Here is a 142738-nt window from a genome sequence, read left to right on the forward strand (position 1 = left end):
CCACAATTAATCGCTTAATTTCCTAATTTCTTAATTGCTCAATTTCTTATTTTCCCTCGGTGGTACATCGCGAACTATTGCAGAAACGTAGTCGAAAACTGTTAGAGTCGAAAGTTAGAAAACATACGAAAATCATAAATAAAATGACAAAACAATCTTAACGTAGAAAACTTAATTTTCTAATCCCTTAATTTCCTATTTCCAATGTCTAATTCCTCAATTTCTTATTTTTCTTCCACATTGCAAACTGTTACAGAAACGCCGTGTTTAAAGATCGCGCGATGGCATAAATAACAACTCGCAGAGATTGAAACGTCAACGCCCGAAAGCTAGAATCAATCGCAACGGAGCGGCCGGTTTTTTTTTTCCCCTCTCCCGGAATAATCCACCGTGCGCCGATCTCTCGATCGTGCCGCGTCGTTGGATAATCAAAAGTGCATTACTCTGTAAGCGAACGTACGTAGGAAAGACTCATTTCCGTCCGCTCGTCGTGCCATTATATCGCGTATACGAAGAGTTTCCATCCTGTCTGCTCTATCTCTCTCGCCACCCCCCGGCCCACCTCACTCGGCAAAGCGATTCCAAGCACCGGGATTGCGGGTCAGCTGTCATTTCCCAGGCAGAACAAACACCCGTGGCGGCCGTCATGACCTCCCCTAAACCCATTCACCGATGGTTAATTTCGAGCCCCCGTGGAATATTTACTTGGTTACTATTTGCTGATTTATTTGCCATCGTTTCCCGTTGCCTGCTAGTTGGCCCCGGTCGTCATCGGTAAATCGTTAATCGGCGCCGATCCACGAGTTCGACCCCCACCTCTTAACCGGTTGATTGATATTTTCTCTGCCGACCTGTTGTCCCGAAACAACCGGCCGGCTCTCTCTTTTTAATATGCAAATAAAAGGGAACTCGGTGCTCCCGGTGTTGACGGACACCGGGCTTCGAAATACCGGGCCGAACTGGAGGATCGAAGGAACCGGATCCGCGTGACGTCAACGCGAGATAAGCACGAAACAGGCCGGTTTGATCGTTGATGGGCAAATTAAGGACGAAATTCGATGGATAACGAATCGTAGGGACAAAGATGTTTTATCTGAAATACGTCCCGTTAAATCGACGCGGTCGAACGCGAGGTTTCTCAATTTCGATAATGAAAGTCTTCATTTTCGAGTGCTCCCTGTTCTGTTTACACGCAGGATGGGATTAACATCGACGGTGTACCGTTTATAGTCGCAGACATGTACTTGCGACGATTTTATTTCGATATTTACTGTATCGAGTTCCCAATATTTATAACATCCCAAGCAAATATTTACTCGAAGAAATCCTTCTTTGGGAAACATCGTGTAAGAAGATTATCGGTGTACCTACTGTTAAGAAAACACCGACGGTAACTTAGAAAAGGAGCACGTCACGCGATACGGAGACGCAGCCTCCTCTGAGCGGCTATCCGAAGCGTGCCTGTCCCATTTTTCAATCGATTAACCAGCTAATGAAAAGCTGCGATTAACGATCGTTAATTCATGACGCAGCTATACGGGTGACGCTTGAACAGACGCGATCGATGAGGGAGGGAAAGGAAGAGCAATTACAAAGCTGATTACTCCGAACAACCGGGGAGAACAATTTAATCTCTCGCCGTGAGTATACCTTTTTTTCCTTTTCTATCAGAAAAAGTACTCGACACTACACTTTTGCCAATAAGAGATCCACCCTACTTCGTCGCTAAGTAATCAGCCACTGCGAATCGTTTCGCATTCCGACCGAAATTCTTTCGAGAACGATGCACCTCGGTACGAGTCTCCGCGAGTTAAGTTACGTAAGAACATTTCGTGACAGCTTCATCGGTCGCGTGTGCATGTCCCGAGTCCCCCTCTGGCTCGAGTATACACGTTGCATGTACGAAATAGTCGTCCGAGTACACGCGCCACCGCTATGGAGAACATACGGATTTCACGAAGAAATTCTTACGTGTCTGAGCGACTGAGCGACTGGCTCGTCGAGACTCGTTTCTTCATCGTCGCCGCGTCGAATATTCGCCTGGGTTAACCTCGTAACTGCTTTTCGTACGATCAACTGGATGCAAATGAATATTTGGAAACGGCGATTCGAGGAATTTCGGGGCTGGCGATAGCGTAGCTGGGAAATTCTGGGATCGACAACGTTGTGTAAGGTCGTTGCGATAATTCTCCGAAGAGAATATATATACGCTCTAGTATCATTACACGCTAACTCGTAGATGTACTATGTACGTAAGCACGATATAAATTCTGTGCTGTCCTCGACGTATCGCGTGCTATCCGGAATCGTCCGACATTATTTTCTGAAAATTATACGGCATTGAAGAGAAATTTTTAAGCGTTCGAGAGTTGAAATCATTTTCTCGTATTACAAGATTACAAGCTTGCACACGCCATAGTTTATACTATTACACACAGCGACGTGAGGATATAATCTATATTGCGTTTAACCACACTAATCCACACTTAATAGCCGTATTAACGTTTCACTAGAGTCGCAAACCGAAACGTAGTATAATTTGATATCGCGAGTGTTCTACACTCGGTTATATGAATGTCAAACGTACAAAATTCTATCGTTTATAACATCGTGCGAGAATGCTCGATAGAGACCACAAGAATCTTGCACAAATTGTTACGCACACAGTTGCAAATCGTTTCACCTTATCCATGGATCCGCGTTGCATTCCACAAACCGATTCCATTCGGCAACGTTGTTAAACAAAATTGATAACCACTCGCTGGTAATCCGCCATGGCTAAATTGCTGTTACAACAGATAAGTTGCCAAGTCGAAACTTGCTTAACTACCATCAAGACGTTCATTCATCCTCGATAATACATCTCACGCAGCAGCAACCGTTGTTGCCTTTAACTAACCACGCAATGTTCCACGCGAACGCGAGGTAACGAAATTTCACCCTCCTCCCCTTTCTTCGTTTCAGCGAGTCGCAGACTGTGTTGACCTTCCACCACCGCGAAGTCGTTTCCCTTGAAACGGAAAACGGAAACGAAGCTTCGGGTTGGTACTTTTAGCAGCGACAAACAGCAGCGATTATGGAAATTCGGTAGGACGTTTGAAATATTCGACGCCGCCGAGAGGGTAGTTCGAGGGAGGGGTGAGAGAGATCCAATTAAATGCACCGTGCCGCCGCGCCGTCAACGTATTTACCGCCGCATAAATCTCGGCAATTGTAATATTTCTCGTTCTTCTCCCTTTTTTCTTTTTTTCTTCCTTTTTTTTTTTTTTGAGAAGGGGAATGTTCTTGTCGACATTATTCAACGTGTGTTCCGTGACTTCCCTTCTCGGCGCGGTTTCTTTTTTTTTCTTTTTTTCTTTTCTCCCCGCCACCCACCATCCACCGCCACTCTCGTTCCTTCTACTGGAACGATGCGCCACATATTGCACATAAATTTCGCACGCATCGCCATAAAAACTCGCAGCCGTCCTTGTATATTATATCGCTATAACAGTGACCAGGACGGCGTGGCGGTTTTCCTCCCGTGGCCGCCGCTATTAGACGGAAAATAAGATTCGTTTTTGCATAATGACACCGTGACGACGAGCCAAATGGACTTTATCCGAGCCACGTAGCCCGTCCAACGAGAATGCCTTAGAATTTTTAACAGGCTCGTCAGGCGGAATCGCCCCCGCTTGTGTTTCAAATGTGTTCATTAATTTCATATTTCTCCTGGGAAACGCCTTCCGTTACTTAATTTTTACCCACTTTTACGTTGAAAATTCGCTCGCCCAAGAGAGGAAAGAAACGCAGAAACGGTAGATTTAAAGCGTGGAAGATTGTCGTGTTGTTAATTCGTAATTCTTCATGCAAGCTGTTAATTTCGAGAAATTACAGTACAGTGTACCCCGTAAATATCGTAAAGCCCCGTTTAACAAAACGAATCCATCCGTTTGATGGACACGATGACTTTCTCCTCTGAGTTAAATTAAAAACTCAGCTTCTTTCGTTCTCTCAGCTTCCCTCTACCGAGCGAAGCTGCCAATTAAGGATCAAACGAGGTAAACCGAAAAAAAAAAGATGGATCGACGAGGAGGGCAACGTAACCGGGACCGTAAACCTTCAAATCGCGTAGCTCTCGAGATGCATCTGCTTTCTCACACAAAAGGGGCTGGCAGTCCTCTCTTGTTTTCTATTTCCTCTGGCTAGCCTTATCAAGCCCGCGATCGTTAAAATCCAAGCAAGCATCTGTTCCAACGTGCTAAGAAAAGGGAGCCAGCCGCGGTGAAAGGAAGCGAAGGAAGATCCTAGTGGGGGAGGGAATGGTGAGATCCCGAGGCACGCACGCTCCCTTCTGTGGTAGGGTGTAATCTTGCGGTTCAATCGCGGCCACGGCTTTTTCCAAGCACACACGAACCCGAAGAAGAGACGAAGAAAGGTGTGCGAAGGTGTTTCCAGCTGAATCGAGGAAAATTCGTCGGTAAAGAAACAGACGCGTTATCGTCGTTCGAATCGTCTGAATCGTCCGCAAGCGATCGATCGGTGCGATTTCGTGGATTTCAGGAGGAAGGCGACAGTCGACACTCGAGCCCGAGCTCCAGATAAAAGGAGCTGTTGTCGGATGTTCGTTGGATTCGTTGGTGAAATGTACCGAGACGAGGGACGAAGTAGCCCTTTCTCGCCCCTTCTTAACCGAGAATGGGTTGCCGGAAATTTCGTTGAACGATTAAATGATTAATGAACGAAGAGGATTCGTGGAAAACCACGGTCAACCCTTTGACGTCTATCTAGGTGGGGCTTTGATTAAGATAACGATGAATTCTCGGCTTTGCCCTCCGCTCGACAATAGGGAAATTCATCGAGGACGAAATTTATCTAGTTATTCCCACTCTCCTCTCGTAAGTATGGATATCGAATAGCAAGTTAAAATTTCGAAAAATGCAAGTGAAAAGATTCGTGAAAAAAAAAAAGAAAACTACAGTTTCCTATGATAAAAATTCTACGTGTAAATCAATACTGAGCACAGTGAAACGAGAGACGAGACTGCTTCCAGTTACGAGAATAGTTAGTTACTCGAATGTGATTACACAATTCGAATGAAAAGATTCGTAAAAGATTATGGCGACAGCCATGATGAATTTTGCGTTATGTCAGAGAGCTATCTAGACGCTCCTACATCTTGTCGTATGAATTTATATCTGTGGCGAACTGTGGCGTACACTTTTCGCCCGTAGGTGATCTCCTGCAAAGAGAGAGAAAGAGAGAGAGAGAGAGAGAGAGAAACGGGGAGGAAACCAGGATAGGAATAGCCGTGAGCGCGGTGCTAGCTGGAACTTTGCCGCATTATCTGGCTCGGGACGCTTGTACGGTAAATGGAATGGTAATTCCGGAAGCGGAATCTTCGTGGATGGAGATTAAAATATATTCTTTTAGCGTAATGCCCGCTTTCGAGCAAACTTGGACACCGTTCATGGGTAATTTGGAATAAATATTTGCGGAAGACACAGTTATCCACAGGGTGAAATTCCTTCGAGACGCTATTCACTCGCGTACTGTACGCGCGGCAACTCCTCGCCGCGAGTCTTTTCTCTGCGAACCGTCTTGTAAATTCGGACGGTGTTTCGTTCGAACTTCCAATGACGAAATAAGGGATAAGTAGGTTTTTTTTTAATGACATTTCAATCGCTTATCGACACGGTGAATAGATCTTTCCCACGAAACGACGAGCGATTAAAAGAATCAAAAAGTTGCACGAGCGATTGGTATTAATCCCGCGAATCGTATAAATTTGAAAGCAACGATAAAAGATACAGGCAACGTATGACGCAACGTTTCAATATATTCACAGTAACATTTATAAATATTTATTCGCCGTTCCACGTCGGTCAAATAAATTTTTATTCGATTGAAAGGCTATTTGTTAACGACCGACGAGAGTAGTTTAGTATTTTTGATATTCGAGCGCGGCACGTAAAAAAAACCGAGCGCTTAATAATTGACTCGGTGGTGGGACAAGCTTCGAAAGCGAAAAATTTTATATGATTTTTATCTCGGACCGTGAAATAGATGGGATAGACTGGAGAAGAATTTAATTTATTTACCAGCGAGCTTATTTCACGCTCCGAGATGCCTCTTCGAGTTTACTTAATTTGAAGAATCTCTTTCACGCAGCCCCAAGTACCGGGATCTGCATGACCCGCATTTATATTTAATCATGATTTAAGGGTAACGCCGAGGAGACCCTATATGAGACGATTATTTATTAAATAACTGAGCTTTGAGGTTGGTTTACGCATCAGGACATAAATATCGCAGAGACGCGATGGATCCCTGTTTCTGATTAAAAGGAAATGCAATGTTTATCTGGTTCTGAAATTCGTAGATCCTCTCAACTAGGTACCGTTGAAAAATTTATGATGAATTTTTCATTGCAACTTTACCGAAAGTGTACTTTTCTTTATTTCAACGAGATAAGATCTTCTTGTACTGTTGATTCTCCTATACTATGGAACTAACTAATAAGTATTACAATACCGTTAAAGTGAAGTAGCAAGTTTACTCGTTTCATTTTTATCACCGCCAATTTATCAATACTCGCTTGTAAATAATTGTAGGAAAAGGGCCGAGAGATGTGCAACTAGCCATTAAACCCGCCCCGTTCTCGAGCCTACCAAACTTCTCATCCTCCCACAGGCACCCTCCTGTATCCACCACCACCAATTATCATCCCCTGCTCGCAAATATCCACTATCGAGCACAATCTACGAGCGAGATTACTTCGATTCGCCGATAAATAATGCACCACTCGATCGCTCCTCGTAACAGGAAGAAAGCTCCAACAGTCGCGGGGGTGGTTGTCCCCGGTAGAAGGCATGTATCATCGCATAGCGACGGTGGTCGAGCGTGAAAACGCGTTCTTATCTACGTCAGACTGCTCGGAGGGTGAACAACGCGTACCGTGGCGCGCGTATTACAAATAAATGACGTTCTCAGCGACGACGGAGGCTCCTCTGCACGAGAGAAGGGGAGCCTCGTGCGGGGGTTGAAGAGTCGTTTTCGCGCGTGACTCACTATACCGCGGTCACGCCACCCTCGAAAAACATCGCGCCACTTCGATGCCCGATATTCCCAGTATGTTTCTCTCTTTCACCCCTTCCCACAGACGATTTCACCCTTGGTGTTTCGCTATCTGGCAAACGGTGAACGGGGGTTGGAAATACCCTCGCTTGTACGGCATGCATTATAGATCCTGCTGGGTTCGGGGCTCAGATTAGAGAAGGTGGAGTGGAGTGGGCGTGCGTCGGTGCAAAAATAGTCCACGCTCAGAAAGGCAATAGCTTTTACACCGCAGACCCCACGAATACGTGTGCCATGACTCGTGTACTGTGTCCACGGAGCGTAAGCGTGTATTTTCAGCGAACGCGTCGTCTCAACGGGCGGCGGCCACTCCTCCGCTCGAGCCTTCACGAATTTTAATGCGTGCGCCAAGGAAAAGTTGCACCACGGAGCCCCTCTGATCCTTGCACGACAACAATCGACAATAAATAAGCCTGCACGACTACGAGGGAAGATAGTGATGTGGCTTGCAATTATTCGAAGGTGTGTCCAGGGGGGGTTGAAGAGTAAGCGCCCGTCTTCCTGGTCGAGAAATATGATACCGTGATACTGTAATGATTCCTTAACTCTTCCCTTCGTCCTCCGCTCCGCTCTTCCAAAATTCTTGAACGAACGTAGTCCGAAATTAAATCACGAGAGAAACGTCAGATAGTTACCAAATACGAATTGCGAATATTATTAGACGAATGGAGGAAATGAGAATGATCTTGGGTTTCCAAAGTTGGATACTGTAAGTGGCTGGCCTAGTTTTAGCACACTTGTATGCTCAGCACAGTTGGTATATAATATATATATATTTATATTGCAGACTATCTTACGGCATAAATTTTTGAATAAAATAATATATATGCATATTTGATGCGAGCAAACTTTTTCTCTTCCTGTTCCTTTCTATGTATTCAACGCTATATATCCAGTGTATGCACGTAAAATATTTGAAAATCCCGAGATTTTACATACGAAACGAAGAAAAAGTATCCACTTTACATTTGTTCGCGAACACATTTCGTCAAAGTAACAGTATGTGACAACGTTGGTCAAACATTTGTACGACCAAGGACAGGTATGCTTCGATCGCGAATCTTAAAATAAAACGGGGAAAATGTCGTAAGAAAATAACCTCTGCTTAATTAACATGCGGTTGATAGTATGGTGTTATGTAATAACTTCAACCTCTAGCCTTAAAAAAGGGTTCGCGTTCAATATTAACACTTCGTAAATAAAATTCAACCTATTAAACATACACCTGCATTTTAAAAGTTATCGCGAAACTTTTCTGCTGTTTCTGTTTCATTTTCGTACATTTGACGTCAAGCCAGATATACTTGAAATGTTATGCATATATGTGTGTATTACGTCTCAATAGGTTCGTCATGATTCACGTTTCTTCGAAACGCAGAAATGGAAAGACGTAGTAACCGCAATTATAAAAAATAATTACGCTCCGTTTTTTCAAAATCACAAACTACAAATTACGTTACTTTAACGATTACCTCGTCTCAGAATTTTAATTAAATGTCCTTTTTCAAACTACTGAATCTGAATAATAAAAAATTAAGTAGCTAAATCTACGGAATGAATTTATCAGCTGCACAGTCCCTAATGGGGTAAAATTACCCCTTTTTGCGTTGCGGAGTTGTCTCTCGCGCGACGTAGTATCGCGTCCCGCCTTCGGGATCGTTTACAACAATCTAAACGACAATAGTAAATAGCTTCATTTGCAATTACAAACGCGCCACTTAACGCGCTATAAATTACAAAATGGCGTTCGCGTCGACAGAATTATAGGAATCGTTCTTTCTCGTGAAAGTCGGGATAAGAAAACTTTCTTTTCTCATCTCTCCGTCCAATCCCGGATGGCCGTATTCCGGAAGTTGCCGCAAAGAGGACAGCCAGAATTGGTGGCTATTTAATTAGCGTCTCCTCGAAAAGGCGACGAGTTCCCGCTATTCCTCTCTCCCATTCTATTCTCTTCATCTTACTCGTTTTCGTTCCTTTACACTACCTCGCGGAGAGGAAACTGTAACGCGAGTTGCGATTCGTCGTCGGGACGAATAATAACGCGAACCGGGCTCGATAATTAGTTCTCAATGATAAGGATCAATAGAGTTTTGTTAAATGTAGAACTCAAAGAAGATACGAAGAAATGATATTAGCGAGCGAGTTTAACGATTCTGAAAGCCGCGGATAATCTTATTTATGAATTTGATCGCCTCTCAGAAGCGGAAGCATGGTGAAAACCGTCTTTGTTTTACTCCCGTTCACGAAGATTTTGCTGCACGATGTAGAGTCGATATTATTCATTGAATTTTACGAGCTACAAGTTGCACGACAGAATCAAATTGGATAACAAATCTATAAAAGCATGCTTTGCAAAAGCAAATTATAAAATTACGAATAGACAGGTGCGCGTAAAAGTCGTCATGCATAGCTGAGCGGCATCGCGAACATTTGGAAAAATTCAATTTCGCCTGGACATTCGAAATTTATTCTCTTTCGAAGTTTTTCGTGACCAGTTGTCTTGTTCGGAACTCTGGTAATTCGTCTATATTTTTCGAAGATAAAAAAACAATTCGCGACAAAAATTATTAATTCTGCCGAAATTTTACAAACTATCTTATTAATATTACTATCTTATTAATATTATTATATTAATTTTTACTGATATTATCGTTTGATAAGTTATGCGTGCTAACTCCATTTAAATGAGGATGTAGATTAATGAAAACCTATTAATGGTCTATACGATGCTTTCGTCATTTCAGCAAATCAACTGTACAAAGTTAACTTGAAAATGGCCAGCAGAAATTCGGAACCGTAGCTCCGTTGGCCGGTCGTTTATTTCTTAAATTAATCCCGGCTTAATCCGGATTTTCTTCGCGATATCGATCGTCCGTTTGCAATCGTGTGTCGCTCGTCGCATGTCGCACGGTTCGCCGAATAAATCGTTCCTCGTTCACGTCGCTGATAAATATGTATCGTAAATCCATACGAGGAAAAAGCGAGAAAGAGGAAGAAGAAGAGAAAAAAAAGAGGCAGAGAGAATTCTATATGGTGCACCGGGCCAGTCGGTATATTTCGTTGTATGAGATCACGTTGTTTTATAAAGTATAATTTCATTGCATACACCGGGAGAACGCGCTCGCCTGTACACAATGTACGCCGTTATGTCACACACGCGATCGTTTTAACTTTCAAACGCGATCCTAATATCCAGACATCGGGGGACAATCGATAACCGTCTCGCCGCTTTCGACTCCATTAATTGCTCGTAAATGTTGGAAATTGATTTTTTAAAACTCTGCCCCTCTACGCCTATGTGCGTATACGCACATGTGTGCATGTTTAACCTATCCACATACATGTACAAGCGCTTACGACGATATATATTTATATATAGAAAAATGCGAACTTTAATAAAGGTTCGATCGTAAAACTTTTTACAATTATGAGAAAACACGGGAATGCGACCAGTTATGAGTGGAATTCGAGTTACGAACGCATTTTAAGCAGCTTCGCGAGAGTAGAATGCCCGAGGTCGAAAAATAAAGGAGACAAACACGTGAAATGCTCCTCCCTTCGATAGATCGATATAGGTATGGGTCACGTGATTGCTTTTGACGTAGACATTTTGAAACGTGACGTCCTGTAACGGTCCTGCACGACGGATTATCGTGGACCTGTCGTAGTGACAGCAAAATGCGCAGAATTTTCGAAAAATGCTTTCGAACGTCATATATATCGTTTTGATTCGTTCGGTGACAATTTGTGGTCGATGGATATATTATTTGAAATGTATATAACGTGAAAGAGTTCCTACACTCACCACTCTCGTTGTCGTTCGCCGATAGTGCTCTCAACTTTGACTCAAACGCGCGCTGGATAGTGGAAGTCACCGGTTTTCCATTTGGACAAGTAAAACTTCGAGTTTATCTTCAATCTGGCACAGTTTAAAGTATTTTCACGACACATCGACGTTTCGTTTGTCCCGCTTAATCGGAGCGCGGGATTTTACGCGACGCGAACCGAGGGAAAACTGAAACAGTGCTGCCACCTGCAAGCGAATTGATGAAGTTCCTGATGGAGAAGAGGCGGGACAATTTGAAAAGCAAGTACTATTATCATATATACAAATATTTTTAAGCACAATTGAATCTTATTGTAACTGTTATAGAAATTTCAAAATGTTTCGAAGAACTCACATAACCTATTCGTAAAAGGTTTTTACACGTACTCCATTACTTTCTTGTGCTGCTGTACGTATACACAAAAATTAATTATTAAAATTAATCGAGATACTAATAAGAAATAATTGAATGAACAGTTGCACGTAAAACTTACACCGGATGAATCAAATGTCCGTACGATGACTATAAAATTAGATTTTATTAATTCTTTTTTTTTTTTACAAGAACACGAGTTTTCATGACGTATCTGTAATATGTATAAAAATTAATTTACATGTTCGTTAGAGAGAAACAATGAGAAAGGGGATATTAAGCTCGAGTTATAGTTTATTCCACCGGTAACAGGAATCGTGGGGAACTTTCTTTGCGTAAGCGTCGTTATAACTTCGGAATAACAACAAAGACGAAAGAGAAGGAAGGAAGGAAGATATTAGGAAAAGATATTACAAAAATTAACAAATATATAGGCTTCGCCGCTGAAAACTTTCCCCGCTGGAAAAAATTCAACGTTTTCGAGCTTCTCGCGTACGAAAATAACTAGAATCGTGCAACTAATCCTGACAGAGTAACACGTAGCACCTAAAGTTCAGGAACCACCGCAACTGTAAAATTTAATGATTTTGAAATCTCTCTTTCTCTCTCTGAACCTCGACGAACTTAACATAATTACTAAAATAATGGTGTTTTTCGGCAAAATTCGAAAAACAGTTACATTTCGTCTATAAGTTAATACTTGTTATAATATTATTATTACAATATTCTTAAAGATACTCGATTATCAAATGAATAAGAGATTATTCCGCCTCGTGTGACAATTTTGCAGTTGTGGTGGTTCGCAAAAAGGAAAAAAGAAATGCTTTATATATACCATTGTTAGAATACGAAGAAGACTTGAGAACAAAGCACGCGCATTTTTGGAAACCAACCATTCGTCGCCGATTTTATTTTCATCGATCCTTCATCTCGGTAATGACCATCGATTCTGCTCGTTTCTATCGATTGATCAATGAGGATCAATGAATCGTGTGCATTATTTATATACACAAAAGCACCTCGCGTTCGATCGAAGTCTCGTTTCATTCTGCTCGAACAGCTCGAACACGTGAAAATGAAACGCGATTCTCAAGATAATTGAATTAAAACGGACCGAGATAATTGGGATTAATGCTTCCGGTCGAGGCGAGAAAGTTTGATTAATTCAGTCGGTACCCGACAGCCGATATCCAGATATCTGGTTAACTTATAATTGCGAACTTTCGGAACGGAAATACAGACGACAGGGTAATCGTCGGGTAAAAAACCTTTCTTACTCGATGATTAGATTTGACATAAACGAGCAAATTACATTACTTCTTCGAGCTCCGTCGCTGTAACCTTTGCTTGTAGCGAATTTTCAATTTGCATTCACTAAAATTAAAACTTCACTGAATTTTAAAGACGACAAGAAATCACTCGTCTGCATTGAGTCAGGCCCTGACTTCAAACACATCTCATGTAAGATAGTCGTTACTATAAACTATAAAATAGAACGTGGAGGTAGCGCGTCAGATCGGAATCGTTCTCGCATTCGGTGATATTTTTCAAAGTTTCTCACACCACAGTCTCAAGAACCAATTGTACTTTCCCTTTCGTCTCCCTGGCTACCATCGTGGACACTATCCTCTATAATCGTCATCCTGACAAACTCTTTAGTTAACTCTTTTAGTCGATCGTCTACTGGCAAGTAAAGATAGATAGTTCTTGCACTCGAACCTCCTCATGTTCGTAGTGAATTCGTAGAAAAGCACACAATGGTAAGAGAACTTGCAGCACCTTTAGTCTAGTTTCATCACGTATGCCGATTCTTACACGCGATATATTTCTTCGTGTCCATGTATCGAATCGATCCAGCGAAATCGTTATATCTCTGTATGTGTATACAAAGTCAACGTTGCTAATTCCTCTTGCTGGAGTTAATCAGATACTTGCAGCAATGCGTGAGCAAGTGCTTTTCACCGGTGATGTCATGCGGCACGTTTGTAGGACCTGTCGATTCCCTGGTGTAAATATCTAAGCCATACTGGCCCTCCTCGGGAAAGCTAATCGAGAAAGTCACTACGTCATCGTCGGCGATCGAATGCGTGACGTATTTGGACAGCCGTTTTTCTTCGATTCCATTTTTGTGCAACGTCGCCATGAAGTCGGTCAGTGGTCTGGACATTCGAAATTGGATTTCCAATTCGCGACCGGCGAACACCAGAGCCTCCTGACGTGTTATAGAAAGAAAGAGAAAGATACAAAGATTGTTAGAACAAATTTTTCAAACTCCTGAATTTCAACTTTAAACAACAAACGAATGCATGTCATCGTACCTGATGAGTTATTGGTATAATACCAAACAGTCTCGTGGCTTTTGTCGGGCCCCATTCGCCACTCGCGCAGTCTGGCAATGGTACCATCACGGTTTGCAATTCCTCGCATGCGATTTTGAATTTGCACACACTCTTGAACTTCATAGGCTCACCGGTTAAGTATTCCTTCGGCGTCACAGCGTTAGCAAAAATGTCCAGGAGGAAAGCCCCTGAACACGGTGCGTGCACGCGAAACGCGACGATATTCCCAACAACGCTCTACAAACGTAAGTTTCAAGACGAAATCTTAACAACGTCCCAACGATCAAAATTCCTCGAGCAATTTTACTGTCAGTCTTAAGTTAAATACGTCCGTGGGGAACATTACACAAATGCAAATGCTCGTTCCAAAACAACGTTAAAATTTGGTTAGTCACGCGAACTGTGTTCGAACAGCTCGTTAAGGCTACATTGAAAATCAATATTGGAAAATGTTAATATCGTCGTAAACACAAGAAATATCGACGTTTGAACGGCCCTAACCTCGCCGGTCCTTTGCAAATTTCTGTCGGTCAATTAATTTCACTTGGCGAGCAATTAATTAGCAGGCGACTCTTTAACTCTCATTAAGAGTTTCCTCCTTTAATTGAGCTTCCTTAATTTGGTTTATACGAACTGCTCTGGCGAACAATTAGCCCGTGAAACCGTGAAAAAAAAAATTTCGCTCCCCGTATCCGTATCCTAAGTGTCTCAACTTACCTGCATGACGAATCGTTTCAACGAGACACCGTCGTACCCGTCGCCGTCGTTATCGTAGAATTTGAGATTATAGTGAAAGATGAGGGCTGACTGCATGTGAGCTGGCATGGCTATCCTGACGGTCGCGGCACCCGTAGAATCCGTGTACATAACGGCATTCGTGTTCGTATCCGGAAAGTAGAGGCCGTACCTGCCGAATTTACATAAAACGTGCGTGACATCGTTTTTTTCTTCGTAAGCATGGTCGGCCGTGTGTAACACCATATGGGACGTTCGCTCGTTGAATTTTTCGATGTCTCACAAATTTTACTTTATTTAGCATTTTATCGTACAGCCGCTAATTATTAATTTCGAATTCATTCGAGCGAACGATCGTGTTACCTGAAGAACAACGAGCGCACGAAAGGCAATTCTTCGAAATCTTTGAGCGAAATCGGTTGTTTGAGCAATTGCCATTCCTCCTGAAGGGGAAAGAACTCGTAGATGAACTCTCGCGGATCCGTGAGGAAGTAGTGATCGTCGTATTCGTATCTGCAACGGCGAGACAGTTAAATAGGTCGAACAATTGACGATGATGGTGTATCAGAAAAGAAGCAAACGATTTCACAAAATACCTGAGGCTGTCGTTCTTGGCTTTTGGCTGACCAGGACGAGGAAATTCTTTGGCATTGACCAGATGTCGCGCCCCCCAATTGCACTGGACGAATCTCCACGCGCCAGCAACGTAGACTGCGTTCCAACTATTCCGGAATCGATTGTCCTCGAAGCAAACGCCTGGCTGATAACCAGCCGATTTGCTGTAACCCTTTATCACTACGCAGTGCAATCCCGCGTAACTGTAAGGAAACGTAACAGGATGAATCACGATTCAAGCGTTCCATTCGTCCAATTTTGAAACGTGGGCCTCGTTTCACGGGATAAATTATTATTTTGGGCGTGTCGTGGGAACGATCGAAGTCACTGAGATGTTAAATTAACTACGTTTACCTGCATAGCCGTTTAAACAGAACGTGGTAACTTTCAGTCCCGTGTTTTATGCCTCTGAGCAAGCCCATAGGCGTGTCCCCGCACAGATTCTCGTCGAACTGCATGGTGTTTAGATTCTTCACGGTGATCCATCGGAATATCGTCCTAGCTTTCTCTATATCCGATCCGCATCTGCTCACCAACTGTCGCACCAAATCTGTGAACGTTTTCTGATCTTCTTGGGCTACCTGATTTATTAAAGGGACAGAAAAAAAAAAGGAACAACGTAAACCAACCATCGTGGAAATTTTTTAACCATCTCCGACTCAATATTTTCTTTTTTTTTTTCTTCATCACCAAAAAGATTAATTACGCCTACATCACTGCCAAAAAAAAAATATATATATATATATATATAAACTTCTATAAATATTCAAACGTTGTTCGAAAATTTCGAACACGACCTCCTCTTTTATTCCGCTAATGGTATCAACGCATCATAACGAATAGCTTCGACACGACACCGACGTCACAGGCCATAGACGACCACCCCGTCCTCTCGCTATCCTTCGAATGAAAGAAAGATCGTAAATCGATTACGCCAAGTCTTCGCGTATAGACGCGTAAGAGCCGGATAAAAGCGAGGCTGTCGCGCGAATATATGAAAATACCGCCCAACGATTCGAAGCCGGGCCGTTTAAAATTCCGCGGGTGTAACGCACCCCCTTTCGACTCTTCTCCGTTGTTACATTTACAAGGGGATAGAGGTGTTAAAAGGGGGCTGACAGTACGACGGAGGCTTACCGAAATAGCTATCTGATCCATGTCAGCAAACTCCAGAGGATCATTGTAGATGTGATACTTGGCGAGAGCAGGGGGCTGCGGGGGTGGAGCACGCGACGGATAAGGTAAAGGCGGTGCTTCCTGGGCATAACCATCCCCTTCGTCGAGATACAGACTCTCCTGCCGCATATACTCGCTTCTCGCTTCATTGATCAGCTCCAGCATCTCCGAGCTCTGTTTCTCCACCAACGCTGCGGTCGCCGCTCTGGAAATTGATCAAGAGTTACGAGAATTCGCGGCTCGCCATTGAACCACGATGCGCCGGCTTTCGAAATTCGCCACGCAAGGCTGCGACCATCGTTCTCGTTTCATCGATATTTTCTTTCCATTTTCCTCGAAATTTATGAATCGGCAAGTGAAGCGATCGCGTTTCGTTTCGTTTCGTTTCGTTTCTGTTTCTGTGAGAAACGAGTACTCTTCAAAGAAACGCAAGATTATACAGAGAACGTGTATACAATCACTGTAGCCCACTTTCTACAAAACGAATCGCATTTAAATCGCGTAGAAAAATTCTGACTAGAACAGACAGAACTTTGTTGCATTAGTTTCAGAGACTAGGTTTGTGGATGATAATGGATAGTGAACCTAGGAAACGTAAACAATCGTCAAATCAAAGGGTTAATTAAGGCAGATTAGCTGCGACAAGAGCATTCTGCCCCTCTTTCGCGGATCTTACGACGCACGTAATCAGAGCAGCGTGACGTAAAATCAGTCTAATTAGGTATGTAATAAGTACCGTTCGTGCTCCAGCATTTTACGCGTGAGACTTTCCTTCTTCTTGTCCCTACGAAGTGTCATGTTCTTCTCCAAGTCCTCTTTCTCTTGCTGAAATTGCTGGGCTCGGGCTCTTCCGCCTTTTTCGCGTTCCCATCTAGCCGATAATTCCTCCAGTTCCTTCTCCCATTCGTCCTACTCAATTAAGAAACATGATCTTTTAATCACGAAGTTTCTGCGATGTTAATCTAGATATTACCGATTTATATCTTTCCTACTCTTTTTTTTTTTTTTTTTTTGAATGAATATTAAAAACTAGTAAGTTTTAATTATAATATTTAATTATTAATTATAACTAATATTTAATTAAACAACTCTTATTACTAGTATTACTCTTAATTAATCGAACACAATCGTAAGATATTGGTTCCGAAGGAATATTCCAACTTTAATTTTATAAAATCGTTCCCACACTCTTCAATCTCAATTACAAAATTTTGTTCCATTTCATTCTCACGATTGAGTTGTTCAGCCGTAACAGAAAGAGCCCATACGTACTCTAAATTCCTCTCGAATCCGTCTGTCCTCCTCCTCGCGATGGTGGGCGAATTTCCGATAGAGGTCATCCTCCTCCTTGCGATGTTTCATCTCGAGCCGCGTCTGTTCATCTCGGTCCTGCGATAATTGCAACAAAAAGAAAAAGAAAAACGAGAATCATCGAGGGCCTTTCTCTTAATTGTGACGAGGGAAAGAGGGCCGCCATGTTTTGCTCTGGCATGCGTTGCTCGTCCGGCGCGCGGGAAATTTAAAGAAACTCGTCGGATCGGTTTCGGGAATCGCGTTCTCGAACGAGTTTCGCCGGCTGGCAATTAAGCCGAGGCAATTTTTCCTCGTCTATCGAAAAGCGAAGGCCGCGTCTAAACGTCCCGTGGCAGGTGACGGTCGTCCAGTTTTTTGCTAAGTTTACTTTCACGCCGCCTCTCTGCTTTCCTTCTGGGCTGGAATCGCGCCGGAAACGAGACGCGCGCTCCAGAATCGCGTTCGCGGCAAATTGAAGCGTTCGCAGAGAAAGAGAAACGCGAGCAGGCGTGCACGAACGTTTCACGTTCCCACGAACGAACAAGGATCGTGAATCTGTTCTGCCGAGACGAAACCGATCGGCTTTGGGCACGGGCGTAGTAGACGAAAAAGGATTTTCTCGGATTTGGTATAGCGTTGCGCAAGCGATTTCCTACGCGCGAGTCGGTCGCGCGTACGAACCCCACGATGCCCACGCTACAGTTACGTCACTTACGGCAGCGCAAATAATTATTGCGCGAAATAACCGCGGATAAGGACAACGTTGGAGAGCATTAACGTTTCTCAACGTGTTCCCTCGGCTTAGGATTTCGAAACGGAGCTATCTGAACAACTCAGAGACACGCATTCTTTTGGAAACATTGGAATCTGCCGATAGAATTTTTCTTCTGAATATTTGCAACGAGCGAACTTGAGTTATTTGCGCGAAGAAACTGGAAGACGGAGGATACAATAATAAGATTCTATCTCTATAGTTGGCTCGCTCTGTACAGTAAGGAATGTTGCGGTTACGCTTGCTAAAATTGCCTTTGACAAGGCTCCCTCTTTCTCGTGGCGACAGATGCAATTAGCCTTTTTCTAGGAGAAAAAAAAAAGGAAAAGAAAAGAGACAAGAACCTCTCGTAACAACCGAGGGATTACTATTTTGAAATCGATGGTCATCGTGTACGTTGTTTGTTTTGTCACGTCGCTCGCGCTCGAGCGCATGTTCTAAGCCTACTCCTTTCATTATCAAGTTATCAGTACTCTTCAATCATCAGTGAAATAAAAAAAATCTCCTAACAGGGCAAATCTGATCGATCTGTTTGCCAGCGTCGTTAAAGAAGTAATTCTCGTCTTCGTGCTTGTTTGCGTGACTGGTTAAACAAGATTTCGTCACGATAGAACCGTCCAACTTCCGTTTGCTCGTCCCACGAACGAACAGGTGTGTTTCATTTGCGGTTGCGTATCTGCTAAATGTCGGTTTTGCTAGAAATTGTCACGTCCTAAGAAACTGATTCTCCGCGCGTGTCGATAAAGAGCGACACAGGTAAAAAGGGTGTACCACCTGTCCAATTTCAAGCAAATCGTCTCGTCCCCTTGCTCGTGATTAAACTCAAAATTTCGCAGGGTCATCAACGAGAAGATAACCAATCTTTCTTAGTCCCACGTAATGACTTTTCGTGTGAGAAGAAAAAGAATTTCGTATAAAAATAAGTATCATTATTTTATAAAATAAAATATCATATAAATATCATTGTTTTCGTATAAAATAAAAATCGCTACTTCGCTATTTCGCTAAGATTGAACATTTTTGAAAATTGAAAATTCTCGAATTTCGAAAATTCAGTGTTCCTCTGGAATGGATAGGAAAGGAATTGAAGAAATAGTCACGTCGCGTATAATCTAATTGCAACGAACGCAAGATCACTCCGCTCGCTCGAACCTGCTGACTAATCTGCCAGCCTGGCCGAAAAAGGAGCGGAAAGAAAGTAAGAATAAAATCGATGGACCGTGGTGCCCAGGCATCGACCGCAACAGCGATTCCAATTAACATCCGTGGGTCGCTTGTTGGCGAAGGCGCGTGAGAGGTGAGCCACAATCGCTCTTTAAAACACGGATACGCACACGGTGGCCCCTCCACGCCCCTCGTTTGTTCCATCGCCCCTTGTGCACGACTTATTACGCGGCCGTGGAACGATTCTCTAATTAACCGTCAGCCGTGGTGCGCGGAGTACCGCAAGCGGAAACGATCTGGATCCGTGCGCGATCTTTCCTTCGCGTGCGCACGCTGTCACGATGAGAAGACACCAGATGGGAGAGAGGGGAGCGACGCGTTCTTCCGCGGCAACGGTTCGGCTGATGTTCACGAGGACATGATGTTCGTCGTTATTGTTCTTCGTTGATGCCCCGGAAGCAGGTGAAGAAAGTTGAACCGCGTCGCGTGAATAGGAGATTGAACGACGAAAAAAATTGGATGCAGTCGTCAGATACAATCAGTTCGTCAAGTTTGGAAACAATAGCGTACACGACTAGCTACGCGATGACTTTTAACGTTTCATACGTAATATCTTTGAATATTCTTAAACTTTTTCTCCGCCAAACGCTTCGACCGCCGATGGAAAAAGCTGATTTTTGCGATCGTTCAGGCTTCACGGTGTCGGGTGCAACAGCAGTAGCGGTTTCTTACGATCGGGCGATCAACGTTGGAAATTGTTCGCTCGAACGCATCATGGCTCCACGAATCGTAGAAATCGAAGATGGTTTTCTATGGTAGAAAGTTTACGAGTGGCCGTGCCGTCCGTGATTGAGAAACAACAAAGTGGGCAAAGCGAATCACGTCATCATCCTTCCGAAGAGTGGAGAGTACGGATTCGTTTTAGCGTGCGGGTTAACGGTTTCGTCGAACGCGCCACTGGTTATCATCGATTGCGATAAAATAGAGATCCGTCCTGTATATATCGAACTGTCGGAGAGATTCTCGCGGTCTTGAACCTGCAGCCTGGAATATTGATATCGAGATAAAAAAAAAAAAAAAGAAACAGTTGAATTTTATGGATTTATTGGAGCGAGACGAATTTTTACATATAGATACTGGCGAATAACTCTTGAATAAAAGGATGTATCGAATATGAATTTGATAATTTAATGAAAAAAATAGTACGAATAAACAAATTGAACAGGTTTTAACGTTTCTAGATCTGTTATATCTACTTAGATAATTGTAATTACTGTAATAAGTATTGCCGTCTTTCGAAATGAAGTAAAAATTAGATGTAGACAAAAAAGCTGCCAAACTTCCAAAATGTTCCAATAAACACGCTCGACGAAACGAATTAAATAAAATGTATATCTTCGTAATTGTAATTGCTGTAACAAGTAGTGGTCTTCCTATCATCACGAATGATTCTTCACATAAAATTAGCTATAGATAAAACAAAAAGCTGCCTTCAAACTTCCAAATTCCGTTCCAAACTTGCCAATAAATACAAAATGTTCCCCGATCAATGAAAATGCATTAATTGATCGGAACTCTTCGTCCGTGTTTTTTAATTGCACGTCAACGCAGAAAGGAGACAAAGGGAAACGAGGCGCGGATACGGTGCACGACCCTGCCCGATTGCCCACGCTACTTTCGTTTCGTAAGAGCGCGCACGCAGGTAGGCTGACATTCACGAAATACTATAAATAACGTCGGTGGCCGGCGGGAGGCGGCCGATTTTGCCTGGATGCGCACGCGAAAGCGGATTGAGAGAAAACGCGGCGATAGTGGAGCGACTAGCGGCTCGGCCTTCTTCTTCTCCTACGGCGGCACCGATGGGAAAAGCGAGCCAGGCAATCTCATTTTCATGTAGGGCCAGTCTTCATCGGCCGCGGTGAACACATTCCTCGCTTGTCAAGCGATTCGCGCACGAAAGTCACGGCTGCTGGCACGGAATCCAGTCCGCCAGGTAACTTGGCCCGCATTCCACGCCGATCGGAAATTCGGGCTTCCGACCATTTTCCATTCAAACGCGTCTACCTTGTACGCGTCTGCTGACGTATGCCTCTCGCTTCGACTAATCAACCGACCCCGGGCCACATGTATTCCGCCGTATTCCTCCAGTATTTCTACGCGTCGTTGAACACAGACGAAATATCTAACTTCAGGTGCAGCTCTGGAAAAGCGGACGTCGCGCCATGTTACTCCCCCTCCGGGGAGTTTAATTGATTAATACTCGCGAAGCATGTTTCAATTACAATTAACGTTGACTTTTGACGTATCAAAAGTTTGAAGATTATACTCGAGTCAGCTTTTGTTGACAAAAACACTTTCTAGTAATTATTTACGAATATTCGGAGGAAGTTGTTTTTCAAAACTGTCGTTAATTAAGCTTGCGATTCACCTATCGTACGTGCGAGCCTTGATATTTGGCAATGGTTTGGGCAATTTTCTTAATTTAGACAATGACCGTTATGAATCCAAGCTACGACTTACTTTCGTTGTTTGTTGATTTTTCATGTAATTAAACCAAGTATGAAATTTTCATGTTACGTGAGTGAAAGATAAACCGGTTGGATCTCGTTTCTTCAGTTACTTTTGTAAAAATATAAGGGAATAATTGCGTTCGCGAGCGCAACTCGTCGACGCTCGTACGTTATTCCCCGAAGGAAGATTTGCTAAGGATATAATTAACAAGATAGGTTAATTAGACAAAGCTGAAACGTTCGTGACCCAATTGGCGGAAGGTAATGTTCCCTAAGTAATCTAGAAAACCGTGAAATCCGAAATCTGATTTTCCGTACTTTAATGAGAGAGCTCTCATAACCAGGTCATCGTTAAAAAACGTGTATTATTCAAGACACGTATAATTAACGCAATCCATGGCAATTATGTCGAGATGTTTCCAGAAGAAACATTCCTGTCGAGTGTCCTCGTATTTAGCTTTAAACACACGCTTTACCTCTTTTATCTACGACTCGATCTAAAACTCGAATCTACAGACGAGATATACGTTGCATCCTCTGACGATACGAGGCGCTCGATCTTCCAAAACGCGAGTAGAATCACTATTTTCGATCGATGCTGCGTACTCCCGTTCATAAGTCACCGGACACCTGCTTATTTTGAGCTGAATAGTTACTAGAACACAGATATACTTTTCTGGATTAATTTAATTGTACAATTTTGCTACATGTACTTATTTTACGATAATACTTGAAAACAAAACTGATATTTTACGTATATAGTCTTTCAAAGAATGTTAAAAATATATATATATATATTTAAAAAATCCAATCGAAGAATTATGAAATGAATTGGACAGAAGACTTTGAAAAACGCGTCGAAAAATCGAAGATAGACTTATGGAAAAAATTAGAAGAAGCGTGGAAAGAGAGTTCATTTTTTTCGAAATATTGACAAAATTAATCGAAAGAATGCCGCAGTTAGTTCAGGCCGTCATATATGCACGAGGCGGATATATCGGCGAAACAAAGATATAAGACACATTATATACTTCTTGGTAAGATGTTTGACAAATAAACTGTATGACATATGTATTCTAAATATTATACGTATGTAACGAGTATAGGACATTTCATCGAATACAATTGCCCGTATCTCAATTTGTCGTAGCGTCCGGTGACTTATGGAAGACAGTGTATGCACAATCGAAGCTCGATCGATCGAGAACTTTGGTATGAACGTTTCGTCGAAACGCTGATACTGTTTCATCGAAACGACGATCGCAGATCGGGCGTTGGAATAGAGGTGACCCGCTCCTAATATGGCGGTGACCGTGACGAATGATTTCACCGGACTATGCGAATGACTCACCAGATAATAATCGATGGGCTTCTCGCGTGCCTTGCTGTAGCCCTTCTGAAGCTCCGTCTGCTTAAGGGCATGGGCGATGTGAAGCGCGCTCGCGTCGAACCTTCCATACTGGTAGCTTCCGTCCCCGGAATAATTGTGGTTGTACGGCGAGGACGCGCCTCCACTGGCGTTCCCGTGAAGATCGCGTTGGGACGAATTCGTAGCCGGCGGTGAACCGTGTCCGTTCAGGTGCCTGGCACAATTAGGCGAGTCTACATTATCGTAACTGCAACAAAATTATGCAACGGGTCTTCAGGGGGGGTAGGGTGTTTGTCGTTGTCGTTCTTGTTGCGCTTTTCACACGGATCGCTACGTTTCACTTTCCCGAAAAGAAACATAAACGACGAGCACGAACGAATTTGATTAGGTTATGACATTTGACGCCGTTACACGACATTCGGTTTTCGTCTTGATCCAACTGCAATGGAAATTGTCGATAAAAATGTATAAAATCCCTTTCCTCCGTACGTTCGAAATAACAATATCAAAAAAAAAAAGAAAAAAAAAAAGAAAAAAGGAAACAAAAATACGACGATTGCAAAACTCGATCATACAACCATTCCGCAACGATTTTTCCTTCGTGTATTCGAAACAAACAAGCCAAAAGGACGTGACGAGTGCAGAATTCGATCGTACTGGTTTTCGACGTGATTTCCCTTCACGCGTTTCAAACGAAAAATCTCTCGAAAAAATACGACGAGTGGAAAAAAACCTCCGATCGTTTCGTTTTTCAACGTCGAGTCGAAACGAGAAATAATTCGAGCGTGCTGTTGTTTTTTGACGTGATCGTTTCTCGCGTGATCGAAACGAAAAAATCGGGGGAGAAGTAAAGAAAATACATCGAACCGAAATCGGCTTCGAACTTCATTTAACCACGACCAACAGTAAAAAAAAAAAAAAAAAAAAGATTCCTGGTAACCGTGATCCTGGCTCGTTCAACATTTGCCGCGGCTTCCGGCATTTAGCATGCAAATTCAACGATCGCGCGCCTCGCAGGAACTGGGTCAGCCTTTTTAACGGGGCCTTGGAAACATTTCCCTGCATGCAACAAACACTCTGTCTGTTCATCGACGTCTGTTCATCACGAACGATTCAACCAACGAGCATCCTAGAACTAATTACGGACGGAGTCTGATTCATTGGCTTTGTAAAAATCCTGACACGCGGCGCTCGCTCGTCTCGTCCACCGAACACCGCAACGCTTATGAGAAACCGGAGAGTCTCTGGTTAAATGAATGTGTTACACCTTCTCTCCCTCGTTCTCTCCTCTCCTCTCCGCGGGGTTCATTCACTTGCGGCTGAAGCCACTGCTTCTTCTTCTTCTTCTTCTTCTTCTTCTTCTTTCTCTTTTCCTTCTTCATCTTCTCTCTGTCTCTGCCTGCGTCTAGAGATTCTGTCTCTGTCGAGCGCACGAGCGCGCTCCTTATGTCAGCCGGAGGCAGAGAACTCGCGAAACGCAGCCACAAGAAATTCTTATACACCGTACACACGCGTAACTCGTGCGTGCGTGCGTGCGTACTTTTTGTTGTTCGACGGTGAAATCGACGTACGTAAATATTAGGACGATCGCGAGCTCGCTATCCATTCTTTCTTTTCAATTCTATCCATAGAAAAAGAAAAACGACACATCTGCAATCTAAATTACAGTTGAATACGAAATGATAGATTTATAAAACGAAGATAACTAAAGGAAATGAAACCCAAGAGAGGAACATTCAATGATCATCCAATGGCTGGCGGTATAAGTCGATACCTCGAGTATTTCCAGAGGAGAGAGATGCACTCGATACTCGAGAGGGGGGCCAGACGATTAAATTCAGGCATTCTCACGACCCATCGGCCTTTGCGTAATGTTTCTATACGAGTACGTTTGGCGATACGTTTTGCTGGTTCTTTTGGAACCTCGAGGTTGGAACTTCCTGAACGCGCACCGCAACAGGTCTTTCTCTGATCGATTTTATAGCCTGCAGTATAAGGTGTAATCAGGATAAGAACTGGTTAATACGGGTTTTCGCGTGATTTAGGCACAGCACGCTCCTTCTTGCAATTAAACGGAATTGAATGGGTTTTACCGTTTTACGCTTATTTGCGAGGCACGCCGTCCGTATGCGGTGTAAAATCTTGCTGATTCTGATCTACCTCTAACGAGAACTGTATTTCGCCTTCAATTACTACTCCTTCTTGATTAACCCAGATTAAAATCGATCGGTTTAGCTGGACGGTTTTAGCCGCGTTTAAATTCGGCTTGAGTCGATCGTCTCGATGTTACTTGCATTGCAATTAAAAAAGAAAAAAAAAAAAGAATTTTCTGAATTCTTCTCCATCATATCTTTCATTAACCCGACATTAATTACTCCCCTTTCTTTTCAATTGTTGCTCTTTCCCGAACTCATCTCCAAATAATAAATAATAAATATATATGTAATATTTATACATTGTATAAATCTCTATTGAAAGGGACAAGACTTTTGCGTGCTTAGCCGTTCATACTTAAAGTTAGTTTCGAAACACGCGTTTAATTATCCAATCCACAGTCTAACCACACACACGGCCAGATATTTCACTTGTTTTCTTCCCCGGATCGAAAGACGAATCGTCCGGCCGATCGCGTCCGCGCGAATCTCTCGGAGGCGAGCTTGTTATTTCAAGGAAATCAGGTCAGCCATTGACATTCCGGCCTTCCGGAGAGCAAGTATGTATGCCTCGCGCGTGTACACAATCGCGGTTTCATACTTTGTTCAAGACAACCCGGTCGGGATTAAGGCCAATGTGGCGGCGCGTTATGTAACGAAGATGAACCAGATGCCTTGGCTGACACGTATGCACACAGGACTTTGATTCGACTGCCAGCCAAACTCTCCGCTCGTGGTGGATTGTAATTGTCACCAGACGTCCGTGAAAAGAGTTTTTCAGCAGCCGGATTTGTAGAACGGTGTCCAAGTTACGCGACTCGATTCCCTAATATTCGCCCTTGTAAACGTCGATTCTCGAGAGATCGAATTCCCGAAACCTCGTAATTGTTTCCCAATGAATTCTAAAATAGATACTCTTCATACTTCGAGATCAATCATCTCAATCGTTTGACATTCTCTGCTCGTGAAACGCGTTACGAAGAGTATGATGATCGCGAACTTGCTGGTTTAATTTAATAGCCGTAAATTTTATCTTAAAATTTGTCATTGTATTTGGAGATTCGATGAAAGCCGGTAGAAGATAAATCGAATCGGCAATGAAACGTTGATTGTCTTCAAGGTTGAGGTTAACAAACTGGGCACAAAAGGTCGCGCGACCATTTACACTCCGCTTAAACAGCGATCTCGATTTAACACCGAAGGGAAAGTGGTGAAACCGAACGTGAGGCGAGTCGATCGACTTTCCGGCCATTAAAACACAGAAAACGTAAAGGAGAGCCGTGCACGTTAATTTTCTGCCGCTGTTATTGCCCTCGGTTGTAATTCGCTTAACGGCCGCGTCGATTGTACGATTGCTAAAAAAAGAAAAGCAAGAATGAATAACACGAACCGTGACAGACAACGATTGAATCTTAACGAGCCTTAACGCGACTTTATCGAGACGAGTATCTTCCTTAGTTCAGTTGTGCGATATTCTTAACAACCAATTTTATAACACGCGTCGTACGTAGGATTTGTCACTTGTATCTGTTATATTATGTCTCTTGCACTCCTCGAAGTAAAATTTTTCTGAAGTTAATTGACCGTCAGTCATGTTTAAAATGAGCATGAATGGATTAAACGCAAGATTGTCTTTGCAAGCTTATTCTCTCGTTCTCTTCAAAATTCTCTCAGATCATCTGTCATTTCGTGAACCGAGAAAAGGAAAAAGGAGAAAGAAAGGAAAGAGGGAAAATGCTACGATCACTTTCAAGGTATCGTTACGGCGTTCCCAGCGTAACTCAAGCCGTAACCTTTGGAACAGCGATACACCGGTTGCGTGCGATCAGGCCACGTCCTTGGAATCGTCGAACGCGGCTTAATTACGCGCGTGTGTCACGTCCCTATTCCATTCTTTTTCCTTTTATTTTTTTTTAGAAAATTATACGCAAGATCGTTCGATCATCGAGACACGACTTTCACATTTTCCTGAATCGATAGCGGCTCGTGCCGCCGCGTGGTATGTCCTCCGCTTCCGGTAACGTGGCCACGAACGAACAACGAAGAGGAAGAGAACGCGACGATGCAAATGATCGAACTTGTTTCAATCGCCTGCCTAGCTACCACACGTGTTACGTGCAACTAATTTCCTTATTGTGATTACTGCTATTTAATCAAGGCCTCTCTGCTCATGGGAAGAGCGCGTTCAATGCATGCGAGCTGCGCTGCGTACGCCGATACGTATTTTTTTCTTTCCCTTTTTTTCTTTTCCTTTTCGGTTTCCCTTCGTACGGTCGCAGATATAACAGTATCGGGGAATCATTGTGTTTGCGCTGATACTGAGATAAACGTAACGGGGAACTGGAAAGGGTTGCATTGGCGAGATCCCTCGCGGTCCAGTTTGTTTCTCACGTTTTCTCAAGCAAGGTGAAGCGATGCAAGATAGTAAGAAACATAATCGTGATTGTTCTTTCTCTAGGAAATTTCCTCTTTCAACCGGAGGAAATGTTACAACGTGTTTCGTGGTATTTAAGAGTTTGAAAAACGAGACGAATCAGACCGAACTATACTCGTGTCGATACATCCATGACGATGCTAATTGATCCGCCGAGCGTCCGACCAATTTCTCAGTGGACCAAATCAACACACTCTACTACCTGCTGCTTAGCAAGTTCCTTCCACTAGAACCTATCGCAAACTGTCACGTCCCAAAGACACCATCCTGAAACCACGATCAGTTTCCATTCACCTTTTCCAAACAAACAAAGAATTTAAAATTGGTAGATCTACGTTCGAATTGCTCGAAGAAAATTCAAAAGAAAACGTCAGGAGCTATCGTTCTTTCCTTTGTATAGGTAATTCGAGCAACCAACTGACTTTCCTCCAGTTGTAACCGCTAGAAGGTATCGGCAAGATCGCATTCATATTCAAACTGTTCACAGATCAATCAGCTATTCGAGATCACATTTCTAACCACGTGAGACATTGCGCAATAAACGCACGTACGTATGCACGAAAGTACGAAACCAACGCGAACCTAGAATATGGCATTAAAAGTGAAATTATCATGAAAAGTTAAGCAATAAAAATAAACTGCTTAAACGGGAAATTGTCTGCGGTAGAGTCTCGAGAGGTAAATTTATAGATACTGTTGCGACAAGGTACAAGGGAAAAGTCTCTTACCAAGGTGGATAAACTCCCCGCGGTGACGCGCCACCAGCTCTAATCTGCTCGTTGACGTAACCACTCCTCGGTACGTTCAGCGCGGACCTGATGCCTACGCTGGACCCGTCCAAGGTCCCTGGGCCTGGTTTAGGAACGTGGCTGCTACAGTACACCTCCTTGTCGTTGATCGTGTGCTGGTTGTTGTAGTAGGTTTTCAGGGTCAACTTGGTGCCGCAGATCGCGCACTTGAAGCAACCGGCATGGAAGAACGTGAAGTCCTTCAGCGGGCCGACTCTGTCCACCTGGTACACGGTCTGGGCACACCTCAGACACGTGCTTTCGTAAAAGTTCGGCCGATACATCCTGGATCCTGCTTTTTTTCGGTTTTCGTTCGTTGGCTAATCTTCTAGCGTCCTCAATCAGCGCTACACCTCAACGCCGTGGAACACACCGCGTGCGATCCTGAAAGCGTGCGATTATCGTGTCAGTAGGAAGTACGAAGCGAGGAAAAGAATTGGACGGACGATCGTTGCAAGGTGTTCACGATTTTGTCAACATTTCGCGATTTGATTAATTCGTAAATACAGGACATTTTGAATGATCCGCGCGAATTATGAAGATAAGTTAAAATAATTAGAATATACCTAGGATCTTCAGGCAACCGTCGATGAATGATCTTTGTTCCGCGACAAAACATGCATAAAAAAACCGAAATGGTTTCATAAGCTTAAAACGAGCGGCTTAATTGGCACGTAATTACCACGATGCAGAACGCGTGCACGCGAATCAGACCGCGGCTATTTCTTAACTCTCAATAATTATCCTTGCAGGATGTTTAAAAAAAAAAAGAGAAAGAAAGAAAAAAGAATTATACGAGATAGGAAGAAACGAAGCTGATAGCATCTCGATCGTGAGCGATCGAGAATGATAAACACATCGGCGTTATTAAGAATGGCCAGCGCCGCCGACACTTTCCTGTTGGCTTTTGCAACGATTTGTTGCCAATACTTTTCATAGTGGGCGATCAGCGGTAATTGCAAAAGATTTCACGAGCACACAGAGGTGCCTTGGTAATCGTACCAATACGACAACATCGTATCGAGATTTTCACACGTATGTACGTCCTCGTTAAAACACTTCGTTCGAAACGATAAACGATTTCGCGTTGTACAATCGCACCGTTGAAAATCGTATTTTTTCATTTCACCCTGCTCGTCTGTCGTTTTCTAAACTCACGTCCATCTTCGCGGCCAACTTTATTCACAATGTATCGCCTAGTCTAACGCAACTTAATTTTTATAAATACGAACGACATCTTTTACTGCGAATTTCGCCATTTTCCACGGTTTCGCTGACCCTGCCTGACTAATTGATGAATAATTTTTTATTTTTTTTTTTTTGTTACGAGAGAGATTCGTTCAAATTTCACTAGATTCGACATGAATACGAATACGAATACATTCTGTCCACAAAAGCACCGAGTGTGAACTCAAGAACGCACAACTTCCTTCTACGCCTAATAGACAATTGCGTCACGCAAACGTGGACGAGCGTGGACGAGCGTGAAGAAACGTGTCTTCTTTCGAACGAAGCGGCGCGTCATGGAAACTTTTTAAATGAACCATGTCCGGATCGTTCCTAAAAATTATTATCTCGGTTTCACCTCGGCTATTCGTGCAACCGCGTTACGATACAACGATCGGCTCCAGGTTTCCCTTTTTCTTTCCACGATTCATCCCGCAACGTCGGCCGAATTTCTCCCGTTGAACAGCCGGCGACCACACTGGCCATTACGTCATACCGTTAGCCACCATGCACAACAATAAACCGTAATAAACGCAGGATAGCCCGTCTCACGCATCACCGAATCGCGGCTTTCCGCTCGCCGCGACACGCACTGATTCGTTTTTTCAACCGCTGCATGAGTCCTCTCCTCGACGCGCCAGCGGGAGAAACAAAAATTCGAGCGGACGACGACGCGCTGGATAGTTCCTCTTTCAGAGAACGCGCACCACCATGCTTCGATTCTACGGCGAAAGGATTCTGTTTGTCGCGAATATCCCGTCCGATATCAAACACGTTCCTTACCGGTGCTTATCAACGTCTATCACACCGTGTAACGAGGATTCTTTGTGCCACTCGGCCGTGAAGAACTTTGAAAATGTCCGACCGATACGTGGCTCGAAACAATGGTGGCCAGCTCGTTAGAGGTGGCTTTATCGATGAAACGTGGAATGGCAAAAATAAGCGAAACGGTTGTCAGCTGTTATCCGAGAACGCGTTTCAGGTCGATTCACGTTCTGCTGGAGAAGCTGATTTGCATGCGATGGATATGGGTCAAAACTTCCAGAAGAAATCTCTCCTTCGCGTATTATTGCTATTGATCAGTAACTGTACGTTGGTAGTTTTATTTATCGAGTCACCGAGTTGTAAAAGACATTTTAATATCGTACACGCGTTTCGATACGTAACTGGTAGTCGTAAATGTTTAAAGGACGCTCGTAAATCGCACCTGCGTTCAACGTTTTTCTGCTCTCTCTCTCTCTCTCTCTTTCTCTTTCTCTTTCTCTCTGGTTTGCATTGCACTGCCGACTTCACGTGCATTTTAATCACATTGTACGTTGCACAAGAGTTGAAAGAGGAAATCGCAACAAGTCCCCGCAAAACGCGACACTTCCAATTACGGGGTCCCTCGTCGATTTTCATTCATCGCGTCACGCATGCCTGATCGATGAACGTGCAATTTTTTAACCAATCGATATCAATTCTTGAAAAAGAAGAAAACTATAATTTTTATATTGGTAAGATAATTTCATTGTATCGCTCTAGAGAAACCTCCAACACTACCTCGGGTGAAAGATAGGCGAAACAAAAGAGCTAAGTTGATCATACAACGAGGGAACACTATGCTTCTTGACATAATCTGGGTAAAGAATCTGGAGATTATCATTAATCGTCAGACACTTATAGCATGTAATTCAAAATGAAGATAAATGAACGACGTCGTTATAAAGTAAAGTAACCACTTATTAACCACTCTCTGTTCTGTTAAAGAAATTATATACTTCAAATTCTCAAATATCCAGTATCTCGAATACATTCACTCTTTTGATCAACTTATACACTCAACTCCAAACAAACCTGATCGGATAAGAAAAATTAATTTCCAGCTACGCGTCCAGCTAGAATTCGTTGGAAATTCATAGCGTCGAGTATACATATGAAAATTCCTCGATACTCAATTCATCCAAAACTGATCCAAACAAACCTGATCGAGCAAGAAAAATTAATTTCCAGCTACGCGGCACTAGGATTCGTTGAAAATTCATGGCGTCGAGTATATATATATGTATATGAAAATTATTTATTGTGTTCCACGCGTCGTTTATCACTCGATAATGCCGGCTTGAATACCGGTGTCCCCATTCTGGCCCACCTTCTCCTAGGTATTTACGCTTGGCGTGCGCACACGGTTACAGATGGACATACAGCTATGTACATACAGCGCGCGTATCGCGTTGAAAGAAACCGAGAAACTTTATATCGAGGTGAATCAAAGAGTACCGGGAACGCGAGCCTAGATTTCAGGGTTCGCAGGGCGACAACAGGTAAACAGGTATGGCCGATCGGCGGAAAAGGCGTGTTCTCCGGTGAACTGTCCGCGACAGTTTGTCTGGTTACTTAACACGCGCGAAAGTACCGGTGAATAGCAGGCATTCCGTTAAACGGGCACATCGAAAGGGCCTGGTACACGTTGCACGCCTCTCTCTCTCCTTCTTCCCATCGCGGAGATTTGAATGATCTCGCTGGACGACGTGCATTCTCGTGGAGAACGCGAGAATTGCTTCGAGAGCCCGTCGAGGAGCGCATCAGATTTGTCAAACACGTGTATCGCGAGAGCCCCACGGAATAAATCGCGCCCCCGTGAAATTGATAATCGATGAGCATCGGCGAAGAAAACACTCGCCGAAGCACATGATTCGACCGACCGGTCGTTCTAGCGGCGAGACAATTGGAGCAGCGAGAGAAGGAATGAAAAAAAGAAGCCGCGTATAACCAGCAAGGCCAGTGTTCCCTCCTTCCCCCATATCTCCTGCATACTCACGTTCTCATACTTCCATGTCCACCAGTTTGGTCCACGAGAATCTTCGACGATCGTCCCGGTGTAGCATCGTTCCGCAAACCTTCTCCTCTACACTGGTATCTTTTCAAGATCGGTTTCTTCCTGTTGATGATGATGAAATTCCACGAATTCCACGATTTATTTCCTATCGACTTTGCCGTGTACTACCTGCACACCTGGTCGACCAAAGACACACTGCGAGAAAATCGCGCACGATGCCACCTTCTCGGGTACGAATTTTCTCTCTCTCTCTCTCTCTTTCTCTCTCTCTTACAGCCTCACCATGCATTGAAATCACCAGGTGCCGATGATCACCGCGAGAGACCAACGTCGGAGGACCTCGTGTCCGCGCGCGCACCGCTTCTTCTATCGAGGAAGAACGAAGAGGAGGAACGAAGAAGAAGAAATTCCGGGAACAGATTCACCTGGCGAGCAGAGTATATCCCGACTTCACGGATCTCTAACTGCGAGTGGAAACCGTGACGAAGGCTGGACGATCGACGCTTCTCTCGTAGAACGACGACTTTGGTTTTGAATTTCGATTATCCAGTACACACCGGAGAGGCTCGGCTTGATAGTCTCGACCTTCCTGTCGAACGTTTTCTGGCACGGTTTTCGTGTGTCCGCCACCTGGAATTGAGGTCTCGCTACCAAGCGAGGCGGCCACGCGAGAAGTTGAACCTGAATATTGCCACCTGCTTCCTTCGACGTTCCAGGAAGATCTGAGGTGAGAGGGACGGCCATTTTGAGGGACCGTGCTGGCTCTCAGGTGGCGCTATAGTTGGAGAACCGTGGTTACACCGGTGTGGGTATATCACTCTTTTACGCGCGCTCACCTGGCAAGGTTCTGTCTTCGTCACCTGTAACGATGCACGCACACACGTTGTCGTTCCAACGAAATTTCCATTCTTTCGTCTCCGTTGTTTCTCTCTCGGAAAACTGAATGAATGAAAAAAAGAGAAGAAATGAATTTCTTTACAGCCGTAGTACACAAATACACGAAACTAACATCGTCATTCTGTTTCTGCCGCTGAATGACTTTGACATCATTACCTAATACTTAATCGGTAAGTTGTAATAGCGACAAACAATCATTAAGTCTCTTGTGCTATTACAGACTCGTAGTTGAGAACGTTTTACAACTTCAAAACTAATGATATTTATATGTATCCATATTTATTATGGTCGGAGTGAAATCTCACTCTCAATTTTTCGAAGCGACGCGTATGAATTTTTTTTTCGTCAAGAAGATTTTTTCGTGGATGATCGTCGAAGGATTCTCGAGCCGGTTGGAACGCGGTCCCGATTCATTACTTTCATTCGTGCGATTGATCGATACGGCGATGGGAAAAAAGAAAGCGGAGAACGAGTCGCAACTCTGTTTACCGAGATTGGCGGCCACCGTTTTAGGACATACTTACCGACGCTCCCGATCACTTTTAGACACATAGATCGTGCGTCTATGTGTCTAAAAGTGATCGCGTGTGAAAACACGCCGCGCGCAATGCCGATTTATCGCGAGTTTACCGTTTAATGACAGGTGACGCGAAATCAGGATTCCTTCGAGTCCGTTCGGACATCATTTTTTCCCTACTTTTTTACGGCCAACTTTCACTAACGCATTGGGAACACGGTTCGTTGGAATGTTGCACTCCCCGATTCGAGTTACGATTGTTAATGCTCTGACAACAATCGGGCGAGCTGCGAACTGTCGGCAGGTGTGTCACGAATCGAACAATTGTGCCACGCTGTGTCAGGAAACGAATTAAATTCGTCACACTTAAGAGAACTTTGCGAAATTCTTAGCAAACGAACCTAGGAAGAGATATTTTAACATATTATTTAACAATTTCGAAAACTGAAAGATGATCAAACATGATTCGAGTGAATACTTGAAACATTCTGCCATTACCACGAATTAACTTCGCAAAATCCTCATTGAGCAATTGCCGAAATCACTGATTGCTAATTACTTTCCCTTCCGGGAGAAGTGGAGACTCGCGAACCAAAAGGAAAAATAAAAAAAAGAAAGAAAGAAAGAATCTGCTTAATGAATCTCTCACGGATGCAAGAACGAAGCATTAAACCTTCATCATCAGGCTGCTTATGGTTGTTTTCACCCGACACGCCGAGATATCGGGCTCCGATATCTCGAACGAGATCGTTTGCCTGAGAGAGTATGTACGGGCAGACTGTTGTTCTTTTTCTTTCTTTTGCTTTAGGGTCTGATGAGAGGTAGGTTGGTTGAGCGCCGGTTAACAGCGAATTCGATAAATTATTTAAATGAATTGTTAAGACCACTCGCGAGAGGCGAGATCTCTCTTTCTTGGTAAACGGCGTTCCAGACTGACGTGGCGTGCGAGTCTCAGTTCTCGTTTTAGTAAATTGCTCGTAGACCTGTTTCTTACTGGGTTCGAGATTAAAACGAGACGCGGAGGTGGGGGAGGGAAAAGTAGAGGACGAAGGCGAACGAAAGGAAGGCGAACGAGGAATCAAAAGTTCTTTCGCGCGGAGCGAGAAACTTTTCGATGCCCACGCGGGTACGCGAATGCCTCTCGTGGGCACGTGGGAAGAGGCAAAGTTGTATAGCAAAGATGTGATGCAACCGTGGATATAATACAGATGCAAATTTAAGTCGGCAGTCGGCATATAATTACACCTTGCTGTATTTAGTTTTACGACTGTATAACTTGAATCGAGTGCTTGCCTTCACCCGTTCTTCGCACTCTATCTCTCTTTGAGAATCCTGGTGCTCAAGATTCTCATTTTTATGGAAATGCGCGAGATCAACTTCTCCATTGTATTTTATATAAAGTAAAAATTCTGTTTTGAAGGTATTGATTGCTTTATATCACGTTCGACGTGATATTTGGAGCGATTGGATAGTCATTAAGATTCGAATGCGTGTTTCGCTTCTTCTGTAATTACATACATCGTTGTTCCAAGCACGATTTCATTACGAATTGTTAAGGGGACAATGCCCGGGATTTATTCGTGATTTATTTATTTATCATTGCAAATCATCGGAGTGAGATCGTTCTTTCACTGATTCATCGTGAATTGCTTGCAAGTTGCAACGAAGTAACAAAGTTAATTTACGTTTATGTTCCCTTATAATGCCCAAATATTGGAGAGAGCCAATCGATAGGATGCGCTACAAAATAAATTCATTTACATCGGTCGTATAAATTTTTCATTCAGTTCACTGGGCGTATCGTAAACATTCCTCTAAATATAAATTCCGTTCGCCTCGCGTAATATTTTCCGGTCCTCGATACCTATTTACGCTTATTCGCTCTTTATTAACTGCTATAAATAAAACGTGCACGTGTAAAATATGTGGAAAATTCGCTTTAAATAGATTATAAACCGGCGAAGCTTTTTTTAAAAACTAGAAGCAAATCCTACGACAATTGATATCTTTAGAACTATCAAGAACGTGGCCAAAACATTATATTTAGTTTCAAAACTAAATTGAAGCACAGTCTCGCTAACTTAAAAGTTGACTGACCCGTTGAATTTTAAAGTCGCAAAGTCTATGAAGAAACTGAAAATGTCACTCGTCAGATTCGTCTCCTCTAAACACGCATTTAACCGTGACTATTAGTTAATCTCGTCGCACGTCGTGTGTGTTGTACACGTACGTACTCATTAACATCAAGCACGTGTTTATCGAACGAAGAAAAAGAAGATCCCTTCACATTTTCGACTCGTATTGTCGCCCAATTGTATTATAATCGCCCATGAGTGCGTACCATTCCCTTCCATCATCCATCGTTCTATAAAATCCTCAAGGAGCACGAGTGTCCCAATTTTCCCATCGCGTGTCCCCGGTGGAATTTCGCCGTCGCGCGAAAAAAGAAGATCAAGATCCCTTTATATAGCGTGTCTCCGAAGAACAGTGCGGAGACACACACCGTCTCTGGTTTTCTCGAGCAAGTGCCAGCTCTAACACGCTTCTAAACGACGCTCGGCGTCGCGATATATTTACGCGAACGGGGAGAACTTTGGTAAAACGGTGGCAACGGTCCAGCAAGCGAACGTTACGGAAATAGATTTCGGCTGGTGGCGATGCAACAGCAGCTCCTTGTAGACGACGAGCGGTCGGAAGCGGCCAGTACCGTGACGACCAGTTCCCGAGGAAAACCGGAGAAATCGCCTCCGCGAGATCCCACATGAATGTGAGTGCCGATCTTCCTTTCACGAGTGCCATTATCCGGTGCCGCGTATGTCGGTGCCCGTGCGTGACGTAGCCTCGTATCCCCGGTCCCGTGGTGCGTCCTTTGTTTTCTACGTGCTCGCCGATAACACGGTGCATCGCTTTGGTGCAACGCTCCACCGCTCTGCAACTTCCATTACCTCGAAATGCTCTCCCTCTCCCTCTCTCTCTCTCTCTCTCTCTCTCTCTCTTTCTCTCTTTCTTTCTCTCGAACGAGTGTACCTTCGACGAGACAAAAAGTTTCAGACTTCTCAACTTCTGTTCTCAGATATAAACGTGTAACAATTGCAAAAATCCACGTTTTAAAGAAACTTTGGAGAGTTTCCCCCCCTCGTACAAGTACAAGCACAAAATAATGGCACCGTGAGGACACCAAAAAAACGCAAGATGCACATTTGCACCGAGCAAAAAAATCGAAGGGATCCGACGTGAAATCTTTTTATTGTGTTTACTTCGGAGGAGAAAAATAATCTTGGAGAGGTGAAGCAAGTTCGATGAAAGGCAGAACCGATGAGAACGAGCCGGCGGATTTCACCGGTTTTACTTTCGCGAGGTGAAACGGAAGTGCATCAGTAAGACGCACAATCGATGAGAATCTTCGTGGTCCGTGCACCGCGGAAGACACGAGAGGATGTTGTGTCGGAAGTTTCCGCGGGTTTCCGCTCGTGCTGCACCGCGGTGTTTTTTTCTTTTTTTCCTTCCGGCGCAGACCGGAAACCGGGGATTGAAGATTGTTTATGAAGACACGCGATGTCTTGGCCGCGCTTCTGCAGACGTGCCTCGGTTCGGTGACATTATCGCGGCGAAAGCATCTGATTATTCCGCCTCGCGTGATCAAAACGAGTGGATACATATATACGCAGCGTTCTCATTTAATTGGATCGCGCTCGGGGACGGGGATTTTACGTACTCGGTCGATTGCTTCCGGGATTGCTGCGTGATTTGTGACACTTGTCAGTGTGAAATAATCGATTTTGTTTCTTTTCTCCCATAATTGATATTGAGCCTCGATTCACAATCACCGGTTCTCTGGATATATTTCGGTATAAATCGAGGCTGACGCTTGTTCGTTAACTGGCAGATAATAAAGCTCGCGGAGGGATGTTATTACGTAGTTAGAAGAAAAATGTTTGGAGAAGAAGCTAGATCGTGGAGGGAGGAGCTAGAACTTGGAACGTGGCCAACTTTTGTAGACTTTTGCAATTTTGTCGGGAAATAGAGTTTCGTGGAGCACATTCGTGCTTTTTGTCGAGGCAATTCTTCGCCTCGAAATTAACTCGTCGCGACCATTGATACCAGGTTCGAATGAAATTTATCGGTTGTTTCTTTTTATTTTTATTTTTATCACTATTCTCGTCTAGGAGAACACGCGACGATCGCGGCAAAATCTAAATTTACAATTCTTGGGAATCGGATTGCTTTGTTGCTTTTGTAGTAGACGGAATGGTATCGTAGAACAAAAGTCGGCAAGAACAGAAGGGGTAAACGTTCTAAAGATATAGGAGGGTCTAATTCGAGGGTCTAATTCATGCGTGTGGAACTCACTGCTTCGACGAGTGGCTGGAACCGCGAAATTACTTCATTCGACGAAGCGAATTACTCTTCTTTGATTCATAAACAAGTGTAAATATCTCCTCGTAAGGAGAGAAAAAAAAACTGCAAAAGTGAATATAAATATGAATGGACTAAATCAAAGAACCAAAATTTAAAAAATCACAGTTCTTCCTTTTTAATTCGTAGATTCACAGACGAAAAGGTAATAAAAGCTTGTCTCGTTAAAGAAAAAAAAAAAAAAAAAAGAAAACGTAGATAATCGAGATAAATTCCAGAGAAATCCGAATCAAATATCGACGTGGGGGTTGAATGGACTTGAGAGGCACGATATTTATTCACTTTCCGTGTCAACACGATGAAATATAGTGTCGCGTGGCTCGATTTTATTTCGAGACGCGGAACACGATTTTTCCCCCAGCAGAAATAGATTCGATTTTGGGCTCTTCCGGCGTAGAACCAGCCGCGTGACGTCATGCTTTCTCGAGGATACACCCGATAAATCTCGTCTAGCGTAGTCACTCTGCGCCGACAGCCAGCCCATGGTGCGATGACATGAATTCACGTATCGCTTGGCAGCTGAATACGAATTGTTAGGTGTTGCCAGCTTGTCACCCTAATTCCAAGACGCAAAAATCCACCGCAACGATACAAACAAATGACGAGACCCACCGTCGTTACAGAGATCGTTTCGCATTTGTGAATTTTAATCTCGCCGTAAATAATTTTATCGATTAATCATTAAATTAGCCAATTTTTATGACGAAACTTCCTCGAATTCGGCGAATCGTTTTCACCAAAATCTTTTTTAACAGCGAAGTGTTCTCCGTTACAGAACCCGGGAGCTGAAAAATGGCGCCCGATGGCCATCTCGAACCCATCGACTCGGCTACGCATGGCAAGGTCCATGCCCCACTGGGTACTGGTACGTACGAACTTCCATCTTTCTCTCGAACCACCCCAACAACAACACTCCCTACGTATACCCTACACGTTTCTCGCCGTGTAAAAGGCGCAACAGCAGAAGGAAGCGGAACAGAAGCAACAACGCCGGCCACCGACCCCGCCGAAAGCCCCGCCACCGTCGCTCTCCGGAGACTGTGGTGACCCAGACTACGAGATCATCGAATTTCCGACCCGACCGCAAGCACAGAAGCCCTCGACACCGGGCGTCACGTACAAGTGCGCACTGTGTGGCACCGAGAACGTGTTCGCCCGTTGCGACATTTGCAACGGGAATTACTGCGAGGCCTGCGACGACATGAACCACAAGCACCCGAAAAGAAAGAATCACGTGCGCAGGAGGATCTTGACCGATCTGGCGACGAAGACGCGGCCGCCACTTCCGCCGAAGGGGGACAATTTGTCGAGCCCGCCGCCGATCCCGCCGCCAAGGAGAAACCGGAAGAACGCTCAGGTAGGGTGCAATCTCGCCTGAAGCTTTCATCCCTTCCCGTGAACTCTCTTTCAGGCTGACGGCGTCTTGTCGACCATAGGTACCGGTGAGCTGCCTGAAGGCGATGCAGAATCTATTCGGATGCTCGTTGCTGGATTCCATCGGGGTCAATGGAAACCAAGTTGCGAGGGTCGCGAGTCCCATATTTTGACTATTCCCGCAACCGTTGCTCACTTCACCTCTTTCAGTTCTTTCGCACTAGTAAGACTCGTTGATTTGATTCCGTTGGCGAGAATAGATCTCCTCGAGACTGTCGAGGCTTTATCCAGGGTCAGTACAGTCGCAACTTTGTCTCCGGCGAGCTCGAATCAGCTGTCGTTTCGTTACATAAGAATAGATGTTGCTTGTTAGTCGTTGTTAGCTGTGTCGACCGCTGACTTCGGCTTTCGGCGCCGGTCTCGTTGATTTCTGCGAGAGAGCACGTCACACCGAGGCAACGCGGAGATTGTCACTCGAGCGCCGTCAATCGCATCGAGCTTTAAAACAATTGTTCCACAGATGCACCGACGGATTTTATAGAGATCTTTACTATTGTATATCGACGTTGTTGTTGTTTCTTTCTAATACACCACGTTACCGCAAAAACATTACTGCCGTGTTCACTGATACCCGTTCACTCTTTCACTCTGTCGATACGCAACGTAACGGTGGGAAAGCGTCAACGCACGCTGAAGCTTCGCATAAGTTTCAGTGCCTTGCACTTTGAGCGATTACCAAGCACGACGGTGAATATGGCAGGACACGGTGATCATACACCGTTTCGCACCGTTACTACTAAACATCATCTTACGATATACACGTAGATATTTCACTTTGCTTGTTTCCTAAATACACGTACATTGTCACACCAGATCAGTTTATTATTTTCAGCTTGCAGCAGCGAGTTTTTGTCGCCACTAACGCAAGAGTAAAAATCGATCTGTCACGTTTCAACATTCACGTTATTTCGATTTACTTATTTAAGTTGTCAAGCGATTCTCGATCCGCCGAGGACCCGAAATTCCCTTTAATTTATTTTCTCTTCTACTAACGCTTTGTTTATCATCGATTTAGCTTCGCACGTCGCCGCAATTTAATTTTAGCGCCGCTGCCTCCAACCGCGAACACGCGCCATCCTTTTTTTTTTTTTTTTTTTTTTCTTTCGAATACCTTTTTCCATCGTCGTCCATCCATAGATAGAAAGAAAGAGCGAAAGCGACGCGCACGTTCGACGATTCGACGATCACGGCGAAAAAAGAATAATAAAAAAAAAAAAAGAAGCGGCAACATTCCCAAACGACCGTGTAATAAAGTTCAGGTTTCGCGCTTAGGCTAAATCGACGCAAAACCAGGGACCCACGAATCTCTCCTTGATCGAGAGAGTCGGCAGCTTGAAGCGAGCTCTTCCGAACGCTACCAGGCCACTGTCAGCCACGCTTGACGCGAAAACAGTATCGAAATCCATGCAGTCTGTGAATACCAACGTCAGCGATGGATTAGGATCAGGATCAGGAACTGACAAAATGTCCACGCTCCAGGTAAGCCGTTTCTTTTTCGATAATATCAAAACTGGCGCATATGAAATGTTGTTGTTTCTTTCTTCTTCGAAAATTATATCTTAAACTTCTTAAACGGTAAACCAGCTTTCTGCAAAGCGCATCAAAGAGCGAAAGGATTCAACGTGTGCAAGTAACTTCATTCACGAATTCGAATTTCGCAGAAACGACAATTCGTATGCTAATGGAAAACGTTTAATGAATATTTTACACGTTCACTCTATTATTCATCGGCAGCTCTTGGCGTTTAATGAATGTAACTGGTAAATTATTCAACGGGCGCCGTTTACTACTAACGCCGGTTTAGCGTTATTCGGTAATTCATTGCCGGTTTCTATCTGTTCATCGAGTATTATGAAATGACTAATTAATACTTGAATACGTTCGCGTAATCCGGCTGAAACGTTAAGCATGTTGTTTGGCAGTGTGCCTTCGCGCGAAACGGCGATACAAAATATGTACGAGTGAATTCAACGAACGTGTAAAATGGATGACGGACCGGTAGAGAGGCCCGGATTAATCGTTCGACGGGTGTACGAATATTCAGGAAAGGTACAGGAAGTATCAGGAGGCGATGAGAGCGCAGGATGCGAACAGAAGGAGACATCCTCCACCTGATATTTCGAGGGACACGCTGAATGCGAGACCGTTGAGTATAGGCAGCCCGAAACTCACGCCCCCGGCGCCACCACCGCCACCGCCTAGATCGATGATGCAATCAACCAGCGTTTGCGATCTATCGTCGCCGCACATGTGGAATCCCGGAATGCATCAGGTAACTTTTATTACTATAAACCGGACGTCATAAGTGAATGTCGACCAATTCACGCGTAGCTCTCACTTCGAAACTGTAGAAGAAAATTCATAATATTGTTCGCAAGCACGACACGCACAAGTGGATATTTAAATCTTCAAATCAAAGAATTACCTTTCGTTTGATTGAATTCACTTGTGAATTATTTTACTAGGCACAGTCAATGGCGCATCTAGGTCCTGGAGGCATGCCGATAATGTGGTATCCACCGAATCCACCGTGGGACGTGACCATGGGCGGTTCCACGATGAGTTTAAATCACCCAGCAATGTGGGGTTATCCCATGGGATTCCCTCCGTCGCAAATGCTTCCGCCGCACTATCCTGGCTCCCTGTCACGGCCACACAGTCCAGCAAGAAGCGTGAAATCGAGCAGAAGGTCCAGAGTGGCCTCGCCGTCGCCTAGTCTGAAGTCTAGAAAGTCATTGGCGAGCAGATCACGGTCGAGAAGATCGCAGGGATCGCCGTCAGACGCCAGTTCCGAAGACTCTGGCGACTCAGACTTCGACGACAGGCTCTCTAAGAGCTCCAGACGCGGAAGGCAAAGAAGCTACCACGAAGACGATGGCTCTAGAAGCTTGCTAAATAGAAATCGTCGCGAGTGAGTAAAAATTTCATCAGCAAGCTACTTACCCACCGTCACGCGGGAAATCCATTCAAAAAATTCGGAACATACACGAAACATAACGATTCGATATTTTTCCAGACGATTGGTTTCTGAAGAGAAGATGGCCGGTGCGGAGGATCAATGGTTGGAGAATCACTCTGTCAAACGATATCCCATATCGGGGCCAAAGAGCTATGACGAATTCCAAAGGAACACTGTAAATTTACGACGACGATACGACCAAGACGAGCGCAGGCTCTCCAGGCTGGACTCGCGATTAGATCGCGTTCAGAACGGTAGCTATCGTCGAAGACGAAGCACAGACGACGAGTCCTCGGACAGACGATCTACGTTGCAAACACGATCTCGAGTGACTAGTTCCTCCGACGACCACTTCGAGAGATCGGAGATCCCTGTCCCCCGACGAAGGGACGACGAGGTAGCCCCAAGAAGAGCTTCCTCTGTCAGAAGAGAAATAGCTCTGGACAATCTCGAGAGATCCTCTCGCAGAGACTCTCGAAGATCCTCTATAGACAGCGACACGCCGATTAGCAGAAAGACTCCTTCCAGAGAAGTCTCTAGGAAAATCGAGGAAGCAGAGAGAATCGATCACTCGCGACATATCAGGGACGAGGACGACGTGCCACGTGCTACGAGGAATCTGCGAAGTCGCGAACCGTCGCGCGACAGAGAAATCGTATCGAGGAGAAACTCCTCGTTGAGAAAGGAATCTTCGTCGGTTGAAGAAACGGAGAGAACTGGCGTTAGAAGAGCGTCCCATGATTCTGATCAGAGCACCAGGAAAACTCCATCTCGTGAATCAGTCTCTAGAAAGATTCGTGAAAACGAAGTTCAAGACGCGACGCGGTCCGCGACTAAGAATCCAGAAGAAGCTCGACGAAGATCTGTCGAAAGAGAGAAAAGAAGCGAGGAAGCATCGGTTAAGAAGATGGAGAACGAAAGAGGTAAACATTTGGAGAGAACGTCGTCGATAGGCAAAGAGGAGAAGCGTGAAACGTTGACGAACGTCGATCAACAAAAATCGAAAGAAGCGAAATCGAAAGAGGAGCCGAGCGCCACGATGGAAATTCCAAAAGAGGAATGGGCCTGCGAGCATTGTACTTTCATAAATGACCTGAAGGATCGTGTCTGCGTCGTTTGTTGCAAAACGAGAAGCAGCGCGCTACCGCCGAGCAACGAGGAGAATCAAGAAGACGTTCCAAGTGACGTGAGTGAAATCCCCAAGACGAATGAATTGGCGATAATTTCCAGCAACGTCAGCGAGCCCAGTCCCGATTTGGAGAAAAGGACCAGCCTGTTAAAAATTTCGAACAGCGAAGAGAGCGGTGACAGTGGTTCCACAAAGAACAAAGGTAGAACAAGGCGCAAAATCAGCTTTTCCTTTGGTACCAAATCGAACCAGTGACTTAGAATTATTGTACCTGTTCTCTCTTTTTTTTTTTTTTCGTTTGAATGTTATTCCCCTGTTCCCTGTCCTTCGATCCACGTGCTCCACGTTTGTCTGTCTCTCTTTTCTTTTTTACGAAAATAAAAAATAAAAAAGAAAGAAACAAATGAATAAAGAATACGATTGTCCTCTGTCGATGTATATCCTTGGATGAATAATAAAGAGACATGCAAATTTGTTTCGTACACGATCAGTGGGTACCAAATGCATAGTCGTATTTGAAATGAAGCCACTCTCTCTCTCTCTCTCTCTCTCTCTCTCTCTCTCTCTCTCTCTCTTTCTCTCTCGTTCATTTTCATTTCTCTTCTTTTCTTTTCTCTTTTTTTTTTTTTTTAAAGATCATGTCTGACGCAGTTATTATTCATTCAAGAGGAGCTAGTTTCAAGCACGAGCGTGCATTTGGCTGATGTTCTTTCCATCCAGAATTCGTTGTCGAATTACTCTCTCTCCTTATAGCAAATCCTGAAGGTTTTAACATGCTCCAGCTTTGAAACTGTAGTTAGATTAACAGAAAAATTCCCCCTAAAAATTTCCGAGACGATCCTTTTGATTTTGTTTGGAAATATAAAAGCCGTATATCCTGACTGTTTATACGTTCAATTATTCTAATGAGTATCCTCCGTTCCTTGCACCGTGACCATGTGTACGCAATAATTTCAAAGAAGTGTTAAATGAAGTAAATTCTAACACCAGTAATGGTAGTATAATTAAAATTTCAAATATCCACGGTAGACTGTAAATGTTTAAAAGTGCGCAGATTTTAATTGTCAAACCGACGTCTGAAATATGATCTGACCGCTTAAATTTACAGATTCCGCGACGCTCGAAGAATCCCCTGCAATTGTCGCGCAGAAATCGATTGCTGAATCCCCGCCAGTGGTAAGAAACGAGGCCACGTTGATAGCGAACGATGCACCAAACGAGACAAACGAGAGCATCGACGCCCCAAGCAATACTTCGAAAATAAACGGGGAAGAATCAATGAGGCGACCAATGCTTGGGAAAATCCCAAAAAGCCATTCAGTTTCCACCGGAACCTCCCCCCCTCCTCAAAGTATTTCCACTCAAGTAAGGGAGAACATACCATCTCTTTTTTATAAAAAAAAAAAAAAAAAAATAGACCAGTGAGCACGACTACAAAAAGCACGAGCGAAGCACGAAATATACTTTTCAGACGTACGACTACCTTCCAGCAAGAGGAAGCGCTGGATTCGTAAGAGCTACATCCGCTTCAAAGGGATTATTGTATTATGAGGACAGCGACGCGGAGGTAAAACAAAAGATTAATACGTAGATCAGCGAGTACGAGTTGGAAATCTCGTAGTTCAAACGTAGTTTACAATAATTTAGAAACGAACGACAATTTTTTTTTTTTTTCATCTTTGATTTTCGGGGCAAACTTATCAAACTCGAAAGGAATTTCCATCTGACATGTGAAAATACATGACAAACGATGCAAAAATTTAAACGCGCGATTACCAAAATAACGGAGAATTTAATTTAAAACGATTCGATGTAAAGAAGGATGCCGAGTGTCTGTTTCAGGAACAAACCAGAGTCGCCAATAGTCCAGACCTGTATCCGCGAACGATCCAGGAGCAGTATCTCCAACAGCTGATCAACGCGCCGAACAGAGATCGTACGCGAAGAAATTCCATCGACTCCGCCCACCTTTATTACCGTTCCAGGGTAAACTTGACAGCTATCCCTCGCGAACCGTTGGTTTCTAATCCGATCTAATCTCCAGTACAATTTAACACACACTGGACGTTTTTCGATTGTGCCAGTTACGTAGGCCTCGGTGTGAACGTAGGCAGGAATTTATAATTTACAATCTTTCACAGCGCCGTATATCTGTCGCTCCAACTGGATCTTCGTATGAGAATACTCTTCTCTCCACATTCAAATTTCTCTGCGACTGTGTGACCATTAATCTAATAAACAACTGAAATTTGTGTCACATGTAGATTGTTCTAGACTAGTAGCTTTAACGTAGCATTAAGCCCGTAACATTGTTCGTTCTTGCGTCGTTAAGTCTCTACAGAAAGTGCATCTTACGACGATGAAACCTTTCTATAATTGTTCCTAACGTGTGTGTTGTTCCGTCGGCCAGTTTCGATCGTCGTCAATCGAGTCGTCAATCTTGCTGTTGCAGGAGCCGAGCCAGCCGAGGTTCTTCGAAGCCGCTGGTCCAAGCTCGCAAGGTGTTTCAACGCTGAGACAAGGCCTGGAGATCGTGGAGCTCCTCAGGGAAGCTGAGAAACACGGTTATTCCACGGACGATGTTCAGGTGGCCCTGTCGCAGGGTGCAAGCGACCCGATCGACTGGCTGAAGACGCAGTGGCCCCATTTGGTGGAAACTGTGCAAGTTTTAGCCAGCACTCAGGGAAAAGAGTTGAAGGAAAACAATATCGGAGTGCTATCCGACGTCGAAGCGAAAGAGGCCTTGAGAGTTGCGAAAGGAGACGTTTGGAGCGCTGTCGCGATGGCTGTTCAACGTAGACAGCTAAAGGTGAGAGTTTTTACAGCGTTTCAGAGTTTTTACATTACCGGAGGGAATTTTGAATGATAACTCTGTTGACAGTGCGAGGAAATTATGAAGAAAGGGAATTTCGCAATGGCGGAAGTGGTGAAAGCGTTGGAAAATAATTCTGGTGCCGAGGACGCGGCTTTGTTCGAGCTGCAAAAGAATCAGCTCAAGCCGTTCCTGATGAGGATATGGGGTCCTCCGGTTGGGGTGGAAAACGACGAGGCTGCACCGCGGGAAGGTTAGCAGTTAATTCAGCGTTGATTTCTTCTCTTCTGTTTACTTGAATCGTTTGTAACAACGAATTTCTTTAAAATTTCTTCTTCAACGATAGACAAAAATACATTTTCCTTTTATCGAACAAATTGTAACGTCTGACGAGTACTTTTATATCACTCTTCACTTCACGATGATAAAGGTGAAACGATTTCAGACACGGCAGGTGCGGTCGGTGGTGGAACGGATGGTTCCGAACAGGTTACCAACGTGTCAGACGCTGAAGCCAGGAAGCAGGTAATGTCACCAATCGTAGAAAATTTCATCACGTTGCAGGCCGACTTTCAAAAGCAACTGGCAGCCCTCAAACAACTGACCGATAACTGGCAACACGAGAAAGATCCCCTGAACACGCTCGGTAATAAGCCTGATAATCTGTATGAAGTAAACACTGACGATCGAACCGTTCTAATCGATAAAAATCTGGTCCCAAGGGCCGTACAAGACCTCAATGTAGCCAACACTGTTAAAACACTGGAGAACGAGAAATCAAAACGTGCTACTCCGGACGATGCTAAATTATTAACAATTGATAAGACTGGTATACTTATTGCGACCGAGAGGCAAGATCAAAATAACAATTTCACTGTAAAAGCGATTAACAATGAAACTCAGAAGCCAACAGAGAGTTCGTCGAATCAGAATCGAATCGACGATGGGCAAGAATTAACTAAGATGGAAAAAGTTCCACACGTAGAAGAAAATGAAGCAGTTCGATTGAAAGAGCACCAAGCAGAAAGTGCAGGAAATATCGATCAAATTTCGCCCACCGCGGATTCTGAAATTGTTGACGCAACCGTTGTACTTAAAGATCATGATCAGACTATCAGTTCTCCAACAAGTTCAATTCAGAAAGATAGTCCAAATCAATCGGAAAGTTTGCCAGAGAAGAATCCGAACGAACAAAGAACGAAAGAGATCTCGGTACCTGATGCAAACACAAAAGAAGGAAGAAACATAGACGAAGTAGAAGCTGTCTCGTCCCGTAACGTAGAAAAAGAATTATCGCATAAAGCAGAGGCCGGAACGACCGATGTAACCATATCGAAAGAGAATATAAAGCAAACGGTGGCGATGAGTTCGGAAGTAGCCGCGGCAAAGAGAGAGGATGGTGGTTCGCGCGCAAAAGAAAGCGAAACGACGTCCCAAAAGAGATCGGACGCCGGGCAAAGCAACCAAGAAGCAGATAAAGCCTGTTCGTCGCATTCAATGGAAAACGAAACGCCATCCCGAAAGACTTCTGATCCTCATCAAAGAGCCGCGCAAGTAGATAAAGGCTCTTCTTCGGCGGAGAGTATTCCTTTGCATGCTAGCGTATCGGGCCACGATTTGCCTCAAAGTACATCGAAGACGTCCGAATCGACTCGAGAGTCTCCGCGAGCTGAAATCGAACGAAATGTAACAGACCAAACGCCGGAGAAGCTAACAGCTTCTACGGAATTAATCGGGACTCTTAAAAATTCCACCGAAGAAGACGATAATGCGAATAGAGAGGCAGCGAGTGAAGAAACGGCAGGATCGTCGGATATATTAAGGCCCACGAAGGAAGATACGAAAGTAGAATCGAGTAACATTATCGCCGAAGGAGCGCAATCGCCGATAATCGCGGCTGAGAATGGCTCGACGAATCAAAGTTCTGAAAACGTCTCGCCGGAAGCCAGCGCGAAAGGCAACGAGACGCAAGTAGCCACGGTGGAGGCGCTCTTATCCGTCGTGAAATCGCTGCCAGAGCAATTACTGGGTCCTTTCATATCGGCGATGCAGATGCTGTCGTCGAAGAAATCGTGCAACGAGACCGATCCAGCGAACGTTCTCGAGGATCGGAATCCCTCGCCTCTTCGATCCTCCTTCGAAACTGGGTCTGGCAAAAATGAAAATGTACCTCTCGGGAAAGTCGAGAATGCAGGGGAGCTTGGCTCGGATGTAGCGGGAACTGAAACAACAGAAACGACCGCGGCTGACATCAAAAAGCTACAAGATCTCGAAATGGTACGTAAGAACGAAAACGGCGATAGTATTTCGCGTACTAACGTAGGAGGGGGGACGACCGAAGGAAAATTTAACAAGATTCGGGTCCCGGGAGAGGTGGCAGCGCAATTGCAGAGCGAAGAGAAGATCGAAACAGCGATAATCAAAGTAAGTTCACGAAAATGTTCTCCGGAAGTTGCAGTTACGAACGATACTAACAACGACGAAAAATTCGAGAAAACATCCGCGCAATCGCAAATGGCTTTAAATATCAATTCAAAAGCGACAGAAATCGATTCATCCCATCATCACAGTCATGCTGACGTGAATCCGGAAATTCATACACCGGACGATCCATCGATTCATGAACGATCATCGTCAGAGGAAGCTGACAAGTCTTTCGCAAACGACATCAAAGATCCTCGGTTTAACAATGCATCTTTGAACGGCGTATCACTCACCAGCGATAGTTCAACGAGACACAACGAGACCATTGGCGCACAATCATTATCGGATGAGACGTCATCCTCGTTCGTACGTGACTCGGGAACGTCTGAATCATCCGACATGCGAATGTCCACCGTCGAGACTTTAGCTAGCGATGATAACCGTGTGAAATTAATTGACGCCAGTTTGGTGACTGACAATAGACGACCTGAGGGTAATGTGGTCGTTCCTGGCCGTAAATTGCATGATAATAATCATACTAATTCGGTCGTAACCCAAGCAACAGCATCTCTTCAGTCTGCTAACCTTGAGGACAATTCTACAGGTCACGCGGTTTCAGAAAATTCGAGAATCGAATCGCGGAATATTTCTGGAGATGATTTCGTTAATGATTCGGGACATGTTAGGTGCGAGGCTAACGGTGGGGATAAAATTTCGGAGGATTCGAAGATCGTCCGAGATGAGATCTCTGAAGAAAGCACGGTTGCCAGTCGAGATTCTTCGAAAGACTCTGGGATATCTGAGACAATTTCTGTAACTCCTAAGACTGCTGTAACTTCCAAAGATTCCGAGATCGATGGAATTCTTGCCGAATCCCTTGAAATTTCGATGGATTCTGCGATTACACACGCAATATCAGAAAACAACGAGATTTCTGAAAATTCTAGAAACATTATATCCGACGTAGATTTAGAAATTATAGTCTCCGAGGGTTCAAAAGATTTTACACCCAACTCAAATGAATCTAAAGTTTCTGTTCAAGAATCCTTGAAGAATCCTCCTTCAGATTCTAATATCGTTGTCCACGAAGTTCTGGAGAATCCCAAGACTAATCCACGTAACATTTCCAAACAACCGGACATTAATACTCGCAAATTACCCGAAGAATCCGAGGTCCAAGAAATTCCCAACAAAGCAACGTTAATCGTTCACGAAATTCCCACACCAGCGTTGCACGTGTCTGAAAAAGTAGAGCAGCCTATGTCTGTCGCGTGTCACATTCCCCGATGCAACGACAAAATCGATACCTCGCCAATAAATTTGGCAAGTAGATCCGTCAACTCCAAAGAAACCGCCGAGCAAATTAACGTTAAATTAAAACCCGAGGAGGATCATCCTGTATCACTGTCACCTTCAAAAATTAACAGCGTGACAAAAGATTGCCCGCTGGAAATAAACGAAGACTCTTCGACAATTGTGGAACAGAATAATTTAAACAAATCGATGACAGCAATCGGCCCGAGGGATGAGCCAAAAATAAAACAGAACGATCAAGAGATAGTGTCCTCCTCGATATCGAACATTGTCGAGACAAATAAAGCTCGCGAAGCACTCGTGAATACCGAACCTGCAGTTGTAACTATCTCAAGTGATCCTTCTCGTATTTCCGGTTCCTCATTGAACTCGCATGCTTTGGACTCCGAAACCGTTAACAAGCTAAACTCTACGGATACTAACAACGTTCCTAAGTGCCTCGTTACTCCTAATAACGATATATCCTATAATGCGAAGTCGAACTCGAGCGAAGAAAATCGAACTATCGAGCTAAATTTGACCGATACGAATCGGGAAACTTATTTCGTTCCTAACGTGCCTAGAAACCTTGACAAACACGCCAGTTCGATTGCCTGCAACGATGGAAGTATCGCAAAGGAAGACTCGAACGGCAACGCGTCGCATTTATGTCCTCTAGCCTCGAGTGAAATCGAAGAAGATGAGAAGAGAAACACCGAATTATTTGTTAAAATTGTAAATTCTGCAAATGTATTGGAATTCGAATCGAGCGTTGAATCGAGTAATAATTTAGAGACTGAACGTTCAATTGTAAACAATATTAGTGACGTTCCTCCCGGAGTACCTGAAACGATAGAGATTAAGATCATAGAATGTCCCATGATAGCGGTGAACGATTGTGCGCCAATAAAGATCGTAGAAAGTTCGTCGGAGAGCGAAGCGAAGCTACCGATTGAGACTGTAAAACTGCAAACAGAGAGCGCGGCCGAAGCACGCAAGATCGTGAAGATTTCGGGAGAAAGCGCGGCGAACGACGAAAATAACGAAGTAGATGCAAATGAAGTCGATAAGACGGTTACGTCGAGAGTTGCAGTCAAGGAGAGATCCAAATCTCCAGCTAAAAAGGTCGGCAGAAGGAGGTCTCCTGTGAAAGTCGTCAAAAAGCCTACCGGCATACCGAGGAGGAATTTTGGAAAAGTTAGCCCGAGAGGTACGACGGTTGCAAAGGCGAGAGAGACCGCAGCTGAGATAACTCGAAGATCTTCGACTTTATCGCCGAACCAAACGTCAATGAGAAGCCCGGGAAAGACTACTAAAATTGTAAAAAACGTCCCATCAAATAATAGCCCGGTAAATAAAACGAGATTGTTAATTAATTCCAGACAGAAGCAAATACCAAAAAGTTCGAAAACCACGGGAACGAGAGCGATCGTAGAAAAGAAATCGACAATTTTGAGCACGTTGTCGAAAGGTTGCGAACAAATTAAAAAATCGATCGTGCCTGTTAATGATAAAAATAAGGAGATGACGGTTGAAAAGTCTGCGAAAGGTGGTAATATATTAAAGTCCTCTTTTCTATCGAAGATTCCCGTGTTCGTAGCGAGGCGTCGCTCTCTTCGACAAGTGCAAGAGGCTCCAAAAAGTTCTCAGCCGACTTCGAAGACAGTATCCGGTGACGGGTTCACCTCGGCGAAGCCATCGATCATCCAACAAATAGCGAGGAAAAGTCATTCATCTGGAAATGCTTTGAAGATCAGTGCAAAGCGGGAAACTGACTCGGACAATGTCGGAAATTTAAATAGCAGAAAGACGACGATCGTAAAAACTGAAGCCACTCGGACGACGACTTTTGACAGGAACGAAAAAATGAAATCCGCGATGATACCGGAGAAAAATGACGAGGAAGTAGTCGCGACCAAATCCAACTCCGCAGATCAAACGATATCCAAAGAATCGCATTTTAATGATACGACTTCCAGCGAGGAATACGAGCTAGAAGAGGCTTCAGATAACGATTCTTCCACTTCTAACTTCGAGGACGCAACGGAATCAGATATATCAGAAACGGAGAAACAGCTTTCCGATTGCACGTTGGACAGCATGGAGGAGCTAACCGATGCTGAAATCATGCTGCAGGAAACGATTAACGCGATAAAAGCAAAAATATCCGATTCAGAATTCGAAGATTCTGAAAATGAGTATATCACCGATAACGAGAGCCAAGAAGATTCTAATTCCAGTGAAATTTCCATAGATATTAAAGATTCTTCGTTTGAAGAAGAAGAAGAAGAAGAAGAAGAAAAAGAGGTAGGAGAACAATTAAAAAAGGATAAAGAAATAGACGACGAAAAACTGAATTATAGCATTTCATCTGAAGAGGACGAAACCTTGAGAGCTGATAACGTTGATGTAAAAAACCAACGAAGGCAAATGACAAATTTTCATGATTTAGACAATAATGCTACGGAAACATTAAAGGATATCGCTTCTGAAACTCATTCCATTAAAAAGCTTGAAGAACAATTAGCACCATTAAAGAACGGTAGAGACACGATTACAGATAAATCAAATAAACCGGGGGAAAAACTTGAAACGAACAACAACTCTGGTAAAAACGTTCAGAATAAAACAGATTCTAAGACTGAGGTCGCGAAAGCGAGACGTACGAGCGACAAGCGAGTGAAAACGAGTCGTAGAGCGAGTACAGGCTGTGACAAAGGGGCAGATCAGGGAGGAACGTCAAAGAAACGATTCTCCTTGGTGGCCAGTTGTATCCGTCGGTTCGAGGGCGAAGAAAAAACAGAACGGGAATACGTGGAAAGTAGGAGCGGCAACTTGAAGACAGGGGGATCTCCCAAAACGGAGAGGGAGGTCAGTAGACGTCAGTTGTCAGAATCGCTTGTCGACTTTGTCAGTTCTTACCACTGACAGGCCAATGTCTACAAACAGCTCTGCCAAAAGTATTGAAACACTTAAGAAAAACACGAGAAACAAAAAAAGAAAAGAAAAAGACAAAGTACCCGACAGAGTCCAGTTCAAATCTTAACCTTGTTTTGACTGTAGTTTTAAGCACATTTTTTTCCCCTCCCTGACTAGTGTACAGTTGGCTGTTGCTCTGTTTCCACGAAGGTAAGTATTCCTCTTGTTTCTCCTCGTGACTAATACTGCTGTTATATAGCATGTCGCTTTGTTTCGCGTTGCTCCGCTGTGTGTTTAAATTAAAAAGTAACAGAACCGTGGTGTACACGCGAAAGCGTACTCGAGGTTTGTATATGCTCTGCGAAGAAAGCACACCGGGAGAATTTAATTTAATATCGTGAAACACGACTTTTCCATCATCCAATTTGTCGAATGCTTTCGGTGGTTTTTATAGTTATTTAAACGCACGGGGATAACACGTTTTCCACCGACACGATCGTTTTATTTTGGAGAATAAAACATATCCCATAAAAATATACAAGCATTATGAAATTCGTTCTGATCATTCTGTATTCTGTGCCCGTCCTTCTGTATTCCTCGCGATCTTTCATTGGCGTATTAATATTTCGTAATGTCACTCTTAGTTTGTATATCACAAATAAACACGGTATTAAAATTCTATTCGCGGATTCGTTGATGTTACCGTAAAATTTCGAGAGCTTGTTTCTAGACGTTGGTGTAGTCTCTGTCTATCATACTTTTGCATGTCACTGTCCTTGTATATTATTTTATATATCAATCTTAATCTTAAGTCTCAAATATTTCGTGTCAAATACTTCTCAATTTATGTCAATGTTGTATTATTTCAATTTACGTCTATCTCGACATTATCTTTAATCCTACTTTTGTATTTAAATTAAATAGATGATATATAATTCTAACATATAATATGTTCCAACAGCCCAGTACAATTTAAATGACAAAAAGGAAAAGATGAAATTGTGAGAATTTTCTTACATTTACAGAGAATTGCTCGACGCCTCTTAGCAGAAGGAAAAGCGTCGAACTACGATGAGGCAGAAGTAGCTGCCAGTTTGCTAGCTCTGAAGTTCGGAGACGTCGAGGCTCTTCAAGCAGCCAAAGAGTGTTCCAGTATAGAATCGGCATTGGCTTTCTTACAACAGGAATGCGAGCTTTGCACTGGTCGCTTTGCAATGAGCCAGGTACTCGAAAAAAACAAAATGTCCATTATTTTATGTCAAAATTTATATGAATTATATGAACTATTTTTTTAAATATTCATGAACGTCCGCAGTCTAATTGTATGTAGATGAATTTCAATTAAGCTGGAATTCATTTCTAATCTCAGATAGTGTCCATGTTGAAATGCGTGCACCGTTGCTGTAACGAGTGCGCGAAAAATTACTTCACGATTCAAATCAGCGACAGAAATATCACGGATGCAGTTTGTCCGTTCTGCAAGGAGCCGAATCTAAAAGACGCCAGCGAAGACGAGGTGTTAGAATATTTTAGTAACCTGGACATACAACTGAAGACACTTCTAGATCCACCGATTCATGAACTCTTCCAAAGAAAGTTGAGAGATCGGACATTAATGCAAGATCCGAATTTTAAGTGGTGCATTCAGGTGTTTCTTCAATACAAATCTCTTCAATCCTCTTTGCTCGACAATTGAAGGAACGTCATGTATGTTGTTTTCAGTGTTCGAGCGGATTTTACGCGGATCCAGATCAGAAGAGATTAATCTGCCCCGACTGTCGATCAGTCACATGTGCACTATGTCGGAGACCGGTACGTGCTGACGTTGATAATTATACGAAAATTAAATGGAAATTACATAAGCGCGGATAGACATCCTCTCTGACGGTGGTTTCACTTTCAGTGGGAGAAACAGCACCAAGGAATTACGTGCGAGCAATTTGCTGCTTGGAAAGACGAGAATGACCCGGATAATCAAGCCGCCGGCTTAGCCAAGCATCTCGCGGATAATGGGATAGATTGTCCTAAATGCAAATTTCGCTACTCCTTGTCCAGAGGAGGTAAAATATTCGTACGGACGCTCAAAGCTTTAATTATTTGGGTTGTAGTGAATTTTTTTAAAAATTACGTACTCTATTACGAGTCAGAGTTCATTTAAAAGAGAAATAGAGCTCTTATCATTGAAAACGTAAAGTATTCAAATGAACGTTGAAGTTTTAGTAATTTAATTTCTATTAATTTTTTTTCAGTGAATTTTTTCCTAAAATTCTAAAATCATTAAAATTACTTAATAACGATAAATATTTGCAGGTTGTATGCATTTTACGTGCAGCCAGTGCAAATATGAATTTTGCTGTGGTTGCGGAAAAGCGTTCATGATGGGAGCAAAATGTTCGGTCAGCCCGTATTGCGCAAAACTGGGCCTTCACGCACATCATCCACGAAACTGTCTGTTCTATCTTCGCGATAAGGAACCCGTGCAGTTGCAACAACTGTTAAAAGATAATGGAATCGAGTACGACACAGAGGGTCCGGCTGGCGAGCGCAAGTGTAAAGTGCAATTGCAGAAAGAAACTCCCACTGGTGTTGTAGACGCGGTATGCAATTCAGATGTCGTTGAGGGACACGCTGGCTTGTGCAGGTAATTTGTTTGTCCCTCTGCAACTTTGCATGCTTTCGTTGTTATTACGACTACTACTTTTACAACTCAATACCTTTCTCTTTCAATGAAATCAAAGCACCGTTACAATTATACGAAAAAGAATTTATACAAACTATTAGAATAGATAGTTACAAGTAAAAATTATTAGGCACGAAATAAATGAGAAGAAGTGATAATAATACGATATGTACGATAAGAAAAATGTTTAAAAAATGATACCCAATTTTAATTTCTTTTCAACGTAATCTTCGAATATTCAGGATCCACTACATCGAATACCTAGTTCGAAAGATTCGGGAGACCCAATTGGAACCACTTCCGTTACTAAATATAGACGATCTCGAGACTTGCGTGAAACGTGCGGGAATCAAATTGCCCCCAAATTGGTACGGTCGTAATCCGGAACATTACAGGAGAGACTTGATCGAGGTAAATGAAAAGGCATCGTGCATGGCACGACTAAATTCTGGGTACTTTTCCCCGCAGGCAGCACTACATTGAGTACTTGGCGGGCCTGGTACTGAAGGGCAAACTGGATCCCGTGGCGATCTTTGACTTGAACGATGCCAAGCAAGAGCTGCGCCGTCGGGGAAAAGTTCCCCCTGCAAAGGACCAGGAAATGTCCGAGCGGGATTATCTCGAGGCGTGCATTCAGGTGACTAACAACTCCTCTCCCGCGCTCCTACCCCGACATACTGACCGAATTAACAAGAAATGCACGAAAGTAGACCTTCACGCATGACTTTCGCAGCCGAAAAGTGCGACAACGATGTGATGACGCGCAAGCGCGTGCACGTTGCCAGGAAATAGAGATCTGCAATTGTACATTAGAATTAGTTTTCTTCTTGTACAGTTTGTTGATTTTTTTTTCATTAAAATGAACAATAATTTTCCATACCGTTAAGAGGATTTTATTTTTATAGGTTGTACAGAAGGAGATTCCACTGGAGTGATAGTAGGGGAATAATTAATGTGCAACTTTGTGTGAATCACGCTTTTGATGCATCATGATATATTTATTTCATCGTATGGACAATGCTGTATAGAACAATTGACGATTAAAGTAACCAAAGATTGAACACTTTTTAGTATTTAATGTACAAAAATAATGTCTTTTAGAATAGGACTTTGAAAAACTAAATATCAGTCTTTTTATTCTTCATTCTCTCTGTTTTTCGTTTTTCTTTTTTTTTCGTAAAGAAAGCGTGACGAATGTTTTCTATGTAATAAATGAGAATTTGTGTTTATAAAACATTTTATAAGACACTTTAATAATAAACTAATTTTCAACAGAGCTCTGTTAAAAAACCATGTAAACTCGTCCTTTTTCGGGGTGTTGCTTTTTTATTTACTATGTCTTTCAATCGATTTATATTTAATTTTTTTATCTTTTGAGTTGGTGTTGTGTCTGTCGTACTTTCAACTTTTCTTATGTTTGTTTGTTTCAATCCCTCTGTAACATTTGAATTTGAAATTCCAGAAATATTTAAACCAGCAGTTCTATCCTTGGTTCTCTTTTTCTTCCGTTTTGCTTTACTTTCAATATTTTTTATTTCACTCTTTTGTACCTTTTCCCTTTGTGGCTTATCAAAAGGTATCTTTGTACTTTTTAAACAGACTGAACATTTAAGTACTAATCTGTTCATTTTATTTTTTATGCATTTTTCTGCTAAACTTCTTTGAACTTTAGGTATTCTTTTCTCACCATTATTCATAGAATGTATAATTTTTTTAATAGACTTAGAGAGTGGTTTACCTCGCAATATTCTAATACTATAATTCATAGTATTCCAGAGTGATCCACAAAATTGACACATCACAGACGGACCAAAATTTTGGGATGACAACTCTATTCCATGACTAAATCTTTTACATTTTTCTCTATAATACAATAATATTAAACATATAATATATATTCAATTACTTCTTTGCTCAAAGTACATGCATAATTTCTAATATTTAATACAAGTAAATAAAGTATAGCTTACATGTAAAATGTCTGCAAATTTCTGCTTTGCGAACAATTTAATTTCGTAATAAATTGATTTACATTCCATAAATGCTGTGCTTTTTCCATATTATTTTATTTACACACACGTGAAAAAGAGAAATAATTCAAAAGCAAAATATTTTATTCGTATTACTGCAGAATGTTAGGTTAAACTAAACTTTGTACAGTTTACGTACGAATACAATACAATACAATACGTTAACGTGTCGATAAAATAGTCGACTCTGGACACGAAGTTTCAAGTTTTCAAATCTTGGACGCCTAATTTTAATTTCCCTAATTTTCACAAAATTCCTAGAAAATAGATTCGATCGTTTGGAATGGAGAGAAGGGAAGAGAAAATATACACACTGATCAGAAGAGAATCCCCGATGTATGACATACAGAGATAATGCGTATTTTCGATAATCAAACACTTCTATTAAAATATTTGATGGCATTCAACTTTTAAGTGTAAATGCGAGAAATGTGTAACTACGAGCGTTAAAATATACCCGGTATAACGGACATAAGTGGCGGTATCCTATGACTTGTAAGCAAACTATACCAGAAAATTTTGAAAACGATATCGTTGCCAATTAATAGTAATCTTTGTTTCCGTTAGAAAAATAGAAAAAAAAAAAAGAAAAAGATAACCTCCAAATACGATCACGTCACTATTATTGAATAACAGGGTAGCCAACATGTGGAAATGCTGAATTGCTTGTAGAATTCCTAAACCAATCCATTAAAGATCCATGATATAATAATACGATGTATATCTAGTTCCGGCATATAGTTTCTATTCTATAAACAGATAGAACTACGGAGGGTGTTAGAAAAATTTTTATTTTGTCATCCTTGTCATCGAAGCACCGGGAGGACTGTCAAACAATACTTGAATTAAATTGTTGTCATTAAGGGGTAAATTAATAGAGCGACATGGGGAACGGGAAGAAGGGCGAACAAGAACCGTTATTAAAAAAGGAAAAGGAAATTTACGATTCTCCATTGAGTCTCGTTGGTAAATAATATTCGATTTTGATCACGAAAGAATTAGGTTTGTTTAATCCAATTGGTTACGGTTACCTCTACTACATTTTATTTCAGACGAAGTGGAATCAACTGTCAGTACAGTATCTGCAATAGGTCCTGATGAACTGCCACCTTCGTACGAATCAAATAGTCAGTATGGCATGCATATGGTTACATGCAGGGTTTGTCAGGCTATGATAGATATTTCTGGTAAAAGAGATCAACATGTTGTTAAATGCTGTCAGTGTAATGAAGCTACAGTACGTTATCAGAGTAATTTAATTCACTGCAAAATCCCATATCAGAAATAAGAGTGACAAATAGTCATTAATTTTTCAGCCCATACGAAACGCACCACCTGGAAAGAAATATGTACGTTGCCCATGTAATTGTTTGTTAATATGTAAGAGTTCTTCACAACGCATCGCTTGTCCAAGGCCAAACTGTAAACGTATTATTAATCTTGCTCCAAGTCCAATCACACCACCTGTTCTATCTATGCCTGGAATGTGTAGGGTATGTTGTGCTCACTGTCATGACACATTTTTGGTAAGGATTTAAAATATTTTATTTATAATTGTGAATTTAGGATATTTTATTTATAATTGTGATTTTATAATAATTTATATTTGTATTATTACACTGTTTAGTTCAATACCTTAAATAATGCTTTGGCTCGATGTCCACATTGCCGAAAAATATCCTCTGTCGGTCCAGATTTTGCTAGAGGTCGAGGTATTGCATTCTCTATTGTTGGATTAATAGCCTTAGTAATTGCAATAGCAGTGACTGTAAGTACAGTTATTATATATGTTAATAAGATTATGTAATAAAAAAATTTGAGATACTTTAAACATATTTTAAAGCTGATTACAATTGATATAATTTTATTTTTAGGTTGGTACACATACATATGCAAAATCTAGTGGTGGAATTTACATAGCTTATGTTGGTAAGTATAATAAAATTTGTTTAAATTGAATGATTAATTGAATATATAAATGTCTTAGGTCTTAAACATAAAAAACATCTCACTTAAATATACAATTATATCTCACTCAAATAACAGATTGTTCTTTTTACTAGGTCCCTTTTAAATTTTATTTTCAGGTGCATTCCTTTTGGCAATATTGGGCTTTGGACGCAGCATTTATTACTGTACAATGAAAATTAGTATGATAGAAGGTCCTATGTAATACTCTAAACGACAATCAATTGCTAATATTTTAAAACCAATTCCTCTAACATCTATGTCGTATAATAATATATTTAGATCAAATGTTTATAGTAATAAAATGACATATAAGTCCACTTAGGAGGATATTTGGTAGATGTGTACATTCTTACATATGCATATGTAAATTTATTTGCTAGTAATATGCAATATTCTTACATATATGTATGAAGATGTACGTGTTATGGACAAAGAGGATGTGTAACTATAATATATGACACTTTCTCACATAAGTTAATATATTGAGAGGTATTAGAGGAAGATGGGGTTCTATTTCAAAAACAAAGGATTGTTCCTCTGCACTTTTATATGTACAAGCACAGGACCAAGACAGCAACCCCATTATATTGTTTTCATATTTGAACGAAAATATACTATATATGCTTTCTACATCTACAGTAAATAAACAAATGCACATAGATATATATGCAAATAAAACATTCTTGCATGAATATTATTCCAATTGTAAACAGCTATACATACAGCTATATATATTGTATTTGCAATTACGAATTTGCATTATCGAATGACAAAAAAATAAAAATATCTTTTTAAGGAAAAATTATAAATCGTTTAATAGATATTTTAGGATTTATATATAATTTGACATGCAAGAAAAATTATACAAAATATGTTAGACTTTATTATCTATTTTATTTTATTTTATCTATTTTATATTACCATTCTAATCAAATTATTAAATTATTTTCTTACATTGCTTGCGATATCATTTTTTAAGAATGTAATTCTACTTGAGTTTTGGCTATCAAATAGTTATGAACATTTAAATTAATCTCTGAATAATTTAGCGTGTACATTTTTGTTGCATAAGATATTAAAAGATGTAAGTACATGAAATATGTAATATTAAATTAATTGATTCATTATTAAAGAACGAAAAAATTATTCATTTTTCGTTTCCGCTTTATAAGATCCTGATTCAAAAAATTATTTATATAACTATGTGTGTCACATCATTTTTATACTGTTACAAATATTATTTAAAATTCAAATCTAATCTGACAATAAATAATGATTGTTATAAATTATAAAGCGTAAGTTTCATTTCGTATTGTAAACTCGACTTAAGCTTATACTTCATGCCTAGTGATTTTGTAACTGCAATGATGCATACTTATATATCAGATATATATCTGTAAACATTGTTTACCGCCAAAACTCAGTATGATCGTGCCAATAAAAAAGTATTATTTATCACTTGAATAATATTAAGATATTAATGAATTTTATTTCGTAAATGAAAAGTATTACTTTTTTTATTTTGTAGAGATGGAGAATTTGAAGAATGGGCAATTATTGAATTGCAAGGTGATTTGAAATTTAATTCCACGAATATTACAAATGTATATATTGGAGATTTACACTTTACAAAATCTGGTACACCTATACTTATAATTGGCATTCATGTATTACACGGAAAAGAAGTGGTACTTCCAAAACCATTTGCAGTTTTAGTGAAAAAAAAGAATGAAGTTAATACAACCAATATTTTTGAAAGACAAACGGAATACATTATTAAAGCACTTATAAAAAGAAAAATAATTTTTAGATCCAGACCTAAACCTATTGTAACAAATGTTCCAAAATTTAATTAAGTATATGTAAAAATATTATACCTTGATATTGTAATTTTATGTTATAATGTACTATCAAAACTAATTATGATGTAAATATGAATATATTGTTATTGATAAATAAATTTCCATGACTTTAAAAAACATGATTTTATTATTATTTTAATTTTATTTAAAAATAAAAAGTGTTATCTTTAAATCTATAAATATGAAATTTAATCCTTCATTTCTCCTTCTTCATCTTCCTCTTCCACACCTCTTATGTACATTACATTGTTACATCTGATTAAAACTTCACCAAGATTGCCAGTACAATTTCCATCTATATGTTCCTCTGTATTAGCTAATTGTAAATTCATGTATCCATCAACAGAGACAAGATAACCTTTATATTCATGGCCCCATTTGAGTTTTACCATAACTGGTTTACCAGTTAAACCATTTAAAAATGGTTTTGGATTTATTGGCATTGTTGCAGCCATTGTGTATTATTTTTTTTCTGTAAAAATACATTACATAGTCTATATTATTATAAATATTTAAAATAGTTCAAATATGAAAATATATAATTAAAATACAAATATAATAAGTAACAATTAATTACAAAAAAATGAAATTAAATGAAATTATTTAACAAATTATCAATTAATTGTATTAATATACTGAGGTTAATTTTATATACATATATAAACATTAGGAATACATTAAAAATTTGTAATTTATATGTCACGCAATTGCAAAATCATTGTTATCTTTGACAAAAGTTCTGTACTTACATATTTCAAAGATGATAAAAGAAAAACACTTTAAATTTTCTCAGTTTGATGAAAACAAGACGCTTTAGCATGAATCACTTAGGTTAGAAATTGCTATCGCCACGACGCGACACATCGCATGCTCTAACTCGTCATATGACGATTATGCTATCGTTATTATAACATAACCTAAACTTGTCAAAACGTCTAACGCAATTTTTCGAGTCAAAAGATACAGCAATAGTTTTTCAGTTATTTATATAAATTCATATACATTTTACACAATATTAAAAGAATTTATTAATAAAGTTATAAGTTATAAAATATATAATTTATTTTCAGTAAAAAATTTGTGTCTCCCACTAGAATTACATTTTAAAAATGAATATTTTACCGAAGAAAAGGTATAATTGAAAATAATTTATATAGTATTGTCAATATTATTTGTATTTATATATTATTCATGTATTATTTATTATTTATTTATACATTAATTTATATTATATACATTATTTATTATATATAGATTGATAAAAATATAAAAATATAATTATAATAAATTTTTTAGGTGGCATGTACGTACTAAGGAAAATATAGCACGTGTGCGACGGGATGAAGCAAAAGCTGCAGAAGAAGAAAAACTTAAACAAGAACGAATTCAAAAAGCGGTACATATGAAGATAAGATTAAAAAACTTATTCACTGATTATTTAAACAATAAATGAACAACAAATTTTAAATATTTATTTCTTTAGGAAACTGAAGCAAGAATTAATCTTTTGAGAGAAAAAGCCAGATCAAAATATGATGGACGAACAGAAGTATTAAAAAGTGAAGCGGATGTTAGTTCTTCGAAATGGGATCATGTAAATTTTTTTGCTGAACTTGAACAAGGGAAACTTGATTATAACAAACCTAATGCAGAACATGAAAAGGAGAAGAAAGAAGAAAAAGAAAAGTATGAGAAGCAGATTGGCTATCTTTCATACCTTGGACAAGACACTAATGAAGCAACAGGTAAGAAAAGTTGGTATGAAGAATTACCTGAAAGATTGAGAGACATAGAAAAGGATGTAGAAGTACAAGTTAAAAAGAAAATATTAAATGATCCCATTCAAGATGTAAAAAAGTATTTAAATATGATGGGATCTGGCTCCATTGAAAACTCTTTAAAAATTAAAACAGAATCTGTTAAAAGAAAAGAAGATGATTTGGATGAAAGTAATTCAGATTATAAAAGATTTTTGAAAAAACACAAACACAAGAAATCTAAAAAACATAAAAGAGAGCGCCATAGAAGTAAAGAAAGAAAAAATATAGAAAGACCAAATATAGAAAAATTAAGAGCAGAGAGATTGTTGAGAGAACAAAGTGAAAAATTAAGAACAGAAGCTTTATTGGCTAAATTGAGAGGAGATCCAGTTCCAACAGTAGCTCCAGAAACTCCTTCAAAATCTACTATCAAACAAAAATATAATTCGCAATTCTTTCCTGAAATTGCTAGGCAAAATGCTGAAAGAACCCCTACTGTATATCCAGCGAAAGAAATATAAAAAGTCAATAGGGGTTTTATTTTAAAATATAGTGTGTGTGTATATATATATATATATATATATATATATATATATATATATATTTGAATAGTGTTGTAGATTACATACATCTAATTACTAGTATTAATGTAAATGAATTGTTAAATATAGTATAATAAAAAATGCATATATATTTTTAAGACTATATTATTTTATAGAGTGCAATAAAATATAAGTAAAAAAAGGAAAAATGATTTTTTAGTTATTGTTAAATCAACTATCTTTCGTAAATTTACTATATGCTAAATTTCGCGGTATCACGTGATGCAAAATGGTGGAATATCACGGATCTCATGGATAATGTATTAAAATTTGACATTTATGTCATTTTTTCAGTATTCTTGTTCATCACTTGACTTAAATTCTTTATTCGTAAGTAATATTCTTTCCGTTTGTACATATTAAACATTTCCATTTGAAGTCCCATTTGAAATCTCATTTGAAACCAGACGCATAGTTCGCGCGAGTTACTTTCGCGTAACATGATTTTCGAATTTGAACAGCTGTGAATGTGCTTAATTACGGAGAGATGATAATTTGTAAAAGTTTTTATTTTACGTCAATAAAATATAACAGCTTAACTTCAATTGTTGCTAGAAAAATTACATTTTTAAGTCATGTTACTAATCGACCTTAAGATAACCTCTTTTCTAATTTATACAAATATCGGCACTTCACAACATAATTGTAAATAATTCATTTATTTCTTTTACTTCAAATATAATGACACGTACGTTTAGAGTAATTTATAAAATTTTATATTAAAAAGGTAATGTATAATTCAAGTAAACAAGTTGAATATTATATTACTAAATAAATTGTGCTTTTTATTTTATTGCGTTTTTTAATTTAATGTATTTTGACGTTTTATGTGCAAAAGTATCAATGTATTATTAGTTATACATATTAGTTAAATTTCATTTTATAAATTATGTTTAAGGTTTTTGTATAATAAGTGTAAATAGATATTTACCTTTTTATCTACAAATGTTAATATTTATATGTATTTATATTACAGGGAAAATGTTACTATTAATTTAAATATATCAAGCATTTTATAACAGTATGATTTAATTAAATATCATCATCATGAATGAGGAAAGAAGTATTGAAGATTCTTCATATCTAAGCTACGAAATAAATGGCACTAGATATATTTTACAAACTATATCAGATCCAACTATAGACATAACAAAAACTGCATCAACTAATCAAGAACAAAATACAATTAATATTATAGATGAACCGCATGTAGAAAAAGAGGATGAATCAATTTCTTTAATTTGCTTAGATGGTCAGGTTTATGCATTTCAGAATGGAGAACTACAAGAATTAGATTTTAGTCAAGTAACAGATGAAAATGAATCACAAGAAAAAACAGTGCTGCTGTCTAAAGAAGATGATAATTGTGAACCGCAATATATTACTAATGAAGGATTAGTAATTGGAAATATTGATCAACATTCTCAAGAACAATATGAAATTATCACTGATCAAAATGAAAAGAATTTTATAGTAGAAAAGCATAATGTAAATGCTAATGATTTTGTAGAAGTTGTAACAGCATTCAAATGTAAAATATGTACTTATACTACGCAAGACAAGACACAATTATTGCAGCATTTTCAGAAAACACATGTAAATCCTAAAGTAGATATAGAGGTGAGTTACAAAATCAATTACTTCTCTAATGAATATTTATGTTGACAATGCATTTTCCAGATAAAAGAAGAATTTAAGAATACAGATGAAGTAAAATTGTTGTACATGTGTGGAGAATGTTCTAATTGCTTTCCTTCTATTGAAGATTGTAAAGAACATATGATAAATGTAATTGCTTGGTCTGTTGTAAAAAAATTAAGCCATTACTATTAAAGATATTATATATTAATACTTTTTATTTTAGGATCATCAATTAACAGATACAGGAGCCAATAAAGGTGGTAAAGAAAATATAACTGATGATTCAAAAGACTCTGGATTATTAGAGTGTATAGGACAGAGTGTTGAAAATAATGATATAAAACGTCAAGTTAAGATTCAAAAACCTTTGAATTCTGAATATATGCTCAATAAAAAAATGATTGAATTAATGGAAAGAAACATAAAGTATGTTATTAAACTTTTAAAAATATATATTTTACTTACTTATTAAATTGTACATTTTGTTAGGTGTTCATATCGAGGATGTCCCTATAAATTTTCTACAGAGGAAACAATGCAGCAACATGCACTTTGTCATACAGAATCACAAAATGGAATGGCATTTAAATGTACCGTTTGCCGTGATACGAAATTTACCAAATGGAGGCAGTGTAGCTTACATTTATGGAAAAAGCATCAAATTGGTAAATACATAATATCAGTAGTATCAGTTTTATTTACACAATAAAATATTAAAACGTATTTTTATACACTCTTAAAGATATAGGTTTATTTACTTGTAAAATATGTAAAGCATATAAAAGTGCAACAATGGTGAAACTTTTAACTCATATGCGTGTGCATAGTGAGACTCGCGAGTATGAATGTTCAGAATGTGGTAAATGTTTTAAACAAGCCAGTCAGTTACGTAATCATAGAGTGATGCATTTGGATCGCAAAACATTGGAAGTGACGCGGTGGTATACTTCAAAAAAATGTGATATGTGTGGAAAAACTTATGCAAATTCCAAATGTTTAAAAAGTCATATTCAAGCAGTGCATTCAAAGTTACGACCATATGTTTGTAATGTTTGCGGGCATTCTAGCGCTAGAAAAGCAATGTTACAAATGCATTTACGGCAACATACTGGTGATAAACCCTTTAGTTGTGAACTTTGCGAGTATAAAACTGGAGATCACAATACATTACGACGTCACATTATGCAACATACAGGTATGCATGAACAAGAAATGTAATATAATACAAGAATGTATTAAAAAATAATGTATTACAAAAATTACATATGTAAATAATATTTTCAGGGTTTAGACCTTATAAATGCCCTCACTGTTCTTACACTGCAATACAAAGTAGTAGTTATAAAAATCATTTAAAATCTAGACATCCTTTACTGTCTGGTTTATTTACGTGTGACCTATGCCCTTTTAAAACTGTTAAAAATCAAAGTTATATACAACACGTAAGAGACCATGAAAAAGGATTGATCAAAGCAAATATGCAAAAGAAAGGTATTTTTCAATTTTTTGTTAAAATGTATATAATTGTTAATGTAAAATTGTATACTTTTTCAGATAACGAAAATGTTGAAGTTTTCCCTGGTAACATTGCAGCGGCACAATTAATTTATAGTTGCTTGGGTGCCTTTTCAAAAGTGGGCGATACTTTAGAAGCAAATTTGATGTCTTCCTCAACGTCTGCAGACGGTACGTCACAAACTATAACGATACAGATACCATCGAAGCATCTTGAAGGTTCACTGCCAACAAGAGAAAATAGAACTAAAAATAACTCATCAATTGAACAAGAAGATGAAGAAACAATGCATTGTTTTTTAAAAATTCCAAGAGAAGAAGAAGAAAGTATAGATACTGGTGGTATAACTATACCTGCTGAACCTGAGGAATCAGGGGCAACAACTATTAATGTTGATACGTGAAATATAGAACGTTAAGTTACTAATTGAAATATTTCTATACTTGGAAACAATTAGAAATTTATACTTCAAAACTAAATGAAGAAATGCTAGTCACGCGTTACTTAGAATACTATGAATTAACTTGTTTAACAGAACACTAGAATTAATATATTAATTTTTAAAATCCTAATTGTGATACTATTTTTGGAATTGTATATTATATCAGCAAAAACAAATTTAACGAAAAACAAATGTTCTTGTTTAAAAAAATTTTATACATCATTTTGAAAAGAGCAATGCATATTTAATTTAATGGATTCTCTGTTCATAGTTGTTCAAAAATTTTATTTTATTCGAAAAAAAAGATTTTATAGTTAAAAGAAAGTACTTTTGAGATATTTTTATTTTAAATTTTACTAAGGATATAATTTATTATATATGAAAAAACACATTTAAGATTTTGAATGTATTTATTGATAATTAATAGGAAATTAGTAGAAGTGTACATAAAAATTGTAAAATAATAATCTGGAAGCCGTTGTAAAATGTAAATTACAATATCTCATATGGATTACAATATGATTAAAATAATATTTTACATGATGAACTAAAGAGAAATATTTTAATGTTTTTGACTTAATTATTCATCAGGTAAAAATAATACTTATTGCTATGGAAGATTGAGTTTAAAATCTTTTTAAGAGATTTCACATATTAATTATTGAACTTCACAAATATGTCCCCACAAATTGAAATTCCGGTATCAATTTGCTTAAGTGTGAGATTTATGAAAATAGTAACTGATGGACATATTATTTTAGAAAAGTTTAATAGGAAGTTTTAAAATATATTAGTAAATTATAGTATATAACAAAGTTGTCTTTTATATAAAAAATCATGAAATGAAATAAAAAATATTGCTTTTCAGGATAACTTAAGCAAATTGATACAGATTATTATTTACAGCTAATTATTCATAAAATGTGAGAAGTTCCTTTTTTTAAGCAACTGATGTGGATCTTCTCATAAATTACACATCATATCACAACTAACAGTCCCTGGGCAGTTCGCCATAATAAGCTGTTAAAGCTATTAACTTTCTGTCGAGAAAATTCTGTTCCACTTCTACACCACCACCTACTCCAGCTAATATGGCAAGCTGTAAATTTATATAAAAATATAAAGCAACTGATGCATAATATTGTAAAATAACATAGGTAGAATATTCAAATTTTTTTAATCTTCTTGAATTATAAAAATTTACCTGCATAGTATCTACATTTCTAGGTAGAAAGTAGGCCACATGATCTGTGATTTTTCTTGCTATATTAAATAATTTTACTCCACCAATGGGTTGCATAATGTTATTGAGATCAAAAGTTTCATTCTTGGCATATTCAGGTCCTCCCCATGGAGGACTTAGAAACACAACATCTGCGATTAATTTCGATGCGAGTTGAAGGAAGTCTCCAACAATGAATTCTATTCTGTCATCAACACCATAGACTCGAGCATTATTTCGAGCAAGTTCAATTTTAACTGGATCTATATCTATTGCGAAAACTGTAAAAATGAAAATAATTAAATTTTTATACTAACTTATATACAGTGAACACACCTTTTTCACATGTAAAAGCAAATTGAATAGCATTTCCTCCTGCACCACAAAATGCATCGATTATGGTATCACATTTGCATCTTTGGGCTATATGTTCGGCAATTTTTTCTGGTGTCACGGAAAACCAACTCTCTATAAAAAGAATAATTATAAAATTTAAAAATTGATAAATTCATTATTGAATGATTTGTAAGATATTTTACTCTTAGTCTTTTAAAAGCCATAAATCGTATAAATATTATCAAAGAACATACCACGATCTAATTTAATGCCTTGATCAAACTTGCTAAATAGGCGATACCTTTTTAACCAATATTTCATTAAAGTCTTATCATTGTCTATCTCTACTGGAAGGCTTATATTTTTTTTAAATTGCTTCCTTCGTTTCTTCTTTTGCGTCTTCTTTATGCTGTCTTCGTCTGATAATTTCACATTTTGTATTTCGTTGTTACTATAGTTTTCATCTACATCCATATTGACATTTAATGAATCGAACTTCTTGTTATCTTGTTCAGGAAGTTGATCTTCTGATACACATTTTGTGGTATCACTCGTTTCATATTGATCAAAACATACATTATCATTTTCAACATTTTGGAAAACATCGTCCTGATTATCAAATACATTAACAGTATCGTGAACATCGTCAAATTGTTTTTTATCTGCTCCTGAATCTATTGAACTTGTGCTTGGTTTACTAAATACAAATCGCTTTGTTTGCAATTTTGTTTTAAGGCTACGATCACATTCGTCATCAGAACTTGAAGTCAATTGTGCTGAGTAGGAACCTTTTTCAGAGGCTTGTAATTCTGTTTTCACCGATGGCAATACAGGACAATAGGATAAGTAATGTTTTACCTGTAAAACAAAAAGCAAAAAATAAAACAGCTATATATCTCTGTTTTATTTGAAAAAATATAATTTACTTTGTCTATAGTGTTAGTAATTTCCACTCCATTATCATCAAAGTATATATGTTTATTTGCGGGCTTGGATCTATAATATTTCATTTTTAATTGTCTATTTTGTAATCTAATATTCTTTTTTCTGTATACTACTTCTCCTTGAAAATTTGATTGTTCGTAATTTTCATTGAAAGTATATCCCATCAATGAAAATGCTTTTTTTACTGATTCCAGACCTTCTTCTGTATCGTCATAATCAGCCTCGTGACTAAAATAAAATATATTATACGTAAATAGCATTTATTTACATAATTTATTTAAATAACATTTGTTTAATAGATAAATAAATAAATAAATATAATACTGCACCTTCGTTTTAATGTTATAGGTTTATCTTCATTGGGTTCATCTCCATCTCCATCAGAATATTTTCGTTGAATACTATTGTTACCAGTAGTAATAATTGCATTTCCATTTTGTGTAGCTAAATTCTGATCATTACATTCAACTTCTTTTGAACATTCCATTTCATTAGCTTTTTCATCTTTATCTGCAACAGTTTCATTGTCCTCTGAATTCATTGTTAAATTTTGGATGAGCATTCCTACTGATTCCATAATCAATCGTTTTTTTTTCGTTTTGTCTTTCTTAGAATAAGAAAAATTTTTATTAGATATATTTTTACTTTCAGAAGTGTTCATTTTATTACACATATCTGTTTCCCTTTGTGTAAAATCTTGGTCTATACTTTCATCACTTCCTTCCTCTTGCATATCTATATCGTTATGTTCCTGGCTACAATTTTGATTAATAATTTCAGATTGCTCCCTTTTATATTTTTCTACAAATAGTTTATAATGATCTTGGTATTCTATTTGGAAATTTTCTTTCCATAAATGCTGCCAGTATTTATCAGTATCTTCTGGAGTGTATTCTTGATCATTATCTTGATCAGAACTGGTATTTGTTATATTGCTTTCGATAGAACTAGTTACAGAACTGATGAGACTAGATGAATTTGTAGAAATAGAGTCACAACTAGAACTAGTAAGGGTCATCTTTGTGACATTTGTCATAGAATCTGATGTTGCATTTGTTTTTGCTATTGACTCGTTGATAGAATCGCACCTTATTAAAAGTCTTTCATCTTCTGCATTAGATTGTTGATTATAATTTTCTTCCATACTAAAAGGACTCAATGGATTCCAGCCATCTCCAGTTTCTGGTGAAACTTCAAAATTTGTGAATTTTTTCCTATTATCTTCCGCATCTCTGTCACTTATTTTCTGTTTACTTACGTCATCAAACGAAAAATTAATACTACATGTGTCTTTTGTTTTTATTTCGTTATCGCTAACATTATTACTTTTACTAAATATTCCTTCAAAATTTGAGCGATCAAGTTCACAATTTCTGTGCGCTTGATTAGGAAAACATGTATTTTGCTCTGAGAATTTTTCAATAGTTTCTTTCATTTCCGATTTCTCATCTCCTATTAAATAAACATTTTGTTGCAAATATTCCGGATTTATATAATCTGCGTATTTTCTGATCCAACTTGTCCAAATTATACGTTCACCATTTTCCGACCAATATCTTTCCCATGATATATCCATTATACTCTTAGTTTTACAATACATAGAATAATATGGATAATCGCTCGAGCTATGGTCACAATTATGCCTAAGTGTGACATCTTCCCTATAAGTTTGTGTATCACTTAAGGAAACATTTTTAAATATATTATGTATCTCAAAATCTTTATCTTCTAAAATACATAATGGATTTTCTACATGAAATTCCTTTTTATTACAAATGGATGGATCATAACTTAAAACTTCAGTGCTATCTGTAAGATGATCTGATGAGTGAATGTCTATTATTTTAGATTCAAATTCTGTATCTTTATCTTCTTGGTGCTGTGCAAGTACATTCACTTTGTCAAATTCATCTTCCAGTTCAGTCTCTGTTGTTTGGAAAGTCTTTGGAAAGTCATAAGATGCCAATAGGTTTTGTATACTTTTAGCCTCATGTTGATCATGATATTCTGACAGGTCTGCACCTGAATCGGACTGGTGCAGGCCCAGCTTCTGGGTGAGGGAATGTACAGTAGGACGATGAGCCGAATCACGAACAGAGTCATGTTCATCTGTGGAATAATTGTTGTCTGTGTGTGATGCACTGCAGTAACAGCTCACTGGTTCTTCCTAATTTTAAGGAAGGAAAGATATGCTTTTGTTCAAATATTATTTAATACAGAGGTTTAATACATAGACCAATGTTACCACATTAACTGAAAATAACCAATAGAAGACAAAGAAACAAACTTACATCGTGTTTCTCAATGGATTGTGCTTCTATAATGGATCTTTTATGAAGATCTAACATTTCTCCAACACAGTCACGCTCAACATTTTCATCTTCACTAGCATCCTCTAGAGCAAGGACAGTATAAACTTCTGGGTTCCTAAAAATAAACAAAAATTTATTCCAGAAAAATCACACAATTCGATATAATATAATATTTCAATTCTTCGTAATTAGAAATTAATAGTAATATCCACGTGGTACACAAGGTGTTTATTTTCGATATTTCGCTGAACTAAATGAAAGGACAAAGGAATATTTTCAACGATTGTTAACTTTCGCACTGTTCTACGTTTTAAGAAAAATGCGTTATCACATTCCTACTGTATAACAAAGAAAATTAATTTTTAATTTCAATTTCAAAGAAAATACACTATGTGACCTAGCTCACACTCAAGTGGGTGTCAAGGTTAGGTCATGTGTCACACCACTGATCGATAAACGAGTATTCCATTTCTAAGATTTGAAAAATGCATAAAAACGGTAAAGGTACGAGAATACGGGAATATGGGAAATTGCGACGTCCGATGGTATAAATGAGTCGTATTGTTGCAGATGTATTTACCGAATAAATACTCTGCTACAAAGACAATAAATGTAATGATCAGGGTCAGAAGATTCTGCTTGTTCTGTGATATATACTTCGGCTAAAGGTTCCCAAAAGTGGTCACTCATACCGAAAGAAGTGTTTAATTGACTACTTGCTCGTGAATCGTCACAACACCCACATGTCTCACGCTCAAATTTTTACAACTCCCCCCGTGCAAAAACAATCCGCCATTTCTTGCACAGCACACCATCGTGAAGTTGCTCCTGATTACCATCATATTTTAATGAACAATCGATAAATCCAATCTCTGGTCAAGTTTAACTTGATTTTGATTAACATTCATCGAGTAACGGTACGATCGCAATTTAAAAGTACGTCATAATTATAGTGCTTCTTATTCTAATCGTTGAAGACATTTTTTGAACAATCTAACATGGACGAGAAACGTAAACGACATGTGTATGTAAATCATATGCATAGAAATTTATGTCATTTTGCAATCAGTCAGATAAAAATTCATACTCAAAACTATATGTGACATTTATCGTATACATTTCCAATTATGTTTACGAATTATTTTAATTCATATTTCGAATCTGACTGGTGAAAAAGTCAATATCATTGGACCGAGAGTTTCGATCTGTTAAATAGAATTAAAAAAATCTCTTAGGACCTAATTAGGAAGATGCAATTACAAAAAATCATAAGTTAATCCTTTTAATTGATCTTTTTCGTAAGTGAAAATTTGATCGATTTATAGATAATAAAATATTAGCGTCACATAACGGCGAAGTATAATTAAACGTCGATAAAAGAGAGACCGAGATAGGTTCTGCTATCTACTATGGATAATGTTATTTTTGTAGTTTCAGCTCATTTGGTAGCTGCTTTATCGACGGTTAATTCTAATACTCTGCCGCTAGATAGCAACAGTATTAATGTCTATGTAGCGACCTTTTTTGTAGTAATTATGATGATAATTTATATTTATATCACAATACTACATCTATAAATCAATTAATTTTTTATCATTGACTAAAAATAGGATAATCACAAATAAGAAAAGGTATAGATCGTTATATATATATATATATATATATATATATATATATATATATATATATATATATATATATATATATATATATTACGCGAAGCACTTATTCAAATAATATTTAATTTCTCATAACTAAATGTTAAACTCGGATTAAAATTATACTTTGAAATATATATATGCAGAGTGCAAATTAATCGCAAAAGGAAGTGTTTTATGTTTTTGTATTTGTTTCAAACTAAGAAAACGATATACAACGATGACAGCAGCTGTTTCCGTCGCCGCTTTATCCTCGATTAGTTCAATCGTTTCATCGCTATATGATGCTAATGTTCATAAATTGATGAAATTTTCATTTGAAAGAAAAAAAGAAAAAAATAAAGAATGAAAAGGAACTTTCGCGATTGCGATCTTTTAAATTACATTCTAAGCTTTCTCTCTATATTCCTTTCATTCTGCAAAATAAGTTTTTAAATTTTTAAATTTTATTACGTCGAAGTATATTTCATCATGGTGAATGAACGTTAGAGGTGGACAAATTTTTAGTTCGCGTCGGAGATTTCAAACTGGACGCAACACGTGTCTTTTTCGCCGTATATGAAACCTCTTATAGTAGTTATATCGTGCTAATCGTAAAAGAATCACCTTCGAGCTCAACGCGTTTTTAAAATATCCGCGCAAGTAGAGTCCGCGCGCGCAGGAAAAAAAGGAGGGAAATTCAAACGGATCCAACTGGGGAAGACCCGACAAATAGCGCTACCTGGCGGAATGCTGCGAAATAAGGATTCTGCGAACGGAGCAATGGCGTAGGCGGCGATCCATGTGATAAATTAATTTTTATAGCTTCGTGGGTGGCGGCTGTTTCTATTGGTTGCTGATCGGGCACCTCCCACTTGGAACGACGTTGCCTTCTCCTGGTTTATTCCATTCAGCTGTAATACCGTGATATACCAATGCATTTGTCTCGTTTCGAATGAGCTGGAGGAATCGGGGGGGAAGGAGGGCGACGGGGGGAACAGCGCAACGTCGAGTGCAATTGAAATAGATATTCGCGGATGTTGCTCGAACGATCCTCTCTCGACGAGAATCGCGCATCTCTAGAACGCGACGCGAGATTTTTATCGGGCGGATCACCGTCTTCAAAGAGGATTCGATGTTAACTACGCATTACATGTGATCATTCGTGTTTTACGACGATAATCGTAGGCTCCATGACGCGTTTACGTAAGGATCAATACGATTTTTTCTTTCGCCGCGCGAATCACCCGATGAATCGCTCGAACTTTAATCGCTATTGTTCGATCGTCAGTCAATCTGTTTCTTTTTTTTTTTTCCTCGGACGCAATTATTTCTCGTCGAAGAAACAATAATCAAATCCTAACGATCGTCCATCGTTCGCAGAATGATTGCATGATCGGATCGAGTTTGGAGTCGAGCGTAGCGTCGTAAGTTGGCGAAAAGAATTTTGCCAATTGGATATAGTTTTAGCTAGTTTCCTAGCTTAGAGATTTTTTGATCAAAATTCGAGGCAGACAGAGGCAATTATTATTGATATATTTGAAATATTAATTTCCGAGTAGTAGCAGTAGAAGTAAAATAGAATTGAAATTATTACTTTCGTGTTGTATAGTCAAGGGATATAAGTAAAGCTATAAGTGCGCAACGTTACCAACCCCGCATTGAAATCACCGCGCACCTTCTTGTGCGGGCGTCGAAGTCTCTTCCTTATTTCGCGCTGCGCACATTACAAATTACACTAAAATTATTAAGACAACGTTAGACACAAAATTTTTGAAGTCTGAAATTGTGTTATATGGAATTATTATTTATTTGACCGGTAATCCGGAAAATGTGATGAAACGAAGCTTTGCAAAACTGTAGTAACATATTATATGGAATTTCCTATGAAATCATATATAATTTATAATGTTTTATTAAAAAATAGAAAACACAAGTTTGATTATTCAATACCATAGGTATCATAAGTTATATAATTGGCATTCATAACTAAAAATCTACGTAGAGTCAGGAAAATGATCTCAACTAATAAATTATCTTTCGTATAAGACGATGATACTTTCTTCGATTATATTTACGGGGAGAAATGACTGTCATAGTTGGGCTGATAGGCGATTTTATAGCGATCGCGCTTTTCCGCACGTGTTCTGCGCTCCGAGCGTGGGGAAATCACGTCATCGAACGAATGGCTCGTTAAATATAGATGCTTATCTCTCGATACTCGGACAAGTCCCGGGTAAAGGTAGTCTAGCTAGGCTATAGGTTTATGGACCGTCGATTTTGTTATTAAAGATTAGTTCTCGCCACGTGGAAAGTTCATAACTTTGAAACGCTCGTACGAGCGAGCATTGAATTTTCGATTGCCGGAGTATCGATTCAGAGAATGCAGGGAATGCAAAATGGTGAAAATTGGGCCGCGAGAAAAGTTTTGTGTGAATTTTGAAAAAAAAAAAAAACTGCGCAACTCGATAATTAAAAAGAGGATTACGAATCATGTAAAAAAGCATCAGAATTGGTCACAACATATGCAAAAGATCGCAAGCTTTCTCTCTGATTTGAGATTGATTCCGCGCGGTTGAAGATCGACAAGTTTGCGAGATCAGGAATAGATCGTGGAAAAATAAACCTTACGAATGACAGAACGTAACGCAAGATGAGAAAGAGAATTGCGCAGAATTTAGAAAGGAGGGAGAAGAATCAGAGAACGTAACAGAAAGACCAAGAAGAGACAGTAAGAACTGTCGGAAGAGAAAAGAAACGGAATTACACCACACAAAATCTCGACAACTAGAAAAAGAAAGAACGAGGAACAGCAAAGAACACGACGAAGAATAAAAAGAGACGCTAAAAGGAAGAGGAGGAGGCTGTGAAAAAGCATCAGAGGAAGAGGAAGACGAGGACAAAGAAGAAGAACACGAAGAAGAAGAAGAAGAAGAAGAGGAGCAAGAGCATCGAGAAGGAGAAGGTGCAGCTGTGTGGTGGGAGGAGAGAGAACGAGAGAAGGCCGCGGTAGTCTTTCTCGGTCGACTAGGTAAGATAAGGACGAGGCGGACAAACGGACTGACGAAGGTGGCCAAGGTAGGGGATATTCAGTCTCGCGGCCACGTGCTACACGAGCGCACGCCCCGAGCCGGCCGGTGGTCCAGCCACGACTCCGTCCTCTTCTTCTTCGTCCCGTTTTGTCCCACGCTTTCTCCTTCTTCCCTCATTCCATTCTTCTTTTCGTACAACACCTCTCGACATCACCACCGTGTGCCTCTCCCTCTTTCTCTCTCTCTCTCTCTCTCTCTCTCTTTTCGTCACGTTTCCACTTTATTCTCCATTTCTCTCTCCGTCTCTCCCAGAGTTTTTCTCCCTCGTCTCGTTTTAGTCGACTTTTTTTTCTCGCGTCTCCGTCGCGTACGGACAGTCACCGTCGCTTCCAAGCGTGTTTCGCGTCCGAGAGTCTCGCGTGAGTGTCGCCCGCCAGCGGATTCCCAGTGGACGCGGCTCGAGCGCGCCTCGCGGCCCCGGCTAATCGCGGGAACGCTCGAGCTACCAGCGCCTCGTCAACCTCGCCGACACCTTCGACAGTCACAATTTCGTTTCGTCCTCGTTGCTTCCATCCGCAAGTACCGAGAGTTCGTAGCTCCGAGAGATGTACTGAAGTTTGGTGAACGCGAGTGTGTGTGTGTGTGTGTGTGTGTGTGTGTGTGTGTATAAATACGATACGAAGGATACGAAGCTTCGATGGCAGCTGCGGAGATGATCGGACGGTACGGTGTCGTGCGAGCAGACACACGGCCAACTGTTAATTTCGTACTCTAACACGACGCGCTGCTGGAAGAACAAAGTCTTGTGACAGGAGAATACAGGAGAATACACCAGTGAAACTCTTCGCTCGTTGTCCCGTTAGCCGATGGTACGTGCAATCAACTCGTTCGATGATCGTGAAACGAAAGTTTGTCGTCGATGGGCTCGCGAAGGATTTGAGCAGGAAGAATATGTGGCCGAATATCGAGTACTGGTCGATATTCGGCGATCCGTGGTGATTGTGATCGCTTCGAGACATCGAGTTGTGCGCCGAGAGGCATGTCTGACCACCAAGGGGAGATTCTACTTGTCGCGCGAACCGAGTATTGACGTGCGTGTGTCCAAGGAACATCGGACGTTCTTCGTCCAGCTGTGTACGAACTAGTGAACTTTAGAGAATAGTGCTGTCTTCTACACGCCAGTTCGGCTTCCACGCGAGTTTTTATTTCTCTTTTAAATTCCTTCACTTCTGTCTACGTTTGACATGGCGTTTTTTGTTCTCGTTCATTTTTAGCGACTTACAGTAAGTTGAATGATATCAAATTTGATCTGTAACTTCGACTGAAATAATCCTAGCTTGCTCTTCGTCGATCTCTCGATCAGGGAATCGAGTTTAATCGAGCCAGCTAGTCTGTGGCTAGTACGGAAGATCGATTCGGTCCTCTTTCTCTCTCTCTCTCTTTCTCTCTCTGTTGCTGCTTGCTCGCTCGATTGGGCGGCGTCGACGATTAATTTGTCACGGGCACAACAATTTCAACCGTTTGCAGTCGGTACCATGATATCCGTGTGACGTGCCGCTGACAACCGGTTCATTAAAGTTGCAGCCGCCTCGTCACTCATTGACTGCCACAGGCTGGCAGTAATCGTGACGCCTGCGACAGAAAAAACAGAAAAAAAGAAAGAACAAAGAGGAGGACGAAAAAAAATATGACAGAAAAAAATAAAAGAAGATGATGAGAGAGTGAAGAAAAAGAGAAGTGTGTGTGTGTGTGTGTGTGTGAGAGAGAGAGAGAGGGGGAGAGAGAGCGATACCTTTGACGCGAGTGTTTCACCTTTCAATCATTATTATTACCAACACCGATGCCTCAAAGGATGGTCAGCCAGGGTGAAAAAAAAAAAAAGTGACGGACAATTAGGACGTTAACGACGCATGACAGCCTGGGAAAGTCGAGAAAAAACTGCACGAACCGCACGTGCGTCAGATAAAATTATTCTTAAGCGCGTCGCGTTGCGAACGCTTTTTTCCTTCTTGGTTAGGTGGCCTTTGTACATATCTGTCGATCGTTTGGCTATTTTTACACAAGATCGATCGTTCTCTCCCCTTAAGAAAAGCAAAATATTTGATCGTTTGATCGTTAACGTCCTTCGTTAGCGAATTAAGTTATCGGAGAGTTCTTTCTTGAGATGACAAGATTTCAAAGACGTGGAAACACATTCGACTTATTCGGAAGGATATTTCGGATTCCAAAATTTTGCCAGATCGTTTGCAAATCTTCGCTGCTGGAGAAACAAGTACGTTTTTTTTTTTTTAAAGAAGACGTCGAGTCGAGTTTTTGTTAAAAATAACTCAAACGTCGATACAATGTGAAACAAGACGAGTGCAACAGTCCTCCAGTTGAACATTTAAAATGGCCGTAGCCGGAATGGAAAAGTCTCAAAGTTATCACATTTCTGCAAGCAAGGAAACTTGAAATCCAACGTTGTTCCTTTACGGCTCCGAGAGCGTAAAGTGTCGGAGGGTTTGAGTAATCGGAATAGCTCGGCTTGTCGACGGAGACCTGCTCGTTTTTAGTCCCTCTCGGACACGGATTGTGCGATGCTGCTAATCCAGCTTGCCAGGCGGTCTTCTAAAGAGTGACGCGATGTATTACGTTTGCATACACGCGGTAACGCTTGTGCGGGTAAAAGAGCGATTATTTCAAGGACTGCAAACTTGTTGCGCTCGTGGTAACATGGTTGCGAGGGCCTCTCTGTTCTTGCTCCGATCCCAGGGGGGAATCGTTCTTTGAAAAAACAAAAAAAAAAAAAAAATTCGTTAACAAATCGTGCAACGCTCGCGCTCTCGCCTGTGTTCTCTCTGTCTGTCTCTCTCTCTCTCTCTTTCTCTCTCTCTCACGCTTGCTTTTTGTTCCCGTTGCTTTTATGATACAAACGCTTCGCGTTGAACGGGTTCTCAGTTGTGGATGCCTCTTTCGTTAATTTCTGAGCACACGCGCGGATTAGACGCGCGGATTTTCACGTTTGTTCAGCAACGTATTAAAGTCGTACAGATATTAATTAACCCCGTACGATTCAGTCGGTTCGTTATAAAGTTGTACCATGGGTGAGATTTTTCTGATTATACTTGACATTTAAAAACGTGCGTTTAAACTTTACTACTATTATATGACAGATTGTTTTCAGCGTAAGAAAGTGATAGTCGGTAACGTAACAGCGACGGGTATATTAATCTTAATTTAACGAACAGGATTCAGAAAAAGATTCGAGGCACCGTCTGATTATTTGCAACTGTGTGTCGACATTGGAATTTCCAAATCACTTAAATTCGCCTATTCTTTGTTTTTCTAAGTCAACCATTCTTTTCTTATCTGATACGCTTCTACTTTCAACCTACAAACTACTCTTTCTCACCTAATTTTCTGAATTTCTTATTTATTTATATGAATTACCTTAAATTTAGTGACTGTTTCTGTTTCTTTACTGTACTGTCTTTTTCTATTTTCGCTTTTAATAAGATTGGGTATTCCACGCTTTCTAACCTAACCTCCCTTTTTCTGTTTTCTCTATTATTCGCTTACCTTCTACTTCCAACTCTATTTACCTATTTATCTCTCCACTACGGTACCTATTCTATCTTCTTTTGTCTTCGTTTTTGGAATTTATTCCCTTTTATTTACCTTAACTCTCTATTTTTTTCGCATCTCTCATGCAGCACTCTTTACCACACACGCCATCTAACCAAATCCCAAATTCTCCTATTTATAGCTTTCCCTAGAAATTTTACAAACTCACGGACGACGAATTTTCGGAAATAGTCGACGACTTGTGCGATTGAAGTTTCGCTCTTCTCTTTGTCTTACGAATTTCACGAATTTTTACGCCCCAGTCCACTGGAGTGTTCAATCGTGTCTCAGGTTCCAACGATGTTCAAAAAAAANCTAAAACGAGACGAGGGAGAAAAACTCTGGGAGAGACGGAGAGAAAATGGTCTCTTCAAATCGGACAAAGCAAATCCAAGCTGCTGATAATGAACTTCGCGAGGAATCGTCAATTTCGCGTAACAATTTAACGACCGGATCAATTATAGCGCGGAAGAGATCGGGCTGATTGCGAGTCATTTGCCAACAGCTGAACGCCGCCCGAACGGCCGAGTCTCGCCGTCAAACTGATATAATATTACAATTTCCTCTCAGCGAGGCGTGTTTCACGATTGTGGAAATTCATTTCGTCGTGTTATATTTCCCAGCAGTGAGCGGGAAACGGGTTAGGTCTCTACGTCCCGTAGAAACGTTGGATTTATAGGAGTGGAGCAGAGGCGACGATACGCGCGATGTAAACCGGTCTTCCGCGCCGTGATACCGGCCACCTTAATTAATTTGTCATTATTTAAGGAAGACGTCTCGCGATAAAACTCGCCGGCATCGCAGCGTCGCGATCCCCCCGTCGTGTTTGTTACTTAGTTTGATCGGTTCGATATCTTGCAGAGACTGTTCTCTGCGTTGAGATTGATAGAAAATTGAAGAGAGAGAGGAGAGAGAGAGAGAGAGAGAGAGAGAGAGAAAGGAGGAAAATGGAACGTCTCTTCCCGGTCCATGCATCATTCGAATTTTCTTCGTGCATACTTCCTCGATCGAGTCGCGTCGATCACTCACAGCTAAGAATCAATCCTCCAGCGGTTCTGTCGTAATTTATGTTGTCATTTTTGATGACTGAAACATTTTCAGAAATGTTTCAACGTTTTCAAAAGTCTCATCTTATGGTTAATTGAAGCCGCAGCGAGATAAAAAAATTCTATGAAATTTTCGACGATGCGACATGTTTCTGTTTTGCGAACGAGAAGATGAGAATAAAGGGACTACCCGGTCTTGGTTGTCGAATCTTTCGCGACAGTCGACGGCACTTCCGCCTGTAGATTTTTCCCTCAATGGAACGTCTCATCGATGGTTGCAACGTCGATTTAAAACTGGTTTCTTCCCTTGTTTCAGGAAATTTTCAACAAGTTTCCAAAATCTTGGAATATACTTCAGCTTACTGTTAGTATATTCATTTACTATAAAATGAACATCACGACAGATTTATCACAAGTTATCTATTAAAACACCCTCTTTTATCGCATCGCTTCTTCCAATTGTAATCCAATGCTTGAACTCACACTTTCAAAAATCTTATTGCCGATTGAAACCGTAACAGGACTGGAACATCCAGTTCTGAATTCAACGACTAGACAACAATCGTCGAATCCTCCAAAATTCTATCGTTTGACAAATATTCCTTTAGAAAAATCCTCCTGCGGAAAAATCGTCGGAGAAGGAGAGCCGAGTTTGTTCTCGAGTTTGGGATCGATCGAGAAAGGAATCACGTTGATCGGAAACGCGGGGGCCACGCTTACACGCGGACACGGGCTCGGATCGCCGCGCGCGGATGAAATTAATACGTGGCTGGCGCCGTAATTAGCGCTCGTATTTATGCGTCCCTTGCGAGGCGGGCTCCGTTAACATGGTAATGGCGTTACACCGCTGTAAACACGACATGTTATCTCGGCGAGGCTCGCGCAAGAAATGGCAGCCACGGATGGGCTTTCGTTTCGCCGGAAGCACGCCTCCTCCCGTGCAATCCTATCCCGCCGCTTTCGTTTTCGAAAGAACGACGAGCATTTTGCTCGAGCTTTCGGGGGATTTCGCCGATTTCACCATTCTCTTTCAATCATTCATTGAAAGGCTCCTCGCCTTTTTTTTATTTTTCACAGTTGTCGGTGGTACGGACGATCTCGAGACTCTTCTCTCGATATCTCCTTTCTTCATTTTCCCAAGCTGCTTGAATATTACGAATTACAATATTTCTTTCTCGGTAATTTCAAAAGTAGGCGACTAAATAGTTTTTACCTTTTAATAGTAATTTGAACTGCAGTGTTTCTTCTTCGATAATTTCCAAAAAACTGTAAAAACTGGAATGATATCGTCGGTTAATTGGATAACGGTATAAATTCACGCGCGTCAAAAGTATGTACGTGTATTAAGTAACCGTTGAGAAGTTAATTATCACGTTTCCGATTATTATTTGCTCTTTCAATTACTTTCTGCCAAAAAAGAAGTTTCAGCTTCTTGCGAGCAGTCCTCTCGGTGTACAGGCTTTTTACTCACAATCAGTGAGGAATATAGAAATAAAACAGCGGAGCTCATGCACATGCATCGGAAGGGAAAATAGTCGCGTTCAAATTACATTGACAGACACTTGATCGTCAAGTTCAGTTGCATGACTAAAGCTCTGTTTGTCATTGAAAAGAATATCAGAAAATGTTGCAAAAGTCAAAGTCACAGGTTTCCAGCTCAAATTCTTCGCACGGAATTCGTCGATTCCCAAGGAGCCACACAATTTTCTTTCACAAACGACTCGTGACGCAGAAAATCACGCCGCAGATTCAAGAATCGAAAAACACACACACACACTCACATACACACACACACACACCTCTTGCAATCGATTTGAATTAACGAGTCGAATTGCCGGCTGGTGGTCCGTTCCAGTTCACGACGCGGTGTCGACGAAGCTGGAGGAAACGTAGCTGAGGTCCCCCTGAGGTGGTCCACGGCTGCACCGGCCGAGGAGGATAATCGTGAGAATCCACGGTGGCCCAGGAAATTTTCGACAGCGTCGGCGCTTGTAAGACACGCACGAAAATGTTGGGTCGCGACATCGAACACGGAACAGACGGCTCGAGGGACCGGCGCGAACGGTTTGCATCGAGAGATTAAAGAAACATCGAATGGACGTGGGCGATTTGTCGAGCTCGGCAGGATTGGCTGGGAGCGGATCCATCCCTGTAGCAACGGGTGTTGGTATCATTACAAGTACGACATCCGCCACCGCGGGGTGGTGGACGCCTACATCGACGATCGCCACCGCAGCGGCCAACACCGACGTGGTAAGTTCTTTTCTCTGCTCTTTTTTCTCGCGATCTCTCTTTCCTCGACTGGACACTGGCCGCGCGTGTCGTTCGTGTCGTCGCGAGCGGAGATCCGTCGAGTTTTGCAATGTGATTCACGTAATTTAGCTTCGAGTCTTTCTTACTTTTTTTTTTTTTTTTTTTGAGGAGGCGGTTCTTCGAGTTTCCGTTCTGATTTGTATAAATTAGGGGAGGATCAGGACGTGAGCCACTCTAGGAAAACAAGTTTTAGTATTCTAAACTCTTCGTAGCTCATTTTTTTGATCAAATGATATGATCTTTAATTGAACGTACGAGAAAAGGGACTGCAATGATTCAAATGATATAATCTGTAATTAATACGCTCTTTGATTATAATAATATAATCTTCGATTGAACATACGAGAAGAGGGACTGCAATAATTCAAATAATTTTAACGCTAGAACTACCAAAGCGGTCAAAACGACCAATTTTGTAATATTTTAGAGTAACTTTGCGGACTTACAATGTTGTACTTTTTTTTTTTTTTAGAGATTCGAGTGATTTTTGTAAAGCAAAAAAAAAAAAAAAAAAATGAATAAACGTTCGTGTTCATTATCGTATCATGAACCTTTTCCTATTCCTTGCATTCTAATTTCTTCGACTCGATTTTACATACTTTAGTCCCCGGTAGTTCTAGCGTTAATGTCAGAGTTCTTTCAGTCTCGCGAAGCGAACGCTCTCGCAACGCCAGATAATCTTAATTTTCATACAATTCCCCGGCCTCAACGATCATCCACGTCACCTCCGTAATCCACGTCATCTTCAACCCTTCCAGCCAACAATCACTCGATAAAAATTGCGGGCAATTACAGAGGCTCCGTGCCTCCTAGTCCCACCTTGTTCGACTCCCGGACAAGAAGTATAGAGGGGAATAAAGGCACCGTTGTTCCGACCAGGCCCACATTTCCCAGCGCAGCACCTTTCGCCGTCGCGCCCTTTGGCGCGCGAGAAAAAGAGAAAAAAAAGAGAAAAAAGTGGCGTGAAGCGTGCGTGCGTGCGTGCGCGCCACGGCGGTAAAGGCGAATCATCAGCCGTGTAACGGGGGGGAAAAATATCCCCGGCTGGCACGCTACTTTCATTTCTTCCTCGAGTGCCATTCGTCATCGGCATTACCTTCGCGCTGTTACTTAATGAGACGTCCCCGTGCCAGGATGCGGGTGTGCGATTAAGCGGTTAACAGCCGAGAGAGGTCGGAATATCATGGCGATCGAGAGACGTCTGGCAGAGGATTCTGACAACGTCGGGCAATGATTACAGCGGCCGTCTGTTCCCCATGCGAATAATTCTCACGACTCTTTTGTCGCGCGTCTTGGGTTGTTATTTTTCAATTGCAGGTTCATAGCACTCGGGAACGTAAATGGCCACTTTCTGAAACTTCGCCATTAATTCGTGGACGTTCCACGCATTAATTTTATTCCAACTGGCAATTATTGTCGTGCAATATCCGATCGACGTGGACTGTCCATCGATTCTGCGAGACGTAGTTGTAACGGTGTATATTCCGTCCGAAAAAAAAGGATACACGCAGTTAAATGCCGTGGCGCGGACAACGGAAAGGATAACGAAGATCGAGGAGACACGAAGGACATTATTTAGTTCCGTTGTAGTGCACCGCACCGGCGCGCAGGGATTAGAACCGAGGTGACACAGCCGCGTCATCTGTTGGACGTTTAACCTTTTTTACCTCGGGCCTCGGAGTATGCGTTCCCACAAGAAGCCATCAGCCGCCGTCTCACCCAGTTATGCCGACTCGCTGAAACGGGAAAATCATTTTTGATACGCGCCACGGCATGAACTTTCATCTTTTGGCACATGGCGAGTAATCGTCAGGAGGAGTACCACTCCGTTGGTTAATAATTGTCCTTCAATCGCTCGAAACTAATCTCTGTTCAATTAGATTTTTAATTTCGCAAGCAATTTCGATGATTGTGGGATGAGGGTGACTCTGTGTATTATTATTATTATTATTTATCGAAGATCGTATATTCGAGATGTACGACGTATAACGATGCGAGACATTGTCGTTAAAAAATAGATGGAAAGACAAACTCAATCGAGCCGCACGAGAGATGGCGCAACGTTATTGTGTCACTTGTGCCTTCCTCTGTTAACCAAGAATCGATTGTCCTTACGATCCCAGTATTTTTCCGTTAAATCTTCAGCTACACGATGCCCCGTCGACGTGCACGTCTTTCCACGCTATTATCTCAGCCTTTGGAGTCCCTCTCTCACGATGAAAACGCGAGGATCGTAAACACACCGGCATCGGAACGCGAAAACAACACGTCAGTTTCTCTCTCGGTTCGGATCCTCTAATTACTTTCCTTGATCCTCGTTCGCTGTCGATCATCTCGTCCAGTTCGTCAAGACGCCTTTTCACGCGTTAACCGATTACCACATTACATTCCACGCAAAACGGTCCAAGTAAAAGATGGATCAGATTCCTCCGAGTGAAACGTCAAACGAGAGGTTCTGCTTCTCCTCTGAATCGTCCCGATCTCGCGCGAGATACGCACACCACACACACACGACTGAAAAGAGAGAAGGGGAGAAGAAAAATCGAGTTCTAAAAATATTTCGAAACGTCCGCCGCTTCGGGACCTTTGGCCCCGGCCGTTCCGAGAGATTCTAGATTCTCGTCAGCTGACGTAACGTTATTTCCGACGGACGCTCCCTTTACATAAACGTCTCGATTGCGAAATCGCAGACTAGGATCGATACACCCTTCGCGTACGATTTTACCATTCTCGTGTCGCCGCATCTTCTTTCATAATCCCCCGACGAAATTGATTGAATCGCGCCGCGAAATATATATTTCCAATGTGAAAATTCCATTATTTGCAAATGACTCGCGGCATCCAATCGCGAATGATAAAAGTCAAGCTCACGTATCGACGCACGTGTGTACGAAACGAAACAACGTGAGATTCTTTGCGAATCTTCTTCTCTGCGCGCGTTCTCTACCGTCTTCGTTTATCTTTGCCGCGTCGGTCGTCCTTTCTCGTTCCAAACTGCCGTCTCGCGGTTGAACCTGTGCGTTCTACGCGATGCGCTCCGTAATGACTGGCTAACTAGGTTTTAATAGGAACACGGTCTCGCAACCGAATCCTCGGCTCTTCTTGCAACCTCTATAAAGAGAGAGAGAGAGAGAGGAGGAGGCAAGAAAAGGTCCCCTTTTTACCGTGACTGCGTGTCTTTTCAAGCGTGTACACGTGCATACTCACGTAATCATCTATATATGTATATCTCTCTCTCTCTCTCAAACGTATTTCGAAGATTTTCAACTCTTACGATCGGTGATTGGCGGGCAACGCAACTCTTACGATCGATTCGAACGGAATCGCCATGCCGCGAATTGATCCCATCATTCACTCGATCCTTTCCTCGATCGCGCGATAAATCACGCGCGAATCATCGCGGGAACTTCTCTCTCAAAGGCACTTACACGCGACATTTCGATACGCGGGCTTTCAATTTTTAATCGTATGTTGTTACGAGTTAGCTCGGTTTGAAAACAGTCGGATGCGAAAACGTCGTGGGTTGTCCCGTCGACCGGGAGTTTGCTCAAACATCGGAATGATTAATCCAACGTCGCTAAACGATGTCCCGCGGTCGTCGTTGAAATAAATAAGCGTTAACAGCGGGAGCATCGGTGGACATCGACGATGGATATCGTTGGTGTTTTTTTTTTTTCTTATCTGGTGTTTGGTTCGCCTGCCTTCGAAAGGAAATTATCATTATCAATTCTCGTTTTCGTTTCTCTTCTTCTTCTTCTTCTTCTTCTTCTTCTTCTTCTTCTTCTTCTTCCTCTTCCTCCTCCTCCTCCTCTTCCTACTTCTCTTCTTCTTCTTTCGCTTCTTCGTCTACGTCGTGGCGGAGGAGATGGTCGTGAGACGAGCAAGAAACGCTTCCATGATTGGCACATATTGCGCGTGCTTGCAGCATGATCACCGCCGCATTCTAAGCGTCTTCGGTTTCTTAGCCGAAGCGTAACCACATGTCGCATCTTTTTGTTGCAGATGAATCAGCTCTGCAGGGTCTGCGGAGAGCCGGCCGCGGGTTTTCACTTCGGGGCCTTCACGTGCGAAGGTTGCAAGGTCAGTATCCACGAACCCTTTGCTCTCTTTAGATCATCAGACCGGAGGAGGAAAAATTTCAATGGCCGTTTATATTCTCGCATCTTCTTTCGCTCTTACCCTTCTTTCGTCTCCCTCCCACTCCTTTTCTTTATCTCTTTTCTTCTCCAACGTATCTCTGTGTACGTACACACGCGCGTCTACATATACCTCTTCGAATGCAAATAAAATTGTAGCCTCAAGCGTGCAGACGCGTGCATCATCCTCACGTTACAATTACCGGGGCACTCTGCCGACCCACGGTCCACTCTCCGGTTTTACGTTTCTCGTGGAAAGTTTGTGAATTCACGTTTCTCGCGAAACGAAACCGATCGATTGCAATTTCTTTTGCACGCTCTGCACGCGTGGAGGGAAAGCTGCTCGTGGAAAGTTCGACGAGTTCAGTTGTACCCGTTGTCTCGCAACGTCTCGCGAAATCGCTTTTCCGATTTGACTGTAAAGTGCCATTCATGTATAACGAGCGCGCATTTCGAACGCGTTTCTCTGCTCCGCAGTCGTTCTTCGGGCGAACTTACAACAACCTCGGCAGCATCTCCGAGTGCAAGAACGGCGGCGTGTGCGTGATCAACAAGAAGAACCGCACCGCGTGCAAGGCTTGCCGGCTGAGGAAGTGTCTGATGGTGGGTATGTCGAAGTCGGGCTCCCGCTACGGACGCCGCTCCAACTGGTTCAAAATCCACTGCCTCCTCCAGGAACAGTCGCACCAGGCGCAGACGCGCCTCATCAAGGACCCCAAGTCCGCGTACGAGAAGGCGTTCGGCTCGTTGGACGTGGCCAACAACAACAACAACAACAACAATAACGAGAACCCCCCCGGCGCTACCAGCGCTACCAACGTGATGGGTATAGTGACGACGACAACCACCACCGCCAACAGTTACCATCACCACCACCACCACCACCATCACCAGCACCATCATCAGGACAGGTTCCCGAAAAGGGACGACCTGAGGCCGCAGGACATTCCCGCTCAGTTGAGGGCGCCCGACATTCCGACGGCGAGAGTCAGCCAGGATCCTCTCCTGAGGCCGGTGGATCTGGTGAGGGCGCCTCACGAACTGCTCAGGCCGGAAGTGTCCAGGTTCCCCATGTGGAGAGGGCCGCCGTTCTTCCACCCGGCTCTGTCGCACATGCAGATCATCAACACGCCGTTCTTCCCGTTTCAACAACGGTTCATCCTCCCCTACGTGAACCAGGTTGGCACGCCGCCGATGATCGCCAGCCTGACGAGCTCGTCGAGCGACAGCGTGAGCCCGAGGTCGACGCCGTCGCCGAAACGGGACGACGACAACGGGAGCGGGAACCGCGACGAGTGCAGAGGCGCGGACGGAAGTTGCGGACAGAAGAATCAGATCGAGGCGTACGACAAGAGCCTGGCGTTTCTGCGTTCATTGGGCCCGGAGCAGGAGGAGCCGATCGATTTGAGCATGAAGCCCGGCACAAAGTTGGACGGGCTAGAGGGGACGGACGCGACCGGCGGAGGTAGCACGGAGGAGGAGAGGTCGACCGACAGCGAGGACAACGAGCTGCTGCAGGACACAGGGCCGCCCCTCGATCTTACTAGAAAAACGTGACCCCGCACGCGGGGGTCAGCTCGCGGGCAGCTTTCGACAGGAACTGGACTCTGGTTGATGCGTTGAATCGTCGCTCGGAGGATTACCAGGCAGCTCCCTCGCGACGAGGAGACGACTTACGATCTTACGTTTGTCAGACACGACTCGCACACGGGGTGTGACCTCGCGAAGACGAGAGGATGGAAGGATGGAACGTCGATCTCGTCGAGACACGAACGAACGAACGAAGACGTTGGTAAAATGCTGAAGGAATCGAGTGAAATAATGGGAAAATAATAGCGCGGATGAAAAGGCGAGACATCTGGTATGAGAGACGACAGGGTGGACGAGCGAAGTAATGGATGATGGACAGCGGCAGGCAGTAGGAAAAGCACGTAGGAAGAGCGGACGTCGCCAGCCCTTGTGTGTTGCACGAATGACTTTACGATCGGCGATCGGATCGACGTAAAATTGCTCAAGCCCTCGATATTAGCCGACAGACGTACACGGCTCCCTTTGGCTTCGCCAGGTGTTCGTTGACAGAGTGGCCGAAGATAGGCTCGATACATCCTTTCGTAGCCGGACGAACGATTGTGTGCCTTAACCGATGCCTTTCAGCTCTCGTAAACGTTCGAATGCACGAGAGGGAGAGTATATGAGAAAGAGAGAATGAGACAGAGAGAGAGAGAGAGAGAGAGAGAGAGAGAGAGAGAGAGCCAGTAAAAACCACGTGATAATTTAACGTTGAGTAATAACGTGTAACAAGTACGTACGTAGACACGAACACATGTATGTATCATGTCGTGTCCGTGTGATGCGTTCGACATCATTTTTTGTTTTTTTTCTTCTTCTTTCGCGTTTGGAGAATCGCGAGACGGGTGAGTGAGGGTGTCCGAGAGGAACGAAAGCTTTTACCTTTACCGTGATATCTCTCGACGCTCGGGAATGGCCAGTGTTTCATTAAGCCGCATCGAGATTTCTTTTATTTATGCCGAGTCTTTTTATTTAACGCGATTTTAATTATTCAGTCAGTCTGTCTCGCGGATATACCTCGGTGTGGAGGCGCCCTTTTCCTTCCGTGGCCGCCCATTCGGCTGATAATGGATCGACGACAAACGCAACGCGGTCTCCGTTTCTCTCTGCGTTTACTCTCGAGTATTGTATTTGATTGCAAGATTGTAATGGAGACTACAGTGTAAATTGCGCGGAGAAAAACAAAAACGTCACGAGGCTGAAGGAAGGGGGAACTGGTCGATGACGATTGCATGATCACGCGTGTTCAAACGCACCGAGTGTTCAGCGGAAAAAAAAAAAAAAAAAAAATACGAAGTAAAATAAAGAATAAATGTGTAGCCAATACTGTGGCGCCTTGATCGTCGTTCATTAAATCTCTCCCCGATCATCGTTTCCCTTACGCGACCATTCGTAATCGCTCGTATACGTATATATCTCGAACTCGAGATGGTATCCCATTACTTTCGTCTCGCGCGTCTCCAGCATTCCGAACCGTCGTCGCGAAACGCGCACGAAAGCGATTCGCTTAGGAGCGCGTACGCGCGTCCAGTCACATCGCGCACCTTATCGCGGCGACGTTATTTATTTAGTAATAAATTTGTCCGCGCGCTGATGTACTACGAGACGACACGTTTTCTCGGATAATTCCGTTCTATGGCGGGACGCCTCTCCCAGACGGATCTTCGCAGACGCGGAGGAAAATAAACGCTCCTTAAATTCACACAACAAACACGAATATATACTATATTGATCGTAAGACGGATTACGATCCAACTTCCGTTCGATTTGATTCAATCGTGACGCGAAAACGCGCGAAGAAAGAAGGAATTTGGAGAAAGATCGCCTGTTGTAAGGTACGCGTTCGCGAAATGGAGATTGACGTCGTTGCACGGTTCGTTTATTGCTAATTACGTTTGTCTGAAACCGAGGAAATTTCACGACACGACGTGAATTTTACGGTGTATCGTAAGCTGTGATAATTTATGAAGCAACGAGGAAGAGCCATGATCTTCGCTTTGTAAAATCTCGTTACATCATGTTTCTAATGCGATCCTGTTCGACCGCTCTTTTTTTCTTTTATTCATTTATTTCTTTTTACTTTTACGTTCTTCATCGGTCAATCGACACGATCGTGTATAATCACGGTGTTATCGGAAAAATTTCGTTGCGAGCTTTGAGAAAATCTTCTTCCCCCGTAAATTAGCCTCAAATGCTTCGATAATTAATTCAAATTAATTAACTGAGATTCCGCAAAGACGAGCGTCGATTTTCAAAGACGAGCAAACGTCCAGCTCGACGAGCGGCGGAAGAGACGAGGACGAGCTGCTCGGGAGACTTCAACGACCGCGCAGGCGCGACTTTTTCGTTTCCGCGTCTCTCCTCCGTCCGCGTTCGAACGCGGCGAGAATTCACGGGAGCCATAAGATCATCGACGTTGACCACGGATCACGGTGTTCACCTGCGTGCACCTGCGTGTATTCACGAGCACTCGTGCCCGTAACCCCGGACGTTCGAATGCCTCGGGATCTTCTCTTGTTGACTTAGGTGGGACGGGGAGAGAGAAAGAGAGAGAGAAAGAGGAGAGGCCACTCGCTGTCTGTCGAACGAGCGCTCTAGTGGTTTCTTGGCCCGACGATTCAGGTTTCTCGAGCTTCTGGCCCTACGTACGCGGCGAAAAAAGGAAAGAAGCGCTACCAACGCACGATGACGTGTGCGCGAGAACGCTACGACTATTCTTGGATTACGTAAATTTGTCAAGCGGAGGTTCCTTCTTTATTTTCTCTTTCTCTCTCCCTTTCCTTTTTTTTTTTTTTTTCTCTTACAGGATGCTTTTAGACGGATTGCGCAATCGCCGAAGAGATGGTATTGCTGTTTGGTAAGATTTTATAGCTTTTACACGGTGATACTTGTCGAATTTGTTGATTCAGGCTCTATTGTAATTTCACGGCGAGTGAAAGTTTTTTTTCACCAGGGCAATTTTCGAAAGATATTCAGTATTTAATTGTAACGATGTAACACGTTACTTCTGTAAACCCGGTGACATTTTTGAGAACAAAGTTTCCGAGTAACGTTCACAGCAATTTATTTTATTTCCAGTGAAATTTTGAATCTTTGTTAGTAGTGTTAGTTAACCTTTGCTCGATTTCACTGGCGCTGGATGTTGCACCTTGGCTGGAATTAATTGTCAGAAACTTCAAGAGGTAGCGGCCAGCGTCGACGACGGACTAAGCATCTTTTGATTCCTACCGTGAAATAATTTACAAGTTACTAGAAATTCTACTCTCTCCTTCATATGAAATCTGTTTTTCATTCGTTACAACCTGGCTGAAACGCGCGTCTCGTTCACCATCTTCCTTCTATATTACGTTAATTTGCGCGCTGGATGCAGATCCTACGAGGAGGCCGTACGACACCTGTGACACCGTACATCGCGCCCACGTAAATTATCCCGGCAAGATTTACGACGCGTCTCGAGACGCGCGTACGCTCCTGTGTCTCTCGAAATTCTCCAACTTGTTGTCCGTCTGTTATTAATGTCGAAATTAGAAGAAAAAAAATCGGCCTAGCCACGACCGACCACGATAGGACGTTTCTCGAAAACAGAATTCTCTCTTACTCTCGACATTTCTCCTTCTCACTTTTACAATCTTGCTAGAATCTTGCGATATCTAGACATTTCTTGCTTAAACAAAAAAGAAAAAAAGAAATACGAATAGAACGAATTTATTTGTTCGTGCGCAATGATTTTTGGCTCTCCCGATTTCCAAATTACTTTTCAATTTACTTTGAACTTGAGTTAATAAAGGCAGAAAAGAAAAGGCGAATGAATGTCGAGAGAATCGAATTTTCAATCGAGATTTGCGACTCCGCGCTGCGTATTATCAATTTCACGTCTCGTCTAATTACCCGCCGCTTCTTCACCTTCGATTTATTGTTATCGTGTTTCTGCTTGAGTGGACAGGTACACTGCGATTTTTCACGATTTGCGTTGCAAGATCGAAAGAGAGAACGTTGCGCCACAGTGGCGACGACTTCTTGGAAACGACTGTTGGAAGCAACTCTGATAAATTGTCACGATCAATTTTTTATCGTGCCTTCGACGTCGAGAGGCGTAATTTTTCTCTCTTCGCGATTTGACCGGCGTTCTTTCTTTCTTTTTTTTTTTTTTTTTTCTCTCTCGCCGAGAACCCGCAGCGATAAATGACAAGACGCGGCTCGGAACGGGCATATGGGCGAATTGTAATTGTGTCGAGGCGTTCGCAGGTGTGCGCCTGCAACCCTTATTCATTGTTCCTCCTTTGAGATTCTTTCAGACCGATGAATACAAGCCGCATTGTCTGTTCAGTCGAGGAGATGATGCTTCCTTTATCTACCCTCGCTTCAATATTTAATATTTAATATCGATTCTACGTTTCATTCGATATCTCTTTGTATATCTCGATATAAAATTATACGCGTATGTATATTCTTGAAACACAAAAAGAGTGCAAACTTCGTACGAAGTTGTACTGTCATCGATTACCCAACTCCAGTAAATAATCGAGGAGCAATGGGGATCAAATTCATCCGGATTCATCCGCATTTTTGTCGACAAAGCATGTCGACAAGTTACAAGCATTGCAGACGTCATAAAAGCAAAAGGTTTATGGACCAAATACTAGTAAGTTGTTAAAGCTAAAACAGCTTGTTGTTAAAATAACGGCGCAAAACTATAACAATGTATTTCCTTTTGTTACAGATAAACAAGAAAACGTTTGCGGCTTGAAAGAAAATTGTTTCTGCAGAGTACACTTGCAATATTTATTTTTCGTTTACTTCACTGTAAATAAAGACAATGAAACATTATTTACTAGAAACATTTAGGTATTAGTACTCTTGAAATTACAGACTGATATTTGATGAATCTATCTTTCTCTCTCTCTCTTCTAACAGAAAATGTTTCCAAAATACTTCGTCAAAGTGCCAAAATTCTCTTTACTCGTTCCATTCCAAAATTCGCGAACTACTGCAGTTTCCGGAGATGTCTGAACGATGCCGACGACTACGACGAGGAAGAAGCGGATCACGATTCAGCAGCGGGGTCGGCAGATGCGCGGAACGGGCGTAAAGACGGGCCATTACGCGCGTGGTAAAAGAGGTTTACTACACCTGTGGCCTGTGGGCTTGGCCATCGAGGTTGTTTGCGCGTTTCCTTTACTGAAAAGGAGGACGACATGGAAAATGTGGAAAACTTTCGAGGAACGATTCTGGAAAAAGGCGTAAGGTTGACAATCCGGGGTCACGACACCGCTCGAATCACAACACACTCGGTCGTTTCGATTAGTCGCCGGGGGAAATTCATAATGCATTTTTCACAGACGTGACGGACACGAACATAGGCTCCTTTCGAGCTCCGTTTGGTCGAAGGCTCGAAGCGGACGTTTTCGCCTGGACGTTTACGAGCGTTTGACCCTAAGCGTACAGCGGAGGACACGAATAAAGGGAAAGGTCGCTTTCTTGCGGTCTCGCTAATTGGCTGCGTTTGCGCACACGCATCGTCGCGAGAGGACGTTCGACCCAATATCAATTTGCGCGCGTGACAAGAGGGTTGCGAGCTGCGAGTGAGACAACGGCGAGGCTTGTCACGGATCGTTTATAGCAATGAATGTCGATAACGGACAAATGTAATCTTCATTTGCGAACGTGAAGCGAAGAACAGAGATCAATGGATGGAACTGTGCCGTTCCTTTTAACAGAAAATTCGTGATCGTTCACTGGGGAGAGAAATTCGCGGAATGAATTTCAATTTCATGAATTCTGTCGTTAATTATCGTCCCGAGATATCGAGACGAGATTGTTAATATAGTTTGACGCCGAGTAGGAAGAATGGATAGAACGTCGAGTTTGACAGGATAACAGATAGAGGCTAAATACTAACTGGCTTTCCAGTCGTTAGGCTTGTCAATGTCTTTGATAAAGCGCCTGTCCCTTCGGAACACGGGAGTTTGTAACAGTGATCCGTAACGTGTTGCGCGGGTACTCCATTTATTTCGAACAAACTGCTCGTGCCATTAGCTTGGAACTGACGGATCGTTTGATAATAGCTGATTATTGATTAACACGGTTGTACTATCTTTTCACGATTTTCCTACATTTTTTTTCTATTCTTCGTTCGTTTGTTTCGTTGCCTCGCTTCGTTCAAGCTCGACTGCAATTTCGAAAACTTGACACCGAGGGAATGGTAGCAATGATATACGCGAGAATTGACGAAAAGATCTGGTTCTACAGAAATATCCTTGTAAATCTATTATTCATCCTTGCGGGGGCGTGAAAGTCGATGGAATTAACAACGACCGTATAATCGATGGTCACACTGTCTTGCTTGTTATTAGCGTGCAGCGAAACAAAATATTCAGTCGAAACAAAAACTAGCAGTCTACAAATGTTGCTTTACATTTCGACGGCGGTTTGTACAAAAAGAAAAAAAAAAAAAAGAAAAAGAAAAGAACTGAATACACGAGCTATTAATAACTTTGCTGTTAATTCTTAGTCTTATGGTTCCGAGACGGAATCATATACTTTATTGGACTGTTGCGTAGTAAATATCATTTCTGAGATACGTGTCAACGAGCGTAATTCGTTTTGAAACGGCAACCATTTTTCAATCGAGGTACGAGCCATTCACATCGATATACGTTTTTTTTAAAGAAATGTAAAGTAGTCGCTTTAGGAATAATTGTGAAATATTTTATGATTTAAAAGTCGAATGAAGCGAGATTTAATCGAAGATCCGAGGCATTTATTATTCAACGATCCGATGCGACAACACGCAATCTTCCAGTGTCATGCTCGGAAAATTTCCACGAAAATGAAAATCAACGATTCATTCGAGAACAAATATTTTTCGTTCGGATTGGAAACGAATTTCGCAGCGCGGTTTCGATTACTTTGAAAATTGAACGACCTTTTAATTATCCCGGGGTCTCGACGGATCCGTTCGAGCTGTGTCATCGAAACTTTCCTCATCGAAAGTTGCTGCGTAGGCGCGGGCCCGCTTTCGAGAAATCGCGCGCACGATCATTAATAAGAGCCGCATCATCGCTAGCTTAGCTGTTGTCGTGACACTTGACAAATATCGTCATTCCCCCCTTCCCACCACCCTCCCCACCACCCTCCCCACCCTTCTTTTGAACGTACCACGGTCAATTACCACAAAGAAATCACGCCGACCGTCAATTCGACCCTGGCCCTCGTCGATTAATTAAAAGATTCGACACTTATCGATCGTGCACGTATATATATATATATATATATATTGTAGAGATATAATATAAATAAAGCAGCATATATATAAATAATGTTTATTTAATGAAAATTGCGATACTAAAACAACAAATAATTAAACAAGACAAATTACTTCAAAATAACACAAATAAATTCTTAACAACTCAAATAAATTCTTTTAACAATACAATTGACACTTTTTAACAGTTTTCTTTCGACGGCTCTCATGGCTCTCACAACTCTGGTCTTTTTTTTTTTTAAAAAGAAAAGCTCTCCATGCTTACGTTGGACTTCTCGCATCACATCAAATATTTTATCATATTTCTATGATCAACAAACGTCTGTTATGTTTAAACATAAATAAAATTATAACTACTGATTAATTATAATAACCGATACTATAATATATATATATTCGAATTCAGACGAGACTCGAGGGAATTGTTCGAATAGACTCTCCGCGCTATCTGCGGATTCTTGTTCCCTGAATCGTGGTCATTTATAATGGAGGAGAGGCCGGCCACGATAAGGGAATTCTGCGGTAAACGATGCGCGGCGAGAATGCGTATTTTTCGGTGCCGGGGCGTTTCATTATGCGCGCGGCGTGGCTGAAGAGGAAGAACGAAGAGATCGAAGAGGGACTCCAATTCCGTGGGAAGAACGTTCGCATAGTGGAGAAGGAAATTCGTTATCCAATTACGCCTTCTGAATCATTTTCTCTCTCTCTCTTTCTCTTTCTCTCAGTCGTGTTGCTTTTCTATCTCTCCGCTGTCGGTTCTCTCTCTGCTAATCAAACGTGGAAATGTGAAAACTCGAGAAAAGGAGAGAGGATAAGAAGGGGGGGGGGAAGGAGGGGAGAGTGAATGCCCTGTAATTGATTCGTCGATCGGTTAAATTTGCAGGATGCCTCGCAGCTGTCAAATCGATTCGGAATTGAGAGAAATTGCGCGTCGCGCGTCGAAATTTTATTTCGCGGACAGCGAGGCAACTGTTTCAAACGGTCTCGCGTGAAGAAAAGTTTTAGACTGACCAAATGGATCGGGATCCAGGTCAGATCGATACGCGGCTGTTGAAAGGAATCAAGGTTCTGTTTCTCTCATGTCTCAATCAAATCAAAATTAGCTATCGACAGGTAAGAGATTTTTAATGCAATCTGAGCATTTTAAATTTTTTTACGTCGTAAAAGAAAATCTGTGACGTACAACTTGTAACTTGTCGATAATATTATTACAACCAATCAGATGGTTATCTATCAGATAAAAAGTTTCAGTGATTTTTGTGTTAGAAGAGAAAACCTGTAATACACAGCTTGTAATAACTTGTCGATTCTCCAATATTATTAATAAATTTGCAACAAATCAGATGGTTATCTGTCGGATAAAAAATTTCAATAAGTTTTGAATTAGTTAGAAAAGAGAATCTGTAATATACAACTTGCAGTAATTTGTCGATTCGTCAATATTATTAATAAATTGGTTTGCAACAAATTAGATAGTTTACCTCTCGGATAAAAGATGTGAGTAATTTTTGAATTAGTTGGAAAAGAGAACCTGCAATATACATGCGGTAACCTGTCGATTCGTCAATATTATTAATAAATTGGTTTGCAACGAATCAGATGGTTATCTATCGGATAAAAAGTTACTTTTGCGTTCAGAAGAGAGAACCTGTAATGTACAACTTGTAACTTGTCGATTTGCCAATATCACCAGTTAATAAATTCGTGTATAATAATGCTCGTTGAGAAGATGGCCGCGATTAAAATCCAATCGAGTCCGAATCAAATATTAATCGGACGATAAACGCGGATGGAAACGTGTCATCCGGAGAGCGGGACCATTAATAAAAGCGGCCGTGTTATCCACGATAAGGAGACCCTCCCGCATGCCGCCGTTAAAGATCCGTAGTCCTCGCGGCGGGAATGCCGTGGCACGTCCTTTCGCGCGGACTAAGGTAACTTATTCTCTGTCTTTGTGGGCGCCCTTTTTGCGCGCTCGCTCCGCGCGCCGGATAGGGTTAAGTGGGTGCGACCCCAGGACGCTAAATAATATCGAGCTGTGCCATCTACCGAGCACGTAGCGCGCCATCTTGAAATATTACGCCGGCCGCTTTATTATTCGTTTATGCGCGACTCTGCCCGCTTCACGCCGCTCCGCTCTGCTCCGTACCGCCGCTTCGCCGATCATTATACGCTCGCTTGGCGAATTCTCTTCCTTCGATCGTGAGTGCTTTCCAGAAGCGGTTACCTTTTTCTCTTCTTTTTTTTCAACTCCTCGTGTCGTCGGGTATCCATTTTCCTCGGACAACTCCAATGGCCACGCAGTGATATACTCGCTACCGCGCGAGAACGTTCGCACTGAGACTTTCTCTGGATCGAAAATTTTCGTATCTCTCATAGAGGGAAGTATCAGTAAAATTCTTATTCGAATCTATTCAACTCAAATCGATTTGTCTTTACGAATTTTCAAGTCTGCGGTTGCGGGAATGATCCGGTTGGAAAAGTGTCATACGAGTCACAAGTTAATTACAAGTTTTCTACCAAGAGCCATTCCAGAAAGTGTTGGTACCTTTCTAGAAACAGTTCTACGGTTCTAGTTCCACGTCAGGGAATGATGGAAGGGGGGGAGGGGGGGGGAAGGGTCACGAGGAAGTGAACCCGTTCGAATTTTAACGAGGGGCACCGGCCCCGCGGAGTTCCCGGAGAGCATGGTTATAAAACAACATTGACAAGACCGAAGGCAGCCTTGGAACTTGAGATCCTTCGGCCGGTAGAATTCGAGAGCAAACATGGGCGCGATCCGGCGACCGTTTTCGACATCACGACACGAAAAGCACTCCGCATTCACGTCCCTCCCTTCCTTGCGTCCCGTCTCACCTCCTTCTCCTCGCCGTCGTCTCGTTAGTATATATGCTCGTACACTCGAGATTGACATTTGAATTTCAATGAGCCACACGGTCTTCGCCGGGAGTTCTCTCCACTTTCGAAACGGCCGGAGAGGATACGAGCACGAGCAACCGGCCATTAGTCGCGTCTGTCTCCCGTGAATTTTAGATTCTGAAACGAAAACTGCTGGCAACCACGGCCGACTCCGTGGAAACGGAATATTTGTCGTTCGGCAGGCAGATCGGACAGGTGGGTCCAGTGTTATCCTGAAACGACGGTGTTAATCGTGCTAAATGCATCGACCGCCGCAGCTGCGTCTCTTTTATTATCTTTTTCTCCTTCCTCCACCGGGCGACCAGATTCTAGCCCTCTCTCCGATTCACATCTCGAGTTCCACACTCGGGTCCCAACAATGGTGTTTCTTTCCTTTTCTTTTCAGAGCCTTCTACGGCGTTGAAATAGATTCCTATAGTTGTTTCAGGACTCTCGATTTAAGAGGTAAGGAGAGGGGATGCTAGGGACGATACTTGAAAAATTAGCTGTCTCTCGCGAATATTCCAAGTATTTCAAACGAAGCACAGGCTTGGAAACTGAAAATCCAAGAAAAAATTCACTCGCCTCGTATTTCATTGATCTGAATTAACAGAACAAGGTATACATTCGAATTCGGCAAGATTTTCAATTAAATGCCATTAAACGCAATTAAATCGGATATTCACGCGGAAAGGACAAAGATCGGTTTGGAGATGCTTGTTTCAGTTCCCTTCTCAAATTCTCGCGGCGGCTCGGCAGACCGAGATATTCGAAGGATTCGAATCCGGTGACGCGGCCGTGCAAACGACGCTTGTGTGCACGTTTACCTAAATGGCGGGCAATTAGAAAGACGGTAATGAAAGTGCCAGTCGAATAGCGCGTTTCGCCGCTTCGCCAATAAACTGTTTGCTTTACGGGCCGCGGACTCGGGACTCGGCTCCTCACCTAAATTTCCCACAGTCGACATTAAATTCGTGCTGGGGCGCGCGCGTCCGCTTCCCCCCCACCCGCCGCTCGACTAAACTGGATACTTATTAATTAAGGATAATTGCCAGAATTTACGATATCGTTCGGCTTTCGCGGTCATTCGCGTACCACCGATCCGATGCTCACTCGCTTTTTGGCAAAGATCCCATTTGGTTGCTTTTATCAGGACGTTCTTTATCCCTCTCCGCTTGAAACTGGCTCTGCAGTTTCATTTTCCCAATGAAGATATTTTATTTCTTTCCTCGTCATTGACTGATATCGTCGTCGTTTCTTTTTTTTTTTGGAGCGAGGTAAGTTTTAAGTGATAGAGTCGAGTTTAATTTAAAATTTAAGAAACGGTCACGCAAGACAATCCACGCAAAATTCAGCGAGATTTCGCATTCGGAGATTATAGTTCAATCTTGATGCGATAAAATCGTGAAGTAGATTTCGTGACAAGCGGATGAAGTTGAGTTTAATTAATAATCACGCTGTTCAGGTTTTCTGCCGAATATCATACGTCAGTCATACAGCTTCCTCTCCTAATTGCTTTTCAATTGAACCAAAACCACGTGCACAAACAGGCGATTTTTACTTCATCTACTTTTATTATGTTGCCATTTCTCGCAGTCGATGGAAGTGCTAACCGGCATTGAAACATTAAAACATTGATTAACTCAAAATGGAAAATGGCCTCTCCCAATAGTTCGCACCGATCACATCGTCGAGCAAGGGCCATCTGCGAGAACAGTCCGCGAGACTGAGCAAGATTCAGCGAGATTTCGCACGCGGAGATCATAGTTCAATCCTGGCGCGATAAAATCGACGTTAAAAAGCCCCCGGTGCGCTCTGCTCGGCCCTGAGAGGCGAGGAAGCGCGGGCGCGAGTGGCTGTTATCGTGAATTGAGCGCGTTCCGCGGCCGTATAAGCAGCCCTGGTACACCTGTAATTCCTCTTCCTTATCTATTCCCTTGGCTTCTCGCTCGCTCCTCGGGGTGTATCAGTTGCTGATCGATTCAACCTGTGGGTGGTCTCGGGCCACGGTTACGTGCTGTAACCCTACGCTGTCCGAACGCTACCCGGTGTCCCGCCGGTTACACCGTTAATTCGCCAAGCTGTTCGACAGCAAACTGGCGGAACGTGGAACGAGCCGGTCACCGTGTGTGAGTGTGTGTGTGTGTGTGTATGTGTGTGCATCGCCTTTACGATTCGCCTCGGTGCCACGTGTTTTACGGCATCGTTCCTTACCGTCAACTGCCCGCCGACTCGGTAGCTCGCGCGAGAAAAATCGGATTCGCTCGGCGATACTCGATATAATATTGAGCGAGCCTTTCCTTCTCCTTCGTTTCCTCTCTCTCTTGTGTCTTGTACGCTCGAAGCAGTTCTTTTGTGGACCTTCTTAACGAAACGCATCTGAATGTTTAATGGATTTTCCGATAATCGAAGGGGTCGCGAAATAATACCGATCTTTAGGTAGTGTTGTTCAGTGTTTTCCTTTTTTAGAATTAATAACCGCCGATGTAGCTCTCTGTGTAACGGCATAACTGAATCAAGCGGATCAGTTTTTTAAAAAGAAGAAGACCCGATTAAAAATTTCCACCCGGTACGTGACCCAAGCAGCGAAGCAGTTCCAGGTGGAGGCGTAAAAGACTGAGAAACAAATGGGGTACAAGAGCGGTAAGTTACGCCACTTGCATATCAGGTCAAGCTACTCTGATATTCTTCGGTGGGGGATACTCTCCATGCTTCTCATTCAAGTTCTGTATCCAATTAAATTGAATTTATCATACTTTCAATTAAAATCAGTGGTAAGTTACGCTGCTTGCGTATCGGGTCAAGCTGCCCCTGATATTCTTCTTGGATTCTCCGCTCAAGTTCTGCATCCAGTGAAATTACATTTCCAATATTGAACTTTCAATTAACCGCGAGTGCCGCGTATACACGTGAATCTGTCACATCGCGATAATAAACAAAGCTCTCCGTATTAATATTAATTAACGATTGGCCAAACCGCCACTGAGCCTCTAAGTTCAAAAGATTTATCACCGTTCGCCCGAGATTAACTCGAAGATTACCCGCAACCGAATAAATCAATCACCGGCTAACTACAATATACAACTGCCTTTGAATTCCAACCACCGTAGTAATAACGCCATCTCCACGCCGCATGGAAACCGCATTTTGAAACCGTCGATCGACATTTCATTTTTCTTATCTCGCGCGCGGAGACAAAGACGAGAGTGAATAATTTACGCCGGCGATCAGACTCGGGCGGCAGTTACACTCTGAAGTATCGCGGATGAAAGCACGTCGGGTAGTCGAAGCGAGCGACATAAATTAAGGCGCGGGCACTCACGCCGGTTACTCACCCGACACGTTATGGATCGCCGTACGTTATCCAGGAGATACGGTCTCGCCTTTATCGGGCTTAGATCACTCGCAATGCACCGCGCCGCGCCGCGCGTATGCAGTTCATTAATCCGTATTCGCGAGAGGCGTGTCGCGCGTGCAAATCGCTCGTTTGAGCTCTCACTTGGCCGAGATACTCCCGTCGAACGTAATTAGCGCTGTCAGATTTAAATCTGTCACTCTCGCTCTCGGAACGTGGACGTTTCAATATTTTCTCCGTTATTTCCCCTGTACTTTCCCCGTTTGGATCGTTCACAATGGTTTCTCGAGTCTATAATAATTCCCCCGCAGAAACGATCGCTTTTTTCACATTTTATCTATCGCTCGTGATGGAGATTGCCGCTTACTAATGACCGACTCACGAATTTGTTGCCAGTACCAGGACGATTTTGATTATCCCGCGAGACATGTATATGGCTATTTATCAAGCTACTAAGCTCAATATAATTACTCGTGAACTAATATTTTTATAATGGCCTTGAATAATATTCTTCACGAAATGAACGAATATTTTAAATATTTCTTCATTATATTTTAAATTTATTACATTTTCAGCATTTCTTTATTATATTTTAAATTTATTACATTTTCAGCATTTCTTTATTATATTTTAAATTTATTATATTTTCAAATATTTCTTTATTATATTTTAAATATTTCTTTATTGTATTTTAAATTTATTATATTTTAAATATTTCTTTATTATATTTTAAATTTATTATATTTTAAATATTTCTTTATCATATTTTAAAATTATTATATTTTAAATATTTCTTTATCATATTTTAAATTTATTATATTTCAAATATTTCTAAGTGTAGTAACCCTTATGTAGCGGAATATTTCAAATGTACCTATTTCTCTCGATGCACATATTCTACACAATCTTTGGAGAGTTTTGGTTTTCTCACAAGTCACGATTCTTTATGATAGCCGTTGATCACCGAAAAGCTGATTTATAGACATTAGATAAAGTATCGCTGTCTGTCGATCGTGTTATTTTTGTTCAAACTCTTGGTGAGTTTGAACAAGATGGAAAAGTGTACGATCGCGATTCAGGATGTTCCCGACAGAGCGTGCAGGCAATTTGTTTCCGGCGTACGGTGGATAATTAATGCGTTCGACGATTTTCAACGAACGCAAGAAGATTGTATGTACATATCGGGTCAAGTACGAAGACAGATTGCGGAGTTTGATGGATTAAATAGAAACGTCGGCTTCGGTTTTGAAATCGCCGTCTGTGTTTCCACCGTCTTAATCCGCTAATTATTAGCGTGACTTTTCCCAAGGGAGTCCAACCACGTCGCGGTTCCATTAATCAATCTCAATCTCTCTGGCGATACTTTATCAATGTTCCTTCCTTCTTCGTACGACTCTCCAATTTTCTAAACGAGGATTTTGTCAAAAGAACACATTGATTGACTCTCGAGTTGCGAGGATCCATCGACGCGCAAATTACTCGCAAGCCACTACATTGCCTCTGTAAATTAAAAAAAGTTGATCGCGTGTATTCTCAAAAAAAGAAACGGCGAATAAAAATTGAAGAATAAGAAATTTTTAAGAAATCATACAGTGGTACAGTCACGAAAATGTGACTTTGCATCACTATTCTCGCAAAACGTGCAGAAATGATTTCACGCCTCGAATTCAGATTCTGAAAACTATTCTGTTGCTTGATTACGATTATACTACTTGCTTGATTTACGACAATACAGTTGTTATTTTTTGATAAAGAAATCCCGGACGCATTCGAAATTAACTGACTCATTTATTAGGTTGCAAATTGTCTTCAAATTGTCTATTCGCGAGGGATACGTGAAAGACGTAGAAAATGTAAAAATCCCCAATTTGGCGAGCTAACCTCTTTCTATCAATAATTATAGACTTTGATCATAGTAATTACTAATTATTCTACGAACATCGCCGATGGCGAGCAGCAAAATGTGCGCGATTACTGGCGGCAACCTAAAGATGAACAAAAATATGCGGCCGTCAACGTGTTAAGAAGTCGAAGAGTCGCAATTTGAAAAATCCGATCGGTTCGACCTCGAACGAGTCTCAGGCGCAGAGACTCGACGTCAACGCTGAAAGTAGCCACTAATTTCCGCCTGGTGGACCTTCCGTCAGTGAGCTACCAGCTGCCATGTCCCTGGCCACGACGACAACGACGCAGGAATGAGATACGACGCGGGTGCTACGCCGCGGCATGGCCATAATCTACCTCACGTTATGAATCCTTGCGCGAACGTGACGATGTGTACAAGCGCGTGTGTCGATACGCCACGTCGTACGGCCATGTCCAGGAGGGTGGTCCACACACCTCGCGATGGAAAAACCAGCCGCTAATCACGTTCCCCGTTACACGGCCACTTACTCCTCTTTCGTTATACGCTCCGAGTGCACACTCGAAGCACGCGCACTTGGCTGCGAGGCTCTTCGCGTGGCTACCTGCGCGCGGCCGTCAGCCAGAAAGTCGCGTTATCGAATTTCGACGAAACGCCCGGCTAAACGGCTTCCTCGACTCGTTGAGGAATGTTTGCCGGATGCTTGGACTTCGCGGGAGTTAATCGATACCCGAGAGAGGGATATTTGTAGATGTGACTCACGATCGGAATTCGGTCGAAAATTTTTGTGGCACTGTGGTAGTTCGTTTTGTGGATTCCCGAGACGAGTAAATCATAATTGGCAATGATACGTTCTAGGATCTACCTTGTCAAAGTTCTAGTGTATAAAGAGGAATGGATAAAAGTATCTCCACATCTTAAATTTTAAATTTTGTACAATGATCTAGTTTGCCTCGTTCTTTTTTTTTTTTGGAGTTCCTTCGTGCACCAGGCGAAAGAAAGCAAGGATACTTTTAATGTTGAAAAATTTTTTCTTCTTTCTTACGAATTTTTTTTCTCTTCTATATCAATCCCGTAAAACTTGTTCTACCTATTTGATATTTTTTCCCGCCATTTGAACTTTGAATACCTTTTTAATATTCCAACGTTTAATTCTACTGTTCAAAGTTCAATAAAATGGCAAGAAAAAGAAAAAAAAAAAAAAAAAAATCATAGGAAAAGTAAGACCGTGATAGATTTAATTATGGAAAAAATTTTAACATTCTCAGAGTCATTTGAATTTTTACGAAAACAAAAGTACCTTTGCTCTGCCGAAAAATTGTTGTTTACGCGATGTAAAATCATCTTTGAAAGAAAGTAACGCAGGCCTTTAAAATGAAGCCAACTAGATTGTTACGCGATATTTTCCTTTTTTCAATAAAATTACAACAACTTAAAACACAGACAATTTTTCTATCCCAGTGTGCGAACTCTCTCCGTCCACATCTGAATTATTTATAAGGAAATTTTTCAAGAAGAGAACTCGTTGCTGGAATGAATTTTAATATCGTTCAAGTGACAATTGCGCGCGGTCTAAATTTTACGAAGTGGATTTACATGCGAGGTCATCCACGCGCGCCACGCAGATACCAGGTGTTCAACTGGAACGAGCAATCATCTCGAGCAGGATGCAACGCTGCTGCAGCTGCGGAATTAAAATAAAAGGCATACACGCGTTGCTATACTTTGCAACCGACTCCTATGTGCCCATTTTCTATTCACCGGTACGCGTTAATTGACAGTCATTTATGCGATGGAACCGCACTGGAGCCGGACGTTCAACCAAGCGACTTAATAAAATCAACGTGGAACCAGGCGGATTGAATAGAACAAATTATATTGTCTCAGTGTGAGACCAGACCCGTCGTGTCCGACGATGACAAAGATAACGGTGCCGAGGATATGTATGTACGAGGATTCGTGATACCACAGGAACGTTTGTTTCCAATCACGACCGATCTCACGCTGACAGATCGCATCAACGATTAACCGAAACCTTTCACTACCCTTCCATCCAGCCGGGTGACTTCAATGAAATCCCGTTGATAGCTGAAACTGGCGTTTCGAATGCAATTAGCGTTGGAAGAAGGCGCGACACATAGAACCAGCCTCTTCACCGTCTTCACTCACTCGCGGAACACGAAAAAAAACGGGCACGCTTGCGATCGCCAAAGCGATCGGAACGAGCTGTCCAGCAAGCTTCGTCGACCCCTCCGTTCCGTCTCCAATTCTTACGCAGCGAACGCGCGAAGTTCTCGTCAATTTCCACAAGGAACACCGTTGGAATAATGAAGAACGCCTGATCACACAAGCGAAGTCGCAGGCGAGGACGGCCGCCCCTCCGAACGCGTGTACTCTTCACGTAGTTAGTTTCTCGTTGCTCGGCCGATTGTGTACACACACAACACGCACGCACGTACGTACGTTTCCTCTAACGGTGAAAATGTTGGAAGGATTTCACGCGGCAGGCTGGCTCTCCGGCGAGAAGAAATCTTAATTCTCGGAAGAGTAAAAACGACCCCGTGGTCGCGAATGTCGCGATAGAAAGGCGCGACCGCGGCCGCGGCGCAGAAGGCGACGTCGAGAAGGTAACCCGGAGCTCTCCGGAGGATTCACGACGAGGATACGGCACTCGCAACGCCCGTTGGTTGTACGAGGATAATACAGACAAATCGTAATCCCGGAGGCACGGAACGAGTGCCGATTAATTCCGAGATGAGCCCTGTCAAAATACAGGCACGCCGTTAGGGGCCGATGCTCCCACGTACGGCCGCGGCTAATCTTGACTAATAACTGTCGCAGAACGCGCCGGCAATAGAGAAAAGTGATAGCGAAACCTGTTGAACTCTTGGTAACAAGGAGGAGAGGAGCCACGAGACTTTGCCGTCGTCTTTCTCTCTCTCTTTCTTTCTCTTTCTCTCTTTCTCTGCGTATTGATTATGTTTATAGCAGCGGCTCCAGCTCCCGTCTCACGGCCGTAGATACATACATACATACATACATACGTCCGTGGATCAGAGATTACCGGGACGAACCAATCGCCTTTCCTGTTTAGAACATGCGCTCTCGCTCGCTCCTCGGGTCGATCGATCGATCGATCGATCGATCGATCGATCGGTTTCTCGCGCGTCCCAGCGATCGACCGGCCATTACGATAATCGACGCCGTCACGCGGAACATCGGTAACGTGGGAATCTTCCGCGCAGCCTCGATCTCTTTCGTCCAGTTATCGACGATTCGGCGGAATTACGCGACCGGCGCGAGTTTCATTTACGGGAACAGGGAAAACTTGTTCGCGGCTCGAGATATTACGCCGTGTATACACTACCGGTCAAAAGTTCGGAATATCTACGTAGCAGACAGAAGCGGAAGAAATTCGCCTTTTAAGCGGAAATTTAACGAAATCAAACGAACGAAAATGTCGAATTGTCGACAGTTGCTGTATCTTCAGATTCATAATTCGTAACAGAATGACGTGATAATCTGTCTATAGATGCAGCCAGATCAGACGATGTGATCTCGCGAGTTTTTGATCCGTAGTGTATGCGTAAAATGCAACATGTTGTCGAGATACAGATACTCTTTCTGTCTCTTAATGTTTTATTAATGTCTGCGGAGCTCCGGGGATATTATAGGAAGTAATATAACTCGCATAAACGTCTCTACGTAAAGCAACTGGAGACGTTTTCTCCGAGCATTAGTTACAGATCACGGAGTCACGCTGATTAGTTAATAAACGCGTGAGGAGCGAGTAGTCTTGGTCCATGAGAATATGTCCTTCCTCGACGCGGTGGAGATACAGTTTTCCAGAAGCGTAGGACTAGCGTCGTTTGTGAAATGTCGTCTCTCTGGATATTCCGCGAACGACGTATTCGCGCTACCGGTTTGAGCCGATCGTTAGGAAACAAGCTTTCTCGGCAACGTTTTCATTAAGAGTCTGTCCAACTCGACGAATTAGCAATCGTCCAGCACAAATGCATGAACAGAGTGCACAATAGGTTTGCTTGCATGCTCGTAAATATTGTAAAAGCGTGTTTTGTTCAGTGGTGAACCGATCGATGAATTATCGGCGTATAAAAGGTCCGGGCGTGCGAACTAGCGTGACCGAAAGGTTTTCTGTGCCCGAGTTTAATTACCCGGAGTGCTTGAGGTTTTTATTGCGCGGCGTTATACGCTCTATCGCGATGCACGCGATCTCGCGAGCAATATACCGCCGACGATTATTGTTGCTCGTTTCTTTGTCCTTTGCACGTTTTGTTGTTCGTTGGAAATCTTTTTTCAAGATAAATATAACCAGTTGTTTCAGAAGTATTCAGAAACCAAGAGCGAATAGAAACTAAGGTAGACAGTACTCGCCGAAACATGAAGCAAAGTTCTAATAAACACAGTGGGTCGAAAAATTAATAATTTCAAGAAAACGAAAAATCTTATTATAACTTTGAAACTATTAATTTTTAGAACTTTACTAGAATTTTATTACAACTTTTATTAGAATTTTATTAGAACTTTTCTTCATGTTACGGCTATCCTAGAACTTATAAACCTCTTTTTCCATTCACCCCATTTTTCCTGTCATAAATACAATTTCGATCGTACGAGATTGAAGAGACTAGTAAAACGAAGTACGTAACACTGACTTGAAGATAAAAAAAAAAAAAAAAAAAAAAAAAAAAAGAAAAATGGCAGTTACCACGTAATTGACAGTGACGTGAATCGCCGCGAGAGGTTGCCAGCGTAAAAAGCTAATACGCTTATCCCCGTTACCGCAAGATCGCTTTAGCATATCGACAATGTTTCTCGCCCCTTCTCGCGTTCTTCCGCGGGTTCCCGAGGATCGTTCGGAGGTGTAATCAACGCTAACCACCGCGTTCCCTCGAAAACCATGACGCGATGCTGTTACGTGATCGTCGTTTGTCCCTGATACAGTCGACCTCGTCCCTCGAACAGGCGCGATGTTTCCTCGCACGTACGCGCCGAATGCATACTCGCGTCGGCGAGCAAAGGACGTGTATTTGGATCGAGATCGAGATTGAGATCGAGCCAACCGGGGCGGAGGGACCCTGTAACTCGGCAACAAATTGAGTTCAATGATGATCCGATCGATCCGATGTGCCTGCAATTTGCGAAAGAAATCGAGGCATCCGCGGCGAGTCACGCGCACCGCGATACTTTTGCAGCGGTGGCTCGCCACGCCGCCAGGGCTACCAACGTGGCGAATTCAGATTGCACTCATTCCTCCGATTATCGCGTAACTCGAATTTGTGGCACGTGAGAACGCCATGAACTCACGAGAAAAGCTGCCCGCTGTCCGTGAAACGCACGGCTCGACGCGACACGGACCGTTTTCCAGGGTCGTTCGCGCATCAACCCATCGATTAAACGAATCGCCGTTATCTTTGGAATAGATCCGAGGGCCCGCTGCCTCGATGCTCGGCGCGATCGGCGGGGACACGTTTTATAAGCTCGATCGGGATCACGATCTCCCATATATTTTTCCCACCTTCCTCCACCCTCCTCCGCGCTGCTGGCTCGGCCGCTCGCTCCGAGGGAACGAGCAGGGCAGAATCCGATCCGAGGAGATCTCGGGAAAAGTGAGACGAGAAAGGGAAGAGAAAGAGAGAGAGAGAGAGAGAGAGAGAGAAAGAGAGAGTGAGAGAAGGTGCAAGTGGCGGTTGGTAAGAGAGGAGAGGACAACGACGAGTCTCGAGGGAGAGTCTCATCGGCCACTTCCCATGTTAATATCCGGTTATGCGTAAGGTATGGAGGCGTACGGCCAGTTTGCATGGAAACTAAGGCATTACCGTGCTGGACCACCGGCGTCGAACCACTCGTCGAACGGCCCTGTTTGCCGACACCTTGGAGGACGACTCTCCGAGAAGGATCTCCTACTACTCCCTTTCTCGCTTCGTCCTCTTATCGCCGCCCCCCTTTTCTCTCTCTCTCTCTCTCTCTTTCTCTTGCTTTCCATGTCGCTTCCATGGAGCCACGATTCCGATTCCCTCTCGCGAAGGATCTTCAGATTACGGGCAACGAGTATCAACGACGGATCAGCGAGGTTTTATCGGCGGGGACAGGGCCGGGACCGCTCGACCCCGACCCCCAACCCCTTTCACGATCAACGGCCTATTCACTTTCTCGCGTTCGATAGATATTTTCGTTCGTTTCGAAACAGATCTTTCTTTTTCTTCGTTCGCCGACGATGAATCGAGTCGAGTCGAGTCCAATTTCGTTTCGAGACTCGCAGACGGAATTTTTGGTTCTTTTCTTTCTCCTCGCTTCTCGGTCGAGAAGAAAAGGGAGAGGAGGAAAGATCGTTTTCGGGGCAGATTTGTTGTATCACGTGAAAATATGGAATCGTTAGAAACCTGTTTCGGGACAGGAACTCGACGCAACGAACGAAGTTTCAGACTTCGTTGTTTTCTTCTTCTCCTCCACCCCTCCCCAGGTTTGGCGGTGGAATGAAAGGGAATTTTTAGAGCGGCCTCGATCGTTTATACGGGGTATAGATTAGACGTGGATCGTAGATTAGCGTCTTAGACCCTGTCTCCCTTCCACGAATTTCGTTCTTACGTTTCTCGATAGTTCAAGTTTACACACCCACTCATATATCGAAAAGCCAGTGTCAGTTGTCTATTCATTAACACGCGCGAAGCTCCCGTTCGAGAGGGTTACGCTACGCGCAAGCTCTCGTGCCAGTTCACCTGTCGACGACGTTGTATTCGCTACGGCCCTGTCTCTCCGTGACACCTATGCCCCGTCCGCTCGGATCTAAAAACTCCAGTCGGCGCCCACACTCCTCGGGTTCCTAGGCTTAAAGAGGTTCAAAGTTCCCTCCGTGGTCGTTTACGCCTTATTTATTCTCGTAATTTACTCCCACGCCGGCCGTTGCACGCCGGCAATTTATTTTACGACGATCATATCTGGAAGTGGCTGGCGGAGTGCCGCCTGGTCCACCATGCGCCAGAGCGTGGACTTCTCGGATTCTCGTCTCGTCTCGTGTGTGCCGCGTGTTCCACACTCCCTTTCCGGAGCATCATCCCGCATTAAGCGGCGCTTTGAGGAGAAGGACGACTCCCCGATACGGCAGACTTTAACATTCGCTTAATAGACGAACGACGAAGTTTATTGGACTGTTGCTGCGCGTTGCTAATGGACGTGGAAGTTCTCCAAGTTCAGCTACGAGACGACTCGAAACTTGTAGAAGTTTCCCTCGACGAAAATCACCTCTCGCTTGGAAATTTCAACAAGTGACTGAGACTTCCTCCATCCGAGAGTCTCTCCGATGAATTTTAAGAATGTTGAAGAAATCCCGAGAAGTTCGATTAGGCCTCGAAAAACCGGTAGGACGTCGTGGAAAAATTCGCGACGGGGGTCTTGAAGATCTTCCGAGGAAAGTTATTGAAACTTTTCGCGAAGCTCCGTACACGCTCGAGAGGCGATTCGAAGCGCTTCGGATAAACGCGTCGCCGTTTCGTCACCGGCACGGCTGCCGGCTGTTTGTTAAAAATTCCAAGTTTGCCGATGTTCTCGGACTCTCGAACGTTTATTCGAGACACTCCGTACACATCGGGATGCAGTTTAATAGGTTTTCTGCGTGTGAAATATGCACGCGATCGCGGACAGTTATTCTCTTACACTTAATAGCAGAAGCAGCCGCGGAGTAAATCAGGGTGCATCGTTCTTCGTTGCGACATTATTTATCGAGCGTCACAGGTTGGAGAAGTATCGTTCGCGTTGCGCAATTTCTTGTTTGCGAATTCCACCGTGAAATTTAAAACGTCGCGAAGACGTCGCGTAAATTTTTCTGCGTATCTTATAGTTATATTTTCCGAAACGAAGATTATTTCAACACGGTATAATTAAAGCAGAAACGTTTCTTTGGCCAAGAAATACTGCAAGGCTTTTGAAAATAAACGAGCTAAATGTTAAGGCTCGAAACTATATTTCATGGGCTAAACAATTAACTTAAACTTATGAATAATTAACCTTAAACTTGATAATTAAACTACATTTCACAGCCAAATAATTAAAGACAGAAGTAATATTTTAAATTTCTAGGAAATCGAAAGCTACGAGACTGTCTCAAACGAATCCTTCTTCAATTCAATGTGAGCATAGAGTGCTCGCTCTTGAAAAGCCCCGCACTTAACGCCAACGTCTTCCAACGTCTCGCCCGGTGTAAAAGAAACGTTCGATAGCCTCGGATTCAGGGGGTTGGTTTCGCGTGTCGAGAACAAAACGCTCATACATCCGGGCGACGAACGTTCAGGCGCTAACGGGCGTAAAATGAATTATCATTTATATGTATACGCGCGCGTTGTCGGTCGCGTGTTAGTTTGCGTTGTCGCGCGTTATTCGAGCCCCACTTCGCACCTCCTCGCGTAAACGGTCACCACTGTCGAGATGCCCGCCGCTTATTTATTCCAATATACCGAGCCGTCGGTAGCTTTATGGCGGGGAATTAGCGAGGGTTACGCCGCGTTGAATGCGCCGCGTTGCCGACCGACGCATTCAGAGCTTTTTTTAATGGACGGCGACACACCCTCCTTAGCGTCCTTTAACACCTCTCGACCTCCTTTAAAGAGCGCCTTCTCGCGAGGCCATCTTTGGACAGCGTGCCGCGCGAAAATTCCCTCCTCGGCCAGGGAAACACGTTTACACTCGGTTGACGTGCTAAAGACGTCGGGAACGCTCGCGTCGTTTCTATCGTGGGCATTCATGTCTCCAGGGTATCACGTCTCCCGTTGAAGCAACTGTTCCTGGCTGATTCGTTCGCAAAATAACACGTCTGAATGCATTTCAACTAGCTAGAACTACCAGTGACTGAAGTGTAAAATTCGCTGCGGAGAAATTAAAATGCTTGGAGAAGAAAGAAATTTGTAACATGACAAAGAGCACGAGTTTCTGTCAGTATATTTTACCAAAAATCACTCAAGTCTCTAAAAATACACTGTTATAAATTTATAAAATTTCTGTGGGAAATTAGAGACTGGTCATTTTGACCATTTTGTTGGTAGCTCTAGTGTTAAAAGTAAAGCACACTTTTTCGTCTTTTTCTTTTTTTGCTATCAATGATTATTATTTCATTTGGGACTATGAGAAATTTCCTATTGCCGACTAAAGTAAAAAATATCCAGCAGAGAAATTAAGATGCAGGAAGAAATTTGTAATATGACAAAGAGCACGAGCTTTATTACTAGAAATATCATTCAAGCCTTTGAAAATACACTGTTATAAATTTGTAAAATTTCTGTGGGAAATTAGAGACTGATCATTTTGTCCATTTTGATAGTTCTAGTATTATTTTTTTTCTTTTTTCTTTGCTATCAATGATTATTATTTCATTTGGGACCATAAGAAATTTCCTATTTTACAGTGAAAATTTCCCCCACCAATATTACTTTTCTGATGAACAGTGATTTTGCGCGAGACAAATATTACAAGCGGTGGCGTGCATCCACAGTTATTTCGCTAGAGTACGAGCAGTATTTCTCTCGTGGAAACGAGAAATCTCTTCGACGGCGTGGACGCGAAGCGGACTCGGTCAATAGGTTAATTATCAATCTTAATAATTGATTTCGGCTCGATCATTGTTCCAAATACCTCGTGGCCACTCGAGAAAGCTTCCCCATTAACGCAACGCGGAACGACCCAAACGATATTCCAGTTATGTTTTTGTACTCATTAAGTAAACCGTGGCCGACACGGTTAGATTCGTGGCCGACACATTTCGAGGGGTTACGTCCCATGCATCTCAACATCACCGCTGACAGAGTTAAATAGCGTTCTCTGACCTTTCCGATGAACCGCGATCGCTAAAAGCTTGTACCAGGAGATTAACTTAATAACTTCTTTAGAAGCGAGGCCTCTTTCCTAATACCCGGCGATTCTTTCTTCGTCCCGGCTGCGACAATTAATAACCGGGAGAAACAGTGTCTCTCTCCGGAGTGATTACCAGAGGGGTACGAGCAAACATTCATTTCTCCGATTGACAACCGGTGATTGATCGTGCCTTTGTAGAACCACCGTGTTGCCTGCATATTTCATCGTTTCGCATCCAACCAACTTCTAATAGAATTCCACCACGATTTCTCAACCCTGTCTTTCACTACAGCCGAGAACTATATCTCAGGTACATATCCTCTTCAATTAGTGATCGCCTGTGTTCGGTGTATATCGTCCGAATGGAAGCTATTGTAACAAATTGTTAACACGTTCCGCGACTCGTGGGCGTCTGTTTAGCTCGACGATGTGTAGTCAACAGAAAATTTTCATTAGCGGCTCGCGAATATTCCTTTATACGTGTACATATTTAACGTTCTGTTAAGGCGTTCGTTTGTCTCCGTGTATACACAGAGCGTATTATACTTAAACGCGTGGGGGGCTGGTTTCTGGAAAAATTTCTGGAAAGCGGATAGAAAAATCTTGCGCAACGAGACAAGTGTCACAATGCTGTGACAATATTCCGCGCTATTGTCCAATGAGTCAACATACGAGAGCGAGTGGATTGATCTTTCTAGCGAACTTCGTTTATCTATAGAAGAAACTATACTTGGTCTCCAATCTGTGTAGATTAGAAAATTTACAAGAACGATTGAAAATTTCAAATTTTTCCAAACTGAAAATTTCAGAAGATCTGATCAGAACTCTGTCGAACGCTCGAGATTTTCGAGGCAACCAGGAGCCTTCGAAGATCTTGTAGAAGAAACTACGCCCGGTCTTCAATTTGTATAGATTAAAAAATTCACAGAAATGATTAGGAATTTCAATTTTCTCAACATCGTAGTTCGATCGTTAGGAAATTTCAGAAAACGAGCTCTGCCAAACGCTCGAGATCTCCAAGGCAACGAGGAGTGCTCGAACTCGTAACAAAAGTAAGGAATCGAGCAAGCCTAGCCGTCCTCGTTAAGTTACAACGACTGACGCTTAACCTCTGACACGGGCCACAATGGCCGAACGAAACTCCGTAATTGTCATTTTAATAAGCTAATTTTCGCCATGCTCGAGTGCCACGCAAATCGCGCGAGAGAAGAAGAAAAGGGTTCGCGGCAAGGTGGAGCGCGTCGGACGCCAGCAGAGAGGAAAGAAAGAACGGGAGAAGGAGACGGTGCACGAGGTGTAACCCCATCGACGGCCACGTCGGACGTGCCGAGATTAACGGCTGTACTTCCGAGGGTCCCGACGATTTACCCGTAATAAACGTAGCTACGCTTCTTGCACCGTGATTCGCGGCTGTTTCTCGAATCTTCCTCAGCGAAAACTCTGTCACTCGTCATTGACACAGAGGCTTCTCACCACTACAAAAGCTGCGCCGCACTAGCGGGCTTATTGCAGAGTTTATATACGTGGAAAGCATAAAAATTTGAAAATGAGACAGACTCTGCTTTATTGGAAAGCAAGTTTGTAGTAACTGATAACCACCGAGCTTCCATCGAATCCTTCCTATTAAACCTAACCGCTGATTTCCTAATTTCGCGCGGCCGAGGGTACGTGAAAGGTTCAACTTCGTGAACGAGCTCAAAGTATCAAGGGGAGGGAGGGGGGGGGGGGGCGGCGGGCGAAAGTATCGATTATTGAAGTTATTGAAACTTCTATTTGTAATTCTGATAGTTGAAATCGATGGAAGATGTCTATCAAATGTAAGGAGCGTTTCGGTGCGAAATCTCTTACGTTTCCTGTTACGATGCACGTGCACGTTTCTAACGCACAGATTGACCCCGCGAGGTCACGTGGATCTCCTCGTAGGGAGATCCGTTCGATCCTCGCCCAATCGGGGGCTCGGACATTTATCTCGTTACAAAACTTCCCGTCCTCGTCGAGCCACGCGAAGATCGATAAGGTTCCACAGCGTTATCGGACGAGAGATGGAAATATTCATAATGATGCCGCCTTCCGCGACCTATCCTACGCCAGTTTTCAATCATTGCGAAATGTGAAAGGACACGGAGCTTTATATGGTTTTCAGTTTCTCTTACTACCTCTGCCTCTATTGTCAAACGGGACCAGAGAAGGTTAAGTAATGTCACAGCTTAATATGGCAACCGGGGATCTCTCTTTCCCGGGCTGTGTCTCTCCCTTTTTACGTTTCGTACGGAGGAATTTCTTAAAGATCAAATTCTTATCTCTCTCGGAAGATAGAACGTGAAACAACGTGGTCCCACGGACCACGACAGAAGAAGGTGATTTTACCTTTTGAAAGGTTCTGCAATCGTAGAACATCGATTTCGGTAATAAACAAATTTTGTTGAACAATTCTCTGAATGTAATATTGAAAATAATTTTTTGTGAGTGCAAATCTCGAGAGCAAAGTAAGAAGAGTCTCAACAGAATGTATACGGTATACTGGTTGAGAGGTATCCAAATGCGTTTGGATATTCCCCGAGTCACGAGATGCTCGGATACTAATTCGATCGGGATGAATGCTAATGAATCTACACCACGTGCAGTACCATCCTATTCCCGCACGCATCAACGTAAGTACAAGTACGTTGGTATCGTACGATCGGCGGTATGAGTTTCAGCGGGAGGACGTTCACTCGCATTAACGGCTCATGAGATTCCTGCGTAACTTATTTACGATGACAAAAAAAAGTCCGAGGCTCCCCGCGTCCGACTATAATATACGCTCAAATCCGCTATTCTTCAATTACCGCTCTTCTCCTTTCTACATACCCCGTGTTCACGTGGTTTTTATCGTTCCGACCCATTCTCCCCTCCTCTCTGTAACCCTTTATTCTTCCACGATTCTCCCTCGTTGCGCGTCCTTCTCCGTCCTTCTTCCCCTCTTCGCTTCTACTTCCTTTATGATTCTATCGTTCTCTTTGTCTCTACTCGTGCCACGTTCGCCAAGAAGCGGCTTGCGTGCATCTCGGACGCGTGAGCGCGTACAGCACGAGTTACCCTCGAAGGTCAGAGGTCGGGTACCCGGTGTAAGAGAAAGAAAAAGGGGTAGAGGTTGGATGGGCGTGGCTCAAGTATTTGAAGTAGAATCGATCCTCCACCTTCTTCTTCTTCTTCTTCTTCTTCTTCTTCTTCTTCCCTCTATCCGTTGGACGACGGACGGACGCCTCGCCACGGAGATACGTCACGGAATTCTCAGCTATATTGAAAAGAAACATCCGTACCCGCCATTCTCGTGTCCAGAAGAACACGGGCTGTTCATTGATTTATGCGTTAATCGACGTCGCGGACTTTGTCCAGCCGGAGATTGCGAAACTGCGCGAAGGTGGACCGATAGAATAAATTGAAAGTCGATGGACGTTTGTTAATTACAGCGAGGAACATAATTATACTAATAACAATTCAAACTGATGTAACTTTGTGAAAAATGATAATACGGTAATCCGACTGGTCTCGTTTCAAAAAGCGAAGCTTCTGCTTTGATAGTCGCGAGTTCGTTTCTTTTGAAGATGATTTTACATCGCGTAGAGGCACGTTTCTCTCTCGAATATTGTAAAAAATTCAACACGTGCGTAAGAGTATTAAAAATTTTTTCCCGTGACTGAATCTATCGTCGGTGATTTCCTAAGACTTGTTCTACAATTTTTTTTTTTTTTTTACTGTTTCATTGCATATTGAATATTAGGGTTAGACGAAAAAAATTCGAAAATCTCATCACTGTCATCTAACGAATTTCAAGTTCAAGGGAATAGTGAAAAAAATCGCATAGAGAGTCTCAAGAGGTCGTTGTAAAAAGAAAATCTCAATCTTCAAGACCATGGTAGATTTAATCATGAAAATTTCTTAATGTTTTTACGTTTTTTCTTACGTCATTCAGAAAAGAACAAATTCACCACTGTCAAAGTTCGAGCTTCGTGCTGCAAAATAAGACTAAGTGGATCGTTATACAATCTTTTTCTTACGTAATTATTAAATTACAGACAATTTCTTATTATTATTGGTACAGTTATGCTTTTCACTGTAGGCTTGCAAAGTGATGTCAATTGCTTTATTATATACATTAAATTGTGCAATAATAGTTTCGAAACGATCTTTTTTTCTGGAGAAAATTCATTGCAATCCCATTTTTCTGGAAGTTCATTCCATTCGGCAAATATTATTATTAATTTTATTCTATTCGCGATTGGTTTCTTTGAATGATAAATCTTGACGTTTCAGTCGAGGGTGAATGGATAGAATAAATTGAAAATCGATATATGCGTACCAAAGATCTTCTTTTTTCTAAGATGGACGTGTTTCTAGACATCGATCGATCGACGATGTCGTAATTAGAAAGGGAAGGTGCGTGGTCAGACGTAAGAATCTAACACCGCTTAAGAATCTTTTTTAAACGATACGTTTCTTCTCGGGTATTAAACCTGTTAAAAACTCGTTACAATTGTTTCTCGTATGGCGATTGTGCTCTCGAATTTCAAGCGTATAGTACAATTAATTTGTTATATAATGTCGCAGTGTGTTTCTTTTTTTCTTTTTTCCTTTCGACATATCTAAACACGCAGCTGTTATAAAAACGACGCAGTGTCGGTCTTCAATCGCGTTGACAACAGTGTTCGCGGTTACGATCGGTAATTATCGGCATGCCACGCGTGTCTGAGATGCCAGAGATACCACGAAGTCTCCTCTCTCAGATTCTCGCGACGCGCGGATCAAACAGAAGAAGAAACCTCAAGAGATGGAGAAGAAATCTCAACTCGATCAAGCCACGAATCTTTCTTTCTTAGAAAGAAAACAATTAAGCGTGGTCGCGCACGCGAGATGCTCCGGAGGGATAGCGGATCGAAAGAACACGATTCATCGCCTCTTTCTTCATCCAGTGATTGCGAGACCGGATCGAGCCGTGACGAGTAGCCGATGGCCGTCGCTAATTTAATAAAAGCACCGCGATGAAGAGGTGGTGCCTCCTCTTGATGAAAGGAACGCGCCGAGGATCGGTCTGTATCGATGACCAATTTAGATATCGCCGGTACAACCTTGGGTCTAGTGTCAGCCTCATCTCTCTCGGCGAGTTGCGTGGCCTTCGGTTCTAAAAAATTTCTAACGAACTGTCTTCGACTGTCTTGGAGATTGTACACTTGAATTTCGTCGAATTCAACTTCAAAATGCTAAATTATTTTATACAGGGTTGGCCAGAAATCATTTCCTGCTAATTAATAAATATTATTCTTTTTTGCGAACACTCTGGCAGTCAACGTTTGAAAGAAAAATAATTTTTCAAACACGATGAAAAACTGGTGCTTGGACTTGAATTTTAATTTAAAATTAATGAAATAAATTTTTTCTGATATTTTGTTGTTTTGTTGAAAAAGAAAAGAAAATAGGTGAGAAAGGAACTTTTGACCCATCAAACAAATGGAAAACAAATTTCCCAACTTTGTAAGAATACCAGCGAAATTAGAGTTGAAAAGTATTTGCGAGAATGCCTATCTGGGGAATTTCTGAAAAGGAGAAAAGTATTCACCGCAGACGGAACACGAGGCAGTAATGTAGTTCGATAGTTCACTCAGAAAGGAGGGACGGGTCAGAGTTTCGCTTAGTCACGTTGACGCGAGCCTTCTTTTAAAAAGTCTTCCCTAAGATGGCTGCGGTAATTAATTAACTGGGTTTTATGCCTTGTCCCCGAGGCTCGTGCTCACGGTTACGAGTGGTTACGAATGGTGGGTGAAATTCCGATACTCGGCCGGCTCGTTACGATGATTCCTCGCAGTCGGCTTCCCTCGATGATGTCGGCAATTAAAGTCTCATACCCTTCATTAATCTGCATAGGAGGAACAGACGGAGCGAGAGTGAAGGGAGAGCGAGAGAACGCGAGAAAGATCGCCACAGGGGGTTTCCGCGACCCTTTCCTAGAGATCACGGCAGTTTCGGAGGGGGAAAAAGAGAAAACACGACAGCTTCCGTCACCGAGGGATCACAAACGCGATTATCTTCCCGATATCTTTCGACAGGATCATCTTCTTCCGCGGATTTTGTTACTTTGTCGTTTATTACTTTCTCTTCGCGCTGGAATTAATTGGTCGTCGATGACTCGGGGTAATTCGAGCGAGGAGAATAATAATTGTAAAATTATAAAGTAAATCTGACTCGACTACCTAATGTCCGACTGTGAAGGGTGTCGCCTTGATTAATAACCGCAAACGCGTCGGCAAGTCAATCCTCTTCGAGCGACGAATGCCCGGGAAAAAAAATATTTCAACAGGAAAGAATTCAATTAGCGATCAGCCGTCCATTTATCCACGGCTGATTGTTGCCACGGCGCGACTTAATTGCGAGCTGGCGAGAGACCCGCGCGCGAATAATTCACCGCGAAATGATTCATCAGCCGGCTGATTTTTCAGCCGCCCGATGAGAAAGTTCAGAATCCGTCGGAGAGGCGGCCGCCGTCACATTTCCTTCGTCACGTGCCTGACAGGGTAATGGTGGCGCAGGGATTAACCAACACCTAACCTGCGGGACACTTACCTCAGCCGCGGCAACGACAGATAAATTAGCGATGCTCGCATTGTGGATGGGGTAATAGACGTCGCGTAGCCTGACATTTAAGCCACGACAGTGTAACCCAATGGTCTGTTGTAATCGACTCGGCTCCACTCGACGCGCAGTTCGAACCAGCCGCTTCGAATTTCCCGCTTTTCTACCGTTCGCCGCGATCTCTTCTTCAGATTCGAGGTTCGAGGGAAAGTCAACTCGTCGTTGAACTCGGTCCTCGAAACAATGGTCCTGAGACTGGGACTGAAAGAGGGGGAACTTTTCTTCTGGCGATGGAGACTCTGATTGCTCGAAATTGCAACTGGAATTTTACCACCCATCGGAATAATCACAAACGCTGACAAGCTTGATTTATCGAACGAGAATTAATTAGCATCGTCGCGTCAACGGCGATAAAGAGATGTAAAAAGCCAAGTATAGTGGCAACAGAAGATACGTGTGCGAAGATGGCGAGGAAGGTATCATCGTGACTATACGTGATATTATCGTGTTTCATCCCTTCCGTACGTTTCGCAAATTGCAGGCTACGCGGATGGGCAACTCCGCTTTTCCTCCCGTTGGGATGCAATCGATCGGGGATCGATCGCGAAATCGAGACGGGGAAACGTGTTCCAGAGGTGTGAAATACGTGTATCATTTGGACGGAGGTGAAGTTCAGAGGGAAGCCAGAGGAGATTCTTAGGTATCGTGTTTCAGACTCTTAGAAGGATCTGCATTACTCTTTGCTAATTGTTCTACCACGTTTCTCTTTTTCTCTTTTTCTCAAAATACGTGCAAACGTTTCGCAGACTTGAATGGAATCGCAATAACGAGGTTTCGGAATTTAGATTAGAACCAAAACGTGGAAAAATCTTAAGGAGAACAGAGGAGTTCGAAATGACTCAAAGAAAAAGAGTAAATATTCATTATGAATATTCAATTGAGTACATTCTCTGAGAATCACATTTTTCCCTGATAACAAAGTTTTCATTTCATTTTAGAAAAAGAACTAAATTTTAAATTAAAATAAAAAAAAAAAAAAAAAGAAAAATGGAAAAATCTCGGGAAAGAGAAAATATTCGGGTATTCCACAATTTTACGAAAATTTATACACAACGGCAGAAAGGAAGGAAAAGTTGGAAAGAAGAGAAACTAAAGACAGACCCCGTCTCTGTTCAACGTCCGGCATTTTGTTTTACGCGGTCGTGATCCGGTAGGTTACGAAATAATAATCGGTGCCTTATAATCCTTAATCTGAGATCACCGAGGCGCATCAAAGTTGCCGATGGAATATCATTACGATCGAAGAGATTCCCCCGTTTCCATTTTTCTCCAGCATCTCCAACGTCTCAGGGGTTCCATCGCAATTTGTGCGAGCGAGACGGGCGGCTAATGATAGTCCAAGTAAGAAATATATTATAGATGATGTTACGGGATAACGTAATGAGTAAAACGTGGCTCTATTCAGGAATTTTGCGGGCGCTTCGTTATAACCCCGCAAGAATGCTCGCCCTCCGTCTGCCGGCCGATCTCTTGGGAATCCAATTGCCAACTTCCACTTCAAATTTCGCATACTAGTCTCTCGATTAAAAAAAAAAATCCCTCGACCTTTGCCCGATTTCTATCTACCTTTTTACTCCAGAAATATAATGAGTAGCCCCATCGATATTCATGCAAATTCGCGTTTCAACGAGTACGGAGAAGAGATTAGTTTTATCTAGCAACGTGCATCTCGTACACTTTTCCACGGAATTCAGTGACATTTAATTGACTGTCAACCTATGTCGTAGTATCATCAGTTTCCAACTTGGTCGGTCCACGGATAATCGTGCAGCTTCCACGTTCAGTTCGAACAATCTTTCCATTATTTCAAATACGTGTTCTTACAAGCAACTAGGATTATTTTAAAAGACGTTACGTACAGGTAGAGTAATAAGTGCCAAGCGTATTCTTCTCACTTTCCAATTCCTATATCCATAAACCTTCTCGAACTCAACCAGGCCCACGTACTTCCGGTAGCGCCTCGGCACTCACAACTGCTCGTGAAAGCAGTTCGAGCCGCTTGTAAGAACGCTTTTACGAACGTGCTGCGCGCGTCATACGATACATTTCGAGATTCTACTGTCGCTGTAATGAGACCTGATTACCGAGAACAAGCATAAGTTTTTTCAAAACGCATCGCGCGGAATTATGCAATATGCACGTATCGTAAAACGTACGCGGGGTATAAAAAAATCTGTTTCATTGGTTTAGCGTTATGCGTTTTCCAGGAAGCCAGGGCGACCTCCTTGGCCATCGGCCTGTTTTGTGCAAATCGCTGCAACAAATCGCTCGTCTCGAAATTTTGTTTTGCCTGCAGCTGCGGCGGCCGCTCGTCAACGCGACAGCCAACAGCAAACTATTCACACGCGATCACACGCGTTTCCATCGAGCGATGCCAGGTGAGTTGCACGCTGGCTTCCTCGTCTCTCGTCGTTGGTCGTCGTTGGTCGTCGTTGGTCACAGCGCGCGGCGTTGCGAACAGTACGACGAACGCACGCGGGGCCTGACCGTCGGGTATGTATCGCCTTGAACGGGCACCCAGAGGCTGACCTCCGACCCGACCGGCGGGACGCAGGTGAGCCACGATTTTTCAAACGATCGTTCTCCCCCGATTCTTCCCCCGGCGTGTACACGCGCGGCGCCTTCCGCGGAGAGATATCCGCGGAACCCGCTGGAGGACAAGGGGAGGTGAGGCCGGAGGCAGCGTTTGCCGATTGGTCGGCGCCGTCCTCTTCGCAGCCAGTGACGAGAATGGAGGCCATCCTCGACCCACTCCCACCGCGCCTAGTTTATTCTTACCTTTCCTTGCCTTTCCATTCCATTCCATTCCATTCCATTCCATTCCATTCCATTCCATTCCATTCCATTCCTTGCCTTTCCATTCCTTTCCAGAATTCTCGCAGCACCGTGTGTGTCGTTGGACGCACGCCGTCGTGTCGTCGTTCCTTCCTCCTAACCGCCACCTGTGTGCGTGCGTGTGTGTGTGCGTATGTCGCCGCGGAATCGAGATCCAGGAAGTTACTTAACGTCCACGGAGGCAACCACGCACCCGGGCGACGTCGTTGCTTCCGGGACGAAGCTGCCCTGGTAGCTCATCCGGTGTAATTGTCCCTGTAATTGTACCTCGATAAAAGCCAACGTTCGTCTGTTCATCATTTTCTCAAGTCTCGATCTTCCAACACTAGGATCGGTGATGACTAGAACGCTAGAATTTAGTCACTCTACTACAATACTCACATTGACGCTCTTGAAAGGCCGCAACACATAAATTTCTACATAAATTTCTTGGCAGCTTATCACGGTGGCGATCCTGCGCCTAGATATTCTCATAGTTACGAGTACGTTCTAACCAAATTAAATTTGACCATACTTGAACATCGCAAGAAAACAGCTTCAATGGTTATATTCGTGCCCGAATATCATTGAAATGTTTAAACTTAATGTTCCATCCAGATCACTACGTCATTCTGAATTGCTTCACATTGAACACCATCGAACATATTACGGCTTCTATAACCCGTATAATCGTATATTTATTAACGCTAATAATGCACATTGTTTGATCAATGTTTTTAACCATTCATTTCCGTCTTAGTATCTCCTTGTAATTTTCACTCAGTCTCATACCTCATTACGTTTAAAAAATTTTTTATAATTGTATCACTTTTTGTACTAATGGGTATTTTATTTATCCGTGAAAAATGAATAAGTAAATAAATAAATAAATAAATGACGTTACAGTAGCGATATTTGGCAATTAGTGTCTCAAATGAGAACGTGAAGGCGACCGTCTTAATGAGATGGTTCACTGGTTATGCGTGCTGTCAAAAGCACGGAGGAGAATTCGCGTCTCGAACGTTTACGTTCGGACAGCGGTAGTCGCAATAACGAAAACAACGTAAAGGAAGGTCTTTAACCTTCGATCAATAAATCTTGCCGCTTCGTTTGAACGCCGTCGCGTTTGGACGCATTGTCTTCCTCGACTTTTTGTGCGTTTAACTGCTAACCACAGAATAACCCAATTGAGTACTTTTCATCCAATTGTTCACTCGTTTCAAGTGACATTCAGTTTCGTATTTTTTCCTTTCGTCCCGTTTCGACATTTTAAAAATACCGCTTGTATCGTCGGCTTTCATTTTCTATTTTTCGAAGTGAAGATCCATCTTTGTTCGTTCAAGTAAGAAGCAGATCGACACGAGGGCAACGAGCCAACGATTCTTCAGCGACTAAAATCCCCGTTATCCTCGCCAAACGTGGAGGGATCGCGCACGTCCATCCACCTGCGACCCTGAATAATATCCCCTATCATGACATTAGCGTATAATCCGGCTCGGATTGAACGTGGTAAAAATTGCCGGGGCACGCGTTATGTGTGGCCAGGCAGAAATAGATTGGCACGATCAATCTGCACCAGCCTCCCCTCCGTGCTGTTGTCCTTGTCTCTTCTTTTCCTCTGCCACGAAGAAAGCATCGTTTCGCCTCTTTGTCTCGCCGTTTTCTCCAACGGCTTAATGCCCTTCTCCCGTCTCCAGAAGGTTCGGCCGCAATTTCGCCGTCGTTTCACGACGACGGCACGGTGTCGTAATGCCTGCTAGCACGGGCCAGTAATATCTCTATTAATAATGTAATTGCCGAGCGGCGGAGTCGTGCATGCGTGCAACGGCCATTAGCGGGAGGGCATCCTCCGGAGGGCACCCTTCACTCGGGATGGATCGTTTCACCTGCGTGTGCGTTTACGCGGGTCACGGGTGAAATTAGTCCGATACTCTTCCTTCGAGCGGCGAACGATGGATCTGGATGTTCCAATGCGCCGTTAAAAGCAAGATGATGCTTGAGTTAGTTTAATGTCTCAAGAGTGGAAACTCGCGAGTGACGAAGCACCCAGATTGTAGATGCGTTTGTGGGAAGTCTGATGGTGCAAGATTGTATGGAACACTGGTTGTAACGCATTCAAATAGTGAAACAAATTTTCATTCACCATGGTTCGGTAATATAATGAGTACCCGACTAAGTAATTTGCGGAGAGAACGTACAGTATAGTTGTTGATGCTTGGGTTAGTTTAATGCCTCAAGAGTGGGAACTCGCGAGTGACGAAGCACCCAGATTGTGGATGCGTTTGTGGAAAGTCTGATGGTGCAAGATTGTATGGAACACTGGTTGTAACGCATTCGAATAGTGAAACAAATTTTCATTCACCATGGTTCGGTAATATAATGAGTACCCGACTAAGTAATTTGCGGAGAGAACGTACAGTATAGTTGTTGATGCTTGGGTTAGTTTAATCCCTCAAGAGTGGGAACTCGCGAGTGGCGAAGCACCCAGATTGTAGATGCGTTTGTGGGAAGTCTGATGGTGCAAGATTGTAAGGAACACTGGTTGTGACGCATTCGAATAGTGAAACAAATTTTCATTCACCATGGTTCGGTAATATAATGAGAACCCGACTAAGTAATTTGCGGAGAGAACGTACAGTATAGTTGTTGAACGTGCGGTATAAGTCGATTCCGTGTTTTTTCAGAAGAAAGGAAAACAAGAGTGTTCCTTCTTTCGTCTTCTGTCTTTTCAAACGCGGATGATAAGAGACGGTAAACAGTGACGCCGAGCGGTAGTCGTATGGTGGACCGTTGTCGTAATAGAAATGCAAGAAGCGCACCTCATGCCATTCAAGTTAGGAGACGTTTTTCCCTTCCCGTTGGCCGTGGAGAAACGCACGCGGTTGCCACGCGGCCTCGTCCATTACTGTGCAAATGCAATTAGTACCGTTCCGGACAAACACGTTGGCGAAACGACGCAAGAAGAGCGGTGCGTTTGTTCAGCTCGCGTGTGCACGCCAACCACCGGAGACCAAAAACGTTTAAATTATCAATCGTACGTGTAACCGAGTCCCCCCTTCCTCCCGGAATGTTGCAAGAATTCGTAACACCGTGCCATCATTGTTCCATATTCTCACTTCCTTATTGGGTTAGGTTTGATGTCCGCTAGAAATAGTTCTATTGAGCATTTACTCTGCCATAGCTGAACTCAGTTCAATTCGATTCGTTCGAAATTTCGAACGATTAAACCCTTGGACGATTCGAAATTGCCAGCGTGTCCCTTCAGATTCGCTGCGTTCGCAAATGGCAGCTGTTAAATCGTCAACGAAACCTCGAAGGCATCCAAGTTTTGTCCACTCGCGACGAGGAGAAGACGAGTTGCTTCGCGGTACCGGGATGAGAAGTTCCGCGAAGAACGTGGAACGTCGCGCGAAAAGTTATTAACGGCGATGAAACGGGTGAACACGGGCCCGGACGAGAACAAGACGAGGAAGAGGACACGGTAGCTGCGTGCGTGGACGCATCTCATTCGCCCATTAGGAAGGTATTTCACGGCGTGTCACGTTTTATGTCGGCCACGTGACTTGGCGTGACACTGTCGAGTTGAGCCGACGTCGGGGTCAGAGGTCGCGGCACGATTGGCGTCGAACCGTTCGGTCCTTTGGTTCAATGGTCATCACCGTGTCCAACTTCCCCCCTCGGAACTAACTGGTGCCCTCCCCCCATTAGACATTTCGCGTCGTCACGAAACGAAAGGATTCTCTTAACGTTTACGCATGTCTCTTTCGTCGGAGAGAAGCTCGACCGCTCGAATGTTAAGAAACTCTTTTCTTGCGTGAAATTTGCATTCGCAAGAATTTAATCGAATTTATTGACGTATTGGAGCAATCACGTATTAATAATACACAATGCGCTTTAGCCATCGAGACGAGCTTTCTCTATTATTTTTCTAATCTAACAGTGGAATATTTACATATATGAAAGAATCTTTCTTAATCTGTTGCAATTTGGAAAAGACCGGCTATAGATGTACCTGTTAATCTCTTAAAAATTTAGATTAGAGGTTAGGTTTTAGGTTAGGTTAGGTTCCAAGTGAAATTTTTTTTTTTTTTTGAAAAATTAAAGTTCGTTTAGTGAGTCAAGCGTCGCAGCGAAATTAAAACCAGCGAGACAAAGATCGACATTCTAAAAATATCCTAAAAATATCTGTTCTTTCCAACTCGATTTTCCCCCCCGAACAATCGCATTTTTTTGACCCACAAATTTCCAGCAGAGTTTCATCTTCGCGTACAACAAACGACAAAGCGGAAAAAGTGTGAAGCGAGCTTCCAAACAGACGACACTTTCGCAAAACGGTCGGTGGAATCAAAAACCACGCGTGTTCAAAAGTTACAGAATCTCGCGACAGATTTCTACATTTTTTGCGTGATTTGCGACTCCGAGCGGCTGAATGGTCGATCGTGAAGGTAACGACGCATTCTAATTTGATTGAACTTTCATAAATGGGACGGGGACGAGAGGCCGGCGTCGCAGCAGGGGTGCTCGCCGCTCTTTTAACGACTCATTTGCGTCTTTGGGGAACTTTACGGGCCGGCTGATCGATCATTTCATTTTATTTTATTGGTTTTTATCGTTGTGTCGCGTTACCGTCGCGGCCTTGCAGTCTCGGTACCCTTCCTCCGCCGCGAGAAACCCATCAGATCGGTGAGAGATCGTTCCGGATAATCGATTTCAATGACGGATCGCTTGAAAATAATTAATCGATTCGAAAGCCGGGGAAATTCGCAGAGCTTTTCCTCGTGGATGAAGTGTGAAAGATGGAAATGAAACTTGGAAATTATACCGTGCGCGGTGTAAAGTATCGAATCAATTTCACACTGACTCTTTCAGCATTCAAGAGACGATATATCGACTTTGCGATTTTTCTCTTACATCAATGTGTTTTGAACATTTTCCTCAACGTTCGAATATTCCGATTTGTTCTCACTGAAATTCTTCTATTGAACATTTATCGAGATTCTACGTCTACGACATCTCTCTGGTTTGTAATTCTAGACAATATGTAGAAAAATTGTAAGACACTAAAAGGATCAAGGTTTTATGTACTGTACTATAAATGAAAAGTACCCGTAGTTGAATATCAATTTCGAGACATTTCAGAAGAAAGCACGCGCGTTACGTGCGTTTTGCCAGAGAATTTCAAGTAAGATCGTAAAACCTGGGATCAAATAGTAGTCTATGTAATACACAACGAGGAGCTTCGTTCTAAAGGGGGAACAACAGCTGTGATAAGAATTAGAGAAATCCCGATGATTATCTTCGTACATGGATTCTTAAGTTATACAAGATTCTTAATCGCTGTCGGTGCCTTTATCTTCGATCATCAGACGGAAAGTAAAAGGATACTTTCTCTCGAAGGACACGAAATTCCGGGGCACTTCATGCTGGACCAACGCATCGATAGTCGTGAAACTGTCTCGAGTTTAATATCTATAGCGTCATAAACCCGTTCCCAGGTATCTTAGATCAAAGATTCTTTTTCCTTCGATTCTTTTCTTACGACATTTTACTGTGAATCTCCCTGCGAACTTTTTCCTACAAACAAAGTGATTCGATGGTTTTCGTGAAAATTTTCGAAATTACTTTGTCTTGAAACTGTCTAAAACGTTTATTTGACGCGGAAAAGTTGGATTACGCGAGTATTTGGTTAATTACAGTCCTTCCAAATGACTCTGTTCTTACTACTTTACCAAATAATTTAACTATTTTTGCAAAATTTTCCAAATTACTTCGACCTGAAATTGTAAAGATGTTTATTTGGCGCGGAAAAGCTAGAAAATGCAGGTGGTTAATTTGGTCCTCCTAAATATTTCAGATTAAAGATTCTGTTTTTACAACAGTTTGCTACAAACTTTCTAAACGATTCTAAATGATTTTCACGAAAATTTTCAAAATTACTTTGACTCAAAACTGTCTAAAACGTTTATTTAACGCGGAGAAGCTAGAAAACGCTAGTATTTGGTTCATTTGGTCCTTCCAAATGACACTGTTCTTACTTCTTTACTAAATAATTTAACTATTTTTGCAAAATTTTCCAAATTACTTCGATCTGAAACTGTAAAGAAGTTTATTTGGTGCGGAAAAGCTAGAAAATGCAGGTGGTTAATTTGGTCCTCTCAAATATTTCAGATTAAAGATTCTGTTTTTACAACAGTTTGCTACAAACTTTCTAAACGATTCAATGATTTTCAAAATTACTTTGACTCAAAACTGTCCAAAACGTTTATTTAACGCGGAGAAGCTAGAAAAACGCGAGTATTTGGTTAATCTGGTCCTCGGTTTCTACGACACATTTTATTACAAACTTTCCAAACGATTCAACGATTTTCGCGAACGAGTTTTCCAATCGGCTCGAAACCTCGATTGAAAACGTTTGACCAGCGTGCAAAAGAAAAGAAAGCTAGGAGACGCAGGTGTCTGGTGTTTTAATCGCCGAGAGGGAAACGCGCGTTTCGCGGAACTGCCGCCGCCTTATCTTTACGACGATGAGTTTTCAGCCCCGTCCATTCGCGCCCGTTCGCGTCCCCGACAACTTTACAATTCTGCAGGCCGCGCGGGAGTGCTACAGGGTTTATAGTGCTTGGCTTTATAATACATCTCGCAGTTTATGGCCAGCCGTGCGCGCGTTACGAACCACTCCTTCAACGATGCGCGTCGCTTTTCCACTCATGCTAGTCACGACCGCGACAATGTCCCCTTTCAGCCGCCTGGTGTTTTAGAAGATCGTGGTAATTTGGATGTTTATGTCCGGTTCTGAGTGACAGAATGACAGCCTGGCTTCTCTCCACAGCCGGCGTGCATATATATTTTTCAGCAACGTGGAGAAGCGGCGAAAGATTAAAAGAGATTATCCTCAAGTGTCCAACTTGGGAAAATAGTACAGATACACGTGGGCCTCTCGAATGTATACTATTCATTTGCGCGAATTAACTTGAGTTAGGTTGATTTAAATGTTTGCGAATTTAAACACGACACAATTTGTTTGCCAAGAGATAATTCATAAATAAAGAGAATACGCCCGAGAGAGATTGAGAATCTTTCTGTGGATCTGAGAATCACGAAGCTTCAATAGTATAACCGTGAATATTCATCGAGTCACTCAATGATAACTCAATTAATGATAACTTGAATGAAATTTGAAATAATTAAGAGACAACGGATCTGATAATTTTTAAGTATCGGTGGGAGTGCGACTGTCTCAATGGCTTTCACGCTCTCTAGCATTTTCAAACAACAACTCGATCAGTAATAATTTAAATGAAATTTGAAATAATTAAGCAACAAGGAATATGACAATTTGAACGACAATTTTTAAATACCGGTGGGAGTGCGACTGCCTCGATGGCTTTTCACATTTTCACAAGAATCCTATTTACGAGCAGCAACTCCAACGTTCACGTTTCACAATATCTTTCGAGGATCTTCGGAATCGATCGCCTCGTGTTTCACGTATTCCCCGATCGCGGAAAGGAACGAAGGTAACGCGGTTTAATTACGGCTATCAATGGCGTCTAATTTAATTATCGACAACCGTGCAGGACGAATGACTTCACGGGAGATTAATGTAATAACGACTCGAGCGGAGAAACGATCGATCACCGGTTCAGGAGAGAGAGAGAGTATATCGAAGGCGTTCGTTTCGGAATTTTTGTTTCGAATGCCACCAGTCACCCCGTGTCTAGCAGTCGGAGATTATGCACGCATCGCAAACGCGAATGAGCCTTGCCTGTTGCGATACTTGCTCGTATACACTTGTCCAGAATGCCGTATGGATATCGTACATTGGCGTAGCTGTATGTCGATCTTGCTCGATCTCTTCGATCGAACGACGCGACTTTATCAATTCGATGAAACGAAACTGAAAGATTCTCATCGAGAGAGGTTTCGAATTTCGCGTGGAGAGTGTCGTTTTAAACGTCTCTTTCATATTTTCCCGCGACGATCTGACAATTTTACGAAAGAAACTTGTCAGTGAACCCTTCTAACTAATTTGCCATCGTATCTTGAACTTTCATTCATCGACAATTATTTATTGTCGTTTCTATAATCACGCGTTAAGTTTGCAGGAGCGATCGTAAAGAATGCATAGAATGAAAACTACTTCGAGTAACCTAAACCGAAATGAAACAGCAGAATGAAACAAAACAAAAAATCCTACTATTAAACTTTCACAAACTCGACGCTCAATTTGATATGAACGTCCTTCAACCTAAAATCATATCTCGCCAAATCATAGTCTCGTCGCGTGGTGATTGACGAACAATTCAATCGCCATCGAAGAGACACCCAAACTATGAAAGAAAAAAAGGGGAGAGAAAAAAAATTATTGGTTTGGCGATGGCGAAGCGCGGAATCGGCGAGAATCAGTAGAATCAGTAGTATCGGGCCGCGGTGGTCAGACAAGGCGCTCGGAGGCGTTATTTACGCCACTGGCGGTGGCGCGCCAGTTGTATGCAAATAGCACGGGATAAAAATTGATCAACGTCAGCCACCCGATGCATCTTCGAAGCCAATCAACGTGTCTCATTAACCCCCGCCCCCGTCGAACAGTGCCTGTCAGCTTGGCGGCGAGGCAACACGATCGCGCAACCGCTCGATCAACGCGCACGTCCCGTCGAACGTGTCGCGAGCGTGAGAATCACTGCATCCCAATTGATCCTAGGGGTCAATGAAGCTGTTGAATGATGACCACTGACAGGTGCATTCACAGGATTGCGCATAATACCGCGCGTTGAGGCAGCGAGTTTTTAGCCATGCCTCGTGTGTAACTCGTCTTCCCTCTCACCGAGAGCTCCTCTCCTCTTCTTCTTTCTCCTTTCTCCTTTCTCCACGATTCGCTCGTACCCTTTCGCCCGCCGACGAGTTCCCCTCTCTCCTTTCCTCCTAATCGCGTCTCACCGTCCCCACGACGATGTTGTTGCGCGTTGATTCGCGTTCCGACGTCGCGTTCTCTCGCAGGCGAGAAAGAGAAGGACGGAGCGACCGTATTGTTTCGACGTTTGCTCGAAGCTGTTAATTACGCGTGGAAATTGAAGATGCATGGCTCGGATCGATCTTGTTCGATGTCTCGGCCGACTCTGATCGACTGCTTGAAGAGGAAGCGAAGTGTTCATGTGTGAGATTACACGATGGAATCGTGCAGCGTGACACAATGTTACAAATACTTTGGTTAGCCTCGAAATTTTATCGACACTTAATCGGCCGGCGGTGAAATTTGATAACTTTAATCATTTCTTGATATTCTCTGAAAATTCTGTTGACAAATGTTTGTCAAAGAGAAAATTTTGTTAAAAAATTTCTCTTTTGAGAAATGAGCTCCATTTCCTAAAGAAAAAAATACAGCTTCTGAATACACCAAAATTTGCCGGTTAAATGTTAAGATTGTGGAGAACCTAGATGGAACACGAGGTGTAATTCACCCTGGTCAGATTTTTTCTGAGACGTACGCAAGCGAGCCGGCTGATCGACTACTTAAAGAGGAAGCAAAGTATTTATGTGTAAGATTACACTGTGGAATTGTGCAGTGTGATACAATACTTTGGTTAGCCTCGAAATTTTATCGACACTTAACCGGCCGGCGGTGAAATTTAATAACTTTAATGCTTTCTTGATATTCTGTGAAAATTCTATTTGTCAAATGTTTGTCAAAGAGAAAATTTTGTTAAAAAATTTCTCTTTTGAGAAATGAGCTCCATTTCCTAAAGAAAAAAATACAGCTTCTGAATACATCAAAATTTGCCGGTTAAATGTTAAGATTGTGGAGAACCTAGATGGAACACGAGGTGTAATTCACTCCGGTCAGATTTTTTCTGAGACGTACGCAAGCGAGCCGGCTGATCGACTACTTAAAGAGGAAGCGAAGTGTTTATGTGTGAGATTACACTGTGGAATTGTGCAGCGTGACACAATGTTACAAATACTTTGGTTAGCCTCGAAATTTTATCGACACTTAATCGGCCGGCGGTGAAATTTGATAACTTTAATCATTTCTTGATATTCTCTGAAAATTCTGTTGACAAATGTTTGTCAAAGAGAAAATTTTGTTAAAAAATTTCTCTTTTGAGAAATGAGCTCTATTTCCTAAAAAGAAAAAGGTACAACTTCTGAATACACCAAAATTTGCCGGTCAAATGTTAAGATTGTGAAGAACCTAGATGGAACACGAGATGTAATTCACCCTGGTCAGATTTTTTCTGAGGCGTACGCAAGCGAGCGAGCGCGAAGCTTGACGTTTTAAGTGGTACAAAGCTGTCCGCGATTGACGCCGCGTTCGCACCCGCCAGGCGTTCGCGTACCGGTAAATGCGGCCAATTCATCATGGAATCATTCGCGCCGGGAGAATTCATTTATATTAATGAATGACTTATTAATCACGGCTGACGAGTGGTCGTGCCACGGCTGGCCACTCGCAAGGGTATCAATTATTATTCGCGCGCGTTGCCAACGCGCAGCTGTCCTTAAGCGCGATCGCTCTAGAGAAATGCTCCACTAGCCTCAACCACCATCAAGGATAGCTCTTGTTTAAACACGGTGTCGGTATAATTTTTTTTTCAGGGTTAGAAGTTTTATCGTTAGAAGAAAGATTATAGAACTGATTCGGATCTAGTTTAACACTACCAAAATGGTCAAAACGACCAATTTTCGTCCTCAAATCCGATAACAATTCTAGATTTAATCTAGATTAATTAAGATTAATAAATTATAGAATATTCTGAGTCTGTCTTCGATGGGCACATTGAAATAGACACAAAACCAAAGGTACTAAGAATGGTAATGGTGAATAATTATTCGTGTAGTTGTTCCATCTATTTGAACATTTGAATTGTCAATTCTCAATTAACACTAGAACTATCAAAATGGTCCAAATGGCTAATTTGTAATTTTTATTGGATACTTTTTACAGATGTAAAACAGTGTATTTTTAGAAATTCAAATGGTTTTTCCGTAAAATGTATAAATAGAAGCTTGTGTACTTCAGTTTGTGTATTATAAAGTTTCCCATTTTTTTTTAATTTTTACATTTCTGATAGAAATTTTACATTACAATCGTCGATTTTACATTACAATAGTTCTAGTGTTAATTTGCCGTAGATTGAATAACATGCAAGTTGTCAAAGTTGCCAAAATATCTAATTTATAATTTTTACTAGAAACTTTATAAACGCAAAATGGTGAAAATTTGAAGACTTAAATGTAATGTGATAAATGAAAGTTAAAATATATATAAAAGCTTCCGTGCTCTATTCAATTATAAATTTTTTCTACTTCTTTCACTTTAATGTCTCTAAAGGAAATTTTATCCCTAAATATGCATTATGTGCTTCAATTGTCGATAGTTCCAATTCTAATTGAATATACGACAAGAAGTTGGAATAAATAAAATACAGTATCCTGATTTGTAAGAGTGATTATTTTGGCGAATGAAATACAGTACTATTCCAAACAGAATCAACTTTAATCTCTTACCTCATACCACGAATTATAGATCCCATTTCACCAAAGGCAGATCGTACCTGCAACAAAATATCAATTTCGTTTTAATTAGAATCGCTGTTATTATTTAATTTACTATTTAATTACAATTACATTTATTCGTATGAACGGATCATCGTGCCAGTGCTCTTCGAATTATCCGATTCTTTAAAGACTAAATATTCGCAAATTTCTATAGAAGCCGCAACAAATCATAATCAAAGGAGAATACACGATCGGGACGAGAAGAGAATTCTATCCTGCGAGGGAATCACCGCTGGTTGACCCACGGCTTCGCGGATCTGCCTGTTGCTTGACGAACCTTGAGAAATCGACTGGAGCCCACCGATTGACAGAAACAATATGTTTCTGCGGCTCCTCTTCCGTTTCGATTTTAACAAGCTCCGCGGGACGGCGCGGACGCGAGGCCCGCGAATTCCGATTTTTCCGGCAGTCACTCGCCACGGCTCGCTCACGGAATAATGATGGATAGGAGGTGCTGAGATTTAATTTCGATGATTGGGATTGAGTAATTGGCGGCGAGCCGGCTCGCGCGAGCCACGAAGGACTTCTTTTTTCGTTTCAATTAACGTCCGGCTTGCGCCGCCTTCTTCCACCCTAGAAAAGAGTGCCAGAGACGATGATTGAAGCGCAGGAATATTACGCTCGCGAGATTTATCAGAAACACGATTCGCCAGGCAGCGCGTCTCGATTGCTCGAACGTGTGGTGCATTAGAAGCATTAAATCAGCGTGTCGCTTCACCATGTTACTATTCGTGTGGCAAAAAAATTGAACAAAATTAAACTCACATGGCTTGCAATAAATGTAAAGTTTATTAATTTGGGGATCAATTAAGGAATAAATCCGAATACGATCCGATGACAAAGGAATATTTAATCTCTTGCGCTGGAATGACGTGCCATGCACGTCCAGAATTTTTTTGTCCTAAAATTGTGATATTTTCTCAGTTTTAAATACAACCCAGGAAACAAAACAAATAATGAATTTATTACTTCTCGATAATTTCTATCCAGTGACATCCTACTGACGAGTTCAAAAAGAAAGCGACGAATTATTGTGTACGGTTTGGTCACTCATTACGGTCCGCAATCAGTTGCCAGCGCAAGTAATTAAAAGGATATATTTTACGTCGCAACCGTATGATATTATATAAGGTCTCAAGTTTGATAGAAAACTTGGCACGCATCGCACGTCTTTTTACATTTTTGTTTATGGCAAATCGAAAGAAAATTCCTGAACAATGAAAATTGCACGATCAGAATCGTATCTATTCGTGAAACAAATTTCAAAAATAAAAAAAAAAGAAAAGAACTCTGCCGCGTTAGTGAAGACGTAGTCGTTGCTTTGCTCTCTATTCACACGGGACAATCGATCTCGTAATTATTTCGTCAATTTTCTCGAGAGGAAGAACGTTCTCCTTCGAAATACACGCGCGTGATGAATCGCCGCGTTTACAAAAAGAAAAAAAATCTCCGCTTCGTTCATCCGGCAGCCGGCGTCTCCAGTCGGGGCAAAAACAGCGGCTTCGCCCTCGCGCCGCTGCTCTTCAATTATTCCAATACACGATGAAATATTACAATCGAATAATTTATTCGCTCGATAACGCACCGCGGCGTTAATGACGATCCGCTCTCCCCTCTCCGCCGCGGCCACGTCCGTCCAACGCTAATTACAAAATGTGCAACTGTGCACACGCGTGCACGTCTACCGCGCGCGTTCCAACGATTATCATTATCGCCGGCGAGTCGGCCGTTTCGCAGAGAAGGCCAGGCAGAGAAGAGGAGACCCTTCCTTTAATCCGCGACCGCGGCACAAAAGGGTTGCTTCGTGAAAGGGTTGCTGCCAGTCCCGTAAGAACCGGATGCTGATTAACGGCCAGCCGAGACACTAACGATCTCGTATTACCGCGATATAAATGATGATATTAACAATCTTGTAAACTGCATCGTGGGAGTCGGTCGAAGGTTCCTACGGCTGCTCGGTAATTAAGATCTTAATTAGGTATTCACTGGCTACGGTACGCGTACTACTCCTAGCGTAGTGTTTCTTGACCTTCTCTCCTCTATCGGGGAACTTGTATGTATGTACGTACGTACCGAGGCATCCTTAGACGAAGAAGACGTGGACAACGAGGTTCGATTTTCGATGCTCACCTCTCGACGACGAGAAATCTCACCGAGCCGGAGAGACTATCTTTGATACTATCTCTCTCACGCCTGACTCAATTAATATTGAACTTGAACAAGTTTGGTACGATTTATTTTAAATAATTTGAATTTAAATTTAAATGAGTTCAATAAGTTTAAGCGTCAATAATTTTATTAGTTGAATAAGTTTTGCCATTGTCATTGAATTTTCCTACTTAAGTCGCCACTTAGATGAAAATTTAAGTTTGGTACGATTTTTATCTTAAATAAGTTTTGATTATCAAAACAACAAGCTTAAGTATCAATAATTTTAATTGAATAAGTTTGGTTATTCTCGTTGAATATTTTTCAAAAGTCTCCACTGCCTTCGACTTGAATGAAAATTTAAGTTTTGGTAACGACTTATCTCAAGTAAGTTAAATTTTGATTATCGACAAGATTATCAATAATTTTAATTGAATAATAATTGATTATTCTCGTTGAATTATTTCCAAAAATCTCCACCGTTAATCTTTCCCTTAAATGAAAATTAACTCCACTGCCGGTGACTCTTTTCTTTCAAATAAGGGTTAAAAAAAAAATAACTGGCACTTTTGTCTCCGAGACCATTTAGAATAGTATTTTTGTTGCTGGCGTCGTACTAGCCGACTTGTTGTTCCAACGGTTAGCCAATTTGCCTGCAATTAATTCAATCGTGAATAATACCAACTCCTTTCTCGGCAAACGATTTCCCAACAATCGACTCCCGAGAGATTTCGAAGCGCGAGCTAGGGAGATCCAGCCGATTCGTTGATTCATCGAATCGGCCGTTATCGTGGGGAGGGCGCATCTCTGGCATACTTTTCAGAAGATCCATCGCGAGATAGGAGACGAAGAAAAGGAGTTTCACCATTATTCCGTCGTCCTGCAGAGTGAACCACCACTCGCAGACGCTGAAGAATCTCAGCGATTCGATTGTCCCGCGGCGATGAGTGCGTCTCTGTATCCGTATCGTCGATCAGCCTCGCGTAATTTCGTTTATTCACCGGCGCGGACCCGGGAATAATTAAAATATTTAGACGCCGCGCGCCGTCTTCATTTCGAGACGGAACGCCAGTGGAAACTGGTGAAGAAGAACGGGCCGGAATGCAGGACGATCGTATCGCCGCGACTTTTACGCTTTCTTATGTCGACCACACGCATACACACACGACTGCAGAGAAACATTATACACAGATTACACTCGTGGCCTCGTGCAAGTGGAGATTTTCGATGGATAGTGACGTTTAGGGGTAACAGGACACTTCACGTGGCGGACTTCTTCACGAAATCGGGACCATCGGGGTTAAACAGTGGGATACTCTTAATTGTGGACCTCAGGGTGCTGAGAGCGTCCTCTTGGTCTGTTTGGTCCGATGATATCGCGACGGTAAAGGACAGGAATTTGGAGAATATTTAGGCCAGTTTGAAATTTCTAAGAATTCCTTTTTAAGGGATTTAATCGACGAATCTCTGAATCGCGACCATCTTCGAGTCCTGAGTTTCTCGACGGAGGAATTTTTCGTAGATTCGTTAAGGATTAATACCACGTCAATGTTCGATCTTTGTTTCAGCCATTTCAACCGTTCTTCGCTCGAAATAATTTCCACTCTTGTACCTTCTCGGGTAGTTGTTCTTCGAGCAAAACGAAGGATATAGTATCTCGTATAGCTGCAGTTGGGTTTAGAGAACTGGCCATCGCGAGGGGACGTTTGGAGAAAAATCAAGCAAACGGTCGAATCATCGGCGTAGCCGGCTGAATGTGACGTTTCAGTTTGAGCTCGCTTGACGGCCGTAAGCATATACTTACAACACGCGTAAATACACGTAGACACGCGCAGAAGGACTTGCGCATGTCCCCTCGGACGGATCCGCGATTCATCGTAGGGTAATCGCCATTTTGCTCGATGAAATTCAATTTCCGACAATTCCGTGGGAGACGCGTAGTTTGAATCGCTACGTACGCTGAGGATCGTTGTCTCCTTGTGCTTATTTTCGCGACCCCTTTGCTCGATTCTCCGGAGCGAAGTACGGGGAGTGTCAGGAAATGTTCAGTTGAAAATGAGTCGTTAATCTTGCAATGCGCGAAGGAAGGATAAGAAATCGAGATATCGACAAAAATGACCGTGCAGTAATTCTTTCACGCGAATGTAAAATATCACGAGTAGAAAACCATCGATACAAACTCGTAATAAAGGAACAAAGTATCGCACGTTCGCATCAAGAAGCCGTTACTATAAAAATAGAGAAGCGCGAAACGTCAAGTCCAACTCCATCTCACCGCCGAATCTTTATCTTTGCTCGGCTCGATCTTAGTCCGCGATTCTAATCGCCTGTCTGACGATCGCAATTAAGAGTTGCGATCCGATCCTCCGTAGCGGATCCGATAATTAACGAACACTCCCGTCGTTCTCGATAATCGCTACCTGCGAATCACACGCGAATTACACACCTCGCCTTCCTTTTCATGCGTTTCTCTGTCTCTCCACGCCGTTTCAACGTCCGTCTCATTCATCCGTCGCGATCGTGATCTCTGCGTGATCGGGAAGCGATGTTTTCGTACGAAGGCAGGATCCTTCTAGTATCGACGCATGCGCATGCGCATAGAGAACAGCCGGAACACACCTTGAAAGTTTCCATGTTTCTTTTTCTTTCTTTGTTTCAATCGACGTTGAATTGAATGGAGTTATTTTCAGATTTATAGCAATGGCTCTTTTTAACGAAACCATAAATGTTATTATCTCTGCGATGATTAGTTGTGGCTATCCACTTTCCTTGCGTGTCCTGATTACGTTTCGAAGATTTGGAATTAATTTTACTTCATTTTCATTAACAGTGGGAATTAATTACGAACTTTATCTTGAGAGCTACATACATAGTTCGGTCTCTGAATTACGGATGGAATTAGATTCCACGATCGTTCAAAACTGTGCTCGCACAACGTTCTGAAAATCGTTTAACGACGCACATATACGCGAAGACGTACGAAGCAATTTTGACAATTGAATGCATCAACATTCTTCGAGAGAACCCAATGAAGCGAATTTACTAATTTAACAACAACGAGATAAACGTTCGCGCGAGCACACTGATAACAAAAACTGTGCCGAAATCTACAACGTTTCGCATCGTAGGCTGCGGATCGGTATCTCCGGTCATGGAGATCGCGTGGGTGTGCGATCTTTTGAGGCGAGCCGCGTCAGAAGATTATCTCCATTATCTTGCTCTATCGCGCACGATCCGAAGATCTCACCCCGAGATACGATCGCGCCGACGATCGAGCCTCTTTCTCGCGGTGAAGCGGAGTAGGGCCGCGACCGGTCGCCCCATTACGCGATCCTTCGGCCTGATCGCCGGCCCGTTTCCCTCCTATTTCGCGCGAATCTCCTCGGCGGCCCGATCATCCGCGAGGATCGATTTCTAACTAGACGCATTCGAATCGTACGATCGGGCGATTCACCGCTACGTTTACGGTTACCGCGGTATGTGCTTGCTCAACGACCACCGCCGCCGATCAATTTACACGTGGAACGACACTCGATTTGCCGTCTGTCCCGATTTTTTCTCGCCGATCGTTCGATTAATTCCTCGCTCCAGGTAAATCAAATGGCTGTTAAAGTTGTTTCGGTACTTTTACGCTATTGATTAATTCATTGACATACGAATCAAATGAAATTCGATACCAAAAATATTAATAAATTAATTAATTTTCCTTTTGGGAATTTCACGGTGAGGATGGAGTCTTGGTTGCATGTTTGCTTGCTAGGTGTTGCGTGCTACTTACAGACTGACTATTTTTATTCACTGACTATTTCACTGGCCGCTCTATAGTGCTGTTTGTTGTTTACTGTTTTACTGTCAGTCGCGGCACGCTGGAGTCCTTATTATAGACCAATTCTCTTTATGTCCTTTCCGTATACAATTAATAAAAAATGACGAAAGAACAAATGAATAATTCAATAGTTCTTAGAAAACAGTTCCTAAACAGATATGTTTCTCGGATAATATAAACTCTCTGTCAAAAATTTATCAAAAAATACCAGCGAATTTTTACGCGATTTTGTGTGTTCTCATAAAAAAACAGTTGAAATAATTCAGAATTGCTACCGCTGTATTATTATTATTATTATTATTATTATTATTATTATTATTATT

General features: G+C 42.1%; 10 protein-coding genes and 1 long non-coding RNA gene across 28 annotated transcripts; 7 read left to right on the forward strand and 4 right to left on the reverse strand.

Annotated features, from left to right (window-relative positions):
* Positions 1–11458: 11458 nt before the first annotated feature.
* LOC122538879 (hillarin) lies at positions 11459–33637 on the reverse strand. Of its 4 annotated transcripts, XM_043673361.1 has the most exons (14): positions 33545–33637; positions 32991–33483; positions 32691–32903; positions 28604–29047; positions 23271–23535; positions 17453–17569; positions 16917–17089; positions 16142–16385; positions 15359–15585; positions 14986–15207; positions 14753–14902; positions 14372–14561; positions 13634–13891; positions 11459–13527 (listed from the first exon to the last, which is right to left on the reverse strand). In XM_043673361.1, exons 4-14 carry the CDS (start codon positions 28945–28947, stop codon positions 13216–13218), a joined length of 2502 nt encoding a protein of 833 aa, XP_043529296.1. In that variant the 5' UTR covers positions 28948–29047; positions 32691–32903; positions 32991–33483; positions 33545–33637; the 3' UTR covers positions 11459–13215. The 4 variants fall into 4 exon arrangements, with proteins under 4 accessions (XP_043529296.1, XP_043529295.1, XP_043529299.1 ...); XM_043673360.1 differs by having other exon boundaries at positions 32691–33483; XM_043673364.1 differs by having other exon boundaries at positions 23271–23502; positions 32691–33483; positions 33545–33636.
* Positions 33638–36761: 3124 nt separating this feature from the next.
* LOC122538925 (E3 ubiquitin-protein ligase lubel) lies at positions 36762–57311 on the forward strand. 9 transcript variants are annotated; one of them, XM_043673428.1, is made up of 22 exons: positions 36762–36889; positions 39314–39403; positions 39491–39895; positions 41245–41451; positions 42017–42244; positions 42438–42883; positions 42989–44262; positions 45169–45248; positions 45282–45425; positions 45532–45627; positions 45882–46046; positions 46513–46869; positions 46942–47125; positions 47318–49149; positions 54534–54731; positions 54878–55156; positions 55231–55320; positions 55412–55568; positions 55819–56149; positions 56431–56556; positions 56657–56825; positions 57094–57311. In XM_043673428.1, the coding sequence occupies exons 1-22, from the start codon at positions 36884–36886 to the stop codon at positions 57121–57123; spliced, it is 6894 nt and encodes a 2297-aa protein (XP_043529363.1). In that variant the 5' UTR covers positions 36762–36883; the 3' UTR covers positions 57124–57311. The 9 variants fall into 9 exon arrangements, with proteins under 9 accessions (XP_043529363.1, XP_043529364.1, XP_043529359.1 ...); XM_043673429.1 differs by having other exon boundaries at positions 42989–43876; positions 43910–44262; positions 45169–45425; XM_043673424.1 differs by having other exon boundaries at positions 45169–45425.
* LOC122538928 lies at positions 57166–58856 on the reverse strand. Its single transcript, XM_043673436.1, has 2 exons — positions 58159–58856; positions 57166–58051 (listed from the first exon to the last, which is right to left on the reverse strand). The coding sequence occupies exons 1-2, from the start codon at positions 58245–58247 to the stop codon at positions 57457–57459; spliced, it is 684 nt and encodes a 227-aa protein (XP_043529371.1). The 5' UTR covers positions 58248–58856; the 3' UTR covers positions 57166–57456.
* Positions 58857–58951: 95 nt separating this feature from the next.
* LOC122538927 (type 1 phosphatidylinositol 4,5-bisphosphate 4-phosphatase) lies at positions 58952–60886 on the forward strand. Of its 2 annotated transcripts, none has more exons than XM_043673434.1 (6): positions 58952–59184; positions 59271–59455; positions 59535–59744; positions 59846–59986; positions 60093–60147; positions 60306–60886. In XM_043673434.1, exons 1-6 carry the CDS (start codon positions 59103–59105, stop codon positions 60389–60391), a joined length of 759 nt encoding a protein of 252 aa, XP_043529369.1. In that variant the 5' UTR covers positions 58952–59102; the 3' UTR covers positions 60392–60886. The 2 variants fall into 2 exon arrangements, with proteins under 2 accessions (XP_043529369.1, XP_043529370.1); XM_043673435.1 differs by having other exon boundaries at positions 60282–60412.
* A 713-nt stretch (positions 60887–61599) lies between these two features.
* LOC122538930 (chromosome transmission fidelity protein 8 homolog) lies at positions 61600–62045 on the forward strand. Its single transcript, XM_043673440.1, has 2 exons — positions 61600–61634; positions 61718–62045. The coding sequence occupies exons 1-2, from the start codon at positions 61615–61617 to the stop codon at positions 62043–62045; spliced, it is 348 nt and encodes a 115-aa protein (XP_043529375.1). The 5' UTR covers positions 61600–61614.
* A 114-nt stretch (positions 62046–62159) lies between these two features.
* On the reverse strand, positions 62160–62947 carry LOC122538929 (small nuclear ribonucleoprotein F). 3 transcript variants are annotated; one of them, XM_043673439.1, is made up of 3 exons: positions 62805–62947; positions 62740–62749; positions 62160–62523 (listed from the first exon to the last, which is right to left on the reverse strand). In XM_043673439.1, the coding sequence occupies exon 3, from the start codon at positions 62504–62506 to the stop codon at positions 62240–62242; it is 267 nt and encodes an 88-aa protein (XP_043529374.1). In that variant the 5' UTR covers positions 62507–62523; positions 62740–62749; positions 62805–62947; the 3' UTR covers positions 62160–62239. The 3 variants fall into 3 exon arrangements, with proteins under 3 accessions (XP_043529374.1, XP_043529373.1, XP_043529372.1); XM_043673438.1 differs by lacking the exon at positions 62740–62749 and having other exon boundaries at positions 62797–62946; XM_043673437.1 differs by lacking the exon at positions 62740–62749 and having other exon boundaries at positions 62801–62943.
* A 174-nt stretch (positions 62948–63121) lies between these two features.
* On the forward strand, positions 63122–64481 carry LOC122538910 (leukocyte receptor cluster member 1). The gene is made up of 4 exons (XM_043673403.1): positions 63122–63183; positions 63348–63447; positions 63535–64358; positions 64392–64481. Exons 1-3 carry the CDS (start codon positions 63161–63163, stop codon positions 64330–64332), a joined length of 921 nt encoding a protein of 306 aa, XP_043529338.1. The 5' UTR covers positions 63122–63160; the 3' UTR covers positions 64333–64358; positions 64392–64481.
* Positions 64482–64614: 133 nt separating this feature from the next.
* On the forward strand, positions 64615–68559 carry LOC122538868 (zinc finger protein 62-like). Its single transcript, XM_043673345.1, has 8 exons — positions 64615–64743; positions 65390–66033; positions 66094–66201; positions 66278–66480; positions 66544–66719; positions 66797–67249; positions 67339–67545; positions 67609–68559. The coding sequence occupies exons 2-8, from the start codon at positions 65461–65463 to the stop codon at positions 67971–67973; spliced, it is 2085 nt and encodes a 694-aa protein (XP_043529280.1). The 5' UTR covers positions 64615–64743; positions 65390–65460; the 3' UTR covers positions 67974–68559.
* Positions 68560–68644: 85 nt separating this feature from the next.
* On the reverse strand, positions 68645–73666 carry LOC122538867 (trimethylguanosine synthase). 3 transcript variants are annotated; one of them, XM_043673343.1, is made up of 8 exons: positions 73520–73666; positions 72807–72942; positions 70845–72682; positions 70497–70743; positions 69825–70428; positions 69571–69702; positions 69217–69515; positions 68645–69111 (listed from the first exon to the last, which is right to left on the reverse strand). In XM_043673343.1, the coding sequence occupies exons 2-8, from the start codon at positions 72861–72863 to the stop codon at positions 69001–69003; spliced, it is 3288 nt and encodes a 1095-aa protein (XP_043529278.1). In that variant the 5' UTR covers positions 72864–72942; positions 73520–73666; the 3' UTR covers positions 68645–69000. The 3 variants fall into 3 exon arrangements, with proteins under 3 accessions (XP_043529278.1, XP_043529277.1, XP_043529276.1); XM_043673342.1 differs by having other exon boundaries at positions 73485–73666; XM_043673341.1 differs by having other exon boundaries at positions 73408–73666.
* A 3812-nt stretch (positions 73667–77478) lies between these two features.
* LOC122538872 lies at positions 77479–91501 on the forward strand. 2 transcript variants are annotated; one of them, XM_043673349.1, is made up of 4 exons: positions 77479–78779; positions 84001–84398; positions 88461–88538; positions 89072–91501. In XM_043673349.1, exons 2-4 carry the CDS (start codon positions 84240–84242, stop codon positions 90149–90151), a joined length of 1317 nt encoding a protein of 438 aa, XP_043529284.1. In that variant the 5' UTR covers positions 77479–78779; positions 84001–84239; the 3' UTR covers positions 90152–91501. The 2 variants fall into 2 exon arrangements, with proteins under 2 accessions (XP_043529284.1, XP_043529283.1); XM_043673348.1 differs by having other exon boundaries at positions 77479–78365.
* A 3129-nt stretch (positions 91502–94630) lies between these two features.
* LOC122538873 lies at positions 94631–95001 on the forward strand. The gene is made up of 2 exons (XR_006308937.1): positions 94631–94805; positions 94884–95001. It is a non-coding gene; the product is annotated as an uncharacterized LOC122538873 (long non-coding RNA).
* Positions 95002–142738: the final 47737 nt, after the last annotated feature.

This window comes from Frieseomelitta varia, unplaced genomic scaffold (genome assembly GCF_011392965.1).
Source record: "Frieseomelitta varia isolate USP_RPSP 00005682 unplaced genomic scaffold, Fvar_1.2 scaffold_182, whole genome shotgun sequence".
NCBI classification, from domain to species: domain Eukaryota; kingdom Metazoa; phylum Arthropoda; class Insecta; order Hymenoptera; family Apidae; genus Frieseomelitta; species Frieseomelitta varia.

Bases quoted from the DNA above. Each gene is read 5' to 3' on its own strand.
- LOC122538879 (XM_043673361.1), bottom strand. From the start codon at position 28,947: ATGTATCGGCCGAACTTTTACGAAAGCACGTGTCTGAGGTGTGCCCAG. The intron at 17,570-23,270 runs GTGAGTCATTCG...CAATTATCGCAG, and splicing joins AGCCCATCGATTATTATCTG to GACCGAGATGAACAGACGCG. The intron at 13,528-13,633 runs GTACGATGACAT...ATAACACGTCAG, and splicing joins TTATACCAATAACTCATCAG to GAGGCTCTGGTGTTCGCCGG.
- LOC122538925 (XM_043673424.1), top strand. The intron at 44,263-45,168 runs GTAGAACAAGGC...TTAAATTTACAG, and splicing joins TGGTTCCACAAAGAACAAAG to ATTCCGCGACGCTCGAAGAA. The intron at 46,870-46,941 runs GTGAGAGTTTTT...CTCTGTTGACAG, and splicing joins TTCAACGTAGACAGCTAAAG to TGCGAGGAAATTATGAAGAA.
- LOC122538928 (XM_043673436.1), bottom strand. From the start codon at position 58,247: ATGGAAAAAGCACAGCATTTATGGAATGTAAATCAATTTATTACGAAA. The intron at 58,052-58,158 runs GTAAGCTATACT...ATTGTATTATAG, and splicing joins AATTTGCAGACATTTTACAT to AGAAAAATGTAAAAGATTTA.
- LOC122538927 (XM_043673434.1), top strand. From the start codon at position 59,103: ATGGGGAACGGGAAGAAGGGCGAACAAGAACCGTTATTAAAAAAGGAA. The intron at 59,185-59,270 runs GTAAATAATATT...ATTTTATTTCAG, and splicing joins TTCTCCATTGAGTCTCGTTG to ACGAAGTGGAATCAACTGTC. The intron at 59,456-59,534 runs GTACGTTATCAG...TTAATTTTTCAG, and splicing joins GTCAGTGTAATGAAGCTACA to CCCATACGAAACGCACCACC.
- LOC122538930 (XM_043673440.1), top strand. From the start codon at position 61,615: ATGATCGTGCCAATAAAAAA. The intron at 61,635-61,717 runs GTATTATTTATC...TTTATTTTGTAG, and splicing joins ATGATCGTGCCAATAAAAAA to AGATGGAGAATTTGAAGAAT.
- LOC122538929 (XM_043673439.1), bottom strand. From the start codon at position 62,506: ATGGCTGCAACAATGCCAATAAATCCAAAACCATTTTTAAATGGTTTA.
- LOC122538910 (XM_043673403.1), top strand. From the start codon at position 63,161: ATGAATATTTTACCGAAGAAAAG. The intron at 63,184-63,347 runs GTATAATTGAAA...TAAATTTTTTAG, and splicing joins AATATTTTACCGAAGAAAAG to GTGGCATGTACGTACTAAGG. The intron at 63,448-63,534 runs GTACATATGAAG...TTATTTCTTTAG, and splicing joins AAGAACGAATTCAAAAAGCG to GAAACTGAAGCAAGAATTAA.
- LOC122538868 (XM_043673345.1), top strand. From the start codon at position 65,461: ATGAATGAGGAAAGAAGTATTGAAGATTCTTCATATCTAAGCTACGAA. The intron at 66,034-66,093 runs GTGAGTTACAAA...TGCATTTTCCAG, and splicing joins ATCCTAAAGTAGATATAGAG to ATAAAAGAAGAATTTAAGAA. The intron at 66,720-66,796 runs GTAAATACATAA...ACACTCTTAAAG, and splicing joins ATGGAAAAAGCATCAAATTG to ATATAGGTTTATTTACTTGT.
- LOC122538867 (XM_043673341.1), bottom strand. From the start codon at position 73,517: ATGAGTGACCACTTTTGGGAACCTTTAGCCGAAGTATATATCACAGAA. The intron at 70,429-70,496 runs GTAAATTATATT...TTTGTTTTACAG, and splicing joins TTACTAACACTATAGACAAA to GTAAAACATTACTTATCCTA. The intron at 69,112-69,216 runs GTAAATTTTTAT...ATAAATTTACAG, and splicing joins GAAATGTAGATACTATGCAG to CTTGCCATATTAGCTGGAGT.
- LOC122538872 (XM_043673349.1), top strand. From the start codon at position 84,240: ATGGACGTGGGCGATTTGTCGAGCTCGGCAGGATTGGCTGGGAGCGGA. The intron at 84,399-88,460 runs GTAAGTTCTTTT...TTTTTGTTGCAG, and splicing joins CAGCGGCCAACACCGACGTG to ATGAATCAGCTCTGCAGGGT. The intron at 88,539-89,071 runs GTCAGTATCCAC...TCTGCTCCGCAG, and splicing joins TCACGTGCGAAGGTTGCAAG to TCGTTCTTCGGGCGAACTTA.